This window comes from Eschrichtius robustus, chromosome 7 (assembly GCF_028021215.1).
Source record: "Eschrichtius robustus isolate mEscRob2 chromosome 7, mEscRob2.pri, whole genome shotgun sequence".
NCBI lineage: Eukaryota > Metazoa > Chordata > Mammalia > Artiodactyla > Eschrichtiidae > Eschrichtius > Eschrichtius robustus.
The window spans coordinates 9,779,614-9,923,792 of NC_090830.1; the positions used below are offsets into that span (position 1 = coordinate 9,779,614).

Below are 144,179 nucleotides of genomic sequence, written 5' to 3' on the forward strand. Positions count from 1 at the left end.
GAGTATAATTGCTTTACAATGTTGTGTTAGTTTCTGCTGTACAATGAAGTGAATCAGCTGTATGTATACATATATTCCCCTCCCTCTTGGACCTTGGGCCTCCCTCCCCACCCCATCCTACCCATCTAGGTCATCATAGAGTACCGAGCTGAGCTTCCAAAAAAAAAAAGAAAAAAGAAAAAGAAAAAGAATGGATACATGTATATGTATAACTGAATTACTTTTCTGTACACCTGAAATTAACACAACATTGTTGATCAACTATGCTCCAAGATAAAATAAAATTTAAAAAAAAAAGAGGTAATGAGGTCACAGCTCCCAAGGTCCATTTCTGTTTCTATTTCATCGTAGAGAGCACCCTCTTCAGCCTGAATTCAGTCAATCCAAGTCCCAGCTGGCCTGGATTCGCCAGGGGATGCCCTAAAACAGACAGCCACCTGCGTTCCCTTCCTCTTGGTACTTAGGCTGGGGGTGGGGTGTGGGAGGGGTCTTTCCTTTCCCAGGAAGTGGTTCATTTTCCCTCCTCCATTACAGATCCTGAAAAACAACCACCCAAAACATCCCACCCCCTCCCATTTGGTCCTTTCATCTCTAATAGGAAATCCTTTATTTTTTCCCTTCGTTTCCAATCTGAGAGGTTACCTGAATGTTCTAGTGAGTTTTCAATTCCCCCTGAAACTGGATGCCCTGCTAATCAGCGTATATCCCTACCTCTGGCTCTTCCCCACTGGCCAGGAGAAGTGGCAGGCCTGGGTCAAGCCATGGCACAGACTGCAGAGGGTCAGGCAAATGACCCTGGGAAGGGGCTCATAGCAGATGCTTTCTGGTTTCATTGGGAAGATAGACTGGAATCAGGCTCAGGAAATGAGACAGAGTTCAGAGACCAGGTAGTGGCCCTTTCGGCAGCTTCTCCTCTCCTCATTCCGCAAACATCACACAAGCACCCCCCAAGTGCATGCACACACACAGCACTTGAGTCTACACACTGACCTCACCTACCACTCCCCTCTCTCACCGTGGCTCCAGCCACGTCGACAGCCTCACATACCAGGCTGGTTCCTGCTGCAGGACCTTTGCACTGACTGTTCCCTCTGCCTGGAACACTCATAGCTGCTTCCTTGGCTTCCTTTTAGTCTTTACTCAATTGCCACCTTTTCAGTGAGGCTTTCCCTGACCACCTTACTTAAAGTTCACACTTCCCTTCCACCACCACTTTCCCCAAACCCCAACTCATCTCTATTTTCTCCATAGCACTTAGCCCTTTTTACATATGAGATAATTTACTTATCATATTTATTTTTTCTCCCTCAACTAGGATGTAAGTTCCATGACAGAAGGAACGTTCATCGCTTTCATTCAATGCTGTATCACCAATGCCTAAATCTAGGGGTCAACAAACAATAGCCACTAGGCCAAATCCCACCTACCCTCGTTTTAGTATAGCCAGCAAGTTCAGAAATGTTTTATATTTTAAAATGTTTTTTTAAAAAAACCCAAAAACAAAACAACAACAAAAACCCACTATTAGCTTTTCAGAGAGACAGTTGCTTCAAGATTTGAGGACATTATCTCTTGACCCATAAAGCCTAAAGTATCAATATTTACTATATGGCCCTTTACAGAAAATGTTCACCTACCCCAGCCTAAAACAATGCCCAGCACCTAGTAGATGCTGAAACAAAGAACGAATGAATGAATGAATAAATGACCACCGTTTTACTTTTAATTAAAGAACTGAATAGAGAACAGGCTTGTGGTTGCCACAAGTTGGGGAGGGGGAAGGATGGACTGGGAGTTTGGGGTTAGCAGGTGCAAACTATTCCATATAGAATGGATAAACAACAAGATCCTGCTGTATAGCAGAGGGAACTATATTCAATATCCTGTGATAAACTATAATGGAAAAGAATATAAAAAAGAATATGTATAACGGAATCAATTTGCTGTATAGCAGAGATTAACACAACAATGTAAATCAACTATACTTCAATTAAAAAATTAAAAAGTAAAAAAATAAAGGACTCAAATAGGAACTACGTGGCTGTATTTAGGAGGAATTTGATTTTCGGAATTACGTGGATCGAAGGGGAGAACGTGGGTATCTCTCTTGTTTGTTAGAGGATGTCAGAGGAGACAGAAGGTATATATAGGACAAAGTAAAAGGCAGAATAAAAAGGCAATAGTAGAAAGGGAAAGAAGTGGAAGGAGAGGGAGAAGAAGGGAAGAAAATGAGGAGAGTGTGAGACCAGGGACCCACAGAAGGGTGGTACATACCTCGCTGCTCCTCACGGAGTCTGGATGCACAACCAGAGCGAAGAAAAGTGTCTGTTCCATTTGGTCCAAAGACATTCATGGACCAACTAATGGATGCAAGGCCTTACGCCAAGCTCCCTAATGAGAATTCAGAAACGATCATATAAATGCCAGCTGACCAGGATCTGACGGTCTTGTGCAGTGGGTCTCAAACTATCAACATCAGAATCCCCTGGAGGGCTTGTTAAAACACAGATATGGGGCCCACCCCCTGGGTTTCTGACTCAGTAGGTCTTGGTGGGACCCTGAGAATGTGCACTTCAACAAGTTCCCAAATGCTACTGCTGGTCCCATGTTTTGAGAACCACTGGGCTGTGTCTCCTCATCAGGGAGGAATGATTCAAAACACCGGAGTGGTGTGGAGAAAACCTGCAACTTTCTTTAAAGGCAACAAATCTATTTGCACATCAGATGGACTCCAATCCTTTGATAGAGGACCTGCTCAAGTTGTCACCTGACATCTATTTTCCATACCCCTCCCATGACCATAAATCATTCCTTGGCCCTTGCACACACCCTTCAGGCTGACCTGTGCTTATGAATTACTTTTTCTTTCACGCCTGCCCTTGAGTCTCATATTCATCTGATTTAATCTGTAGTCAGATGTTGAAAAGTGGATCAGCTGTTATGTGTTGATCCCACACCCTCTGGTATCTTTCCATAAAGGATTTGAGGAGAGGTACAATTAAAATGACAACAGATTTTAAAAATTAAGAACAGATTAATACAAAAAAAAAAAAAAAAAGAACAGATTAATATAGATGGAAGCAGAAGATCAAGATGGGGGAAATGAGGGACTTCCGTGGTGGTCCAGTGGTTAAGAATCTGCACTTGCACTGCAGGGGACACGGGTTCAATCCCTGGTCAGGGAACTAAGATCCCACATGCCACACAGTGCGGCCAAAAAGAAAAAAAAAAAGTTGTGGAAATGATAAAGGAGTTACTACAGACCATAGGGTCTGCACAGCTATTAAAGGTGAACCTTACATTTTACTCTGAGAGTTCCATGAGCAGACAAACCAAAAGAGAAAATCAGTCAGTTAACTTCTCAGGGGAAGACTCATAGCAGTCTCTTGGGGAGGGTGAAGTTTCTCCTGGCACTTGGATTTGAAGACAATCTAAGACTCTGGATAACATTACAAGCAAGGTCCTCAACAATCTACAGGTGATAAATGAGAGTATTTCCTGCAGCTGTCTCTTCTAAGATCTCCCTTTGTGAGCCAGGAGCAACTTTACATGAGCCGAGGCACAAGACAGTGTGAGCAACTCTATATGGGGCCAAATAACCTGATCGAGGTGTGCATCTTTCTGATGTTCCAGAATGTTCCAGGGTCATCAGAAGGATGAGTAGACTACATGTTTCAAACAACCAGCCTTAAAACTTTGACTTTCAGCCAGGCTTTGCTGACTGTTAAACAGCAAATCAGTCTTCAGGAGAGACCATACGCAGGCATTGAGTGCTACAGATCAAGGGCAGAGCCACATTCTTTAAGGATCACCCTATGGATTGAGGGTCAGCATCTGGAATTTTTATTCTTTTTTTTTTTTGGCCATGCTGTGCAGCATGTGGGATCTTAGTTCCCTGACCAGGGGTCGAACCCCCTGCAGTGGAAGCTCAGAGTCTTAACCACTGGACCACCAAGGAAGTCCCTGCATCTGGAATTTTTAGGACTTTTTGCCTACAAGTAACCGAAACCCCTCAATATGGCTTGAGCCCAAAGGTAATTTACATTATCTCACAAGACCAGAAATCCAGGGGCAGGGCTGGTTGATTCAGTGGCCCAACAATGTGGTTAGCTATGGGGGTCTAAGACCTCCAGTGAAGTGCCTTCCACTCCCTTCATTGTCTCCAACAAATTAGTGACAACTAACCAGTGGTAACATTTCCAGATTACTTACCTATATTGTAGGACTGTTCAGCATAAAAATTACCTAATGTAGAATTATTCACTCTATCTAAACATTTCTATTAATATACATATTATGCACACAATATCCCTTTTGGGTATAGGTTAAAAGGTCCATCCTACCCAGCTCTGGTCTGTGGATTGTTACCAGTCCCCAATGAGACAAGTACAGAACCTGAGAGCAACTGTGATTAGAAATTTTATAGCAATTTGACAGAGTAATTTTATGTCCATCCAATCTAATCATTACAAATGTAAGATTCGTCTTTTTAGAATTTTCATTTTAATTGTGTTTTACAAAAGTATCAGTCCACGACAGAGTGGACATTTACAGACTGCTCCTTCACCTCAGGCAGACCCAGAAGCACTCCTCCGGGCAAGCTCCTACACTAGATCATCAGTCACAGTGTGGGTATGGATTCCTCTCTCCTCAGGGGCTCCCAGCCCTCACTCTGGACCAGACCCTGTAAAGAGCTCCTGTCACAGCCAAGTCCGGATTCAACGTGCAAGCACTGGAAAAGCGGAGAATCAGAATGGACCCTGCAGGGGAAGCTTGCACCATCCGCCGTGAGAGGTTGGGGTTCTTCTACCCTGTAGACAGGGCCTCTCTTTCTGTGACTGGTCCCCTAACGGTGTTGCACTTGGCCCTTCTCTGTGATTCCTTTCTCACATAATAGAAGTCCGGAGGCCAGCAGTTCAGGCAGCGGGGCAGCTCCATGCATCCTCGGGGGCCCTTGCAGCTCACTGCAGCCCCCTCCCTGGGTGTGCCTCGTGATTCAAGTTGACTGCTGAGCTCCAGTCCGCACATCTGTATCCCAGGCAGCAGATGAAGGAAGGAAGAAGAACTCCCCAGAAGCCTCTCACAAGGTAAATATGGAGGATACTTTTAACAAAACTATTCATATCACAGAATCTGTTGGTTTTCAAGTTCATTGGCATGCACAGTTTCTAGGCCAGGTCTTTTCCCACTGGGCCACTCAGCCATTAGTAGGACATGGGTCAAACTGCTGTATGTTTCTTCCTAGCATTAGAATGAACAGAGGGTTAAACAACCAGGTCCTACTGTATAGCACGGGGAACTACATTCAATATGCTGTGATAAACCATAATGGAAAAGAATATGAAAAAGAAATCAACTATATTTCAATAAAATAAATTAAAAAAAAAAAGAAGGAAGAGAGGGTTGAAATGTCCCTTCGTGATCTGTTTCCATTGTCTGGATTTAAATTTTCTTTTTTCTTATAACTTTGTGCATAAGGAATGGACTGTTTGTAATCAGAATTAAATGGAGCGATGGGAATGATCCCGATTGGAGCCTGGAGAGACACCCCAATCCCGACAGTCAGCAGATCATCAGCTTTGATCAATGATTGTCCATCTCTCCAGCCCCTTCCCCCCACACCTTGCTGTCCCATGGCAACCTGGTAACCACTTCGGACAAAGACAAAAAGTTCACTATTGATCTGAGTTGTTCTTTTACAGCTCTGTAAAGGGAAGAGCCCTGCCTTTGAAAACCTAGCATTGCCTTTTGCTAATTGAGTGTCCTTGAGCAAGGTATTTACTCTGACTCTCAGTTTCCTCATCTGTAAAATGAGGATTAAAATACTCCTGCAGATTACATGAGATTGTAGATATACTTTGTAAATTAAAGAGTTCTCAACCAAGATGAGATATTGCTACAATCATTGATCTAATAGGGTGCAGGAAAGGGAGAGATGGATTCTCTTGGGGAGGGGTCTGGGTAGGATTTTTGCAGGAGGTAGATTTGAGCTGATTCTGTAGAAAGGTTAAAAGGCACAGGCCTTGTTTCTCCAGTGTTGGTGGTGATTTTGTCCACATTCTACCTTTCAACTCGCCTTACCCCTCACTCCCAACAGCGGCAATACATTATCAAGGGCCGTAAAAAATGTTCTCATCCTTTGACCCAGTAATCCTATTTGGGGTAAAAGATTTGAAGAAATAATCCCCAGAGAGAAAGAGCAATATTCACTGCAGATGTTTTTTAATAGCAGCCAAAAAAAGAAAAAGGAAACAGCCTAAATGCTAACAGATGGGAAATGGTCAGATAAATTAAGCTCAAATAAATGCAATGTTTGCAAAGTAATAATTATGAAAGCTATGTCACAACATGGAACGTCATGACATTATCATGTTAACTGAAAAAAAGTGAATCTAAGTGTATGGGACTTCCCTGGCAGTCCAGTGGTTAAGACTCCATGCTTCCACTGCAGGGGGCGCGGCTTCATTCGTGGTTGGGGAACTAAGATCCCACATGCTGTGGAATAAAGTGATGTATGTATACTCTAGTGGCAGCCCTGTATAGAATATTTGCATATTTGAACAGATTCGAATCCACAAAAAATACTTGTATTTGAGTAAGTCTTATGTTGCCTTAAAAATGTTTACACAAACACTTGAATATCATTACATGGGTGGAAAGAGTATTGTGTTTGGAGTTAGAAGAAGGCACGTTAGCCTCAGCTATAACATTTATTAGCTGTTGAGATCTTGGGAAACCATTTAAATACTCTGAGTCCCAGTTTCCTCACGAGTAAAGTGGAACAGACAGAAGGCTGCTGTAATGATTAGATGACATCACATATATGATACATACTTTGTAAATGGCACAGACGTAACCATCCTTTTTGCCCACCAGGTGGTGAGTGAGCCAGTCCCCAAACCTCATCCATTTTCTTCGGCCTGGGGAGGATAAAGGGAGCAGGAGGGGGCAAGGAGGACCGGACTCAGTGCAGGTCTCATACCTGTGAAAGGAGAGGGAGGAAGCAGGAAGATGGGTGGGAAGACACTCAGGCTGCAGTGTGACTCTTGGCCCAGTCACCTAAAGGAGGTGACTGCATCCCGCAGGAGTGGGGCTGCGTAGTACTCCGTCGGACTCAGTAAAGCGGGGCCACAGCGTGATGTGTCGGTGGGTGCGGAGGGCCAGCTCTACCTACCTGTAGCCGCTCGCTATTCTTTGACTAGAGGGGGCCCATTCTTGCTCAGGAACTTTAAATCTGCGGTCCCCTGCACCGCAGCACAACCCTGTCCAGACATTCGCCTGGAATGCTCCTTCACCCTGCACACATGTGGCTCACTCCCTCACTTCCTCAGGCCTCGGCTTCAAAGGTATTTCCTTGAAGAGGACTTCCCTGATCACCCTAAATAAAACTACCTCTGACACCCACCCATGTAAATTCTTATCCTAATTTTTTTCCTAATTTATTTTTATTCACAGCACTGTTAGAACAGTGTCAGGTACATAGTAGGTGCTCAGTAAATATTAATTGATGAATAAGTGATCAGTATAGTTTATTAAAGGTGTAACTATAAATGCTAGATAAAATTATTTGGCATCAATGAACCCATCAAAAAGTATGCCGTGTCCTCAGTATTTGAATGGATACACCTGGCTGACCCCAGTGGGCCTGTGAAATAGGCCAATTGTGTCTTAAGCACTCTGGTTCTTCCAGACTCTTATTTTTCAGTCCTCAATGGTGCCCTTTCATACCTCTTTTAGCCCCTTGAAATTCTCTGTTATGCCAAAACATACTTTTCATAACTCACAAACGTAGGTGGCCTCTGATTTTTTTTTTTTAACGTTTTTATTGGAGTATAATTGCTTTACAATGGTGTGTTAGTTTCTGCTTTATAACAAAGTGAATCAGTTACACATATACATATATCTCCATATCTCTTCCCTCTTGCGTCTCCCTCCCTCCCACCCTCCCTATCCCACCCTTCTAGCTGGTCACAAAGCACCGAGCTGATCTCCCTGTGCTATGTGACTGCTTCCCACTAGCTATCAATTTTACATTTGGTAGTGTATATATGTCCATATGTACACTACCACTCTCTCACTTTGTCCCAGCTTACCCTTCCCCCTCCCCGTGTCCTCAAGTCCATTCTCTAGTAGGTCTGAGTCTTTATTCCTGTCTTGCCCCTAGGTTCTTCATGACCTTTTTTTTTTTTTTAGATTCCATATATATGTGTTAGCATACGGTATTTGTTTTTCTTTTCTGACGTACTTCACTCTGTATGACAGACTCTAGGTCCATCCACCTCACTACAAATAACTCAATTTCGTTTCTTTTTATGGCTGAGTAATATTCCATTGTATATATGTGCCACATCTTCTTTATCCATTCATCTATCGATGGACACTTAGGTTGCTTCCATGTCCTAGCTATTGTAAATAGCGCTGCAATGAACATTGTGGTACATGACTCTTTTTTTTTTTTTTCTTTTTGAATTATTGTTTTCTCAGGGTATATGCCCAGTAGTGAGATTGCTGGGTCATATGGTGATTCTATTTTTAGTTTTTTAAGGAACCTCCATACTGTTCTCCATAGTGGCTGTATCAATTTACATTCCCACCAACAGTGCAAGAGGGTTCCCTTTTCTCCACACCCTTTCCAGCATTTATTGTTTGTAGATTTGTTGATGATGGCCATTCTGACCAGTGTGAGATGATATCGCATTGTAGTTTTGATTTGCATTTCTCTAATGATTCATGATGTTGAGCATTCTTTCATGTGTTTGTTGGCAATCTGTATATCGTCTTTGGAGAAATGTCTATTTAGGTCTTCTGCCCATTTGTGGATTGGGTTGTTTGTTTTTTAGGTATTGAGCTGCATGAGCTGCTTGTATATTTTGGAGATTAATCCTTTGTCAGTTGCTTCATTTGCAAATATTTTCTCCCATTCTGGGGGTTGTCTTTTCATCTTGTTTTTGGTTTCCTTTGCTGTGCAAAAGCTTTTAAGTTTCATTAGGTCCCATTTGTTTATTTTTGTTTTTATTTCCATTCCTCTAGGAGGTGTCAGAAAGGATCAAAAAGGATCTTGCTGTGATTTATGTCATAGAGTGTTCTGCCTATGTTTTCCTCTAAGAGTTTGATAGTGTCTGGCCTTACATTTAGGTCTTTAATCCATTTTGAGTTTATTTTTGTGTATGGTGTTAGGGAGTGTTCTAATTTCATTCTTTTACATGTAGCTGCCCAGTTTTCCCAGCACCACTTATTGAAGAGGCTGTCTTTTCTCCATTGTATACTGTTGCCTCCTTTATCAAAGATAAGGTGACCATATGTGTGTAGGTTTATCTCTGGGCTTTCTATCCTGTTCCATTGAGCTATATTTCTGTTTTTGTGCCAGTACCATACTGTCTTGATTACTGTAGCTTTGTAGTATAGTCTGAAGTCCAGGAGCCTGATTCCTCCAGCTCCGTTTTTCTTTCTCAAGATTGCTTTGGCTATTTGGGGTCTTTTGTGTTTCCATACAAATTGTGAACTTTTTTGTTCTAGTTCTGTGAAAAATGCCATTGGTAGTTTGATAGGGAGTGCATTGAATCTGTAGATTGCTTTGGGTAGTATAGTCATTTTCACAGTGTTGATTCTTCCAATCCAAGAACATGGTATATCTCTCCATCTATTTGTATCATCTTTAATTTATTTCATCAGTGTCTTATAATTTTCTGCATACAGGTCTTTTGTCTCCTGAGGTAGGTTTATTCCTAGGTATTTTATTTTTTTGTTGCAATGGTAAATGGGAGTGTTTTCTTAATTTCACTTTCAGATTTTTCATCATTAGTGTATAGGAATGCAAGAGATTTCTGTGCATTAATTTTGTATCCTGCTACTTTACCAAATTCATTGATTAGCTCTAGTAGTTTTCTGGTAGCATCTGTGGGATTCTCTATGTATAGTATCATGTCATCTTCAAACAGTGACAGCTTTACTTCTTCTTTTCTGATTTGGATTCCGTTTATTTCTTTTTCTTCTCTGATTGCTGTGGCTAAAAATTCCAAAACTATGTTGAATAATAGTGGTGAGAGTGGGCAACCTTGTCTTGTTCCTGATCTTAGTGGAAATGGTTTCAGTTTTTCACCATTGAGGACGATGTTGGCTGTGGGTTTGTCATATATGGCCTTTATTATGTTGAGGTAAGTTCCCTCTATGGCTACTTTCTGGAGGGTTTTATCATAAATGGGTGTTGAATTTTGTCGAAAGCTTTCTCTGCATCTATTGAGATGATCATATGGTTTTTCTCCTTCAATTTGTTAATATGGTGTATCACATTGATTGATTTGCATATATTGAAGAATCCTTGCATTCCTGGGATAAACCCCACTTGATCATGGTGTATGATCCTTTTAATGTGCTGTTGGATTCTGTTTGCTAGTATTTTGTTGAGGATTTTTGCATCTATGTTCATCAGTGATATTGGTCTGTAGTTTTCTTTTTTTGTGACATTTTTGTCTGGTTTTGGTATCAGGGTGACGGTGGCCTTGTAGAATGAGTTTGGGAGTGTTCCTCCCTGTGTTATATTTTGGAAGAGTTTGAGAAGGATGTGTTAGCTCTTCTCTAAATGTTTGATAGAATTTGCCTGTGAAGCCATCTAGTCCTGGGCTTTTGTTTGTTGGAAGATTTTTAATCACAGTTTCAATTTCAGTGCTTGTGATTGGTCTGTTCATATTTTCTATTTTTTCCTGGTTCAGTCTTGGAAGGCTGTGCATTTCTAAGAATTTGTCCATTTCTTCCAGGTTGTCCATTTTATTGGCATAGAGTTGCTTTTAGGAATCTCTCATGATCCTTTGTACTTCTGCAGTGTCAGTTGTTACTTCTCCTTTTTCATTTCTAATTTGGTTTGAGTCTTCTCCCTTTTTTTCTTGATGAGTCTGGCTAATGGTTTATCAATTTTGTTTATCTTCTCAAAGAACCAGCTTTTAGTGTTATTGATCTTTGCTCTCGTTTCCTTCATTTCTTTTTCATTTATTTCTGATCTGATCTTTATGATTTCTTTCCTTCTGCTAACTTTGGGAGTTTTTTGTTCTTCTTTATCTAATTGCTTTAGGTGTAAGGTTAGGTTGTTTATTTGAGATGTTTCTTGTTTCTTAAAGTAGGATTGTATTGCTATAAACTTCCCTCTTAGTACTGCTTTTGCTGCATCCCATAGGTTTTGGGTCATCCTGTTTTCATTGTCATTTGTTTCTAGGTATTTTTTGATTTCCTCTTTGATTTCTTCAGTGATCTCTTGGTTATTAAATATTGTATTGTTTAGCCTCCATGTGTTTGTATTTTTTACAGATTTTTTCCTGTAATTGATATCTAGTCTCATAGCATTGTGGTCAGAAAAGATACTTGATACAATTTCAATTTCTTAAATTTACCAAGGCTTGACTTGTGACCCAAGATATGATCTATCCTGGAGAGTGTTCCATGAGCACTTGAGAAGAAAGTGTATTCTGTTGTTTTTGGATGGAATGTCCTATAAATATCAATTAAGTCCATCTTGTTTAATGTATCATTTAAAGCTTGTGTTTCCTTATTTATTTTCATTTTGGATGATCTGTCCATTGGTGAAAGTGGGGTGTTAAAGTCCCCTACTATGATTGTGTTACTGTCGATTTCCCCTTTTATGGCTGTTAGTATTTGCCTTATGTATTGAGGTGCTCCTATGTTGGGTGCATAAATATTTATAATTGTTATCTCTTCTTCTTGGATTGATCCTTTCATCATTATGTAGTGTCCTTCTTTGTCTCTTGTAATAGTCTTTATTTTAAAGTCTATTTTGTCTGATATGAGAATGGCTACTCCAGCTTTCTTTTGATTTCCATTTGCATGGAATATCTTTTTCCATCCTCTCACTTTCAGTCTGTATGTGTCCCTAGGTCTGAAGTGCGTCTCTTGTAGACAGCATATATACGGGTCTTGTTTTTGTATCCATTCAGCCAGTCTATGTCTTTTGGTTGGAGCATTTAATCCATTTACATTTAAGGTAATTATCGATATGTATGTTCCTATTACGATTTTCTTAATTGTTTTGGGTTTGTTATTGTAGGTCTTTTCCTTCTCTTGTGTTTCCTGCCTAGAGAAGTTCCTTTAGCATTTGTTGTAAAGCTGGTTTGGTGGTGCTGAATTCTCTTAGCTTTTGCCTGTCTGTAAAGGTTTTAATTTCTTCGTCAAATCTGAATGAGATCCTTGCTGGATAGAGTAATCTTGGTTGTAGGTTTTTCACTTTCATCACTTTAAATATGTCCTGCCACTCGCTTCTGGCTTGCAGAGTTTCTGCTGAAAGATCAGCTGTTAACCTTATGGGGATTCCCTGTGTGTTATTTGTTGTTTTTCCCTTGCTGCTTTTAATATTTGTTCTTTGTCTTTAATTTTTGATAGTTTGATTAATATGTGTCTTGGCATGTTTCTCCTTGGGCTTATCCTGAGTGAGACTCTCTGTGCTTCCTGGACTTGATTAATTATTTCCTTACCCATATTAGGGAAGTTTTCAACTATAATCTATTCAAATGTTTTCTCAGTCCCTTTCTTTTTCTCTTCTTCTTCTGGGACCCCTATAATTCTAATGTTGGTGTGTTTAATATTGTCCCAGAGGTCTCTGAGACTGTCCTCAATTCTTTTCATTCTTTTTTCTTTATTCTGCTCTGCAGTAGTTCTTTCCACTATTTTATCTTCCAGGTCACTGAGCCGTTCTTCTGCCTCAGTTATTCTGCTATTGATTCCTTCTAGAGAATTTTTAATTTCATTTATTGTGTTGTTCATGATTGTTTGTTTGCTCTTTAGTTCTTCTCGGTCCTTGTTAAATGTTTCTTGCATTTTGTCTATTCTATTTCCAAGATTTTGGATCATCTTTAGTATCATTATTCTGAATTCTTTTTCAGGTAGACTGCCTATTTCCTCTTCATTTGTTAGGTCTGGTGGGTTTTTACCTTGCTCCTTCATCTGCTGTGTGTTTCTTTGTCTTCTCATTTTGCTTAACTTACTGTGTTTGGGGTCTCCTTTTTGCAGGCTGCAGGTTCGTAGTTCCCGTTGTTTTCGGTGTCTGCCCCCAGTGGCTAGGGTTGGTTCAGTGGGTTGTGTAGGCTTCCTGGTGGAGGGGACTAGTGCTTGTGTTCTGGTGGATGAGGCTGGATCTTGTCTTTCTGGTGGGCAGGTCCACGTCTGGTGGTGTGTTTTTGGGTGTCTGTGGCCTTATTATGATTTTAGGCAGCCTCTGTGCTAATGGGTGAGGTTGTGTTCGTTTCTTGCTAGTTGTTTGGCATAGGGTGTCCAGCACTGTAGCTTGCTGGTCATTGAGTGGAGCTGGGTCTTGGCGTTGAGATGGAGATCTCTGGGAGGTTTTCATCGTTTGATATTACGTGGAGCTGGGAGGTCTCTGGTGGACCAATGTCCTGAACTTGGCTCTCCCACCTCAGAGGCACAGCCCTGAGGCCTGGCTGGAGCACCAAGAGCCTGTCATCCACATGGTTCAGAATAAAAGGGAGAAAGAAAGAAAGAAAGAAAGAAAGAAAGACAGAGAGAGAGAGAGAGAGGGAGGGAGGGAGGGAGGGAGAGGAGGGAGGAAGGAAGGAAGAAAGAAAGAAAGAAAGAGAGAAAAGAAAGAAAAAGATAAAATAAAATAAAAAAGTTATTAAAATAAAAAACAAGAAATAATTATTAAAATTTTTTTTAAAGTAATTAAAAAAAAAAGAAAGAAAGAAAGAAGAGAACAACCAAACCAAAAAACAAATCCACCAGTGATAACAAGCGCTGAAAACTATACTAAAAACAAACAAACAAACAAACCAAAAAAACGGACAGAACCCTAGGACAAATGGTAAAAGCAAAGCTATACAGACAAAATCACACACAGAAGCATACGCATACACACTCACAAAAAGAGAAAAAGGGAAAAAATATATATATATCGTTGCTCCCAAAGTCCAGCTCCTCAATTTGGGATGATTCGTTGTCTATTTACGTATTCCACAGATGCAGGGTACATGAAGTTGATTGTGGAGATTTAATCCGATGCTCCTGAGGCTGCTGGGAGAGATTTCCCTTTCTCTTCTTTGTTCCAACAGCTCCTGGGATTCAGCTTTGGATTTGGCCCCGCCTCTGCATGTAGGTCGCCTGAGGGCATGTGTTCTTCGCTCAGACAGAACGGGGTTAAAGGAGCAGCTGCTTCGGGGGCTCTGGCTCACTCAGGCCGGGGGGAGGGAGGGGTACGGATGCGGGGCGAGCCTGCGGCGGCAGAGGCCAGCGTGGCGTGACGTTGCACCAGCCTGAGTGGCCTCTGATTTTAATTGGAAGGAAAACCTCAAGTTCAACAAACAAAATTAAAACCAGTGGGTAAATAGGAACTGGAGCAGTTTTTTGTACCCTCTAAAATAATTCCATGAAGGCAGTTGCCTAGTCTATTTTGTAGAAAGATAAAATATCCAGAGAAGAAATTACAATGCAATATTGCCCAGGAGGTACAGATTCTAAGCACAGCATCTAAGCACTAAGGAAATGACATGTAGCCCATACCACAGAACTAGATTGTTCAAAGAAGTTCTAGTTCAATGTATTTTTTTTACTTTATTTCCCTAAGCATACTTGATGTCATATGGAAACGTTACAATTTTTTTTTTTTTTTTTTTAGAAAATCTGTTCCCCACTCACTTTGTTCAGTGGTTAGCTTGTCTCAGCATCAAACGTAGAACCAGAGGCTGAATGGCGATGATTGCTTAATCCCATTCCAACAAAGACATTTTTCACAAACATACTTTTGTAATTATTTTTCATCTAATTAGCTAACACAAAGTAATGAGTCATTGTGGTCTTAACGACCTTCTTGCTGTGACTGAGTACAGTCAGCTACAGTGAACTACATTATAATCCATCAGTCGTCACAATTTATGCTGAATTTAGTTAATTATGCAAATTTGATCTGTTTATTTTTGTTACAGTAAAGTTTACCACATGGAAATGGGACCTTATGAAGGTTTATTAAGAAAAGAAAATTAAGAAGAAATAATACCTTTACTTGCACTTGACTCTGAGTGATATTTAACAATCTTAGGCCATGAGTGTGATCTATCACAAGTCACTACTGTTTTCAATGAAACATACAATATTAAAAATCTTTGCTATTCTCTCATAGAAACAGAGAGTAGAATGGTGGTTGCCAGGGGCGGGAAAGTGGAGGAAATGGGGAGACGTTGGTCAAAGGGTACACATTTTCAGTTATGAGTAAGTTCTGGGGATGTAATGTACAGCATGGTGACTATCTATAGTCAATACTGTGTTGTAGACCTGAAATTTGCTAAAACAGTTGATTTTAAGTGTTCTCACCACACACACACAAAATGGTAACTATGTGAAATGGCAGGTGTGTTAATTATGATAATTGTGATAGATGTGTTTATTACATGATTATGGTAATTATTTCACAATGTGTATGTATATCAAATCATCATATTGTACAGCTTAAATGTATACAATTTTGTCAATTATATCTCAATAAAGCTAGAAAAAATCATAAAGGTGATTAAATTAACATATGAAAATCCATTATTGGAATAAGAAAATTGTGAACTGCAGCTGAGAAGCCATAAATATAAGCGTTTTGGATTAATCTCCTAAGTTTTCTGTAGTACTGTCTTGGGATGAACATTGTCTTGGAACATGATATAGTTATAAAAATACTCTCACAAATTATTTTGGAGAGAAAAAAATATAGAAGAAAAATGGTATGAAGTGAAAAATTTGAAAAACAGTGATTGGAAATGGAATTCAATATACGCAGATGCTTTACAAACCCTGAAAATGGGAAAGATAATAAGTCTTTATTAATAATAAGAGTAATAATTCTGGTGCTTAAGGAAACATTACTAATTAATTTTACTTTAGGAAAAAACCAAGTGGAGAAATGTGGCAGACACCACTTTAATCAACTGATCAAAGTTAACTCCAGTGTTAATGTCCTTATTTTGACAACTGTATTGTGGCTATGTAAGAGAATGTTCCAGTTTTTAGGAAATATACACTAAAGTATTCAGAGGTAAAGAGACATCATGTTTAAAACGTATCCTCAAATAGTCTAGATAAAATTTGTGTGTGTGTATATCTATCTAGCTATCTATTTATCTAAAGAAAGAGAGAGAGAGAGAGAGAAAGGAGACAGAATTAAAGCAATTATGGTAAAACTTTAAGAAGAAATCTGGGTGAAGGGTATATGAGAACTTTTTGTATTTCTCTTGCAACATTTATGTAAGTCTGCAAATTACATAAATCAAAATAAAATATTAAAACAACAACAAAAGGCAGGTTATGCTGGAGGTCTGATGTTAATGAACCAGCAAAATGTCCAGATGAAAACAGGATGTAGAAATAGAAGGATTACACTTTATCCTGAACACTGTGGTATCTTCCAAACCAAACACATGAAAGGACATAATGTGTTTCCCCCAAGTACTTTTTATCCAAATCTCCTTTGAAAATACAATAAATTGAGCACCAAATCCTGCTTGATTCTCATCCTTTGGTAGGGATGGTCTCTTAATTTAGGATAACCTTATAACAACTGAGCTTAAGTTGTTTAAAATACCAATCACCTTATTCATGAGTTAAGTGAATTCCCCTGGAATTGAAACACTGATACGCTGAACTCTGCATGACATCTGGTAAATAAAGGAATAAATATGGCCGTATGCAGTCAGTGGCCAAACCTCACAGGAGAGATAGATTATAACAGATGTCTCCTTCAGTGAAATAGACAACTGAGCTATTTTTCCACTCAGTTGCCTGGACATTTGTCTGAAATAAGTCAAATAGAAAAGTTACCTTGCCTTCTTATAGGTATAGTCTGCTTCCTAAATTTTGTCTTCTTGCCTTATCCCATCACAGCAGTCAATGAAAGAGTACATGTCTCAAAAGTAAGGTTTAATTTAAAGAAAAAAAAAAAAAACTGGTGTAGTCATTTAATTGTGGGTGCGTATTGCTACTGCAGATATCAAATGATTTTTTTTTTTTTTGCTGCGTCAGGTCTTAGTTGTGGCACTTGGGATCTTCGTTGCTGTGTGCTGGCTTCTCTCTAGTTGTGGTGTGTGGGTTTTCTCTTTTCCGGTTGCGGCGCGCGGGCTCCAGAGCGCGTGGGATCTGTAGTTTGCTGCACGCGGGCTCTGTAGTTTGCTGCACGCGGGCTCTCTAGTTGAGGTGCGCGGGCTCAGTAGTTGTGGCGCGCAGGCTTAGTTGCCCTGTGGCATCTTAGTTTCCCAACCAGGGATCTAACCCCGCACCCCCTGCATTGGAAGGCGAAGTCTTAACCACTGGACCACCAGGGAAGTCCCTCAAATGATTCTTAAAAGTACTATTGAATTCTCAAACTGTTGACTTTTATTAACGTGCATGCAGCATTGTGCTAGGCTCTGTGAACTTTGGAAAAGAAACAGAATACGTGATCCTCGCCCCAAAGAGCTTATATCTGGGGGAAAAGACCCCACATAAAACAACTAGAGAAAAACATCTAGGTATTAAACACACTTAGAAAATGACCAGAGCAAAATATGAAATTAAATACTCAATGATGAAGATTATGATTACACGCTAAATGTAGTTGAAACTATAAATTCTAAAGGAGTGGCTGGCACCTGGCCCACATTGTCCTAACGGGAGGTACAGTATAGATGTCATGTCCCCAGAGCACCAGGCAATGTGTGGTGAGGGCAGGGCTATAAATAGGAAATGACAGATAGTTTACAGTATATACCAAACTAACGTAAGCAAGACTATACTAATGAAATTAGGGAACAGAAGCATACATAAATAGAGCGTGAACACTGTGTATAAACAAGGGAGCAAATATGTTTTGTGGATGGAAATTGAGGGAGAAAGCTCTCCTTCTACAGAAAGGCAGGAGGGTGTGGTAGAAAGAATATCAACTTTGGTTTCAGCTACACTGGGATTCAAATCCTGGCTCTTCCACTAACTGTCTGAAACTGGGCGTATTAACTTTTGCAGACCTCATTTTCCCTACATCTACTATAAAGCTACTAGCTTGTGCAGTTGTTATTAGTATGAAATTCGACGGTCCATAAAGCATCTAGCAGAAGCAGGCATTCAACAAGGAGCATTCGCTGTTGTTCTCTGTGTATCTGTTAAACATCCCACTGTGTTAATGCTGTGCCTGTCTTTCCCAGTAGACTATGAGCTGCTTACAAAAGGGATTATGAGTTAATGGTCTTCGTATTTCGAATTCCTCCTACAGTATCTGACACAAAGTGGATTCTTATTAATTGCGGAAATAATAAGAATCATGAAAAACATACACTTAGATAATAATGATGGCTTAACATGAACTGAGTGCTTCCTTTATGCTCCGATTCTGTGCTAGGAGCATTCCATGAATCATCTTATTTCATTCCCATAACAATCCTTTGTTTGTGGGAATGAACATGCCATGCAAATGAGGAGGATATAGAAACCTGCCCAAGTTCATAGGGCTAGTAAATGGCAGAGCCCAGGCCTCAGCCAGACTGGACTCCAAGCTACCCGCTGAGTGGAGAACAGCTCTTGCTCTGTATCAGCCGAGGAAAATTCCACGGACCAATAGGAGTTTCAGAAGCTGTCTGCGTACTAAAAAGGCAGAGAATTCGGGAGAGGGGGTGAGAGCATTCCAGGGACAGGCAGCGGCTTCAGAGCCAGCTCTGATGTGAGACAGAAGGTGGGATGGGGGTTTGGAAGGGGGTGAGTCTGAGGGACGGGCCGGATGGGGCTGGCTGAGCGCACACTGGGAAAACTGGGGCCTGTGCAGGTGAGCACAGAGGAAGAAAGAAGAGCCTCTGTATGGGGTTCTCTCCGTTGGAACGGGCAGAGCTGGGGCCCAGCAGCCCAGAGATGGGCGGTGCAGCAGCTGAGGCTACGGATGGCATGGGGTAGAGTAGGAAGTCCTTCTGGGGGCAGGACGAAGGCTCCAGGCTCCAGGCGCTGCAATTCTGGGAGGGAACTGAAAGAAAAGCCACTGGATCTGGCAACAGATTGCAGGCAGGCAGCGTTAGTCGCTCTTTAACATCAAGAGAAACAAACGTAGCAATAATGCCTCCACTTAGTGTAGTGGTGAAAGGGGAACCAGGCCACCCTGGGTCCCGGGCAGGCTTGCAGCTGTGTGACCTTAGCAAAGTGATTTAAACCTCTCTGGGTTCCTGTCTCTCTTCTGTAAAGTGGGGATGGTTTCTGTCTCCTAGGGTTATTGTGATTGCAAAACGATGGTGTATTTCGTTGGCTTTTTCTTCACATTTTCTACTGGACTCATGCTCCCTAAACATTATACAGAACTTGCTGTTTATTGGGAGGATTCTCCCAAACTGGGTCCCAGGTCCTTAATTTTAGTGGGCAACAGGCAACGGGGGATACCCTGTTGACCCCTCCAGGTTAACAGATCTGACATCAAACACATACCCAACTCCCAACTTCCCAGCTCCCATTCCCTGATTTCAAAAGGCAACGCAGGTTTTGCAATCCTCCAGGCTCAAAACCTTCCACCCAATTTAAACTTTTCTCCTCTCCCATCCCCCATATCAAATTTATAATCAGGTCTTATTCCTTCTTTCACTGTAATGCCTTTTAGATTCATTTCTTCTCGGTTTCCACTTTTCCTTCCTCATCCCTATTTTTTTTTTTTTCTTTCAGCGATCCTCTGATGACCTCTGTGTCTCTTCTTTCAACCCAGTGCCAAATTAATGACCAACGGATTATTTCGGATACCACTTACGTCGCTTATCTCCCTTTGTCAAGAACTCTCAATAGTTCTCCTGTGAGGGTTAGAGCGAGTTCAAATTCCTAGGTTTGGTATTAAACTTACTTCGAACTGGAATTCGGGAATTCCTTTCCCGAATTCTCCACCGGGGGATGGCACCTTGACTCCACCCACAGCTCAGCCCTCCAGCTTCTAGAAAGTTCCTTCTGCAGCCCCCTGGTGAAATTCTATCCCTTCCGGAAGACCTGGTTTGATTTCCATATCCCCAAAGATGCTATCCTTGACCAGTTATTCCACTCCCGATGTCCTTTATCACTTGGGGGCTCCACCCCGCCTAACACTGTGATACACTCATGACTTTGGGGGTTGGACCCGACTTCTGGCCGAAGTTCCCATTACCAAGCATAGGCTCCCACACTCAATAATTAAGCTGAAAGAATGGAGGGATGAGTAAATGGCCATGCTCCTGGCCCGGTCCCTTCTTGCTGATCCTCAGCACCTACTACCCCCTCTTCCTACCAGTCTGACCATGTCCGACCTCCGGACGCCACCAAGCAGCGTTGGGGTGGACTGTGTCCCCGAATCCTGAGCGTTTCCGGGTGGCCCGATCTCCACGACTTAGCCCTGGGCCGAGGATAATGCTGCAGAGCCCGGCCCTCCGCTCCTACTCCCGGAGGGGCCGTTCGGTGGGAACTGGGCTGGTTTCGGGAATCGGGGCCACCAGCGCCCATCACCCCGCGGGGAAGGAGGGCGACGCGGGCAGAACGGTTGGGGGATTAGGTGTCGCCCCTCGCCCTCCCCCTCGCGGCCATTGGGCAGCCTCCGCGGCGCGCCCTGTGGACGGGGCGGGGCCCTCCCCATCTCCCCTCGGTTCCCCTCCCCTGCTTCCCGGGGTGGGAACCTCGGGAGGCGGGAGACGCGGAGGGGCTGCCGAGGGGCGTCCGGTTACATCTCCGCCTTCCTCAGCCTCCGGCCGCAGAGCCCCTCGGTTTGCGGGACGGCAGTCCGGGAACATGTTGGCCGCGGTCCGCCGGAGCGGAGCTGCGTGGACGCGGGCGCTGCTGCTGCAGCTGCTGCTGGCGGGGCCCGGGGGCTGCCTGAGCCGCCAGGAGCTCTTTCCCTTCGGCCCCGGGCAGGGCGACCTGGAGCTGGAGGCCGGGGACGACCGCGTCTCCCCAGCCCTGGAGCTGAGCACTGCGCTCCGCTTCTTCGACAAATCCGACCTCCACTCGGTCTACGTGAGTGCGACCCCGGGCGGGAGATGGGGGCAGTTGTCTGGGAGGGCGCGGGGGGCTGACGCGGCGTCGGAAGGAAGGCCCGGGCGGGCCGGGGGCGCCCGCGGAGCCGGACGGACGTGAGCGTCGTGGGCGGGGACCCGGACCCGCAGGCCGCCGGGGCGCGGGGTGCGGCGCTCGGTCTCCAAGCCCAAGGGGGCTCCCGCCTCCGCCCGGCCCGCCGACGCCTCCCCGCCGCCTGGTCACTGTCGCCCGAGGGGCACTCGGGTCTGGGGAGCTCGTCCCGTCTGCGCCGCCCCGTGCGCGCCCTGCCCGACTCCGGGACCCCGCGACCCCGGACCCCGGGACCCGGGCGGCGTTTCCACCCCGGCGGCTGTGTGACCGCGTCGCCTCCGAGAAGTCGGTCCGCGTCTCGCCATTGTCCCCTGCCTTTTGGGGACAGGTCCCGGTGCGGTTGGGACCAGGCGCGGGCGCAGGGCAAAGGCCAGAGCTGGGTTGCAGCCGGCGCGCGGGCCCTGCGACTGCCGTAGGTGCCGGGGCAGGAAAAGACCGCCAAACCGGGCTCTCCGCCCCGGGAATGTAGCCGACAGCCCCTGCATTTGTGTGTGTGGACTCCGGATGTGCCTTGGCAGTGATTCTGCTCTCAGTTCGAAGTTAAGGGCTGGGAAAGGGCGCCCCGGTGATCCAATTTCCTGTAGCCGAGCACTGTCACCATGGGGGGCGGGGGCAGGGCGGCCAGATGGGGAGGGGGACAGGGACCTTTCGCTCTCTGGATCCTTCTCTGAACTGGCCGGGCTCGGGGACGCTGTCAACTTGGTAAAGTCCTTTCGTGCCGCCGCCTGCCGCTGCCGCGCACCATGTGGATTTCATATAAAGCTGTGTGCATTCCAGAAGTGGAGGGAACAACGCCAGCAGCGGCTGGAGCTTGTCCTGCCGGTGAAATGGCTGTGCTCGTCTTCTGGCCGGGGCAGACTTCGCCCGGGACAACACCCACGTGGAGCTTGTCGGCTTTGCCCAAAAAGAATGAGTCCTTGAAGTCTCCACCGACAGAGGGTGTCCCCTTGTTGGCTGACTGCCCTGACCTCCTTGCGCAGTCTGCTGTAGCCTGTAAGACCCTGCCTTAGGTTTTTAAATGCATAAGATAAAATCCACAGGATTGCCAAGGAGATCAATTCTGTTGAAAAATGAGTTAAAATATTTTTTAAAAATTGTATTAAGTAATATATATGGTTTTTTTTTTTTAAAACCGTATTAAATAGCAAGGTGTAGCAGTGGATCCAGTGTACGATCAGCTAATGCCGGAACTTTCAAGGTCATGGGGACTGTAAACAATATTCAGAGACACCTACTGTGACTATAATGTGATAGGAGAATATCTGTGACTGCTGTTAGTGGCAAGGTCATTAAGTGCTAATACTACCGTGTTTTGTTGCCTACATTTATAATGGAAGGAAATGCTAAATACCAGTTACGGGTTACTGAAAATTAAAATGAAATTTCTTTTTCTCTCTAGGTTAACAGACCCACTGAATTCTATTCATGAACCCCTATGTTAAATCAGGGCCCTCCTGCCCTTCTTTACTTGTGGCATCAGACTAACCACATTACGTTCTAAAGACCTAGAAAATCGATTGCTAAAAAGTGATTCCCGTCAGTCCACACCTTCTGAGCCAATTTGGGTTTTTCATCTGCATTTCAGTGAGAAAGACTCCCAGAGGTCTCTTTGCATCTTATTTCTGTGCTTCAGGTTGGGTTCCCAGGAAGGACTCTGAGATGGAGATTAGCAGGTAGGTTATTTCATTAGGGCGAGTTTCTCAGATCCACACTTGTAGGAGGGAGGGCAGTGAAGAAAGATTGAGCGGAGTGGCGGAGCTGCAGTGCAGGCCAGCAAGGGCATCCAGCCAGTCCCCTGGGAGCTCTGGAGGTGGGATGGCCCTTCAGAGCTCTCTCAAGTCTCCTGAGAGGGATGGACCTCCGTGTCCTTACAGTGATCCGTGGTTCCATAAGGGCTGCCCTGGACCGAGGTGTGACCCTCGGGTGAGGCAGTTTTTTCCACGGAGGCACTTATCAAAGAGGAGGGCTGAGGACTGCGTTCCCAGGAGCTGAATGAGGATCTGGTGCCACATCACAGCACCCACCAGTATCTGCAGTTTTGTAGATGCTCTTTTGAGCTGATGGAAACCCTCACATGGCCCTGAGTGAAAAGGTGAATTGACAGGACGTGTGAGCATGAACTAGATGGTCTGTACTGTTCTGGACATTAGATTAAGAAAATGAAAGGAAACCCACTGAGAAGGAAAATGATTATTGGATGAGTACATCTACATGTGTCAGGGACTTGCTAGTTTTACATTATTTAATCCTCAAGACAACGTCCCCCCTTTTTTTCAGATGAAGAAATAATAACAATAATTAGTAATTACCCAAGGCCATAGCATCAGTTAAAAATACCCAAACTAGTATGTCAGCCCGTCTGTGTCTGACTCATAATGCTTTCAAGCATCGGACCTAAAACATGTGATGGACCCAAGGGACTGCTGTGAGTTAGAGTAGTGAGGAAAGATTTTACAGAGGAGGTTACATTTAAGACTTGAAAGACAGGTCCATTTTCAGTAGGCGGAGGGGGAAATGGAGAGGCCATTCATGGTGGGAGGTACTGCAGGGGCAAATACATGAGGATGGGAACAAGCTTGGTATATGCTGGGAAAGTGAGGAATATGACCCCACTGGAGCAGAGTGTTTTTGTTGGAATAGGAGGGTTCAGTCTGGGATAGGCAGGTGGGGTCAGGGGATAAATGTATCAGTTAGCTCTTGCTGTGTAACAAACAACCACAAAAACGTCAGTGGCATATAACTATAAGCACTTGTTGCTCATGTGTCTGGACTCCACAGGTGGTGGGCTGATTTAGGGCGGCTTCAGCAGGAGCAACTGGGATGATCTGGTTCTGCTCTGGGAGGTGCTGGGGGAGGGGGGGTGTCTCTCAACCTCCACAGCTGTTTTGCCTAATATGGTCATTAGCCATGTATAGCTATTTTAAATTAATTAAAATGAAATAATAATAGAATTTCAGCTTTTGAGTCACACTAGCCATATTTCAAATGTTCAATACCCTCACTAGTGGCTAGTGGCCACTAGATTGGACAATGCTGCTGTTGAATGTATCCATCACCACTAAAAATTCTATTGGATGGTGCTGCTTCAGAGGGCCAGCTTAAGCATGTTCCTTTACATGGAGATGTCAGAAGCATAAGAGAGTAAGTGGAAATGCATAGTGCTTTTCCAAGCCTTCCCTTGGGTCATGCCTCCTAACTTCTCAGGGACTAAAGCAAGTCTCATGGCTGAGCCCAGAGTCAATGGGTGAGGCAGGTCATCCCCGCGCCCCACCCCTCCCCCCCCGCCGTGGTGGTAACAGGCATGGATACAGGGAGAGGTGAAGATGTGGAGCCAAACGATGCAATACATTACATGGAGTGTCATGAAAGATGGCTCCTGAAAGGTTAGTGGTTGATGGGTTATACTGTCTGTAGCTGGTCACAAGGCATGCCCGTCTTTAGTAAGATAAGTCTGGCAGTGGTTTGCAAGACAGCATGAACAAACGGACAACAAGAGTTTGGGAGCAGGAAAACCAGTCCCATAAGTTACTGATTTATCAGATATGCAGGAAGTAGAGTGTACAGGAATGGGGCAAGGAGAGGAGTGGGCGAACCTGAGTTGATCTAAGATGCATCAGCAAGATTTCTGACCAGTCACATATGGAACGCGGAGGAGAAGGCAGGGAGGGAGAGGTTCTTGGTCTTGAGGCGTGAGAGAATGATGAGATGGTTGGCAGAGCTGACTTGAGTGAAAAGGCATTAGTCCAGGTTTGACTCGGTGGTGTTGGAGACCAACAAGGGGACCAGAACATGGTGATGCCCTGGAGCTTGTAGACCTTCAAACGACCAGTTAGGTTGGAAGGTGAATGGAAGCCTTGACACTGGTTTACAAGGGGAAGTAGGAAAGCAGGGAACAAGCTGAGAGCTGGGTTTGGAGCCCTTGGAAAGGGTACCATTAGTAATGACCCCACTCATCAGTTCTAACAGTGCGGTCTGGGGACTCCTGGGTGTCCTGGAGACTTTTTCAAGAAATTCACAAGGTCAAAACTCTTTTCCTGGTAATACGAAAATGTTGTTTGCTTTTTATTTTTTTTTTAAATTTTAAATTTATTTATTTATTTATTTGTGGCTGTGTTGGGTCTTCGTTTCTGTGCGAGGGCTTTCTCTAGTTGTGGTGAGCGGGGGCCACTCTTCATTGCGGCGTGCGGGCCTCTCACTGTCGCTGCCTCTCTTGTTGCGGAGCACAGGCTCCAGACTCGCAGGCTCAGTAGTTGTGGCTCACGGGCCCAGTTGCTCCGCGGCATGTGGGATCTTCCCAGACCAGGGCTCGAACCCGTGTTCCCTGCATTGGTAGGCAGATTCTCAACCACTGCACCACCAGGGAAGCCCCTGTTGTTTGCTTTTTATACTCCCATGCTCTCATGTGTATATAGTGGAGCTCACTAGAGGCTATAGGATATGTGTTATCTACATGTGTTGTGATATTTGTCACAGAAGATTGAATGTAGAAGATAGGAGAATCCAGCTATCTTCCATTAAGCCAGACATCAAATTGATTTGCACAAATGTACAACAACTTTTGGGTTTTATTTTCTTTAAAATTATGTTAACATGTAATGAGTTCATTATTATTTATTATAAATATTTAAATTTTTCTCAATTTTAATTTCTGATATGATAAGTATTGATCAATATGACCTATATAAACACGAGATTCTAGGGGTTCTTTAATAATTTTTAAGAATATAAAGGGGTCCTGAGACCAAAATGTTCAAGAGCTGCTGATTTGATGCTATCTAGATATCGTAGGCCTCTGCCTTAATTTGAGAGCTGTTCCAAGGCAGAGGGTATTGCTGGGGAATATTCCATGGTGGAGCGAGGGGCCATCTTGGTTTCCTGACTTGATCCTGTGGGCCATTGCATGATAAGATCTGATTCTCCACGTGGAGTAATCTCTTTATTTTTAAATCAGCACAGTCCCAGTGATGAAGCCAGTCATTCTTTGGACCCCATCCTGAGTAATGAGAGGGGAGTGGGCCAGTGTTTAAATCTAGTACATGATTTGATTACATATGATGTTATTCATGTCTTGATTCATAAACATGGAGAAGTGAATTAGTTATTGTTTAATAAGTTCAGTTTGGGAAATAAAATTCTTTATGGCTATGGAAAAATAATAAAAGGATATCCTTGGAAGCAAAAAGATTGTATACTGCTCTCCTGACTCATCTCCTCATCTCCCTTCCTCATGACTGTCTGTCTGTTTGTCTCTCTCTCACACACACACACACACACACCACATACATCTTCCACAAACTGATTTTCATTATACCACTTACATATAGGCATCTTTCCCTAAGTAAGGTAAATTTAACTCTTAAGATCTTCTAACGTTCTTCCTATTTTTACCCTACCTTCTCTGCCAATACAGGCCACTGACTTTCTTCAAAACTTGCTTCAAGGACTTCCCTTGTGGTCCAGTGGTTAAGGCTCCACATTTCCATCGCAGGGGGCGTGGGTTCAATCCCTGATCGGGAAGGCGCGGCAAAAAAAAAAAAAAGAAAGAAAATGTGGCTTCATTCCACCAACCTTACCAAGGAAGAATTCTTTTTTTAAAAATTATTTATTTATTTAGGCCGCGCTGCACGGCATGTGGGATCTTAGTTCCCTGACCAGGGATTGAACCTGCACCCCCTGCATTGGAAGGCGAAGTCTTAACCACTAGACCGCCAGAGAAGTCCCTTGTGCTAGATTTTCGATGTTAACTTTTGAGAAAGATGTTTCATACACAACAAGCTAATGCTACTCTGTCAAAGACATGGACAAAAAGACGTCCCTCGTACTTTTACGCATAATATACAGAACCGTAAAATATGTCAAAATGGGAACTCCCTGCAATTTCTTTTTTTTTCCCCCCTGCAATTTCTTAATGTACTGGGAAGTACAGCAAAGCAAAAGAAAGCACTACATACAAATAGTGTTTAAGCATTCTGGCATACATAGTGTTCTTAGTGTAATTGGACTGCAACTTATCTGTATATACACACAAAATATTTTAGAGGCAAGTAAAGTAAACAGAAGTACCAGTTCTGTAACTTAACTCTTGATCACGCCGACAAGCAAGTCTCTTAGAGTTCATCCTGTTCCATTGAAGCAACACTTGTGCCTATAGAACCTACTGACCCCGTGGTAGTTGCTTTTGACATCAAGGCCAGCTTCATCTGCCATTTCTTGGAGCAACATATCCACTTGGTTTTGTGGTATTGTTAGGGTTGTGGAGTGACTCATCGTGTCTTCCCTTTGTTGCGTTTGAACCTTCAGCATTTCCAGTTGGTATTTACACGTGTGCATTGGGGCAAACATCTTTTCATGGAGGTTTATATCCCTCCATGTAGCATCTGCAGAGCCAACCAACGGCCGTGAACTTTGTCACCTTGCCCGTAGTCTGAACTCCTGCTGCCACAGCAGGAGCCCCATTGCTCACACTCCAGAAATTAATTGCTTGGTTCCTCTGGTGGATTGCATTTTCAATGTGTGTTCTTGCCACTTCTGGATTGCTCTTCTTTTTTTTTTTTACCATAATTAATCTATTTTTAGTTAGTATCATTTATGTAGTTGGCTTTAGATGTAAAGATAATACATACTCATTGTGGAAAATGAAGAAATGCACAAAAAAATTAAAAGTGCTATAATTCCACCATCCAGAGATAACCATTGGCAAGATTTCATTATATTTCCAGACAGGACTTTCTGGCTGTGCATTAACTTTTTTTACATGGATAAAATTATAAAGATTGCATATAAATGTTTGCGTCCTGTACCTTTCATATTTCAGTGTGATTAGTAATTGTTTTCTTCCATCATGAGATATTTAGATTGCTTAACAACTTTTCTCTGTTTCAGATAAAACATTGATAAATATCTTTGTTCACAGATCCTTTTCCACATATTTGATTATTTCCTTAGGGTAAATTACCAGAAGTAGATTTTGGTCAAAGGGTATAAGTCTGTTTCCTTTTTTTGTTCTTCTCAAAATAGAAAAACCTTTACTGTTTTCTCAATTAAAAGATAGTATATCCTTGTCGTAAATTAATTCAAATAAGACAGAAATGATAAACTAGGAAGCTGTCTATAATTCTCCCCTCCTGCCTTCACCCTCCCAGACTTCACCCCCAACCTAACCACTGTTAAGAGTTAAGCCTTAATGAGCAGGCGGGAACTTTGGATGGTAACAAAAAAGTTCTAAAACTGGATTGTGGTAATGCTTGCAAAACTGTATGCATTTACCAAAAGTCATTGGATTGTAGACTTAACAATGGGTGAATTGTATGGTATGTAAATTATACCACAATAAAGCTGCTTTTAAAAAGTTATAGGTGACCAAATATTTTTCTATGCATATACCTTTTTTTTTTTTTTTTTTTTAGAAATTCACGTTCTTTTTTTATTTATTTATGACTGTGTTGGGTCTTCGTTTCTGTGCGAGGGCTTTCTCTAGTTGCGGCAAGTGGGGACCACTCTTCATCGCGGTGCGCGGGCCTCTCACTATCGCGGCCTCTCCTGTTGCGGAGCACAGGCTCCAGACGCGCAGGCTCAGTAGTTGTGGCTCACGGGCCTAGTCGCTCCGCGGCATGTGGGATCTTCCCAGACCAGGGCTCGAACCCGTGTCCCCTGCATTGGCAGGCAGACTCTCAACTGCTGCGCCACCAGGGAAGCCCCTGCATATACCTTTTTAATATAAAAATGGTATCTGATATGGATCATGGACATCTTTCATGTCAACACAAATAGATCTTATCTTTTTTTTTTTTTTAATAAATTTATTTATTTATTTATTTTTGGCTGCATTGGGTCCTCGTTGCTGCATGCAGGCTTTCTCTAGTTGCGGCGAGCGGGGGCTTCTCTTCGTTGCGGCGCGCGGGCTTCTCACTGCGGTGGCTTCTCTTGTTGCGGAGCACGGGCTCTAGGTGCGAGGGCTTCAGTAGTTGTGGCTGGCGGGCTCTAGAGCGCAGGCTCAGTAGTTGTGGCTCACGGGCTTAGTTGCTCCGTGGCATGTGGGATCTTCCCGGACCAGAGACCGAACCCGTATCCCCTTCACTGGCAGGTGGATTCTTAACCATTGTGGCACCAGGGAAGCCCAGATCTTATCTTTTTAATAGCTGCATAGAGTCCCAGTGTATAGCTGTACCGTCATTTATTTAAGCATTTCTCTACTGGCAAGCATTTAGGTGGTTTCCAATTTTTTGTCATCATAAACAACACTGCAGTGAGCATGCATATACAAGCATTTTTGTGTATTTGTCTGATTACATTCCTTTAAGATAAAATTCAAGAAGTGGAACTGCTGAATCAAAGACCATATTTTTAAATGTTTTTACTTGTATTGCCAAATTGACCTCTAGAAAGGTTGCACTAATCTCTGCTCCTACTAACAATGTATGTATGAGAACGCCAGTGTCACCAGCCCCTCAATAGCACCCTATCCATCTTTTTAAACTTTGCTGAGATAGTCCAAAATAATCTCTCATTTACAATTCTCTGATTGTTGGTGATATAACACCTTTTCAGATGTATACTGGCCACCTTTATTTCTTATTTTATAAATTGCCTCATCATATCAATGAATAATAACAAATGACATTGTCAGTAGTGTATAAATGAGGTGGTCAAGTCCAACATACTTTGGTGAAATGATTGTGGAGTTAATAATAGCTTATATAGTTTTTCCATGAAGTTACAGCCACAGAAATTATTTAATAATACCAGGTGAGATGATATTTAGTCAGATTCAGATTTTCCCAATAATGACCATGATATCTAGATGTTTGTGTTATCTGTAAATAATAGTTTGCCCTCCTTGAATTTTTAATCCTTTAAAAATTAAGTTTAAACAGTGGCCACGTAAAGTATTCATTTAATACACGATGTTTTGTCTCCACTCACTAACAGATTGGTGAGGGGATAACTGTCTTCCCAATTTACCAGATTACTAACCTTCACTGATAATAATAAGGATATCATTAAACATTAAAAACTGGATATGTATGGAGTGCTTACTACGTGAGGATTGCTCTTCTAAATGGCCTTTTTAATCTTGGCCTTTCCAGCCTTTTCTTCTCTCTCATATTTCTTGGCATTGCTATTAAGTTCTTTGACAGCAAACTACAAGTTAAATAGGCGTTGCTCCGTATTCGACATGGTCCCATGACTTTTTGGGGAGGCGCAGGTTTGATGGGAGGGTTCATGCAGCCCCCGTCCTACTCCTGAGCTGTGGGCCGGCCTGGCTCCCTGAGATTGTGTCATATTCCTCTTGACATCACTCGTGGACCTGCCACACTTACTGGCACATAGGAAGTTTATGGCTAAGCCCGGGGCCACCACCCATGGTTATGCAGGTGGTTTGCAGCACAAAGCTCTGACTGAGGGGACACACCGACTAAAGTCCAGCCCACAGGCCACTCACCAAGCCCTGAACCTCAGCATGGGCCTGGGGCCATTCAGAGGAAAGGGTACTTGCTTCTAATTTGCCCAAAGGCGCCCTGTGGTCTAACAGTGGCCCTGGCTGAGTCACAGAATACTTAATAGAGTATTAATTTCTAATGGGGGCTAAAGTGAAATTGATGAATCATGTTGATTAACCAACTTATAATTGAGGTCCAGTCACTTCATATCTCACCCTCTTATTATTCCAGATCTCTTTTATTATAAAACAAAGAGGTTTGATAAGATTATCTCTAAGGTTCATTTTATCGTGGATCTTTGGTATTCTCTGATCAAGTGACCAGCTGTTGAGTATATACCTTTACTATGTACAGGACACTGGCTATTATTTCTCATATAATACAGTGCAATGTTGAGATACATCATCTAGTCATTCAACAAATATTTTATTTGTTGCCTAACATGCCAGGACCAGCGCTAGGCTTTGGAGATAGAGACTGAAACCAGACCAGTGTTGTTTCTGATCTTTACAGTCTAGTGAGGAAGACAGACATTAAACTAGTAATGACACTGTGATAAGTGCTGTGGGGAAGAAGTTCATATATTGTGGTGAAACTGAGCTAGGTGGAGGGTCAGGAGGACCTTCTCGACCTGGAACTAACGCATGGGTAGGGGGTTAGCCATGTGAAAAGAGGGGAAGGGGCAGAAGGGTGCCTCGTTACTGAGTGTGAGACCAGGAGCTTGTAGAGAGGAGAAGCTTGGCATGTCTTCAGGACGGAATGAAAGCCAGTGTGAGTGAGGGCGCTGGTGCAAGAACTGGGGGAGCTAAGTCAGACCCGGACACTGCAGCTCAGAGCCCTCCTAGTGTTTCCCTTTGCACGTAATGACATCCAGCTTCTCACCACGTGTGGTGATGGTACAGCCACGCTGGCTCCCCATCCTCATCCCTTATTACCCTGCTGTCCTCACGCGCTGGGCTCCAGCCTCACTAGCCACTTTCTATTCCTCGGCCACAGCCAGCTTGTCCCACCCAGGTGTAGACACTCCTCTCCCCTCTGCACCGTCCCGTCACGCAGGTCTCTGCTCACATGCAGACACCCGTGCGTGTTGTTTTGTTGCATTCCGTCTTGATTTCATCCCAGCATGTATAGCCACCTAAGACTAGTTTATTTGTTTACTTGTGTGTTGCTCATCTTCCCCATTAGAGTCTGAACCCTTTGAAGGCAGAGTCTGACCTGCCTTATTCACCACTGTCTCCCACGTACACACCAGGAGTAGGGTCTGGGGCACATAGTGGGTGCTCTGTTATGATCTGTTGAATGAATGAAGGTATGAATGAACGCTAGGTATTTCTTACTTTATTCTACGAAGCAGTGGGATGCCATTAGAGATTCTAGCTAGATGAGTGACATGATTTTTTTTTAAATTTTTATTTTATATTGTAGTATAGTTGATTTACAATGTTGCATTAGTTTCAGGTGTACAGCAAAGTGATTCAGTTATATATATACATGTATCTATTCTTTTTCAAATTATTTTCCCATTTTAGGTTATTACAGAATATTGAGTAGAGTTCCCTGAGCTATACAATAGGTCCTTGTCGGTTATCTATTTTAAATACAGTAGTGTCTATATGTCAATCCCAAACTCCTAATTTATCCCTCCCCCCGCAACATGATTTATTTTTGAAAGATTTCCATCTCCTCAACAAATAAATGGCATGGGAGAAAAAGGAGGGAGAGCTGCATAGATTAAAGGAGGCTTAAGAGACAAGCTAACCAAATGTAAGGTAAGGACTTTGTTGGATTCTGATGGAAACAAAGTGGCTGTAAAACACATCTTTGAGACAAACTGCTTTTCTAGGAGAGATACATATGGACAGGTGAAATAATTTGATGCCTGGGATTTCATTTAAAATACTTCAAAAAAGAAAAAAATAAATATGCACATGTGTGGAAGGAATAGATAAAGCAAGGACTAGAGTGTCTGGATAATTTTAGTGATTCTTCTGTGCGTGTTTGAAAATTCTCCCTTAAAAGTAGTCTAATTATAAAAAGTTTTTAAAAAATTATACTGCCTGTGTGTAAAGGACTTTTAGGGGAGGTGTGGAGGAGGAAGAGTGAATTCCACAGCTAGAGACCTGTTGCCAGGGTCCAGGGGAGGGTGGCGATGGTGTGTGGACACGGGTTGTGGGTTCTAGAGCTATTTGGAGGTGAGTGCAATGAGGCTTGCTCATGTGTTATCTCATCTGAGACACGCAGCAGCCCTGTGAGGTCGCTCAGGCAGGTGATAGGATGAGTCCCCTATTATAGAGAAGAACGCTGACACTTGCAGCTAAGGGCCTTGTCAAAATACACTCAGCTCGGGTCGAGGTAGACCTTGAACTCAGATCTCCCCACTCCTAGTTCTGCGGTCTTTATACTATGCCACCTTGGATACTGACTTCTTCCCCTCCTTCATTCATTTGACAGTCTCTCATCAGCACTGTAATGTACAGACTTTGGGGCCAGGTGTGCGAGGCACACACGATGAGTGATATCACACACGATCCCTGCTCTCACGGAACTCACACTGCATCACATCGCTCACCATTGCACTGCTTGTGAAAAAAGTTGGTTCTTATCCCTTAAGGAGCAGGTTTCTTAACTGCTTTGTCCTCAGGTAAATTTTTTTCTTAAATTTCTTTTTTTTTTTTTTTTGGCCTCGCTGCATGTGGGATCTTAGTTCCTCAACCAGGGATTGCACCCGTGCCCCCTGCAGTGGAAGTGCGGAGTCTTAACCACTGGACAACCAGGGAAGTCCCTTTAATTTTTAATTAGAAATGTTTTCACACACACACACAAAAGGGGAGAAATTAGTATCATGAACACCCATAGACATGTTACATAAAGGTAACTGTTGTTAGCATTTTCCCTATTTGTTTAATTTCTCTTTACTCGTGTATCCAAAGTAACAATAAATTACAGTCCTCATGACATTTCATCACTAAATATTTTACTATGCATTCCTAAGACAGTAACAGCATTTCCCTACCTAACCAGCATACTATTATCAAACTAAACAAAATCAATAATAATTTCCTGTTATCAATTTATGCCCAGTCCATATCAAATCTCTCCAGTATCCCCAAAGCTGTCCTTTATAGCTAGACTCATTCAGACTGGGGCCCAAAGGATGACAAGCATTACATTTGGCTCTTTAGTCTCTTCTAATTTTTTATTTAATTTAATTTAATTTATTTATTTTGTTGCACTGGGCCTTAGTTGCAGGAGGCAGGCTCCTTAGTTGCAGCTCGTCGGCTCCTTAGTTGTAGCACGTGGGCTCCTTAGTTGCAGCATTCCAACTCTTAGTTGCGGCATGCATGTGGGATCTAGTTCCCCGACCAGGGATCAAACCCAGGCCCCCTGCATTTGGAGCGCGGAGTCTTATCCACTGCACCACCAGGGAAGTCGCTAGTCTCTTTTAATTTTGACCAATACGCTCCCCCTTTTTATTTCTCACTTTATTTAAGAGTCACTGCTTAATGTCCTGTAGAATGTCCCACCTTCTGCATTTGACTGTTTCTTTGTAATGTAGTCTAGCCTGTTATTCCATCTCTGTATTTTCTGAAAACTGGTAACTTTGAAAATATTCAGGTTAAACATTGTTTTCTTTAGAAAACACGTAGAATTTTATTTTTAAATTAATTTGGGGAATAGTAAGACAATGCAAATGGTTAACAAAACTTGTAAAAACAGTGTTAAGGGAAGTTTCCTTCCTACCCTGGCCTCCAGGCCCATCGTTCTCTCCCCAGAGACAATCACTATTCATGAATTTTTTATCTCCTTGCAGAGAGAGTCTCAAATGTACAAACATATATATGTACACATTCCCCCTTGCTTTCTACACCTCCTTGATTTTCTAAATAACAGTGTTATGAGATATAATTTACATACCCTAAAATTCACCCCTTTAAAGTGTACAGTTCAATGTTTTCTGTATACTCAGGGACTTGTGCAACCATCGCCACTGTCTAACTCCAGAATATTTTGCTCACCCCCCAAACAAACCCAGTATCCTTCAGCAGTCATTCCCCATCTCCCCCACCTCCCCACTGCCCCGGTCCCTGGAAACCACTAATCTACTGTCTGTCTCTATGGACTTGTCTGCCTTGGATGTTTCACGTAAATAGAATCATACAACATGTGACCTTTTGTGACTGGCTTCTTTCACTGAGCATAACATTTTCAAGCCTCCTCCACTTTGCAGTACTTAGCAGTTCCTAGTTCTTCTATGACTGAATAATATTCCATGGCTTTATTTTTCCTTCCATAAGTTCATGGATATTCAGGTTGTTTCTCCTTTCTGGCTATTACGAATAATGCTGCTATGAATGTCCGTGTCCCAGTTTTCGTGTGGACATCAGCTTTCAGGTATCTTGGGTATATACCTAGAAGTGGAATTGCTAGGTCATATGGTAACTCTATGTTTAACATTTTGAGGAACTATCAAATCGTTTTTCAAAGGGGCTGCACCATTTTACATTCCCACCAGCAATGTATAATGGTTCCAGTTTCTCCACGTCATCAACACTTGTTATTATCTGACTTTTTGATTTTAGCCATCCTAGTGGGTGTGAAGGGGTATCTCATTGTGGTTTTGATTTGCATTTCCCTGATGATAATGATGTTGAGCATTTTTCATGTGCTTATTGGCTATTTGCATATCATCTTTGGATAAATGTTTGTTCACATCCTTTGCTTATTTTTAAATTGGGTTATCAGTATTTTTATTGTTGAGTAGGTTAAACATTATTTAACAAGAATACTTCATGAATGAAGCCATATATGTCATAGTGTATAATATCAGGAGGCAAGTGATGTCTAGTTGTTGCTCTGCTAGCTGCTCGTGTTAAGGTGATGACAGCTAGATCATGTCTGTCGTGTTACATTTTTCCCCTTGTAAGCAGAGAGCAAGCTATGGGGTGATACTTTGTTTGGCCTTATGCAGCTGTCCCCTTGCCCACCAACCTTTCACTTAATGTCCATAGCAACCACTGATGATCTTTGCCTGAATCAATTATTAAATTAACAGTTGCCAAATTGTGTCTTATTTTGTCTTGTTGTTTACTTGTTGGTTTCTAGCATTCTTTCTACATTTATTAGCTTTCATACTCCTGTAAAGAAGAGCTTTCCTTCATCAACTGGGGCTTTTGGGTTACACTGACATGGTTTGTTCTGGAAAGGCAGATAAGTGCTTAATTCTTTCCCTATAATTTCTGATGTTCAAATTATGGGACTGGTGTTCCAATTAAGGGATTGGTATAATCCAAATTCAGGGAGTCCTGGTGCCCTAGTCAGCACAGGTGAACTTCTGATATCTCTATCCAAGGTGTTAAGGAGGGGCACACTTCTCCGTAGAGACTGAGGGTTTGGACAAGGCCCTTCTCTTGCCTTTCCTGATCACCTCCTGTTCTGGAATGCTGAAGGACACTTCTACCTCTTCTTTGATAGACACACCAGAGTTTAAAATTTAAAGACTCCCAACCATTTTTAAATGTTGGTGGATAATCTCAGGTAGAAATTTCCTGCAGAAGAGATGAGTAACTTATCCTGAGTCTCTCATTAGACATTAACTGGATTAAGTTTAAAACACTGACTCATCTTTTAACTATTACTACCAGGTTGCCCCTTGTTTTTATCTGCTAATCCTTTTGTTTCTATTTCTAATTCAAGCCAGAGTCGTTTCTCTGGCTCTGTGGAGTTAATAGAAAATATTTGCAATTTAGACTCAAGAGTTTCGTTCTGGCACTTCTGGTGTATGATCTTAGGCAAGTCCTATAAACGGAAACTCATTTTTTTCTCAAATGGAGAATGAAGATGATATTAATGCATGCTTTACTAGGTTCACTACAATAACTGGAGTAAAAAGGCTTTGTAAACTGTCAAGTACCACTCAAGTGGGGCAGGCCCCAGGTCCCCTCTGGGCTCTAGGCCGGAATCAGTTAACCTCCACCTTGATTGTATCATTAGTTCAGGCTGTTTCAGGGACTTCTTTCTCAAGTTTTTCTTTTCTTAGGCCCTTTTCATTTTCTAGGTTTTTCTAGCTGCCCAATCTCTATCCATGGAGCCATCCCATGAAGCTTTGCAACTTCCAGGACTTTTGCTCCCCATTTCTCTAAACTGAGTATAACAGAAAGAGCACCGGTAATGGACTCGACCAGATGTGGGTTCAAATCTTGGTCCCATCACTTGCTGGCTGTGTGACATGAAGCTAAATTAAGTCTCTTGTCATTTCCTTGTCTGTTTCATACACGTGAAAAGAGGGGTGGTTGTATTAAATTAAAAAAAAATGCAAACAGCTTTAGTAAAGGGCCTCAAACCTAGCAGTAAGCGTTTGCTTCCCTTTCCTTCTTTGGCCTAAATTATTTTACCTTAAGTTCTTGCTTCCTCCCACCCGTGGAGTTTGCTTTTGCAACCGCAAGCAATTTCATTGTCTTCCCAGTACCCCTCTTTGCATTTCTAAAAGGAGCCCATTTGTTTCTTATTTGTGCCTACCTCAAGTATTCTTAACCACATCTGTTTTAAAGAAGGCTTTCCCCTCAGGGTTGCAAGGGAAGAGCATTCTGCCCTGGGGCCTGCTACCAGGCTCATTGACGTCAAAAAAGATTTGCTTGTATATAAGGAATCTAACACATAATTTTAATGTATGGAGTATCTGCATTTAGACTTTCTCCAGGGCTTCATTTGCCTGTAAGTTCACTTTAAAGATGCACGGGAGATTGGAAGTGCTTTTTTTTTAAAAAATGGGGGCCACTTCCTCATTATGAGTTAGTGCTCTGTCCCGCCTCTTCTTACTGTCAGCTGAGTTGAAACAATTGTTAAGTAAGTGGCTCCAACTGTTAGCCCTGTGAGGCTTGCATTTTCACCCGGGGGCGTTTTGTGGTGTAACTGATGGTGCAGCTGGATGAAGAGCCTATTGTTTGGTGGGTTCCTTGGGGTGAGTGAATAGGTGTGTTCTGTACAGGGGTGTTAAGTTGCGCTAGTAACACGCTGAGCTGAACATTAACTTTGCTGAAGGAACTTCTTTTTCCCAGCGTGAACTGTCAGCAAGATTCAGGGCGGTATTTACCTTGGTCAGTGTGCTGGATGTAGCTGTTTTTCAATAAAGAAGCAATGTATTATTACGCTACCAAAAGCCTCAGTGAGGCAATATTTGGTTAGAGTTACCTTAAGACAACAATATAACATCATCATCATCATCATTATTATTACTTTAGCCCTCAATAATACAGACAGACTTTCTCAGGAATGCATTCAATTCACAGGAGTTTTGGGACTTCCCTGGCGGTGCCGTGGTTAGGACTCCGAGCTTCCATTGCAGGGGGCGTGGGTTCGCTCTCTGGTTGGGAAACTAAGACCCTGCAAGCCGTGCACTGTGGCCAAAAAAAAAAAAAAAATTTCGCAAGAGTTTTGCCATGTTATAGTTACCAAGTCCAAGCTCACACTGCTCGCTGAATGACAGGCCAATAAATCGAGAGAGGTGTTGGGACAAGGAATAGTGACTCTATTTGGAAAGCCAGCAGACCGAGAAGATGGGGGACTAGTGTCCCAAAGAACCATCTTCCCTGAGTTAGGGTTCAGGCTTCTTTTATACCGAAAGGCGAGGGGGTGTGGTTGGTTGGTGCACACTTCTTGGTGCCAGAATCCTTTGTTCTTGCAGCTGTCCCCGTAGGTCTGGTGACCATGTTCCTATAAACGTCCAACAGGACAAATGTTATTCTCTGTTCTGCAACTTTTTATCTCTGTATGAATGGAGAAGTGTTATACCTTTAAAGTTCAAAGCCTTGAGAATGGGCTGTCCTGTATATTTCGGGCTACAGGCAACATTCTTTTTTTTTTTTTTTTTAATAATACATCTTTATTGGAGTATAATTGCTTCAAGGTTAAAATAAAAGAAACAGATCCAATATAGAGTTAGATTTGTTCTTCTCTATTACATAATCCACAGCAAGGAATGTGCTGGTGCCACTGGGACTCAGGGCTCCTGAGTCAGGACTCCAAGGTGCTGATTGCAAACTGTTAAAAGATAAACTGGGGCATATTAAAATTTTTAATCGTTTATTTGAGCAAAAATCGATTCGAATCGGGCAGCATCCAATCTAGCAGATAGAAAGGAGCTCTGAGGAGCTATGCAAAATGAAAGACTTTTATAGGCAGGAGGGAGTGGGAGCAGGGAAGTTATCTGGCCAAAAAAAGCAGGTCCTAGTATTGCAAAGTTAACTTTTCTTTAGGGGAGGGCAGGGTCTACCCAGCAGATGACCTCACTAGTGCTGATCAGGTGGTTTCTGATTGACTGGTTTAAGATTCCATATAGAGTGGAAACTATAATTAAGTCTCAGTTTGGTGATGTGGGGCTTAGCATAAGCGACTCCATTTTGGGCCTGTTCTGTCTTTTAACAAAAGATAGAGAGAGGTGCAGATGTAAAGGAGCTGGTGGTAAACCCTGCTTGGGGAGGGCAGGAGGACTTCACAGGGAGAAATGGGACTTTGCCACGGACAGGAGCTGAGTGAGGGTCTTCAAGGCCGAGGGGACCATAAATGCAAAACCACACAGTGTTAAGTAGGTGAAACACCATGGTGAGTTTGGAGAAGTGTAAGCAATTAAAAAAAAAAAAATTCCAGGGCTTCCCTGGTGGCGCAGTGGTTGAGAATCTGTCTGCCAATGCAGGGGACACGGGTTCGAGCCCTGGTCTGGGAGGATCCCACATGCCGCGGAGCGGCTGGGCCCGTGAGCCACAACTGCTGAGCCTGCGCGTCTGGAGCCTGTGCTCCGCAACAAGAGAAGCCGCGACAGTGAGAGGCCCGCTCACCGTGATGAAGAGTGGCCCCCGCTTGCCGCAACTAGAGAAAGCCCTTGCGCAGAAGCGAAGACCCAACACAGCCAAAAAAAAAAAAAAAAAATTCCAGCACATGTATTTCTACTCTAGACTTTTCCTCGCCAACATTCATATCAAAACTAAAACCTGGTCCTATAATCCACGTAATTTTTCAGCTGGCACAAAGTGGTGAACAGAAAATAATACTGGTGACTGCTGTATAATACTTATGTTTAATAATTGTTTCTTTCTGGACTCCGGGCCCTGCACCTGGTGCCTCAAGCGTCTGCAACTTTTGGTTCATGTTAATTACTAAACCTGCTTTCACCAGCACCTTCTACTCATTAACACAATCTAGCGGGCCCAGTGCAACTAACATTCCTGAAAATCTCTGGTAGAGGAGAGGCAGGGGTTGTGAGGGAAGGGGTGGACCAGTCTGGGGAAGGAGGAATTCAGACAATGAACGTGGGCCCTCCTCCTCACAGAGAGCATTCATGTGGGCTTAGCTATAAAAGTTAACTGCCTTTCTTCAGAAACTTTAAACTTTAGATTAATCACTTCATTATCTATTTTTTAAAGTTCATTTTGAAAATTTTAAACATATGCACAAATGGAATATTATGATGCACTCTCATGAATCACTCAGCTTCAACATGTATCCATTTATGGTGTGTCTAGTTTCACCTATATCCCCACCTATTCTTAATATTCTCCCCTCTTACCTAAACTGAATTGTTTTTAAACAAATCCCAAACATTTTATTTCATTTCATTGTAAGTATTTCAGAATGTATCTCTAAAAAAATGACTTTTTAAAAACAAAACGGGGACTTCCCTGGTGGTGCAGTGGTTAAGAATCCGCCTACCAATGCAGGGGATATGGGTTCGAGCCCTGGTCCGGGAAGATCCCACATGCCGCGGAGCAACTAAGCCCCTGTGCCACAACTACTGAGCCCACGTGCCACAACTACTGAAGCCTGTGCACCTAGAGCCCGTGCTCCGCAACAAGAGAAACCACTGCAATGAGAAGCCCGCGCACCGCAGCAAAGGGGAGCTCCCGCTCGCGGCAGCTAGAGAAAGCCCGCGCACAACAACGAAGACCCAACGCAGCCAAAAATAAAAACAAAACCAAAAAAACCCCCTGCAAAATCATGATCACACCTAAAAAGTTAACAATATTTCCTTAATGTCATCCAACATCACATAGGTTCATAAAATATTTTATTTGCCTTTCAGTTGACTGGTTTAAATCAGGATCCAGCTGAAGACCACACATCACGTCTAGTAGATATATACCTCATGACTTCTGAAATCTACAGGTTCCCCTCACCTTTTTTCCATGCATTTATTAAAGAAACTGGGTATTTGTCCTTCAGGATGTCCCATATTCTGGATGTTGCTGGTCACATCCCTATGGTATCTTCCAAGTGTGCTTCTGTCCCCTGTATTTCCTCTAAAGTGGTAGTTAGATCTAGAGACTTGCTCAGACTTGAGTTATCGGTTCACATTTATGCAAAGTGTTGTAGTAAATCGTGTCGCACTGCAGCAGAAGAACCGCGGACACATAATGCTGTGGCCCTTCTTGAAGCTCACTGGGCAGTATTTCTCAAACAGCCTTGGTGGGAGGCTTTATCCCTATGAACCGCCCCTCTGCACTTCCTGGAGGGAGTCGGGAAGGGAGGGAGATTCCGTGTGCCAGGCAGGGGATAAGCTCTGTAGCTATGGCACAGACCAAGACGGACCTGGTCCTGGACCACGAGGGATGTACTGTGGCAGTGGGGAGAGCGGCCAGAGCTGGCAGGTGAGTCAGTGAGATCCCTACACACTGTGGTCTGTGCCCGGAAGGACACAAATAGGAGGCGGAGATATAAATGGGGGCCAGGCGTGAGGGAAGGGAGGAGGAGGCTCCCTTCGAAGGTGTTATTTCAGCTGAGCCCTGGAAGAGGCGAGAAAGAGCCCGTTATGTGGGTGCAGGAGGTGGGGAAGAGGGGTGCTGGTGGTCGCCGGGATGGAGAAAGTGCCCGTATACTTTGGAGGCCAGACACGCAGGACATGGGATGAGAAAGAGCAAGGAATCAAGGCCGACTGCCAGGTTTCCTGGCTTAAGCGACTGGGTGAACAGCTGTTATGGCGACAGCCCTGGGCAGCTGGACAGGCTGCGTGACTCTCTCTGTGGTCCCCAGTCTAGTCCCTTTGGAGATGGTGTTACCGACCTGGGTCCTTGGATTCTTTAATCAATAGAAATTGATAAGAAGCCAGACAAGAAACTCAGGCAAGGCTTTACTGGGACTTGGGCTGCAGCTTGAGGGGTAAAAACAAGAAACAGGTGCCTTTGCTTGTTCTCCTAGGGGGGACGCGGTGAGCTGGTCCCTTAAATGGGGTGAGGGTGGGAGCGGATTGGTGGGTCGGGCCTGAGGGGTGGCTTAGGTGGCCTGCCCACCCCCTTGGTGGTGCTGTGTGCAGGGGGCATGCGCAATACCCTGCTTTTGCTCCAGGGACCTCAGAAGTGCTGATTGGTTTGTGGCCTTTTTGTATCTTATTGTTCATAATTTGTCCCAACTGCGTATACACACAGTTATTTTCAGTCCCCTCTAGTTTCTTTGTATTCTGTTGCTGGAGGAGACGTCTGTCCAGGTCTAAGTGCAAGCGCTCAGGTAGAGGGTCCCAGGTCCCAGCCTGTCTCAGTGGTACCCAGGTCTGTCCTCCTGGCCTCCTAAGTGCCTTTTAGGCCCTTCCCTTTGTGCGCCTGCCCTTCTATTGAATTGCTCGACTTGAACAAGACGGAGAAAAGGAACCAGGCCAGTAGGAGCATCATGAGCTGGACAGATTTGTGGAATAAGCCTGGCACCCAAATGTAAAGGAGTATCGTTCATCAAGTCTGTCATTAATTGCTACATTTGGAAAAAAACAAAAACAAAACTGAAAACGTGAGCTTCCCTGGTGGTGCAGTGGTTGAGAATCTGCCTGCCAATGCAGGGGACATGGGTTCGAGCCCTGGTGTGGAAAGATCCCACATGCCGCGGAGCGACTAGGCCCGTGAGCCACAACTACTGAGCCTGCGCGTCTGGAGCCTGTGCTCCGCAACAAGAGAGGCCGCGATAGTGAGAGGCCCGCGCACCGTGATGAAGAGTGGCCCCCGCTTGCCCCAACTAGAGAAAGCCCTCGCACAGAAACGAAGACCCAACACAGACAAAAATAAATAAATAAATTAATTAATTTAAAAAAAAACCCAAAAAACAAAAAACTGAAAACATTTACTAAGAAGTTTAAGAATCAAATGAAACTTCCGGGTGTTCTGTATATGACATCTTTTCTTCATTATCATAGACAAGTGAGTTGAATGTGCCATAAAACTGCCTGAAAAATAATTTTCCTACTAATACTAATGAGGGTTATCTGGTCTTTGTCCAAAGCATTTGCAGGCAGGGCGTCATGCTTCTCGTCTAAAAACTCAATTCCTAAAGCGTTCCTTGTGAAAATAGAAATTCCTGTGCCCAGATTCTCAATAATGTAAGGCACCGGGAACATTTTCAAAATTGTTGGCCTGATTTAAATTTCACTGGAAAACAGCTTTTGAAAACCAAGTTGTCTGTATGTGGCTTCCATGTGATCACTTCCCACTGGCAGCTGGTAACTGCCAACTTCTGGTGGCTTGAGAAAGTGAGCCGTTTCCCACGCTCTCACACGGCAACCCAATCAGGATGTTTGTGCTGGGAGATGTTTGGATGGGGTGGAGGCGAAGAGGGCAGGAGACCAGCTGGACGAGGCTCCTTCCCTGACTCCCTTCTTTGCAGCCTGTCCGTGCATTCTAGAAAATCATTGCTGGTGCCAGGTGATGATGGAAAATATGTCACCCGAACAGTTAACAGACCGTGACACTTGGTAAAAAGGAAGGATCTTGCTAGGTCCACACTTAACTCTCAAACCTGTTGTTCTTTTCCCTTCCTGGGGCCCAAATTGGCTCCATCACATCGAAGCTTTTTACCTGGTTTTTGGCATGTTGTAGAGTTTGGTCTTAAGTTCCTTTCCTTCTTGTCGGCCGCTGCCCCCTTCTCTAGGAATGAGGTCTGAAGTGACTGAAGGATAAGGCCGTGGGAAGAGGAGGGAGGGAAGTAAGTGACCTGGAAAACCCACAGGCCTTCTAATGAACTCCTGAACAATTGTAACTCCCTTTGCTGCTGTGTTCTTCCAATCTGTAGCCTCTTGAAGTGCAAACTAGGGCCATATGCAAAGTCGCTCCCATTGGATTAGGGATTTTTTTGTTTTTAATTCATAGACTCCGGAAGTAAAAAATCACTGGCGTGGTGTTCTCTGAACTGTGCACTAACAAGGATGTGGGAAGGGCTCAAAGCCTCATTCTAAGCATGGCTTTGCAGGAGGCCCAAGCATGCCCACCGCCAGGGGGCTGTAGTCCCTTCCCCATTTTCCCAGGGGATGTGGGTTTTAGCTGGATAAGAACAGTGAAATCTTTTCATAGGCTATAAACTGGTTTCAAGAAGTGATAACTGATAACTGGTTTCAAGAAGGCTGTACATGTAGTGATTAAGAGGGGCGACTTTGAAGTCGGGCTCCCTGGGTTCAAATCCCGGTGAGGCCTCTTATTGGTAACTTTGGACAAATTGATCAACTTACCTCATTTTCCACCTCAGAAAAATGTGGATAATAGTAATAGCTAGTTTTACGGGGTTCTTCTGAGGATTAGACGTTAATAAGAGGTCTGGAACATGGTAAATATTCAATAAATGTTAGCTCTTGCTCTAATTCATTAATCTGTTCACAATAACGCCACCATCGTGGCCCATTCACGTTTACTCCTTGACACTTGTTTACTTATTGTCTTATCTGTTTGTGTTAGTCCATCTCCATGTCCTTCTGGACTGTGGGTGCCTTGAAGGCAGAGCCTGGGTTCTACTTATTTGTGGACCCACAGTGCTTAGCACAGCCCTGGTTTGTAATGATTACTCTGTTGAGTAAATTAACACAGTCTTTGATGATGACTTATGTTTGAATGGTCCTTCGTGTGCCGCAAACCACACACGTGGGAAGCCTAAGATGCGAAGTTTAAGACCCTTGCCCAAGGTCTGGTGACTATGCCAGAGTCAGGTCCTGTGATTCTTGCCCCTGTTCCTTCTACCAGGCCGTCCTCCCTAGGAAAAGAATGCTGAGTTTTACAGTTCTGGATCATGTCTTTCTCCAGTTTTTTTTGTATTTGACACACTGTCATGTTTGATACACTATGACAGCATTCCGTGAACGGGAGCTCAGTCTCCCTGAAGAAGATGTCGTTTCTGCACATCTTTTTTTTTTTCCTTTCCTTTCTTTCTTTTTTCAAGGAAAAAAAGAGCTGAGATAATTTTATCTTTACGTACTCTACAAGTGCAACTTTTGTGTACATTTGAGATTAATTGCAGTTAACTGAACTACACCATTTTCCTCTTGAATCTCACATAAATGAAATCATATACTGTGTACTATTGTTGTGTCTGGATTCTTTTGCTTGGCTTAATATCTGTGAGATTCACTCATGTTGTTTTGTGTATTTAAAAAAATTACTGTATAGTATTCCATTGTATGAAATGGCCAGAAGTTATTTACGTGTTCTCTTGTTGATGGGTATTTGGGTTGCTCCCAATTTTTGATTGTAAGTTTCTGCACTCCTTTTAATGATGTTTGGTTTTGTACAGATTACCACAAACGGCATTATTGCCATGAGTGAGCCCCCAGCCAAAGAATCCCATCCTGGGCTATTCCCACCGACCTTCGGAGCAGTCGCCCCTTTCCTGGCGGACTTGGACACGACAGACGGCCTTGGGAAGGTTTACTATCGGGAAGACTTATCTCCCTCTGTCACTCAGCTGGCAGCGGAGTGTGTCCAGAGAGGGTTCCCGGAAGTCTCTTTCAAGCCCAGTAGCGTGGTGGTTGTCACTTGGGAATCCGTGGCTCCCTACCAAGGGCCCAGCAAGGACCCTGCCCAGGAAGGCAAGGTAAGCACCCACCCAGGCACAAGGGCAAATAGTCTAACGTGTTGGCTTTGTACACTTTGGTCTTCTGGTTTGTGCTACTCTGATGTACACCACGCCCATGCGATTGATAAAGACTGGACAGACATCCAAAGCAAAATCTAGTAAGCTGTTTATTGCAGGTCTGAAACTTCCAAAACCTTATGTGCAGGGCTACATAAATCTGTGCTGTAATGATGATTAGATGTAAAGAAAGCCAATTCCTGAGAAGATTGCCACATGGCAAGAACAGGGCTGATAAATTACAGCCTTAGCTGCTCTTACTTTGGGTGGTGGATAGTGGGAGGTGGCTTCTAGATAAATAGAGAATTTATTAATATGAAGTGATAGGTTAAACTAATAAAGCAGTCCCAAGAGGTGTGAAGAATAAAGACCAGACCCACACTCTAGTTGTGGGGGACAAAACCCATTTGTACCATGTGGATGGTTCAGCAAACAAGTTTCATCGTAACCAGGGATGGGAGTCTCTGTGGATCAAGTGGTTGGGAAAGGTGTTAGGGTGTGTAGAGCTTGGACTTGCCCTTGAAGGAAGGGGAATATTTGAAGAAGCCATCTCTAGATCTGAGGTGACTCTTTAGGACATGCTTCGATCTCTCCTTGGAAAAATAAATTTGCTCCACCATTGTTTAATTTTTATAGCATTACAGGGTAGACAGCAACTTGAAAGGCCCAAAAGCACTCCCTTTAAATGGGGGATGTTCCCAGCTGGTGGTTCCCAAAGTGTGTACCACAGAACACTGGTCCCACAGACATTCCTTGAGGAAAAGGACTCCTCGGACCAAATAAGTTTGGGAAGCGCTAAAACTATATCTCCCTCATGGTGACTCACTCTGGAAAGTCCTATAGTACAGAAACCTGCTTAATTTTGTTTAACTTAGCCATCCCCAAACCTTTTGGCCATACCCTTTTCCCTTCCAAATAAGACACATTGCATCCCATAGAGCACACTTTGGAGAAGTCTGTCTGACACGTTTTGCTTTGCCACCTGTATCTGCCTGAGTGCTGTGCTCGAAAACTGTTTAAAACCTTCAATTTCTCGAGTGTGCATCCCTTTCACTTGAGTGATACCTGCCCAGCCCCTTGTACAGAGCTCTTGCCTGCTTCATGGGCCAAATCTCCCCTCACTCTTACTTCTCTGCACCCCCTTGCAGCAGCTGTGTCAGATTATTTGCAATTCCCTGCTGAGGCTTTTTGCTTGTTTGTTTTACCCACAATCTCTTGCACTAGCTGTGCTCTCTGCTTGCGATGGCCTCTCCGTGACCCTCACTGCACGTGTCCAGCTCCTGCTTGTTCTTTCCGCCTCCTCTGCCCCCGCTCCTCCCAGCATCGGGCACTTCGCCTGCACACGACTCCATTACAGAATCTATCCTCCAGTTTGGCAATGTTTTGTTCACATGTCAGTTTTCCCACCTAGACTGTAAATTCTCAAGTGCGGCGATCCCGTACTTTTTATTCGTCTTCACAGTGCTCAGGACAATGCCTGGTGCGTAGGAGAGGTACTAACATTAGGAATATGTTCTCTGTGGCCCTTCATATGCCAGCTCACGTAGTCCTCCTAACATTCCTATGCGGTAGGTGGCTTCATCTCCATCTTACAGATTCACAGATCAAGGTTCAGAGAGGTTAGGTAACATGCCCAAGGTCACACAGACAGTGAGGAGTAGAGCAGGATTTGGATCCAGATTCGTTTTCTCTCAAAGCTCATTTTCTTTCTTACTGCACGGTGCTTGGGCTCAATCAGCTAAATAATGAATGTGGTTGAATATGTTTAATGGCCGTGGAAACAAATTCTGCGGGTAAGACTTTGCTAAGTTGCATGAGATTTAGGCCACTACCTGGAGGTGCCATCTCTATAATTTTTCATTAACCTTAGGGTCACAGTTACGCAGAAAGTATTCATTGATTAATTAGAAAATTTCATGTTGACATAGCTTTAGAGATATTTAAGTGGAATTATCCTGGAATACTTGGTCCTTGTTACAAAAGTATTTCTTTAGAATAAGGTGTAAATACTGCCGTCTCTGTACTTTTTAGATACAATCTGGTGAAGAGCACATTTCAGGATCTGTAGATATTTTCCTGAGTAACTGAATTTTAACTCATCTTCACAGAGAAACACATTCCAGGCTGTTCTGGCCTCCTCTGATTCCAGCACCTATGCCATTTTCCTTTATCCTGAAGATGGTCTGCAGTTCTATACGACATTCTCAAAGAAGGACGAGAACCAAGTTCCCGCAGTGGTTGCTTTCAGCCAAGGTTTAGTAGGATTAATATGGAAGAGTGACGGAGCTTATAATGTATTTGCTAATGACAGAGAATCAATTGGAAACTTGGCCAAGTATGCTTTTTTTTGTTCTTCAGTAGATTCTCCCCTTAATAAGATTATCATTTTACTGTCTTATTAAATTAAGAATAATGTAATGGGCAATATAGAGCATTACCTAAAAATGTTCCCATGGATTTAAATTTTGTATATAATTTTTATATTATGGAGTACTTTGTTTTTCTGATGAACTCAAGGGAATATACTCTTAGAATGAACAGGTATCCAAGTTTTTAGATATCATTCTCATTTGAGACAGTTTTACCATCTCTACTATACGTATAAAGTTAGAAATACAAGTTATTCAAAACTATCTCCTGCTATGACCCCAAGGCTGAGAAAACCCCTCCCAATTTCATATTGCCAATTGAGTCTAAAACTCCTCTACACTTTAACGGTGTGCTGGTAAATGCTTAGCAACTGGCTTTAGGCGGGTTGGGGAAGCCCTCATTTATAGCATTTGCCTATTTCCGTGGTGTAAATACTCCTACCATGGCCAGTTTCCAGCTGCTCACATCATGTCGCTCAACCTGGGGTTGAGAAAAGGTGAACCATTATATAGTATTCTCACCATAGAGGTGCAGTAGATTCAAATAACTTGAAGAATATAGCTAATAGTAACATAATATGGATGGGATGAGTTTCAAGTCTTTATTGCCTCTGCTTTTATTTCTTTAAATTTTTATTGGAGTAGAGTTGATTTACAATGTTGTGTTAGTTTCTGCTGTACAGCAAAGTGAATCAATTATACATATATATATCCACTCTTTTTTAGATTCTATTCCTATATAGGTCATTACAGAGTATTGAGTAGAGTTCCCTGCGCTATACAGTAGGTCCTTATTAGTTATCTGTTTTATATGCACTAGTGTGTATATGTCAATCCCAATCTCCCAATTTATCCCCGCCCTTCCCCCTTGATAACCATAAGTTTGTTTTCTACCTCTGTGACTCTATTTCTGTTTTGCAAATAGGTTTATTTATTACTTTTTTTTTTTTTTTAGATTCCACATATAAGCGATATCATATGATATTTGTCTTTCCCTGGCTTACTTCACTCAGTATGACAATCTCTAGGTCCATCCATGTCACTGCAAATGGCATTATTTTGTTCTTTTTTTATGGCTGAGTAATATTCCATTTTATATATGTACCACATCTTCTTTATCCATTCATCTGTCGATGGACATTTAGGTTGCTTCCATGTCCTGGCTATTGTAAATAGTGCTGCAGTGAACACTGGGGTATTTGTATCTTTTTGATTGCCTTTGCTTTTAATATAGATTATTTAATTGTAAGTTTATATCATTTAATTTTTTACAAGCTGATTCAAGCAAGCTCCGACATATCACTGCCTTTATTTGAGTCCCAAGCAGACAGGTTGATTAGACGTCCAGTTTCTGCAGGACTTTCTTGATTCCTCATTCCCTGTCCAACCCCAATCTTTTGCTCAGTATTCTCTACCAAGTAGTGTATGTCCCTTCTTTCCATTGTATGAGCTGGTCATTTTACATAATTTCTTATAGGAACACTTCCAATCACACACAGAAGAACAGTAAAAATGGTGGTGCAAGAAGTAGAGATTAGGGTTATTCTATTGTATTTTATAACTATAAAATGCCTTTAGATTCTCAATATCATTTGTATTTCACTACACCCTTTGAACATAAAAAGGTAAACTGAGACCTGTCCAAGGTTCCACAGCTAACAGTGTTGGGCTTTCTAATAAACCAACTCTGTACTATTTTCACTCATAACTCTTCTGACACCAAATTTGTGGGGGTTTTTCCCCAACCAATTCTCCAACTCTTCAGACACCAGCTAGGTGTCCTATAACTCGATTCAGTTCTGACACTAACTGCTTGGAGTCAGCACATACCTCACAGGTGAAGGGCTCAGTCCCACAAAACTGCCCCCACTTCAGACATCCCTTGCAAGTCCCAGGTTGACACCTGCACTTCTGGTCAACCAGCTATAAATCGGGGGTCTCCATGAACCCCTGCTCAAGTTCGATAATTTGCTAGAATGGCTCACAGAACTGAGGAAAGCACTTTCCTTACTATTACCAGTGTATTATAAAGGATACACCCAGGAACAGCCAAATAGAAGAGATGCATAGGGCAAGGTATGGGAGGAAGAGTGGGTGAGGGGCTTCCATGTCCTCTCTGGGCTCACCACCCTCCTAGCCCCTTGGTGTGTTCACCAGCCCAAAAGCTCTGTCAATCTCATCACTTAGGAATTTTTATTACATAGGCATGATTGATTAAACCATTGACCATTGGTGATTAACTTATTCTCCAACCCCACTCCTCACCCCGCTCCCTGGAAGTCAGGGCGTGGGGAAGAAAATTCCAACTCTGTAATCAAGCTTTATTCTTCCTAGTGACCAGCCCCCATCCTGAAGCTACCCAGGGTCCCCAGCCACCAGCCATCTCATTAGCATACAAAAAGACACTCTTATCACTCTAGAAATTACAGGGATTTTAGGGGTTATATGCCAGAACCAGAGACAAGGACCAAATACATATTTCTTATCATATCACACCATGCTCTGGAAAGAGAATAACTGAGAAAATGGATGACTCCGGTCAACAGGTTGCTTATATGGTAAAGCACATGACCAGTGATTCCTATAAATTGCATTTTAAGGCCTGAAGCGTGCCTCTCGAATGGCCGAGACTAAGCCTTTGCTAGGGTTGTGCCCATTGGATACAGCCTCACCGTATCCCCCTGGATGGTCTCAGCTCTGTGATGACCAGACAGGACTGCGTCTGCTCTCTCATCCTCCACCGAGGCTGCGGGCAGAAGCAGGCGATGGGGTTCAGATTCACACGGATCCCCAGGGCTCCTTCTGCTTGGTTGCTGGGGGCTGTTTGTGGGTTGCTGGCCTGTTTCCAAGAAGCCTGTCCTTCCCCCTAGGAGCAGCAACTCTGGGCAGCAGGGCATCTGGGTGTTTGAGATTGGGAGTCCGGCCACGGCCAGTGGCGTGGTGCCCTCGGACGTGAACCTGGGATTGGACGACGGAGCAGAGTATGATGACGATTATGACTCGGTGACATCTCTGAGCCTGGAGGACACGGGCACCACATCCTTCCCCTATGAGGCCCGGGGAAGGGGAGACACTGGCACATACAACATGCCCAGTGACCTCTCCCCCCGCCGCCTGGCTACTGAGAGACCCCCTGGACCTCCCACGGAGAGGACCAGATCTTTCCAGCTGCCAGTGGAGGGGTTTCCCCAGCAGCAACCACAGGTCATAGACGTGGATGAAGTTGAGGAAACAGGAGTTGGTAAGGCCATTTCCGTTGCAGGTGGTACCTTCTTGGATACTTGGGTTTCCAGACAGGGGAGCATTGCTGGCGGGGTGTCAGCTGCGTGCATTATTTGGTGGTTTGTAAGGATGAGCGCCTGGGGAAGGAGGGGTGGAGCTCATAGCTGCAGAGCATAGGTCGATGGGCCCGAAGGCTTCAGAGACTCCAAGGGATCTGGCCATTAGGGCTGGGGTTATGGGGACTGTAGAACATGTCCTCTTTCAAGTCTCCTATTATTCTTTCTTTTTTTTTCCATTTTAAAGAGAAAAGTGCTTTAGAATTATTTTGATAGTCAGATTTCCTTCCTTATTTGTGACTTCTGAGATCAGCAATATATTCACCCACCTGAACAAACATTTTAGAAGTTCCTTTGGCTATTGACACGGTTTATCTTTGAAATGTATTTCCTCTTTGTTTTGGAAGGAGGATGGTTGATTATTTTTCCTCCCGGGCCCTATCAGTTTCAGAGTTAGTTTGTGAACATTTAAAACTACAAGATAAGTAGATCCCCTTTTTGAGGATGGTTTTAAAGTACAATATCTTCTAATCAACCATATTATATCAGATTTTTGCTACATTTTCAGGGAAAACCACTGGAACCCCAGCATGCTTTGATTTGTCTTATAAAAGACATTTGAACTAGACTGTGTTCATTATTTTTTTGCCCTTCAGGTTGACCTATAATCCATTAAGATTCCTATCAAGGGGATGGTCCAAGCCTTTAAATGATGTTTACTATGACGCACAACTGCTTCAACTATGAAGTTATCATAAGGCCCTCAAAACATAAACTCAATTCCACATTATTCACCCATTTTTATTTCTCCTTACTTGTGATTTGTCTCGTAGCAATAGTCAGATGTTTGTTCTTATCAAGTATCCCAAAGCATGGACAGGATCTGGTGGCCAGGGTAGTGTGCTTACTTACCTCTGAGGCACAGAAATGGAGAAGCTGCCTTTAAGTGACATGATAAGGACGTGGTTCATGTCTCAGGGCTCCCCTTACACACACAGCACCCTGGATTTCCTGGGGTAATGCTGACACCTAGCACGTTGCACTCTGCTCTTACAGCTGGGTCTCAGAGTGGTCGCCCCAAGATGGATTGCATATGTTTACCTGCACATATGTTTACCTGCAGGGTGAGTTTTGAGTCTCATCCTGCTTTCACCCCACATAGGTGTCTCTGAAATTCTCATTTGTGAAGCCATCACTTAAATGAGAGCATAGCTAGCCCCAGCAACTTATGGTAGTATATCCCTTGGTACTAGTAAAAAGAAGAGCCCAGATTTGAACCCCAACGGTGTTTAAAAGAGATGTTTTTCTGCCCTCGATCCCAGTTATTTCACTGTTTTTATTAGAAAGGTCAGTCTTCTGTAGCCAGCAGTGCATTCCTGGTGTGATTTGAATAGTCACCCACAGATACGTCGACCAAAGCAGACCCACTGGGAGCTGGGCTTAAGCAATCAGTAGCCTCACATGCGTTCAGCTCAGGGCCCAAGTATTTTCAGCTCCAAACGCCAACTTTATACATACAGGAAATTCCCTTCTGGGTATGTAGGACTCATGGAATCTACCTGGAGTTAAACTTTACTTTTCTCTTCACTCATAACAGTCATTTATAAAGGGGGTCGTTATCCCTTCTAAAAGTTCATCGCCTCTTGTGTTTTTGAACTTCATCCCAAATTAATTTGCTCTGGATTTTTGAGTTTAATGAGCTAGTTCATCATCCAATAAAATGAACCTGGGAGGGAGACATTTAAAATAGAGAGAAATTCTTCTGATTCTTGGGTCAAGGGCTTTTAGACCAGGTATGACTGAGGAATTATTTCTAACCAGCTTTTGACTCAAGAGCTTCTGATTTATCCCCTGGTGAGAAGAAAGGGTCAAAATTTTTAAAAAATACTTTAAGCTTGTTAAAATGGCACTTTATGTTATAGATATTTTACCACAATAAAAGATAATTTAAAAAAAGTTTAAGGTCCCTCCTGCCCAAAATGTGAAGCAGATCTGACAACATTAAATGGATGCCATATTAAGATTGACATTGGGTGGCAGTCACCTAATATTGATTCCGTGATACTGAGGACATTGGATTATAGCATTTTTAAAGACTTCACCCTTGTGATTTCTCAAACTCCCTTTAGACCCATTTGCTTTGGTGGTTTGAATAATGGAACCACTATACTATTTAAGTGGCTACAGGTAGGGAGCCCTGGGTCTGAATTGCCTGAGCAGATGTCAAGTCTTGCACAGCTGAGGGCATAGGGTCAGAAAGCCTCCTGGTCCAGAGCACTGTGAAGCGCTTACAGGTGTGCTGTGTTCTCTCCAAGCAGTTTTCAGCTACAACACAGATTCCCGCCAGACGTGTGCCAACAACAGACACCAATGCTCTGTGCACGCAGAGTGCAGGGACTTTGCCACCGGCTTCTGTTGCAGCTGTGTTTCCGGCTACACGGGGAACGGCCGGCAATGTGTTGCAGAAGGTACTTTGCTTCTGTCTGTTCCGTTTGAAGGGGGAGAAAGGGGGAGGAGTGGAGTTTTTGTTTGGTGCTTGTTTTGAAATCTTTCCTTTACCCAGATCTCTAAACGGGGGTGGTATTTTCAGTCGGGCAATGATAGTTAATCTCTCATTCCCCGTTCTTGCCCGTATTTTTCTACTGGGGGTGGTGGTCCTGGGGAGTGTCCTTTTTTTTCTAATAAGGGGAGGTCTCTTTCTTTCCTGTGCTGTTTCTCCATCTCTGAAATGACGGCCATTAGGAGCCCATCTTCACAACTGTCCCTAGCGTGAGACAAAGGCTGAAGTGTTGAAATTATGCAGCCTGGACCACGAATTGTCAGTGCCCCCCATTTTCCTCCGTTTCTTTCAAACCTTTTCTTTTGGCATCACTCACACCATCCTAATGGTGGTTCAACTCCAGCAAGGCCACAGTGGGCTGGTGGAAACCAAAGTGTGTAGCGGGTAAAGACTTTCCTGTCCTCATGCCCCTGGAATCCCAACATGGTGATGGAGGAGCATAAGGGGTGCATCACAGCTCTGGAGCCCAGACCCATTGTGGGCCCACTCCAAAATGGACTCAGCTGGCGTCAGTGGGCTGGCATCAGTTCTGAGCTCTGTCCCCGGAAAAGGACCAACCAGTCTTGACATTCTCAGATGGTCGGAAGAATCTTCTCTTCAAAAGTCTAGAGGGTCCGGATAAGAGTTTACTTAGAGAGGGAGACCTATGGGAACCTGAGGCCATAAACCAGAATTAAAACAAAACCGAAACCAACCATACTGAACATTTGTTCCTTCAGATGCCAAGTGACCTCACTTGTCACCTGTCATTTTCCTCGTGTGTTTAATGAGGAACCTCAACTGCTTCACACAATACAACTAAATAAAACTCAGTTGGAGGAATGCTTTTCTGTTTTTCAGATCCCCTGCCATAGCTAAAGTTAAATCAGTTATTTTAATTTGCTAAAATAAAAAAGTTCCCTCCTAGATCACAATTAGATAGTTAAATACTATCTGCAGCAACGAAAGAAAATTTTGTATACGTTGCATATTAATTTGGGGGGATGTTTTTAACGTTTATAAATATGTTGTCTGTTTTCTTCTAAAGCCCACCGCCCCGGGGATGGTGTACCTTTGCTGCTTTGTTTTAGGCTTGGCTTTTATATTTCTCTCACCCTGGGAGCAGCTTTCAAAATCTACAGTGAACGTTTCTTCTCAAAGAGCAATCTCATTAGCTCTTTCTGTGCCACATATCAGACTGGAAATGCTGATAGGTTGCATTTGGCAGGAAGCTCAGATGTGACAGATTGCTCGGCTACATTTTTTGACCTTCTATACACGTCCCGTCATAGTTTTGTGGTTTAAATATTTTTTGGAGTCTTGCTACTTTTGAAATAGTTTTCTAGCTCCAAATTTGGTGGAAAAAATTTGGTTTCCTTCCCCTGGCTTTCCTGCTTGTTTCTGTAATTGTTTGGGGGAGGCTTTTTTTTTTTTTTTTGGCGGGGGGAGACATTTTTTGATATTAGTCTTCTAACTTCACAGCATCCCCCAGTGTAATGACATAGTTTATTTGCAGAAATACGCTGTGTCGAGTCTGCCTTGGCTTGTCAGTGAACCTGTTTATTTTATTTTATTTTTGGGGGCCGCACCGCGCGGCGTGCAGGGTCTTAGTTCCCCGGCCAGGGATGGAACCCATGCCCGCTGCTGTGGGAGCGTGGAGTCTTAACTTCTGGACCGCCAGGGAAGTCCCTCAGTGACCCTGTTTAGCAGCTCAGGCATATTGAACACAGCAGAAAGTCTTCAGAACACTGGTGACCATGCTCAGATGAGGGCTCGTTTGTCTCAGTTTATTCTACGAACTTTCCTGAGAACTTACTGTGCACAGAAACCTCTGCTAAGACGGAGCCAGGGAGTTGGGTGTGAAAGTCTTGTCTCTAGACATTTATAATCTAGGAAGAGAAACACGATATGCACAATCAGTAAGTGACAGAATTTAATTCTACATCAAACCTGAACAGTCCAAGGTGACTTAATTACATCTTCCTTCAGTTTTTTTTTTTTTTAAAGATGTAAGTAACACACTCACTTAAAGTATACCATTTGGTTCTTTTTAGTATATTAACTAAGTTGTGCAACTATTACCTCTAATTTTAGAGCATTTTCATGGCTCCAGAAGGAAACTCTGTATCTCTTAGCAGTCACCCTCAATTTATCCTCATCCCCAGTCTCTGTCAACAGCTAATCTACTGTCTGTCAACACGGGTTTTCCTGTTCTGGATATTTCATATAAATGGAATCTTACAACATGGGACCTTTGTGTTTGGCTTCTTTCACTTAGCATGATGTTTTCAAGGTGCATCCATGTTTTAGCATGTATCAGGTACCTCATTCCTTTTTTCTAGTGAAATAATATCCATTTCATGGATATACCACATTCTGTTTATCCATTCATCAACTGATGGACATTTGGGTGCTTTCCCATTTTGGCTATCATGAATAATGCTGCTAAGAACATTCGTGTACAAGTTTTTGTGTGGACATATGCTTTCTGTTCTCTTGGTATATACCTAGGAGTTGGAATTGCTGGGTCATGTGGTAACCTTCAGTTTTCTTATTCAAATGCAAGAACAACTTAATTTCTTGATAGCTTATCCTTTCCTGATTAAACAATAATGAATATATGCAAGTTATAAATATATGAACATTATAGAGATATCTAATATAGAAAATGAAAGTTCACCATATCGCCCTGAGTTAACCACTGGTAGCAGTTTTGTGTACATCTCTTCAGATATTTGCCCCTAAGTGTATGCTAACATTTATCATTAATGTGATTTTTAAAAATGGTGTCCTATACATATACTATTTAGCAATTTATGAAGAAAGCTTTTAAGTATGCCATAGTAAGTTTCACATCTTTCCCAGTTGGCTAAATGGAACGATCAACAACAAACACACCCCAGCCCACAAGCTGGTTCTGGGTCAGAGGGCGTATTTGTGTGGCCTGCGATATCCGCTGTGGCCACTTCTGTCTGGCTTGGCTTGAGTGAAGGTCCAGGACTCAGAGTGGCAGTCCTATGTTTGAGCCGGATATGCTCTTTAAGATGTGTTACAGATCAGGCAACCAAATGTCCCGTCCAGTTTAGCCCTGCTGTCCCAGTGAAATGACTGATTCTGTCCCTGATACTCTCAAAAGTGAGACATTTATGTCACCTAGTTCTAGACCATCCATGATACTGTTCTATGAGATGGTTTTATTTGCCTCAGACGTTCCTCCATCAAACAATGGGTCTCACTTTTCTGCTGTCCATTATCCATCAGCGTGGAAGAGAGGAAGAAATTGGAATTTGTAAGGCTCATAGACACAGCCGTAGGAACTGCCTTTTTGGGAAGAACAGCTGCTTTCACTTACCCCAAAGCCCATTACCCCAGCACTGTTTGGCTCTTTGCTTTTATACGTACAGGTCCTACCAGACATACTATTCTATTCTGAAGGGCTGGCTGCTTTCTTTGTTTCTCACTCAGGTACCCCCCAGAGAGTTAACGGCAAGGTGAAAGGGAAGGTCTTTGTGGGGAACAGCCAAGTTCCCACTGTCTTTGAGAACACCGACCTCCACTCTTACGTGGTAATGAACCATGGGCGCTCCTACACAGCCATCAGCACCATTCCTGAGACCATCGGGTACTCTCTGCTTCCTCTGGCCCCTATTGGAGGCATCATTGGATGGATGTTTGCCGTGGAGCAAGATGGATTCAAGAATGGGTTCAGCATCACAGGTAACTGACATCAGACCTTAAAATTAATGGGCTGGGGTGAATGGAAAGGGAAATCCATGTCTGCAAATAACTTACCGATAAGCATTTTGTGGCTCTGGAAGTAAGGTGTTGAGGTAAACTTATCAAGAAGTTTTTCAATTAATATACATTAACTAAGACTGTCTAGAATTGCATTTTGATCAGGGAGCGATTTCAGGGTGGAGATTTAGATTTAGGCAGAGCAAATGATGCTTGCTCCTATATCCTCACAACCCAAAGTATGGGGCTCCTTCTATTTATCCAGCCTGCCTCCAAATTCCCAACTAATCTGAAACTGATATTTGACATTTCCTCAGTATCTGCTTGGAGAAAAGGAACCTGTCATTTCTAGCTGGTAAATTCAGCCTGATAAACATAATCCTCATGAGTCTTAGGAAACCTGAGTTTCCTTGGAGCTGCTCAGAGACCGTGTCCCGTCGGGGAAAGTTCAGTCTTTAGGGGACATGTGGGCAGGTTGTCGGTGGGCGGGAACGGAGGAGATGCTTCCTTGGAGCAGTGGTGGCCTCTCCCGTGCTGTGCTGAGGCTGGCCCCGCTGTGCTGGAGGCCCTTTCCTGGAACTGCTTGGGTGGAGGAGCCTGCATCCTTCATCTCTGGCCGCTCCCAGGACCTGGAGCCTGCTGTTCTGGGGCACAGGTACATAGCCGCTGCCTCTGACTACCTAGACCTGCCTTCTCCAACACCCCTAGCCTCACTGGAGCTTCAGCCACGGCTTTATCGTGAAAACACTGCGAGAGCAGGGTCTGTGGGCTTTGCATAGACACCCCTCCCAAAGTTACAGAGCATAAATACCTAACTTCCTGAAATGTGGACATTTTAAGAAAGGAGAGGATATATATTTGAAAAGGGTATAAGATACCTTATTTATGGCCCAGTGTTTTTTCTCCCTTTCCCACAGGCATGTGTACCCTGAGTAGCATAACGATGTTCAGGCTCTCTTGCAAACACATGCTCTTCCCTTTGCATACGTAGTTGAGCTTTGTGGCCAGATCCACAGGTCCTACTCCTTGGCTGGCTGCACAGCATTTCATATGGGTGTTGCCTTGAATATGGGTTGACTTAAATGGATGGTCCTTTGTAACTTACATCAACTTCAGGGAGGCTGAGGGAGTCTTTACAAATTCCCTACAACAGCAAATCTTTGTTACTACAATGGTCCTTCTTATCTGCCCCTGTGTTATCAGCTGGATATCTGCCTGGGACCTGGGGGTTATAAAGCAGGAGTTGTCCAACTTTTTCTGCAAAGGACCAGTTAGTAAATATTTTAAGCTTTGCCTAAATGTTTTAGGCTATTCGGGCTCTGTTGCAGCTACAGAAAGTCCCCTATATACGAACCTTCAAGTCGCGAACTTTCAAAGATGCGAACCTACGTTTGCATGTCCAATCACGTCAGTTAGTTCACATGTCTGGCGTACATTGTCACGTGAGTGCATCCTCTACAAGTGGTTGTGCTTTTATGTACTTCCCTGTACAGTACTGTATAGAGTACAGTAGTACAGTATCTTCAGTTCAAGCCCAGGATGTCTGGAAGCAAGTGTAAAAGCAGCGGTGATGTAGCTGGTACTACTGTACTTTTAAAGGTACTGTACTGTAATATTAAAAACGTTTTCTTTATTTTTGTGTTTGTTTTTTATGTATTATTTGTGTGAAAAGTATTGTAAACCTATTACAGTACAGTCCTAGATAGCCGACTGTGTTAGTTGGGTACCTAGGCTAACTTTGTTGGACTTATGAACAAATTGGACTTACGCATGCGCTCTTGGGACAGAACTCATCCGTATGTAGGGGACTAACTGTCTTCAACTTTGTCGTCATCGAGCAAAAGCACCAAAGATAATATGCAAATGAATGATCATGTCTGTGTTGGAATGAAATTATTCATGGGCACTGAAATGTAAATTTCATATACTTCTCACATATCATGAAATAGCTGCCAGCCGTGCTATCGGGAGTCTGCAAAGGTGGCAAAGGGAGGAAGCTGGAAGAAGGGGGGGTATTTTTTCCTGCTTGTCGGGGGCTGCTTCCCTGCCCAGACCAAGGGGAGGTCCTGAGCCAGCACCTTAGTATGTGCTCCTAGGATGGTTTCTGGGCCTGGTGATAGTTTGCCCTGAACAACTGGCCCATCCTGACCAGGGCTTAGCTGTTACAGTAGTCATTCCCACAGCCGACGTCCTGGAGCGCTTGATGTTTGGCAGAGGACGTTTTAACGTACTTGTCTAATTTCCACAAGACAGATTGTATCCCTTTTTCATCATCAGGAAATGGAGGCTCCGTGGGGTTAAGTAACTTGTTCAAGCTCACCCAACCAGTACCCAGCACAGCTGGGAGTCCAACTCCTATCCCCTGCTTTTTCCAGCCCAAGCCATGAGCCCACCCGTCTCAGATGCTGGTTTGCAGCTGGCAAGCGGCTTCTGTTTCTTGCGTGTGACTCAGTTGGGCCATATGGATGTCCCAGCTCCGTCCTTGGTGTCAACAGCCCCATTTCTACTAACCAAACTAAAGCATCTGCAGAGGAGGTGTGAGCCTGTCCCCACAGTGAGCCCAGGGTGGGCATGAGGGTGGCTTCCTTGACAGCAACGTGACAGACTGACCTTGCTTTGCAGGGGGTGAATTCACCCGCCAGGCTGAGGTGACCTTTGTGGGGCACCCGGGCAAGTTGTTCATTAAGCAGCAGTTCAGCGGTATCGATGAGCACGGACACCTGACCATCGACACGGAGCTGGAGGGCCGAGTGCCGCAGATTGCCTTCGGCTCCTCGGTGCACATCGAGCCCTACACGGAGCTCTACCACTACTCCCACCAGGGTGAGCCTCAGCGCCACGTCCCGGGGCAGCGCCGCGTCCCGGGGCAACGCCACCCACAGGCTCCAGCCCTGAGCCCATGCTATCTCCTGGCCTTCGGAGAGGGAAGTACAGGGGGTACCTTATACAAATCACCTTTTCTCTAATAGAGATCGTGCACACTCATTGGAGAGAATTTAGGGCAGAAAAGAAAATAAGCATAACTTACAGATGTAAAACCAGCACACAATTATTATTAGATTAAGTGTATTTCCTTTCAGCCTTTTCCTTCCATATAAAAAATATCCCAACATATGTATATATACCAACACAAATAATATCCCAACGTAAAATCTCATCATATTATATAATTTCAAAATAATATAATTTTATTATAATATACATCTGTATGTACTTTTTAAATTTCAAATTTACAGAAAAGTTGAAAATAGCAGTTTACACATATCCTTTACCCAGCCTCACCAGTTGTTAACATTTTGCTACATTTACTTTATCATTCTCTCTCACATACATACATATATATATGGGGTTTTTTGGAGAGTAAGCGGTAGGCACCATGATCCTTCATTCCCTAAATATTTCACGTGTTCTTCCTAAGGACAAGCACGTCCTCTCACACGGTCCCAGTACACTCATCAAAATCAGGAAATTTAACATTGATGCAATACTACTGTATACTCTCCAGTCAAGTATATAGTTTCTATCTACATAATTTCAGTCATACCACATTATTGTATCTTCACTTTTCCAGTTAGCGTCAAATTATGAATACTTGATAGTTTCATTAAACAGGCTTTGCAAACACTTTTTAATGAATCTGTACCATTCTATTGTATGGCTGTCAATGTAAACCATTCTCTTTTCTAAAGCTTAGGTTATTTCCACTTTTTCCTTCTCATAATGAGTTGAAATAATCATCTTCATCATAAATCTTGACCACATTCCTGATTCTTTTCTGACCGAATTCCTAGAAATAGAAGTGCCAAGTCAAACAGTGGAGACTCTTTAAAGGCTCTTATTAAATGGCCATCCAGAAAGGTTGTACCCATTACCATGGCTCTGTGGCTTGCTCCGGCTCTCCTGGGGAAAACGAGTGGGTGAATAGGAGGTGCAAGGAGCCGCGGCACCCCGGTCTGCAAGTCAGGCTACGACCAGATGGTGTTTCTGACAGCCCGGCACGTGGGAGCTGGACAGAAGGCAACTTACACTAATCTTTTATGTATCCTCTGGCTTTGATTATGAACTACAGCAGAGCACACAGATGTGAAGAGTCTTTTATACTTTTTTTAAAATAGGAAGTTGAGATTTTCATTGTATGGGTGAAAAGCGAGCTGTCTTCTAAGTGGGGAAGACTGTTTCCCTTCTCTATTGAGATTTGCTCACAGCTCTATAGAAATTGGCTACTGAAACCTATTACTGTCTCATTTTTATATATCAGAGAACCGTTTAATCTAGGGTTATTTATAGCAGCTTCTATTTATCACTGCTAGTCGCGTGATAAATGCTCCATAAATGGTAGTGTGTCTTAATAAGAGTCTTAGCCTGCTTGATTCCAGAAATTTTACATACATTATCTCATCCTCACCCCAACCCATGTCAGAAAGGAAACAGAGGATAAAGAAATTAGTAACTGGTCTATGAGCACACACCTTGTGAGCGAAGGGGCAAGGTGTGAATTCAGGTGTCTCTCCCTCCAAGCCCGTGCTCTTTCCATCAGACCTTAAACTCTGGGTTGGTTCTGGGTGACTTAGGAACTTATAGAGAAGCACCTGATGAGAAAAAGCAGTAACTATTCCTAATGCAAATAACATCAATAATAGTATGGGAAATCTAGGTGGCAGAATGAGTCCCAGTGCTGAAATAAATAGTTTTATTTATGCTGTTCCGTCCGATCTGTCATCTGGTAGCAGTGTGGGCAGAGAATACTGCTGATGGTTTTAGAGCCCTTGACTAAGCCTCTTGTACCCTCAAGATCTCGCCTTTGTGTCCCTGCTTCCCTCCTGCATCCAGTGATCACATCATCCTCCAGCCGGGAGTACACAGTGACGGAACCCGAGCGGGACGGCGCTGCCCCTTCTCACGTCCACACTTACCAGTGGCGCCAGACCATCACCTTCCAGGAGTGCGTCCACGACGACTCCCGGCCAGCCCTGCCCAGAACCCAGCAGCTCTCGGTGGACAGCGTGTTTGTCCTGTACAACCAGGAGGAGAGGATCTTGCGCTATGCTCTGAGCAACTCTATCGGTCCTGTGAGGGGTAAGAGGTGGCAGCTCAGGCTGGGCGTTGTGTGTGTCTGCCTGCACGGCTCTCTCGGTGCTTCTGACGTGTTGTTTTTCGTCTCTCACTCTCAGTAAGAAGAAGAAAGTTACGCTGAAATAGCTCCCAACAGAAATAAACGTCTTGTCATTTATGATTCTTAGAAAACCTACCTGTCTCTGTTCTGCTAACCTAAGGCCTCCTCATTATTCCATCTGTGGTAGAGAAGAATGATAATCCTTGAGTTACCTTAAAGAGTAGACCATCCAAGGGCTGCAGCTGCCTATGGCCGGGCATTTATTTTTATTTTATTTTTTAGTCTTTTCCATTATGATTTATTGCAGGATATTGACTATAGTTCCCTGTGCTATACAGCAGGACCTTGTTGCTTATCCATTCTATATATAACAGTTTGCATCTTCTAACCCCAAACTCCCAATCCATCCCTGTCCTTCCCCCACACCCTTGGCAACCACAGGTCTGTTCTCTATGTCTGTGAGTCCATTTCTGTTTCCTAGATAAGTTCATTTGTTGTTGTTTCCGTGTCATAGGTTGTTTCCATGTCTTGGCCATTGTGAATAGTGCTGCTAGGGGTGCATGTATCTTTTTGAATTGTCTGGATATATGCCCAGGAGTAGGATTGCTGGACCATATGGTAGTTCTACTTCTAGTTTTTTGAGGAACCTCCATGCTATTCTCCATAGTGGCTGTATCAATTTACATTCCCACCAACAGTGTAAGAGGGTTCCCTTTTCTCCACACCCTCTCCAGCTTTTGTTATTTGTAGACTTAATGATGGCCCTTCTGACCGGGGTGAGGTGGTACCTCATTGTAGTTTTGATTTGCATTTCTCTAATAATTAGCGATGTTGAGCATCTTTTCATGTGCCTATTGATGGCCAGGCATTTAAAACACTCTGATACTCACTGTGTGCTCAGGGCCTGGGGAAATCCAAATCAAATGTGCTAAAAGTCAGGCACGGAGCCTACAACGAGCTTTCTGCCCGGGGACGGCACATTGCGAGAGGTGGGATCTAGTCTGGGGGTGCTTCTGGCTGCGTGGAAGGAGCTGGAGCTAGTGGGACAGCCCAGTGTCAGGTCTCACGTCATCCAAATCTTTAAGCCCTAGGGGTTCTGTATATTTGGGGTGTAGGTGTGAAGGTCTTTCTCTTTTTCAGTTATTTTTGATTCTCCCTCTGTACCCAGGTCACTTCTCCAGCTAGTCGGGTTTGTCCTCAGCTCCATAAAGCAGAAGGAGGGCAGGTGTCTGTCTCCCTCCTTTGACAGTTGTAGCTCCAGGCATCAGGGGTTGGCGTATTTTTTCTTAAAAGGCCAGACAGTATCAATAAATATTTCAGGCTTTGCCAGCCGTGCAGTCTCTCTCAGTTCTGTGACTGTAGCACAAAAGCAGCCATAGACCGTATATGTAAGTGAATGGGTGTGGCTGGTTTCCAGTAAAACTTTATTTACAAAAACAGACAAAAGTCCAAAGGGATGTAGTTTGCTGATCCCGCCTCAGGTGACCCCCAGGTGACTCAGGAGTCGATGGGTTTCCTGGTCATCAGTCCTGCCTTACTTTCTGGAGTTTCTGGAGGAATAAGCGTTTCTGAATGCTCACTGGGTTTCAATGTCTCTGCCTTCACAGATGGCTCCCCTGATGCCCTTCAGAATCCTTGCTACATCGGCACTCATGGGTGTGACACCAATGCAGCCTGTCGCCCCGGCCCCGGGACCCAGTTCACCTGCGAGTGCTCCATCGGCTTCCGGGGAGACGGACAGACCTGCTACGGTACAGCCGTCCACTCTGACTTGGTGGTGGTGGGCAGCGGGGTGGGGGGCTGCGGAAACAGATCCTGTACAGCAGAGGGGCGAGGGAGAGGCAGCACCGGTGAGATAAACACTGATGGTCACGCTGAGTTGTTGAAGCCCGACGCTCAGTGTTCCCTCTGTGATGTTAGGGGTCCTGGCCCTTCCTTCACCTGGTCAGATGCCCTGACTCTAAGCAGCAGAGTAGAATTTATAAGGCCACACTCCACTTCACGTCGAGAATACATGGGCTTAAAGGAAGGGCAAGTCAGCGCTGTTTATAACACACATAATATGACTACACCTGTGACGTACCCAGGCATTGTTGTGTTAGGTGCTTCACAAACACTAACTGATTTAATTCAGCAACTCTAACGCGATAGATTCTTTCATTTCTGTCTTTTAAAAATTATTTTTAATTGTGGTAAAATGCACATAATATAAAATTGATCATTCTAACTGTTTTTAAGTGTACGGCTCAGCAGCATTAAGTACATTTACATTGTTGTGTGACCATCACCACCATCCATCTCCAGAACTCTTTTCATTTGCAAAACTGAAACTCTATTCCCATTAAATAACAACTTCCCGTCCCTCCCCTCCACCACCAGCCCCTGGCAACCACCATTCTATAATACTTCCTACAAATCTGATGATTCTAGGTAACTCATGTAAGTGGAATCATACAGTATTTGTCCTTTTGTGTATCTGGCTTATTTCACTTAACATAGTGGCCCCAAGGTTCATCCATGTTGTAGCCTGGGTCAGAATTTCCTTTCTTTTGAAGGCTGCGAAATGTTCCATTGTATACACATACTCCTTCTTCTTTTTAATCCATTCATTTGTCTATAGGCACTTGGGTTGCTTCAATTCTTTGGCTGTTGTGAATTATGCTGCTATGAACATGGGGTACAAATATCTGTCTGAGACCCTGCTTTCAGCTCTTTTGGGGATATACCCAGAAGTGGAGTTGCTGGGTCACATCAATTCTGTGTGTGATTTTTTTGAAGAACTGTCATATTGTCTTCCCCAGCAGCTGCACCATTTTATATCCCATCACCAGTGCACAAGGGCTGCAATTTCTCCGCATTCTTGCCAACACTTGTTTTGTTTTTTGGATAGCGGCCATCCTAATGGGTGGGAGGTCTATTCCTGTTTTTACAGATGAGCCGGGGACATTGGAACGCTGGACCTTGAGTCTCTGACTCAAGTGCATATATTATATTGTCTTCATTGTACTTATCTTATTACTTACAGTTTCACTTTAAATACTTTCACGTAGACAGCTTGATATTTATGTTTGTTACTAAATTTTAATCCACCACCAAAAGGCAGTTAGTTGACTTCTGACTCAGTGGAGAGTCCATACAGCAGAGGCAACTAGGGTAAGAATGTCAAAGCTTCCTAAACCCGCACAGGGGCTCACCAACAAATGTAAGGAGTGCTAGAAGTAAGCTTCCCTAGTGAAATGGGTGGTGTGCACATGTCTTTTTGGCCAAAATGATGAGCAGCCCCCTTGAATGACTGGGGCATAAGAATCTGGGGAGCCCAGCAGCCTTGGAATTTGGGAACAATGCCTTGGGTCCAGAATCCATTGAATGGAGTCCATTGGATGCCTCCAATGAATGGCAGCTTTAGTGTGCTGATTTCACGTGAAGCTTAGCAGATCCTGCTGCTGGGGTATTGCTGCGTTTACTTCAGAGTGAAATTTATGTGAGGTGCTCGTTGGAAAGGATGGAGAGCAGGAACTGGGCTTACAGGAACAGCTTGTACAACTGTTTAGCCAGCTCGCTGATGACTTTGTCCGTGTGGTAGAATTCAATCTGAGACTCGCTTCCCTTGTAACATACCACTGGGCAGGGGGACGTAGTTCCTACTCACCTCTGATCATCAGAGTTCCCCAGTGTTTCCCCAAAGAGCCCAACAGTCTTGAATGGCTAAATTGGCTCAGGCCACTTTGAAACTGTGATACTGTGATACTGTGTGTGTGTGAGCAGAGACCTCCCAGGCCATGGTGATGGTGATGGATACCACGAAGGGATGAGGTGCCCCCATTTCTCCAGCAGAAACCTATACCTCCTTAGTCTTTATGTAGCTCTGCTTCAGCTTCATAAGCCAACTGAATACAGTAAGTCCCCTACATACAAGCCTTCAAGTTGCAAACCTTCAAAGCTGCAAATGTGCATTCGCATGTCCAGTCACCTAAGTTAGTTCACGTGTCTGGTGTACATTGTCACGTGCGTGCATCCTCTATAAGTGGTTGTGCTTTTGTGTACTTTACTGTACAGTACTGTATAGAGTACAGTAGTACAGTATCTTTATTTCAAGCCCAGATGTCCGGAAGCATGTGTAAAATCAGCGGTATATAGATGATTGTGTTTATTTGGGTACCTAGGCTAAGTTTGTTGGACTTACGAACAAGTTGGACTTACAGACGCACTCTCGGAATGGAACTCATTCGTATGTAGGGGAATTACTGTATTAGTAAAACATGGAGCTACCCCCACCTGCTGACCCATAACCTCTGGCTAATTCTGCTTTTGGTGCCTGAGCTTGTGGTGGGACTGCTTGCTTCACTTTCCCAAGGCACAACCAGCCATGCTTTATGGATGGAATCCGTTGCTATCGTGGAAAACCCCCTGATGTGTTGGCCCAGGAAGACAGGTGTTTGTGCGCACTTGCTTTCGCCCTGTGATTAGTCCTCATCCTGGCAGATTTGCACCATGGAATGTGGGTATATTCCTAGTCAGGCTACTTTCTGTTCTGGGTCACGAGAATAAGCCTCGTAGTGTTAATGCATTGAGACACCGGGCTGTTGATAGGAAATTGCATTAAGCAGATCACTTCACATATTATTTTGACCTGGAAAGTGCCTCTGAAGAGAATGAGGGTGAGCCGTTGTCATTCAGTGTGTGTAGCATTGATATAATGATAGATGACATTCAAAATAAGGCTGGGCTTGATTAGACACTGCAGAGTTACCCTGCGAGCTAATTTGGAGATTTCCAGTTGAATCACAAGAGCTCTGGTGCCTGACAGAATGACTTCCCTATATTTCTCAGTTGGGAGGCTGTAAGAGAGGGTTTTGCACAATCTCTCATTGAGTAATCTTGAGTGCGCACAAGGCATTTAACAAATAAATCCTGAGACTCTTCTCCAATAAGAGCCTGGTGTTTATGAAAAGGACACATTTTAGAGAAACTTAGAGTTGTTGAAAAGTAGCCACTCTGAAAAAAAGTCAAAAAGGAAGCAGTGATTACAAGAATAATCCAGGATTTTCCTGTTGGGTTAGGGAATGATTTATGTGAAAGGAAACCTCTTCCTAGTGAAGACGTTGACCAGATCATGACTAATAAGAACAATAATCTTCAAGCAGATGTTGTGATCTTTTATAAGGAACCGTTATCACTACTAGTTCACTGTTTCTACTAAAGAATGGATTAGAGTCCTAGCCTCCAATTACAGAAGGGAGGGTTTAAATTAGGCATTAGGAAGAATTTCCAAACTGTAAGGACCGTGAAATAATAGCAGGGAAATAGCTAGGGTTTTGCTCTCAAAGAAAAGGAGTCGCCCAGCTTGGATTTTATGTGTAGACCTGCATGGAGGTGGGGTAGTGCTAGGGGACCATCCCCTCCCTCATCCCACGGGCCCCCAGATCCTATTTGCCGTGGTTCTCCAGGTAAGGTGTGCAGGATGAGTATCTTTCCAATCACCTAAGAAGCTTTCTTGAAACACGCGGTTTCCCTTTCCATAAACCTTCTAGGGGCGGAATGAAGCTTGGCAAATTTCCCCTGGTGATTGTGTTCTGTCCCTTTGATTGAAAACTGCTGCTCTGTGCTCTTGTGCTTTGGCAGTTGAGTCTCAGCCGTGGATCCCTTCAGTTTGCACAGTGTGTCCAGACATCTCGGCCTGGAGTGTCCTCTGAGAGCTGTAGTGCAGACACAGTGAAGCAGAATGATCTTTTTCTCCCATGTTGTTGAAGCAGCAGCTGGTGGATGGAGCTGGAAAGTCCACACTTGCTGAATATCCCTCCACCCCACATCCCAGCTCCAGCTCATTAAGAGGCTGCCTTGGGAGGGGCTTTGTTCTGTAACCTTCTAGCTGTGCCTGGAGCCATCCTCTGGTCTGAGATCTTGTAGCTTTTTTTTTTTTTAATTGCAGTATAGTTGATTTGCAGTGTTGTGTTAAGTTCTGCTGTACAGCAAAGTGACTCAGTTATACACATATATACGTTCTTTTTTTTATATTCTTTTTCATTATGGTTTATCACAGGATATTGAATATAGTTCCCTGTGCTATACAGTAGGACCTTGTCCATCCATTCTAAATGTAATAGTTTGCATCTACTAACTCCAAACTCCCAATCCATCCCTCCCCCTCCCCCCCTCCCCCTTGGCAACCACAAGTCTGTTCTCTATGTCTGTGAGTCTGTTTCTGTTTTGTAGATAGGTTCATCCGTGCCAAATTTTAGATTCCACGTATAAGTGATATGAGATCTTGTATCTTAAACACGTCACAGAAACTTACATTGCAGTGTAGTTTCAAAAGCTGAATGCCATTTGGTTTGGGTTTTTTTCTGAGTATAGGTCCAACTACAGGGCTGAAGTGGCAAAAATGCCTATCTTGTGCAATGTAGTCCAAAAAGCCAGCAGAGCTTTTGCCTCACCAGTGAAGAGACCGGCTGGACTGGCCATCGGAGGCAGAGCACGAGGAAGGTTCACATGATGGAATTGAGGAGGGGCAGCTGAGAGGGGGAGGGGAGTTGTGTGGTCTCAGCCACTATGAAATCTTCCTCACATGCGTCTCCAGGAGTTCTAAAAACGCCAGAAGTACCTGTGCACTCTGAGAGTGAGGTTGGCACAGAAGGATCTTGTGTGACTGTATTTATTTCAATCCATCAGCGGACAGGTAACCCAGGTGATGACAGAAGAGCTTGATTTCTTATCTGGGCCAACCAGCCTTCCTGTAGTGGTAACCACAGACTGGCCCCCAATGCCAGTGGCCATCTGACGGCTATGTTCCTAGAATCGGAACATCCCTGTGGCTGGTAGTGTAGGATAATAATAATCGGTACATTTCTTTTTTTTTTTTAAATTTATTTCTATTTTTTGTCCGCACCCCACGGCATGCAGGAGCTTAGTTCCCCAACCAGGGATCAAACCCGTGCCCCCTGAATTGGGAGCGCAGAGTCTTAACCACCGGACGGCCCGGGAGGTCCCAATAGGTACGTCTCTTGAGCAGGCTAGGCTTACATCCATTTTCTGTAATCTTCAGTAGAACCCCTCAAGATGAATAGTAGCATGAGTACTCACCAATGGGGAAACTGAGGCAGAGTAGTGAGGCAACTTGCCCAGGACCACACAAGCTGGTAAGGAAAGGAGGCAGGATTTGAACCTAGCTGTGTCCAGCTCCAGAGCATACGTTCCTTTGTTCCAGTCACCCCACGCGATGGCCATAGTATTGTCCTGTGGGAGAGCATCACTCACAATCTTATGAGTTAATGGTTTTCCTGTCAGTGCGTTAAGCTCAGGATAACATTCCAAGATTCACAATTAGGCTTAAACAGTCCAACTTTGCTTTGTCACTATCGTTGGAGAAAGGAAATATTTTTGAACAAGAGCATATTAATTACGTTTTGTAGTTTAGGAACCTTATTCAGAGTCTGGAGACTTGTCTGCACGTCTTTCTAACACGTATTTGCCCATCTGATGTTAGTGGGCGCCAGGCTCAGCAACTAACTTCAAAAGGCAGGGCAGGTTGGGCGGGGAGCGGGGAGTACACATTTATTTAGGAGGAGGGCCTTGGGATCACTCTCAAATTATGTACAGAAAAAAAGACTTCTTTAACATCATTTTTAGAATATAAAAATGTGTGTTTTAAAGTGGATCCATTTGCATGCCAAAATGCTTTCTATTTTGTTATGTTTAGTGGTGTTTGAAGAGGTTTTTTTTTTTTTTTAAGTCTGCATTCAAACAAAAATTTGGGAGGAATTCCCTGACAGTCCAGTGGGTAAGACTTGGCGCTTACACTGCAGGGGGCCTGGGTTCGATCCCTGGTCGGGGAACTAAGATCCCCCAAGCCGAGCGGCGAGGCCAAAAATCAATAAATCAATAAATAAATCTTAAAAACATTTTTTTTGCTGTAGATATCGACGAATGTTCAGAGCAGCCCTCGGTGTGTGGGAGCCATGCAATCTGCAATAACCACCCAGGAACCTTCCGATGCGAGTGTGTAGAGGGTTACCGGTTTTCAGAGGAGGGAACATGTGTGGGTAAGTTCTGTGGGTGACTTTTCAAAACGAGTAATTCACATGACGTATGTCAGCACCTGTGTGAATGGTATTGCCCCAGGTAGTTATCCTGGCTGAGATGGAAGGTTCCCTGTTCTGTTGGGGAGGACAGCTTACAAAGGTGAATCAGACTTCATTCCTTCCCTCCGACTGCCTGGAGAGTCACAGGTACAAGAAATAAGCAGTGTTGTCTGTCTACACTGGTAATATCCTTCCCTTCTTATAAAATTCCTTTTAACTCTTTTCATTATTCTTTTAATAGCTATTCAAACAATTAGACATGTTTCTCCTTATAATTAGTGGCCTTGGGATTCACTTGGAGGGAACACCTTATAGGCATTTGTGTCATTACCTGCCTTAGATTGAATTCTTCCTGATTTACATCTAAAACTCCATTCGGAGCCTTTCTATTTATGGATTTCCATTTTACAAGCCACAAGTACTAGTATAACTTCCTAGCCTATCCAAGTTAGAAGTTAAGGCTATTAATTAGGCTAATTATGCTTTAGGTTGCTGATGATTTTGGTGATGATGGTGACGGGCCAACTCCAAAGAGCCAGATTGTTTAAATTTCCCCACTTTTTCCGACCGCTGCACTTTGACCTGTTGTTTCCAAGAATTTCAAGTTCAAAGGTTCTTGGAGATTTCCAGGTCTGGAGGGCAGCATGCTAAAGGGGCCGTCTGAACTCAACATCTCTTCCCAATTTAAAACAGATTCCTTTTACTGCCTCAGTGAACCATCTCCTTGTGCTTTCCTTGCTGTTTACTAAACCCTAGCATGCTTTCTGTTTGCTCTGTCTTGAAACTCAGATGAGGCCGCCAAGGTCCCGGGGTGAGATGGTGTCTTGAGGGCGGAGGGAACAGGCCGTTCTCATATTTTGAGTGTGACCCAAACATCTGTGAACTGAGAAGCAGCCAGTCCCCTTTGCACAGAGCTGAGATTTCAGCTCTGCTAAAGTTACTTCCATCTTTTTTTTTTTTTTTTTCCATAGAGAACAACAACTTCTGTGAATTTGGCCTGACTTCCTTCTCTGCTTTTTAAGACGAAGGAGGTTCAAAGGTCTATTTTTTGTGGCAACACCATCTACATTACATTTCGGCTCAAGCTTTGGTGGTGGATCCTTTACCCCTTGGGTGGTGACGTGGACAGTCCTGGGGCAGACGTGTGTGAGGCACGTTGTGTCCTCAGTTTCTGTCTCCAGCCATTCCTGGGATCCACCCTCACGGAAGGGCTAGGGTGGGGTGCAAGACAGGTGGTGGGCAAACGTCTACTCCTAGGCATTTGATTTTGAGGAAGACAACCTCTCTGGGCCTCAGTTCCTCACCTGTAAAATGAGGTGATTAGACTGCATCATGGGCTTCCTGTGTCCCGTGGAGCCCTTGGAGATGCCCCAGGATCTGCCAGTGGGGATACAAGGACTATTTCATTTTTCTGTATATCAATTTCTGAGTAAGATTTTGTTTGAATAATGGATTCCCCCCTCTCAGAAGCAAGTGTGAAAACCACCTGAAGATCATTGAGTTCCACCAAGACCTGGCATCGAGGTTTCCTGATTCTCCCCCTGCCTGTGGCCCCCTGTGCAATTCCATCCCACTTGGCCTTTTGCCTCTTTTAATTGGCTCCTTTGAGGCTCACCTCATAGAGAGATGGCTCACTGGGTGAAACCAAGTCTGCCTGAATGCATTCACACAAAGACTCTGGCTCGTCACTGGATAATTTAGTGGTCAGTTTCACTGTCCCGGAATTCCTTGTTAAAACTACGTCCTGGGTTGAAGCCCAGGCTGGGATGATGACGTCTGTCAGGTCAGAGCAGGGAAGGGTGAGGAAAGAATCTGGATGGTTTAGGAGGCCGGCTCTGTGTCCTGACAACTGTGAGGGGCTGTGCGCTCATGCAGGGTGTGTGGATGGCCAGAGGTGACTGTCTTTCCATGAGGATGGGTATCCATTAGGGGAGGGGCTGCTTTGTGGATTTCCATCTTTGTCATTTTCTGCAAGCCTGTGACTTTCTCTTTTCCACTAGGTGCAAACTTTTAGTTAATTGGAATGTGCAAAGTATGCTGACACAAAGGGAAAGAGCCTCAGCTGGCCTGCAAATCACCTTTATGTGTAGATACAGTTGCCCCCTGTGATACGCGGCCTGGACGGAGCATGGGCAGGTTGGGACCCCGAGTTGTACAGTGCACGGCACCATGCACCTGCCCATCGGTCAGGGCAGGTGGGCTTAGGCTAAAGGCTCAGCCTCGCTCACCCAGCGTTCCTGTTCTCCCTCCCTCTCCTGTCATGTTGTTAGGAAAAATTATTGTGAATCATTCATCTTTGTGATCTTATTCTTAGAACTTAAAGTAACTAGAGGCTGTGAAACCACTCCCCTAAAGGCTCTTTATTCCCCGCCCTTTTCTCTCCTTGTAACACGTGGCTTCTGTCCCTCGTTTTGTCCTTCCTTCTTGGCATCACCTCCCTTCTCCGCGTTGTCTCATTTCCTGGCCCCAGCCAGCCTTGCAGGTGTCTCTCGGGGACCAATGTCACATTGGGTGGCAGCATCTCAGGGCAGTTCCTTGGCTCTGCCCATGCCAGGTCACAGTTCAGCGTTCTCTTCAGAAATGCAGGAGCTAGAAAAGTAAAACCACAACTGACCATGTAATTGTAATTAATTTTTTAAAATTAATTTTTATTGGAGTATAGCTGCTTTACAATGTGTTAGTTTTTGCTGTACAGCAAAGTGAATCAGCTATATGTATACATATATCCCCTCTTTTTTGGATTTCCTTCCCATTTAGGTCACTGCAGAGCACTGAGTAGAATTCCCTGTGCTATACAGTAGGTTTTCACTAGTTCTCTATTTTATACATAGTAGTGTATATATGTCAATCTCAATCTCCCAATTCATCCCACCACCTCACCTTGTAATTTTTTTAAAAATTCTTATTAGTCATTCATTTTATACACATCAGTGTATACATGTCAATCCCAATCTCCCAATTCATCATACCACCACCCACACCCCCACACCACTTCCCCCCTTGGTGTCCATATGTTTGTTTTCTACACCTATGTCTCAATTTCTGCCCTGCATACCAGTTCATCTGTACCATTTTTCTAGGTTCCACATATATGCGTTAATATACGATATTTGTTTTTCTCTTTCTGACTTACTTCACTCTGTATGACAGTCTCTAGATCCATCCACGTCTCCACAAATGACCCAATTTCGTTCCTTTTTATGGCTGGGTAATATTCCATTGTATATATGTGCCACATCTTCTTTATCCATTCGTCTGTCGATGGGCATTTAGGTTGCTTCCATGACCTGGCTATTGTAAATAGTGTTGCAATGAACATTGGGGTGCATGTGTCTTTTTGAATTATGGTTTTCTCTGGGTATATGCCCAGTAGTGGGATTGCTGGGTCATGTGGGAATTCTATTTTTAGTTTTTTAAGGAACCTCCATACTGTTTTTAAATCCCATTTTGAGCCTGATTTTCTGTCCTTTCCAAAACTTTCCCCTCCCTCCCACCCTGCACCCCCTGCTAGTTGACAGGCAGGGTGAGAATTGTAGGAAATTGCCAGCCGGCGGGGTTAGGAGCCTTTGAGGGAAGCACAGCTGGATGTGCTGGTGGCCCCTCTTGTGTAAATTAGTGAAAAGGTCTTCTTTGGGTTGTTGTATATTTTGCTTAAAAATATACACTGCCAAATGTAAAATAGATAGCTAGTGGGAAGCAGCTGCATAGCACAGGGAGATCAGCTCGGTGCTTTGTGTCCACCTAGAGGGGTGGGATAGGGAGGGTGGGAGGGAGACGCAAGAGGGAGGGGATATGGAGATATTTGTATACGTATAGCTGATTCACTTTGTTATACAGCAGAAACTAACACACCTTTGTAAAGCAATTATACTCCAGTAAAGATGTTAAAAAAAAATAAAGAAAAAAGAAAAAGAAAAAAGGAAAAAAAATGCTTTGTATACTTTGAAAATGAAAAAGGTAGAACTAAATTATTTGGAGTTGTAAAGTTCTAAAGCTTCCTTCAGAAGAAAATTGCTCTGGTGTGAAAAATGGTCTTACATGAAGGAAAACATGATTTAAAAAATTAAATTATAAACTGCCTTTTTCTAGAAAGGATTTGAGAATTATAGAAGCATAGGTGTGGGAATTCCCTGGCAGTCCAGTGGTTAGAACTCTGCACTTTCACTGCCGTGGGCCCAGGGTTCAATTCCTGGTCGGGGAACTGAGATCCTGTAAGTCAAGCAGCTTGGCCAAAAAAATAAAATAAAAATGGAAGCAAAGGTGAAGGTGATGACAGGGCAGGGGACATTAGGACCTACCCATGTTGCAGCAAGGTCCTCGCCTGTTACCAAGGGTGGGGCACAATGAGGCTGGAGCAAACACAATGTGTAAAATGATCACTTACGCACTCTAATGACATGAATATTTGATGGAAGAGAAGTGAGACTCCTTTCCTGGTTGTTCTGTCTGGGTATATTTCCCCTACCTTTTTTCGGTCCCAATTCTCCGAGAGTGTCCCTTTCACACTTTGCGAGCTGAAGGAGTTGGGGGAAAGAGGACCCTGGAGAGAAGAAGAGTGTTAGAAACGATGAAAAGTGAGAGAAAACAGGAGTGGTCCAAGGAAACAGAGTGTGTCCTTGGGCTGGTTCAGTGTAATCTGGGCTACTGTTTTCTAGAAAGAAATTTGGACCACTTGTAGCAATTTAAAATCCAGTAACCCTTTGTCCCACAGACTTGGTTCCATGGTCCCTGTCCCATGGGAGTTAGTTAACAGTCCAACTTCAGGAGTCTGAAGTGCTGAGTCCACAGGCTGGGCCTCCATCCACCAATACGGTACTTTGCTAACCTCTCATGGGCGCAGACCTTTGAAGAGGAGCCTCTTCTTTACCTGTCCCCTGACGGTGCTTGGAACTCTCTCTGCTGAGGCACTTGAGGCAGGATGAACTGGAATTAATCTTGGGAAGATTCATTGAGGATAAAGATAAGGAGTCCTCCTGTATCCAGGATAATCGAAACCCTGAGGGCCTCCTTGCAGGAAGAAAGTGTTCTGTTCTGACATTGCGAGGGCCAGGACTCTGACCTGGGCCTTAGAGCTTTAAGACCAGAAGTTAAAGTGCCTTACAAACCCCAGAGTATCTGAACCAGCTGTTGGAAATCACCCTCTAGACCTTAGTCCTTGACTTTCATCTTGAGGCAACAGCACAAGATGGGGTATGATATTCTAGTCTCTATGTCACATGCCTACTTCCTACGACCTCATTCTCTGAGTCTTGTCATCAGGACCCTTTAGAAAATAATAGTCCCATCTACTGGGCCTCCCCATGCTTGGCAAGCTGGAAGTCATTCCTATTCTACAGAGGAAGAAATTGTGGCTCCAAGAAGTTATATGATTTACCCAAAGCCATATGGTGAACTCATATGCACCTAGTAGAAACCCAGGGCTGCCCACCCCAGAGGCCCACAGTCATTCTACCATCCCCGTCTCACTTCCCTGGGAAAATTTATTTCACCTTCCTTGGTGGGAAGTGGGTGACTTTGGCATTCATAGTGAATATTCCACCCGCCCAGTGAGCCGAGGCCAAAGATACCGTGGAAGTCTCAGATCCTCAGCTCCAAACGCTCCACCAACAGAGGTGCCACAGGAAGCGTGTCTACCTGCAGATTCCACCTCCACAACCAGATGAAGGGAAAGTTGGGTTTCGGGGACCAGGTGTGGAGAGTGGCCTGAGACAGAGCCCTGGGGCGAAGCTGAGGTCGAGAGTCAGGCCGATGGACCCCCTGCAGTGGCAGGCTGCGAAGACTTATCAGAGGTGGGATCCAGGTGGGAGGAAACAGGAGGAGAGCCGGGGTACCACCCAGCGGGGAGCAGGGATGCACCTGAAGAGATGTCTGGAGGTCTGGGGTCCAGACATAGTCCACCTCAGTGGACTGCACTGCTTGGAAGGGCCCTGGGACTGCTCAGGGGACTCTTCCAAACATTGCGTGTCAACCTTTTGCCTGAAGCTGTCGTGGACCAGCGCCCCATCAACTACTGTGAGACTGGCCTTCATGACTGTGACATCTCTCAGCGGGCCCAGTGCATCTACTTGGGAGGCTCGTCCTACACCTGCTCCTGTCTGCCAGGCTTCTCTGGGGATGGCAGAGCCTGCCAAGGTACGTGGTCACTCTGACTTTCCTCCCTGTGTAACCTGAAAAAATCCCCTGGGTGATACTTTTCATATGCTAATTACTGACTCAACTCCGAATTCAAGAGCATTCTTCTCTGGCTTCCCTGGTGGCACAGTGGTTAAGAATCCGCCTGCCAATGCAGGGGACACGGGTTCAAACCCTGGTCCAGGAAGATCCCACATGCCACAGAGCAACTAAGCCCATTCGCCACAACTACTGAGCCTGCGCTCTAGAGCCCGTGAGCCACAACTACTGAGCCCGTGCGCCTAGAGCCCGTACTCCGCAACAAAAGAAGCCACTGCAACGAGAAGCCCGCGCACCGCAACGAAGAGTAGCCCCCGCTCGCCCCAACTAGAGAAAGCCCGCGCGCAGCAATGAAGACCCAACGCAGCCAGAAATAAATAATAAAATAAAATAAGAAAAAAAAAAAGAGAATTCTTCTCTCAACTCTATTGAGTAGATGGGTTGGATTTTGTATCTCTAGTAATTTGAATTATGTGCTTTCTTTGGGGGGCTGTTCTCATTGGGGAAGACACTTGTCCTCCCCGTACCATTTTGTTCCATGTCACTTGCTCATTCAGGCAATAATTAAACACCTGCTGTCTGCTAGGGACTGAGGAGATTGTTTGTCTTTCATGAAAAGACAAACAATCCTTACACACATGGAGCTTAAAGTCCAGCCTTTTATTTAATAAGATACATACAGTCATTCACCTGGCCTGCTCTAATCTTGTGTTCCAAAAAAAGTGAAGTCCCCTTTTTGAATAAATGACTTCAGATGCAGAGAATAAATGGTTCCACAAAATTCTCTCAGACCTCAGATCAGTCCATTGTTGGCAGCCAGGGTGCTCTTAAAGATAATTTCAAGTGAAATAACTCTGAACACCGTTCCCCGGTCCCCTGGTTTGCAAAATTACTTAACGTTATACCATGGAGTATTTCTGGAAAGTCCAAGCTTCTCTAAGAGATTATAATTTCTGAAATACTTTCTCTTTGTTACTGAACATGTGAATTTTCTCTGGTCTTTGAGATTTTTCTGTCAAGCAGTTAATCATCTGTCTCCAAACTCAGACATTTTTGAAGCTCTCGTTTATGATGAGAAGGAAATAATGAAAAAAAATCCTCTCGTTTTTCCTTTTGCATGCTTGATTTTTCATAAAAACATCAAAGTGAAACACATTTGTAAATACACTAGATAGAAATTGAGGAGTCAGTGTTTTGATAATTAATGTTTGGTGAGTTCTTAAATCACTGTTCCCAGATCAGAAACCGAGTCCCCAGAAGTTGAGCAAGTGGCTTATATTATTGTGTAAACTAGGAATTCTAGAAGCAATCTCACTATCCCCGGGCTTGGTGGCTGTCTTGCAGATGTGGATGAATGCCAGCTAAGCCGATGTCACCCTGATGCCGTCTGCTACAACACCCCCGGGTCCTTCACGTGCCAGTGCAAACCCGGTTATCAGGGAGACGGCTTCCGTTGCATGCCTGGAGGTAAGGTGTCGGGGACGTTTGGAGTTGGTGGGTCATTGCCCTGTCCATGAGTACTGAGTACATGGCCCTGGGAGAGGAGGCGAGGCGGGGACGTGGGAGGCTCCGTGGAGAGTCGAGGTGGGCGATCAGAGCACAGCTGCGGTGGTGAGCATGTGGGTTGCACACTGCACAACTCCGGGGGTCCCACACCTGGACTGGAACTGTGCTGGCAGCCTGGAGGCTGGTCATCCCTGTGCCTTGAGCGATACAGGGTAAGAACTGATCTGTATGAGGGTTCTGCAGAGAAACAGAACTCATGGATGTGTGTATGTGTGTGTGTATGTGTGTGTGTGTGTGTGTGTGTGTGTGTGTGTATGTGTATATATATATATAGAGAGAGAGAGAGAAATCTATTTATTTATATATAAAGAGATTTATCAGAAGGAACTGACCCACACAATTATAGACGTTGGCAAGTCCCAAGGGTTGTAGTCGGCAAGCTGGAGACCCAGGAATAGCCAGTGTCTGAATCCAAAGGCAGGAAAAAGCTCATGTTCCATTCATAGGTCATCAGGAAGGGAGAATTCCTTCTGACTCGGGGAAGGGTCCACCTTTGTGTTCAATTCTGGCCCTCCACTGATTGGATGAGGCCCACCCACCTAAGGGAAGGCCATCTGCTTTACTCAGTCTGCAGAGTGAAAGGTTAATCTCAGCCAGAAACACCCTCAGAGAAACACCCAGAATAATGTTTGACCAAGTATCTGGGCACCCTGTGGCCCAGTCAAGTTGACACCTAAAATTAACCATCACAGATTCCTAAGAGTCACAGGGAATAGCGCTGGGGTGAGGGTGGGGAAGGTGAAGGGCCACCAGTTGTGGGAAGAGTCAGGCTGAGGACTCCGCAGAATTGCGCATACCACCTATTACACCTGGACCGTGCAGCTTCTCATTTGTGGTATCTCATTAGATCATGAGGATAATGATAGCCCTAGTTCAGTACCTGGAATGATCCTGAAACTTAGGAGGCACTCAACAAATGCTGTTGAATGAATACATATAATTAGCTGCCATTTGCATGAAGCCTACTGTGTGCTGGGTGCTTTACCTACACTATTTCATGTAATGTTCATAATCATCTCTTTAAAGTAAGTACTATTAGTATTGCCATTTACGTAGAGGATGCTAAAACGCAGAGATAAAAGCACAATCAAGGTCCCGGGGGTAGTAAGTACTAGAACTAAGACTCAAACCCAGGTCTGCCCGATGGACTCCCAACCTGGATTCAGTTCCCGAAACCACATGGTATCCTGTCATGAGATTAAGGATGTATCTGATGCCTCCGACTGCAGTTAGCCAGTTGAGTTGTTACTTATTTTAATTCCTGCTGCTGTTGTTGGCCAAACATATTTATGCCACTGTCAATGATTCAATAAGAGATACATGGAAATTTCCATTTCATCACTTTTTTGAGCAATTACAAGCTATTTCAATGTCTGCCTCCCTTCACTAGCCTTGGGTGCCTTGAGCATAGGGTGCCTGTGCACTTTATTTTCATGTCCCCAGTATCCTGTGGAGTACGTGGCCTATGTTGGGGCTCATAGCTCTTTATGGTTGTTGAGGAAATAAATGAATGCACCTCTCCTACCGGCAGTGTATAATAGTATTGGTAATTATTTATTCGCACTCTCAACAGGACTGGGTGTGACCAGTTTTTAGGATAATTGACCATCTAAAAGGAGAAAAATATCAGATTAAAGTTTAAATTTCGATATACAATACTACATATTGCTAGTCTAAATGGTTTTCTTCTGCTTAGGACAGGACTCAACAAACTATGACTTGCAGGTCAAATCTGGTCCACTGCCTGTTTTAAAGTTTTATTGGAACACTCATACTCTTTAGTTTATGAATAGCCTGTGGCTGCTTTCATTCTGCAAAAACAGAGGTCAGTAGTTGTGGTAGAGACTGTAAAGCCTGAAATATTTACTACCTGGCCCTTGACAGAAAAAGTTTGCTGATCCCCAGCCTAGATGAACCCAGGCAGGATCAACCTTTTGTTCCTGAAATTATGGGTAAAAGACACGGCTCTCCCCACAGATTCTGATAGGCAGGTTACATAGAGAAAAGTTCATGATCATTTGAGTTAAGACATTCCAGCATCTATTAAAAATGACTAAGGCATTATCTCCTTAGGCTTCCTTCACATCTCCAGTTCAAAAGGAAGCAGATGTTTCATTTTTTATTTTTGTTCTTTTAACCTGACTGCTTGCCCCGTTTTCGAGGCTCTATTGACTAAACAGAAACAAATCCAGACATATAGTCTGGGATACAAAACTGGGACAAGGATAAAACCAATCAGAGTTCTTTGCTAGGATTATTTAGGTATTTAATCCTGTTTTCTTAAGAAATTCAACATCTATTTATATGCTCGAGAGAGAATATACACTAGAAATATATGTGTCCATCGAGTATTGTTCATAACAGAAAAAAAAATCTAAGTGACTACCAACAGGAGGAATGGACAAATGAGTTTGGGTACAATTCATACCATGAAATAATATACAGGAGTTAAAATGAGTGAACTAGAGGGAATCGCCTAGCAGTCCATGGTTAGGACTCCGCGCTTTCACTGCCAAGGGCCCTGGTTGAATCCCTGGTCGGGGAGCTAACATTCCGCGAGCCGCGAGGTGCAGCAAATAAATAAATGAATGAATGGACACATTAAATAATAAATAAGTAAATAAGTAAATAAATCTGAGTGAACTAGAGTTAATGGATAAATCTCCACAGCATGTTGGGCAAAAAAAAGTCATAAAAGACTCTCACTTTCTGAGATGGCTCACACTCTGTCTATGGAGTGTGTCTCTCTCTCAATAAATTTACTTCTTACATATTAAAAAAAATAGTCATAAAAGGATATATGCAGTGTGATTCCATTTATATGAAATATAAGCCTGTATGAAAAGAAACCTGCATATGTATAAACATATACAATAAAACTATAAAATGCATGCATGGGAATGAGAAACAAAAACTTCAGGATGAAGGTTACTTCTATGGTAGGAGAGGGAATTGGGGTTGGGAAGGGCTGCACAAGGGCTGCATTTGTATTTCTAATATTTTTTTTTTCCCAGCTGGAATATGAACACTGAGGTTTTCATCATATTTTTCTAAATTTTGTGTGACTAAATAGTTAATGAAATATTAATGAAAAATTAAGTATAGTGTCATCTGGACTCCTATTACCAAACATAATAAAGTGTAGGGATTAGACATTGAGCATTTTTTGGTACCTACTCTATACACAGGGGCTAGTTTAAAAAAATAAAAAACTAAACTAGCTTTAGGGGTGAGTCAGTTAAGGTCATGGCTACTGCAGTATCAGCCAATGATAAGCAAAACAAAAAAAATGATGATTTGTTCCCCACTGTCCTTCTGCACTCTTTGCCCAAAATGCATGTGTGGATTGTGAAATCAGCTCAGTGGGGCACTATTACCATTTTCTTTTAAATGGAATGGAACGAAAAAGAAAACAATAATCAAGAAAATAGAGTATGCCGAGTACATGCAGTAGGAATAAGTATTGTTTCATGAAATAATAGTTGTGGATGCTTGTCCAGTGCATGGCTGAGCATGTGTATGTGTAAGCATGCGTGTGTGTCCTGAATTGCAGAGTGGGAAGCATTTCTATGGGTTGTGGTCAGGAAGTTTGAAAGCTGCCATGTTAGTCATCTATTTCTGTGTAACAAATTATCCCCCAATTTAGCAGCTTAAAGCAGTAAATGTATATTATCTCGCAGTTTCTGTGGGGCAGGGATTCAGGAGCTTAGCTGGGTGGTCTGGGTTCAAGGTCTCTCAAGAGTTTGTTGTCAAGACCTTAGCCGGGCTACCATCTTTTCTGAGATTCATCTGGAGCTGAAGGATCCCTATGGTGGTTGGCAGGTGTTATGGGCTGTTGGACGGAGGACCTCAGTTCCTCATAGCACGGGTCTCCCCACGGGGCTGCCTAAGTGTCTTCAAGACCTGGCAGCTGGCTCCCTCCAGAGCAAGCAAGGAAGGGGAGCGTGCCCAAGATAGAAGCCACAGTCTTTTTCAAAAAAATTTTTCTTAAGATTTTTTTTTTTTTTTTGCATTTTTAAATTGAAGTATAGTTAATTTACAATGTTGTGTTAGTTTCAAGTGTAGAGCAAAGTGATTCAGTTACATATTATGTATATGTATATATACATTCTTTTTCAGATTCTTTCCTATTATAGGTTATTACAAGATACTGAACATAGTTCCCTGTGCTATACAGTAGGTCCTTATTGTTTCCCTATTTTATATGTAGTGGTGTGTATCTGTTAATACCAAACTCCTAATTTATCCCTCTCCCACCCCCTTCCCCTTTGGTAACCATAAATTTGTTTTCTATGTCTGTGAGTCTATTTTGTAAATAAGTTCATTTGTATCATTTTTTTTTAGATTCCACATATAAGTGATAGCATATGTTTGTCTTTCTCTGACTTATTTCACTTAGTATGATAATCTCTAGGTCCATCCATGTTGCCGCAAATGGCATGATTTCATTCTTTTTTTATGGAAGCCACAGTCTTTTGTAACCTAAGCTTGGAAATTACAATGCTGTCACTTCTGCTGATACTATCAGTCACAGGCCAACCCTCCTACAGTGTGAAAAGGAACTACCTAAGTGTGGGAATATGAGGAGGTGACAGGTCTGGGAGAATGGAAATGGGTAGAGGTTTGGAATATAGGAGAGCTTATTAGAGGATGAGAGGAGTATGAAGAATCCTGGGCTAGAGATGTAAAGCCCGAATTTTTAAGGACAAGTACCAAACCTGGGGATGCTTGATCACTTTTCTTTACGCTTGGCACCAGGCACGCTTACCAGCTTACTGTTTCCAGATCCACAGATCCACAAGGCAGATAATTAAAGAGTTCAGAAAGTAGGGCTGCCTGGAAAGAGGAAAACAAAACATTTAGGATAATACAATGTAAAGGGAGGAAAACTGAGGAACAATTTAACATGTACTTTTTGTTTGCTGTGTGTCTGTTGTTTGTGTTACAGTTTGCACTTTGTTTCAAACAAACCCGCTGTTAGAAAACTTGAATTTCCCACTGAGAGCTGGAAAGGGCTCCAGAAATTCTGTAATTCATCTCCTTTATTTTGTAAATAAGGAACATGAGGCCCGAATAATTTCTTACTTTACAAAAAGGTTTCTTGAACTCATTATAGAAAAGAATTTTCTAAAGCAACTTTTCTCAAAATTGAGTAAGACCCTTTTTGAAAGAAAAACATTTTTAAGATCTCCAGGGTTGGCTTAGATTATTATGGAGAAATCTAGGTATCAACTTCTTTTATAACTATAAAAGCAAAGCACATTTACAAATTAAATACCAACCAAATGTCAAATCATAAATTTCAACATTCATTTAATGTGCCAGATTATTGTTTGTCTGAGATGAAATTGTCTTTCCTGTGGTAGCCTCTCCCATCCTGGATGGTTATTCTTTCCATCTCTACTGGATAATTCCAATCAGCCTGCAGAGAAGCCATTTCTCATCTAAAAGACACAAATGAGGACTTCCCTTGAGCCTCCACCCCTCCCCAACTGCCGTCCCGTTCCTCCTCCCTTTCATAGTGTTTAATTCCTCATGAGGGTCGTCTGGAGTTCTACTTCCGCTTCCTCTTCTCCCATTTTCTCTCCTTTTTTCTATCGTTTTATTGTAAGATAAAACATAGATACAGAAAGTCGTATAGAACAGATGGATAGCTCAAGGATGGATAGCTAAGGTGAACCCCCCTGTAACTACCACTCAGGTCAAGAAGTAGAACTTTACCAGCAGCCCCAGAAGCTGCTGCAGGTGCTCTGTTCCAGTAATTGCCTTCTCCTTCTCTCCAAAAGTAACCACCAACATCACCTTCACAGAAATCACTTCCTTGCATTTCTTGTTTTATCATGCATGTACATTCCTAGACACTATAGATTGAGAGTTGCTCATTTTTCTACCTCTAGTTCCCTCTGCCATCCCTTTCTTGTCCTTGAAGTTCATCTATTGAAGAACCCAAGACTTTTGAGCTGTAGTTTTGCACAGTCGGGGGCAGTTCAACACGCTCCTCTGTTCTCCATATCGTCTGTAAACTGGCAGCTGAGTCCAGAGGCTTGATCAGACTTGGGTTCAGTCCTTTCGGCAAGACAAGTGGTGGTCTTACCTTCCATCAGAAGCGCATAAAGTCTGCTTGTCTCACTCTAGGTGATGTTAGGAGCCATTAATGATTATGTCCTAGATCCATTAATTTCCAGGGAGTGGCAAATGGTGAGACGTTAATTCTATCATTTCTTTCTTCTTTATTCATTGGAGTTGATGCTCATTGCTTAGGTCCATTAATGTTTAGTGGGTAACAAAATGGCAATAGTCTAATTCTATCATCATGGTGGGTTTTTGTTTTTGTTTTTTTTCATTTATTAGTTGGAATACTTATAAAGAAATGCTTCCCCTCATCTACTCTTTGGATGCCCAGTGGTACACATGGATATCAATTGGTTGTAATCATTATTCTCATTGTGGTTCAGAGTCCCATCTTTGGCCCATGGGAACCTCTTCAAGTTGGCTCCTGGTCCTTTTGACATGATCCTAGTATAGTCATCCCTCCGTATCCATGGGGGTATTTTTTATTTCCTCTTTGATTTCTTCAGTGATCTCTTGGTTATTTAGTAATGTGTATCATATCTGGTTCCAGAACCCCCAAGGATAGTAAAATCCATGGACGCTCAAATCTCTTGTATAAAATGGTGTAGGATTTTCATATAACCTATCCACATCCTCCCAGATACTTTAAATCATCTCTAGATTACTTATAATACCTAATGCTATGTAAATAATTATAAATACAATGTAAATGGTATGTAAAAAATTGTAAAAATAATGTAAATGCTATGTAAATGGTTGTAAATACAATGAAAATTGCTATGTAAATTGTGTGGCAAATTCAAATTTTGCTTTTAGGAACTTTCTGGGATTTTTTTTTTTCTAATATATTCGATCTGTAGTTGGTTGAATCCAAGGATGTGGAACCTTGCAGATACAGAGGGTCCACTGTGGTCTTTAATATCCCCCTTGCTCTCTGAACTAGAACCAGCCTTTTTTCCATGAAGCTCTGGTTTCTTTTAGTGGGAAATAGCATTGCAGGACCACAATCTAAGTAGTAGAAATGTTCAGACAGAGCTAGGAATTCATGTGTCTGTGTTGATAGTTCCAATTCAAATACATGACCACGGGGTTTTTCCTTTACACTGTCTAGATTGTATCCATATCTCCTTTCTTCCATACTGAGAATCCTGGTTCTCAAGGGCACAGTGGATGTAAGAATTAGAATAGAACATAAGTCTGGATTTACTTTATTCCACATTACACACATAACAGGCTGAGCATTCAAATACTACATACCACCAATACAGTTTCTTAGAACAATTAAAATTTTTTGCACGTGCCCTCCTATTTTTACAGTTATATCTACATTGCCTGGGCATGTACATGTAACCAACACCTACTATATTCTCTCACTTTGTTTGTTTGTTTGTTTTTGTTTTTTGGCTGTGCCCTGCAGCACGTGGGATCTTAGTTAACTGACCAGGGATCAAACCCACGCCCCCTGCAGTGGAAGCATGGAGTCTTAACCACTGGACCGACAGGGAAGTCCCTATGTTCTCTCACTTTGAACCCTCATTTGGTCTTAGTTCAACAAGTCACTATTTATTGCTTGTTATCAGTCCTTATGTCAATGCCTCTCTAGTTATCTGGTTGTCAGAAGCTTGTTCTCTAGAAAATTTCTCAGGAAGGGCTCATGAAAACAGTATTCCTTGGTTCATTTTGTTTCCTTGACTATCTCAAATATTCCTCTGACATAAAGCATGGCCGTCCAAAGGGCAAATGATAATCGGAAGATAATTTTCCCCTTTTTACCTGGATGCCCAAAGGATGTTTTTCTTTCTCTTCCATAGTTCCCTTCAAAAGTTCAACAGTTTTACTAGAATATGACTTGGTGTTGGTTGTTCTGGGTCTTAGTTACATGGTGTGCTTTTTCAATTTGTCATTTCACATCTTTTAATTTCAGGAAAGTTTTCTGGAATTTTAGTTTTAGTATTTGTTCTCTTTCCTTGCTTTGGGTTATTTTTTAGGGACTTCCATTTTGCATATTGAATCTTCTTTGCCTATCTCCAGTATTTGCCCGAATCTCCTAAATTTGTCTGATATCCTTTCTTTTTTTGTCTTTAAACATTTTCCTCACTTCCACCTTCTGTTTCTCTTAAGGCATACTCTGTTATGTTTATTCACTTTGTGTTCCATCTAGTTGAGTCTTCATTTCTGAAATGATTCTTTCTTAAAAGTTTCTACTTCTTTCCTGAATTCTGTTGCCTCATTTTTGAGTTTTTCAAATGCTGATTCATTTTGTTCTTTCCTGTTTTTTATCATTTTCTACTGTCTTTTCGCTTAAGCTGAAACATTGGGTTGGCCAAAGGTTCGTTTGGGTTTTTTCATAATATCTTACAGAAAAACCCTAACGAACTTTTTGGCCAACCCAATAGACGATTACAGTTTTGATCTGTTAGCACGTCTTTTTGGCAAGCTTTCACTATCTGTAGGGTTGTTGTACTCCTGACTATCCTTTTATATCCTTTTTCCTTATAGTAACTTTGTGTTGGATTTGCCCTCCATACTTTTCTGTTGCTCATTTTTATGAGAGTTTTAGTTTTCCTGAACTTTCTGAAAGAAACTTGGTGCAGATAGCTTTTTCTAGCGACACAGAGCTTCCTCTTCTGCTCTTTTGGTGAAGTGTTTAAAAATATTTCAGCTTACATTACGATTTCCTGGCTCTGCTCCCCTCCCCCGCTGGACCTTCTCTTTCCTTGTACGTGTCATCTTCATCCTCCCTAGTTTTGATTCCATTTCCAGCCCTTTCTCCCCAGTAGGGGCTAGATCTTCCAGCTGCCGTTGGCTTTACATTCCATCTTGGAGTAGAAAAATCCCTCCAAAGTTTCAGCTGCCATTTTCAAATTGGCCCGCTTTCCAGCTGAGTACCTGTTAGCTCTTGGGGTTCTCCTGTTCCCAGAACTGTTAGATGCCCTGCTGCCAATTCCCTCTCCTTTCTCTACACAGACACTGACACCAGGGGGGCTTTGTGACCCCTGCTTGTGTTTGGGGGTTCATAGGACAACCTGGTCACCTCGTTTCATTGTAAATGTTGCCCATGGCTTTTGTAGCTATTCTGTCTGTAATTAGATTCTAAAACTAGGCTGTTACCCTCTTCCCAGAGCCTCCCATTCCCTCTTGAACTACTGAAGCCAAATCCAGCCTCTGTACCCCGATACCCAATTTTATCTCGGAGACAGAGTTTTGGGTGAAGTAGAAAAGAAGAGCTTTATTGCTTTGCCAGGCAAAGGGGGACACAGTGGGCTAATGCCCTCAAAACTGTGTGTCCTGACCTGGAGGGAGTAGTGAGGAGTTTTATAGCAATGGTTCAAAGAGGGTGTGATCAGCTCGTGGACATTCTTCTGCTTGGTTGGTGGTGAGGTAAGCGGGAGTCTGCATCACCAGCCTTCTGGTTCCAGCTAGTCTGGGGTCTACGTGCTTGTGGGCAGCAAACAGTCAACTTCTTCCACCTGGTGAGGGTTTCAGTGTCTGCAAAACAGCTCAAAGATACTGCTCTGTGTATCCCTTGAGGGGGAACCAGGACCCTGCCCCAAGGCTGAGCTATTGTTTCTTGACTACTCCTCCCTTGTCTCTGCATCCCGTCTCTTCCCTGATTAGCATCTGTTTGAACCTACCCCTTGGAACTCAGGGAAGGTCTTGGAGGCTGAATGAAGCCTGTTTCCTGTAATCAAGAAATGGGGGACACAGAAAGGCTTTTGTGCCCAGGAGCCACACAGGGTCCTGCTCGGTTTCACTACTGCAGTCAGCTTTGCCCTACCATCCCCCAAACCCCCTCCCCACCCTGGAACTGCTCCTGTAAAAGTCAGCAATGACCTTCACTTTTTGTTAGATCTCAGCCCTGCCCCCGTTTCTTAGTAACGCTTGGTACAGTTGACTTCACCTTCCTGCCTAAAACACTTTCTTCTTTTGGTGTCCAGGATACCACACCTCTTAGTTTTCTCCATCATTGGCTGGTATGTGTCATTGGGGGTACGATTAACCTCATTGAATGGATGAGGGTTAGGGAAGCCACCTAACTTGCCCAAGGCACCTGGCTAACTAGCCAGGATCAATTGCTAAATATTTCTTAAGCATCTGTGATATGCCTGTCACTGTACTCGGCACATAAACAGTAATGTCTGCGCTCGCTCGAGAGGAGCTCACACTGCCCCTGGGCAGGAGAAGAGAGCGCTTGAAACTATAACGAGTCTGTAAGTGGTAACCAGTGGCTGGGAGAGGAGATCCAGGTGGGCTAGGGAAGTGAGGGAAAGCGTGAGAAGTAGGATTTGGCCTTGGAAGATGGGTAGGATTTGAACAGGAGATGGGGAGGAATAGTGGGGACGAGATACGGTTAAGCAGCTCAGGTGAGGTCAGGGCGTAGAGGATCCTGAAAACCAGGCCCCCAGAGGCTGGAGAACTCCTATGGTCTTGAGGCCCGTGGCCCCCTCTGGCCACCACCTCCCTGCCTTGTAGCCTCACACAGCCTCATTTCCAAGTCAGCTTCTCCATCCCTTCTTTTTCTCGAAGTCCTCTCACCGTAACCCCAAGGAGCATCATGTCAACCACCCTCACCAATATCCTGAATTTCTTGGCTTCTTTATCCTCCTCCATGCACGGCCTGAAAACCTCCAGCCTGAGGTGAGTGCTACACCCAGGCCACTGGGTTCAACCACGCGGAGTATTAGGGGTGTATTAGGAACACTGCAGATTGATTGCCCTCGGTGTCAGGTGACCCCTTGACCGAGGTGGTCCTCCTCTCGGCTCCCAAGCAGCCTGTTCGACCAGTACCAGCCACTTCTCACAATGCGTTACCCTGGTGGGGTCCTGTGAACTCCCAGGGCCCTCGTATCTAGCGACAATGCCCACAACCTGCAGGGCACCTGGCTCGCAGAGGTTTCAGTAAATGCTTATCACAAATACATAAATGATACAAGGGTCCATGGGATTCCTGATCTGAGAGGTACACCAATTTAAAAAGCCCACACTAGGGAATTCCCTGGCAGTCCAGTTTTTAGGACTCTGTGCTTCCACTGCAGGGGATCCGGGTTTGATCCCTGGTCGGGGAACTAAGATCCGGTAAGCCGCACAGTAGGGCCCCCCAAAAAAAAAAAAAAGGCCCACACTAATAGGGTGTCAGGAGAGGAAGGATGCAGGGGGTGGACCGAGGAGACAGGAGTAAAACCCAAAGACGCAGTTTCACACGATGTGACGGCACACAGGCTAGAGGTGCATTTTCTCTTCCTGATGCTTTATGACCTTTCTGCTTTCCCCTCCCCTTTTGCCCTTTGCTAATTGCTGGTTTATTTCCCCCTTTCTGGGCATTCTCCTTCCTCACCAGTCCTGTAAGAATTGGGGGCAAATGTTGGGAAGGGACCTGAAGAGAGTTCATAAGTAGAGAGATTTTTACCACCATCATCATCATCGGTGGTGGAGATTGTGGTGGTGTCCTTAGTAAACCTCACATCAGATGGGTATTGTTCTCTTACTTGTAAATTCCCATTCTTGGAAATTTGTCAGTCTTGGACTAACAAGGGTCCATTTGGCAGCTCAGGAGATGAGGCCAGGAGCCAAAATCTCAAACCCAGCAGAGACCAGGCATGGTTTCACCACGCCCATGTTAGCTCATCCCAAGATGCGTGTGTGTGGCAGTGCCACTGGGAGCAGGTGGCCCCTTACAGAGGGGGGTGGACTGTGCAGGAAGAGGTTGAATAAACGGAACCCCCCAACAAGTTCCTCCATCCCACTGAGTGTATCAGAGGCTACAAGAGTTATTTATTTGAATTAACACCTAGGAAGAAGTTTAATCAGGCAAGGGAATGGGATGCAAATCAAGAGACAAAAACATGTGCTTTTTTTCTTCTCCATCTATTTCCTTTTCCTCTCATTCTCTTTGTCCCCAATTTGAGAAAAGTCACCCCAGAATCCCTGCTGTTCCCTGGATAAGTATCAGGTCTCGAATGCTTCCTCCCCCGAGCAGATTAAACTAGGTGAGTAAAGAGAATCTTGCCTCAGTTATTTTATCAACCAGAAGCAAGGCCGACGTGTCCTTATTATCCCTTCCCCACCCCACCCACAGTGGGACATTCCCTGTGGGAGCCTGGAGCCCTCAGGGGAGGCGCCCACAGGGGCTGCTGTGGGCCAGGCTGAGAAGCCATCCCAGGGAACACAGTGATATCACAGCTTTCCATAAACACACTTGGGGACTTCCCTGGTGGGCCAGTGGTTAAGACTCGGCGCTTTCACTGCCGAGGGCGCAGGTTCGATCCCTGGTCGGGGAACTGAGATCCCACAAGCCACGCGGCGCGGCCAAAAAACAAAAAACAAAAAACAAAAAAAACACACACTTGAAATTCTGTTTCCTGAGTCACAGCTGAGGTCTCCCCCACCTTAATATAAGTTCAAGATAACAGCACTTGAGATACAGTTGAGGTACAGCTCCACTGGAAATTCTAGATCACTTGAGATGTTGTGTATTGGCTAACCCAAAACTGTCAGCCACGTACAAGGGAGGTACCCCTTCCTCCCTTACAAGTTTGATTTGGTTGACAGTACACAGAATACCAGCCTGTTTTCTAGTTGGAAAGGCAGCACTATATACATATGTTGATGGAAGGGAAACAAATCTGTGGGCCACAGACAATTTCGGGGAGTGAGTTAAGCTAACTTGTGTGTGTCACCATTGACATAACACATTCAGTGCGCGGGGGGCGTCCTAGGCACTGGGCATGTGGGTGCAGAGGGCCCGGGGCTGGGCTAGGAATCCAGACACCCGGGTTCTAGCTTGAGCTGAGCCACTTGCTAGTGCCGTGGCCTGGGGAAGCCAATCTGAGCTTCTGTTCTCTCATTTGACGTAAAAACCGTAGTTGCCTGTTGCATAGGATTATAGTGAGAATTCAGTGAACGATGTGTGAGCGGAGACAGCTTGTATAGAAACTAAAGCCCTGTACGAATGTAAGATACCGAGGAAGTAAACAAGCCCTACATCCAAGAGTGAAGAAAACCAACATTTTTATCATCAACCAGATGGTATTATTTGTGTCTTTGTTTGGCTCTTCCTACATCAAATACGTTTTGTGGTTGTTGTTGTTGTTTTTGTTTTGTTTTTAATTTTATTTTTTTAACTGAAGTGTAGTTGATTTACAATGTGTTAATTTCTTCTGTGCAGCAAAGTGGCTCAGTTACACACATATATACATTCTTTTTTATATTCTTTTCCATTATGGTTTATCACGGGATATTGTATATAGTTCCCTGTGCTATACAGTTGGGGCTTTTGTTTTTTATATTAGCCTCTGGGACAAAAGAGAAAGCAGACCCAGTTTCCCCTCCCAGGTTCAACACACACTTTCCTGGCAGGCTCGCTGTTTCTAATCGAGGGGCCAGCCATGTCCAGCAGGCTGATATGAAAACTGGCAGCACAGAGGCACTTTAAACATTCATCGGCAGCGCATCACCGAACACACTGTGAAGGCCTGGTGTAGATACAGTCACGGATGAACGCACTCTCATTCATTTACTATATGTATTGAACTTGGATGCTTTCATGCCACATCCACAGAGTTGAGTTGTGACAGAGACCATATGGCCCACATAACCAAAAATATTTATTCTCTGCCCCTTAGCAGGAAAAGTCAGTGGAGCCCTGCCCTCAATTGTATAACCACAAGCTTCCAGTAAATATCAAAAAAAGCACTCCAGCACGCTTTTGCTCTCCAAGCCCTACAGAGAGGATCTCTTGTGTGATACAGTCACAGATGAACGCTAGAACCCAGGTCTCTGGATTCCTAGCCCAGCCCCGGGCCCTCTGCACCCACATGCCCAGTGCCTAGGACACCCCCTGCTCACTGAACGTGTTATGGCAACGGTGACACACACACGTTAGCTTAACTCACTCCCCGAAATTATCTGTGGCCCACAGACTTGTTTTCCTTCTGTCATCTGGTGTAGATACAGTCACAGATGAACGCTGGAGTGCAAGACTTAAAATTCCAGCCGTTTACATTGTCTCATCACATTCTACTCACGCCTCAAATAATACCGTGGGATTAGTTACTCCTGCCATCGCTGGTCAACCAGCATTGCTGACAGGGCCATATGTGGTGGAACTGAGCATCAAAAACATTTTTCAGACACAAAATTCTGTGAAATATGTAATATATTATTATATACTCTATTATTACAATATATATATTATGAACACAGCAATATATTAATATACATTAATATATTAATTAGAGTATTTATATAAGATTTCTCCCTAACATAACTAGCAATGCCCTAGAGCAGGGGTTGACAGCTACAGACCCACAGGCCAAATCTGGCCCACTGTTTGTAATTAAAGTTTTATTGGCACACTCATTCATTTACAATATGTATTAAACTTGGATGCTTTCATGCCACATCCACAGAGTTGAGTTGTGACAGAGACCATATGGCCTACATAACCAAAAATAATTATTCTCTGCTCCTTAGCAGGAAAAGTCAGTGGAGCCCTGCCCTCAATTATATAACCACAATCTTCCAGTAAAGGTCAAAAAAACGCACTCCAGCACGCCTTTGCTCTCCAAGCCCTACAGAGAGGACCTCTTGTGTGTATGTGCTGTGTCCTGGGCTCCTCTGTCAAGACACTGACTCATTGGATGGTTACTGTGTGTTTGCTTGTTCCCTTCCCTCCAGACTGGGAGCTCCTTGAGGGCAGGGCCTGGGGTTTATTCCCATGTCCATCCCCACTCCAGCCCAGGAGGGGCTTCCTAAGTCAAGGTTAAGGGGATGCAGTCTCTCATTACCTTCTCAGAGCCTAGAATGTGCTCAGGGAGACAGACCAGGAACAGCCTTAGAGTCTCAGCATTAGTGTGATGAGAGTCACAGGGCGGGCGAGGCCAGAGCATCCTGGGAGCTCTTGGAGGGCCCAAGAAGCACATGTCTGAGCTGATTCTTGAAGGATTCACCGGGCAGGAGGAGCGGGGGCGGGGAGTCACACAATGAACGGCACATGGAAAGGCCTGCAGGAGAGGGGCAGCAGACGTGGTTCAGTTTGGCTGAAGTGTGGCTCTCGGCAGTGTCTGGGCATCGCTTTGGGTGGTGGATGCCGCAGAGGTGATGGCAGCGCTGGCCTGGCTGGATGCTGTGGTGGCTGGAGTCTAGCCAGTGTGGAAGCAGCTGCAACTCTGCCACTTACAACTCTATAAACATGGGAGTTTATGCCAGTTCATAGCTTCTCATCAGCAATTTCCCAAAGATAGAGCAGTATTTCCCAGCCTTGGGATCTGAGTTACACAGTCAAAAGGCCATGTTTCATGCCAAACACTAGCATGTAATTAAAAGGAAACATACAAATGTTGGTAAATGTGCCCTGTGGCCTTTGGTCCCCCAAATCTTTGACCCCAACTCAGTGTGGGTAATCAAGAAGCTGGTGATGATAAAGAGGACAAATTTAAGAAACACAAAATTTCTTAATACAAATGTCAGTGCTGTCCATCGAGTGATGAATGGATAAACAAAATGTGGTGTAGCCATGCAATAGTATATTATTCAGCCACAAAAAAGAACAAAGTACTGGGACCTCCCTGGCGGTCCCAGTGGTTAAGACTCTGAGCTTCCACTGCAGGGGCCGCGGCTTCGATCTCTGGTCAGGGAACTAAGATCCCACATGCCGCGTGGTGCAGCCAAAAATAAATAAATAAAACATCTTAAAAAAATAAAATAATGAAGTACTATTACATGGCTACAACACGGATGAACCTTGCAAACGTTCTGCTGAGTGAACGCAGCCGGACACAAAAGGTCGCATATTGTACGATTCCATTTATGTGAAATAACCAGAATAGGTAAATCCATAGAGACAGATGCAGACTGATGGTTGCCAGGGGCTGGGAAGAAGGAGGAAGTGGAGACAACCATTTAATAGGTCTGGGGTTTCCTTTTGAGGTGAGGAAATGCGTTGGTACTAGAGGGAGGAGGTGGTCGGTCACTCAGCATTGTGACTGTACTAATGTCACTGGATTGTTCACTGTAAAATGGTTGATTTGGGGACTTCCCTGGCGGTCCAGTGGTTAGGACCCGGTGCTTTCTCTGCCGAGGGCCTGGGGTCGATCCCTGGTCTGGGAACTAAGATCCCAGAAGCCACATGGTGCTGCCAGAAAGAAAAAAAAAAAAGGTTGATTTTATGTTATGTCAGTTTGCCTCAGTTTTTCAAAACAAAAAAAGCATGGCCTAGGAAGGAAAAGAAAATGCAGGTATACTCTTCTTGACCGTTAAATTCACTAAATAATAATGATGTTTAAATTTTTTTTAATTAATAAAACATTTGGGATTAACATATACGCATTACTATATATAAAATAGACAATCAACAAGGACCTGTATAGCACAGGGAACTCTACTCAATATTCTGTAATAACCTATATAGGAAAAGAATCTGAAAAAGAACAGATATATGTATATGTATAATTGAATCACTTATCTGTACACCTGAAACTAACAACACTGTAAATCAACTATTCACCAATATAAAATAAAAATTAAATTTAAAAAAATTTTTAAATAAGCTATAAGGGTATATCATACAGCATAGGGAATATAGCCAATATTTTAAATAACTTTAAATGGAGTATAATCTATAAAATTTTTGAATCACTATGTTGTACACCTGAAACTAATATAATATTGTCAATCAACTATACTTCAATAAAAATGAATTAAAAATATTTTTAAATTAATGAAACAAAACTCAGTAGTGAACCGGCAGCTCCTGAGGTCCTGAGTGGGATGTGGGGACTTGAGCTGATGACCCTCCTTTTGCTCGCCTCTCTAATAGAAGTGGAGAAGACCCGATGCCAGCATGAACGAGAACACATCCTCGGGGCGGTGGACCCCCAGCGCCCCCGGCCTCCGGGACTGTTTGTTCCCGAGTGTGATGAGCACGGACACTACGCGCCCACCCAGTGCCACGGCAGCACTGGCTACTGCTGGTGTGTGGACCGCGACGGCCGTGAGGTGGAGGGCACCAGGACCACGCCCGGGATGAGGCCACCATGTAAGTCAGAGGACAGTGCTGGAGACAGGAAGTCTCAGCACCTGCAAGCATCGCTGGGGACCCTTGCCGGGGACCCTTGCCAAAGGTGCAGTTGGCACTTTCTGCCTGCCCTAAATCCTGACCTGCTCCACTGGCTCGGAGCCCGTCCTTCCCTCCCTTTCTCCCCTCTGCAGCCCCCTTTTCCATCTCCCTATCACTTGCCCACCCCCACCATCTCTCTCCCCACTTTCCCTCTCCTCCCTCTTACCCTTTCCTCTTCTTTTTTTGTGCAAACCTGTTCTGTGCAAATGATGGGCAGGACCCGCTGCATTGAGGCTGCAATTGGTAGCAGAGAGGGTGTGTGCTCAGGGGTCCCCGAGGTAAACCTTGCAGTGGGTGGCCCAGCGTTCCAGCGGCTCTGCGCTGGCACACAGCGCAGGGATGGGAGAGACCAACCGGAGCCCCTCCCCAGGCGTGGAGGGGCTTACTCAGGCATGGAACTGTTCTCCTCCTGGTACACTTGCCTCTTTCACAGTTGCGCCTGGACCTTTAGGTACTCGGTCCATTTAGAACGGCAAGAGCAAACAGCCGCAAAGGTTTCTGCAAGATAGTTCTGCGACGGTCCATGACGGTGGGAAGGTGCCGAGCTGGGGGCCAGGCTGTGTGACACTGGACAGATACTTGCCTGAGTCTCAGCATCCTCGGCCTCAACATCGGATTCGAACAAAATAATCTCTAGGATGCTTCTCAGCTCTAAAATTCTGTCACAGGCGTAGAAAGTGGTAATTGTCACAAATTACCAAAATCTAATACAATCAGTCCTTGCCTCTCCATTCTCCATTTAGCTAATAATCATAAACTGATCCCCTACCAGATAGTTTCCCAAAGCTGCTAAGAGGCTGCTGAGTAAACAGTGATCACTCACAGGGACTTCCCTGGCGGTCCAGTGGTTAAGACTCCGCGCTTCCAGTGCAGGGGGGCGTGGGTTCAATCCCTGGTCGGGGAACTAAGATCCCACATGCTGCGAAGGGCGGCCAAATAAAAAGAAGTGAGAAGTGATCACTCACAAACTTCATTACGCCAGCCAGCCAGCATTAACTGAGTGTCAGATTGGTGTGGTCAGTGCTGGCAGCCCACAGAGGGAAGCCCCAGTGCCAGCCCCAGAACCTCAGAGGACAGGTAAACAGGTGCAGGGTAGGGAAAGAAACCTTAAGAGAGAGTAGGTGGGCCAGGAAGCACAGTGGCTTGGGGGGTTGCGGGCTAGCCCAGGAAGGCTTTACAGAGCAGTACCATGAGAACCAAGGTTTTGAGCAGGGCCAGAGTCAGCTGCGCTGGGGAGTAGGGGTTGAGGAGGCCCATGGTCCAGGCAGCAAGAACGGGCGGAGAGGCAGGAAAAAAACCCCCAGGGGTTTGTGTCCTGTGGGAGGGAAGCAGAATGGAGGTAAGGACATCAGATGCCCCGCTGAGGGGTCTGGATTGGTCCTGAGGGCAGAGGGGAGCCCAGGAAGGGTTTCGAGCAGGCGCTGATGTGACCAGGTTTCAGTTTTAGAAGAGCTGAGAGGGAGGAGTGAGGCCCTGGTGGTGGGGAGGCGAGTGCAATTAATTAATTGCAGTATTTCTAATTAATCCAGGTGAGAAACGGCGAGAGTCTGACCTGAGGTGCTGGCAGTGAGTTTGGAGGGATAGATTCCAGAGATACTAAAAAGGTCCACGAGATTGGTTTATATCATTGATTGGGTATAACAGGCAAGATGGACAAGAGAAAAGAACTGAAAATGAGCTCAGTGCTGACCTGGTCCCGTTCTCTCACTTCAGAGAGCAGGAAACGAGCCCAGGAAGGTCCACGACATGTCCACACGGCGAGTGGCAGGGCCAGGTCTGGGACCCAGGTTTCCCGACAGCCACTGCATGTTCCTTACCCGCAGCACAGGCTGCCTGTCCCCTCCTGGGACATTCTCTTGTCAGGTGAGCCAGGAGCTGTGCTGGGCCACCAGGTCAGCAGGTAGGAGGCAAGGCCGAGTCTGAGGGAGGATTAGCCCTGCCCATCATTTCGTTCTGGAAAGCCCAGAAGGCCTATGTTCCCGTTTGTGGCGTCTGAGACCCTCCCACCCCCGTGGGATGGGGTGAGCGGGGCTAGTCCACTCAGACGGTCTCCTCCAGCATGAAAATACTCAGCAGCTTCCTGCTGGGGTGCGAGCTCCCTGTGGCCAGGGTTTCAGGGTTGCTGCTGTTGCATTGTTTCCGTTCACTGCTGCAGCCCGTGTGCAGAGCAGGGCACCGAGAGCCAGGTTAGTTCCATTAAGGGGGAGACTGAGCCATTGTTTCTTTCCAATCGACCTTTAATGTTAAACTCTGGCCCTGCATCATCTTCATCACAAATGCCCTTTGATTGACTGAGGTCTTTCTGCTCCTTGTGCTTTCGGATATTAAATGTGCGCGTGCAACGGTGCAGTCTGTGGTGCCATGAAGGTGACGTGACCGGGTGTGGGTGCATGTGTGTGAGTCCGTGCACGCGCCCACACGCGTACGTTTGTGCGTTCCTACTGCACGCGGGCCTTACTCACTGCCGTCTCCCACCACCCAGGTCTGAGTACAGTGGCTCCCCCAGTTCACCACGGACCCTCAGTTCCTACCGCCGTGATCCCCCTGCCACCTGGGACCCACCTACTCTTCGCCCAGACCGGGAAGATAGAGCACCTCCCCCTGGAGGGAAGCACCATGACCAAGACGGAAGCCAAGGCACTGCTTCACGCCCCGGTGAGTGCTGGCCGATGGCACTTGGTGACAATTTCTGCTTCAATGGCCTGGAGCAATGAGCGGGGTGCAGTCAGCCCAGGGACCAGGGCTGGACCCCTGGACCCAGGACCTCTTCATTCTGTGTGACCCTGGGTGTCCACCTCTAAATGGGGCCACGGTATTCCTAAGCACCCCCGTGAGGCTCGAGGGTGGGAGCAGAAACAGGAGGGCTTCCAGAGAGACCCCTTTGGTATCTGACCCCTCAGGTGGGCGCGTCATGTGAGTTTGCTCTCTTGTCTGCGAGCATCTGCCAGGTTTGATGTTGCCATCCCTGCTAAATTAGCAACGTGACTCATCTTTCGGCAGCCACTCAGCTCAAGATGCTCCTGTCTGCCCAGAGGCAGTAAGTAACCAGAGCTTTTCAAAGCTTCAAAGATGCATTTTGTGAGTCGGGGAATTTTTGTCCGTTAGTTAGAGGTCAGACACTTTTGAGAAGCTTTTCTATCTGGGATCCTGACCTCCTGCCAGGAAACCAAACCTGAGACCTGGTGGAGGCTTCTGGCTGTGGACTCAGGGTTGCCAGGGCAGTGGGGCCCGTCAGGGTTCTCTAAGGAGTGAAGAAGTAGCAGCGAGCGGGCTACCAGCTCTTAGAGATGAAAGTCCAGCAGGAATCCTCTTTACCCCTCAGTGCTGGTTGCAGAGCCTGCTTGAAGATTCCGGGTAGAAATGTTACTTTTTTCTCATTTTCCTTTCCCTACTCCCCTGTCTTTCCCACCTGCCCTATTTTCTCTTCCTGCATGGATCTCTACACACCGCCATACCCCCTCTTCTTTTTGACCAGGGAGGAAACATGATCAAAAAAAGTCTGCAAAATAAAAATGCTTCTTTTTTAAAAAATTTATGTTATTGAAGTATAGTTGATTTACAACGTTGTGTTAATTTCTGCTCTACAGCAAAGTGATTCAGTTATACATATATATATATATATATATATACATTCTTTTTCATGTTCTTTTCCATTATGTTTTACCATAGGATATTGAATATAGTTCCCTGTGCTCTACAGTAGGACCTTGTTTATCCATTGTTGTTTATCCCTTTTGTTTATCCATGTAATTGTTTGCATCTGCTCATCCCAAACTCTCATTCCTTCACCCCCACCACCTCCCCCTTGGCAACCACAAGTCTGTTCTCTGTCTGAGTCTGTTTCATAGTTAAGCTCATTTGTGTCATATTTTAGATTCCACATATAAATGATGTCATATGGTATTTGTCTTTCTCTTTCTGACTTACTAACTTACTAGAGATGATAATCTGTAGGTCCATCCATGGTAAAAATGCTTTTCAGAAGCCTCTTGCAAAGCAGCCTTGATTGGATTCATGTTCTTCCCCAACACAAAACCCTCTGATGGGTTCCCTTAACCCAGAAAAATATCCAGTTCTTTCCATGGCCTCTGGCTACCTCTCCCACCCCATTCCCTACCACTGCCCCCTCACTCACCGGCTGTAGCCTTCTGGCCTTCTAGCTGGTCCTCAACTCACCACGCATGCTCCCACCTCAGGGCCTTTGCACTTGCTGTCCCCCCTGCCTGGAGTTCTCTCATTCCAGACACTTGCACGGTTCACTGCCGCATGTCACTTGAATTTCTGCTGGCACATCAGCTCTTAGAGAAACCTGTCCTGGCTGCCCTATCCAGACTGCAGCCTCCACCTACCCTGCTTTGTCTTTCATCAGGCACCCAGCACTACTCGAAACATTGTATATCAGGGTACTTGTTCTATGTCTGATGTATCTCTTCCCACCAAGAATATAAGCACAGCAAGATCAGAAATTGTCCATCTATTTCATGGAGTTGTTTGTTTCACAGTGGTATTCGAAGATCCCAAACAGTGCTTGGCACTTGAAAAGTATTTGTTGAACAAATGTGTAAGTGATCTTTGTGATTTCCTGTTGCCTCACTGAAGCACACAGCCCTCGAGGGGTAATCATCATTCTTCCTCCATATCCACTAGCACACACTCCCGGGTAGTGGGAGTGGGTTAAATTCCGTGTGAAAGTCGTTTTCCCCCAAGACCAAGGGGAGAGGCTTAAATGCCAAATGAGTCTATGAAAAGCAGGAAATTGAGATGGGATCAGTGGAGGGAGAGTGCTGAAACAACATTATAAATATTCACTGCGTCCTTCCTATCTGTGTATCATCTATCTGTCTGTCCTTCTGTGTATGTATGTATGTATGTATGTATGTATGTATGTATGTATGTATCTATCTATCTATCTATCTATCTATCTATCTATCTATCTATCTATCTACCATTTAGCTATTTTAACTGTAGCTAATGCCACTGTGGCATTAAGTACAACAATCATCACCATCTATCTCCGGAACCTTTTCCATCATCCCAAACTGAAACTCTAGATCCATTCAATAATAACTCCCTCCTCCCCTGCCAGCCCTTTGCATCCCCTTCTACTTTCTATCTCTATGAATTTGCCTGTTCTAGGGACCTCCTATAAGTGGAATCATACAGTATTTGCCCTTTCGTAACTGGTTTACTTTATTTAGTATAATGTCTTCAAATTTCATCCATGTTGTAGCATGTGTCAGAATTTCCTTCCTTTTTAAGGCTGAATTATATTCCATTATATGGATGTATCACATTTTGTTTATCCATTCATCCATCAGTGGAGAACTTGGGCTCCTTCCACCTTTTGGCTATTGTGAATAGTGTTGCTATGTGCATGGATTTACAAACATCTGTTCAAGTCCTTGCTTTCACTTCTTTTGGATATAAACAAGACCTGGAATTACATGGTAATTCTATTTTTAGTTTTTTGAGGAACCACTATACGGTTTTCCTTAGCACTGCACCATTTTGCATTCCTACCACCAGAGCACAAAGGTTCCAATTTCCCTACTACCTTGTCAACACTTATTATTTTCTGTTTTTTAATTGTAGCCATCCTAATATGTGTGAAGTGGTATCTCATTGTGGTTTTGATTTGCATTTCTCTAATGATTAGTGATGTTAGCATCTTGTCATATACTTATGGACAATTTATATATCTTTGGAAAAATGTCTATTCATATCCTTTGCCCATTTTGTAATTGGGTTGTTTTGTTCTTACTGTTACTGAGTTGTAGGAGTTCTTTATATATTCTATCAACCCCTTATCAGTTACATGATTTGCAAATATTTCATCACCTTCCATGGGTTGGTTGCCTTTTCACTTTGTTGATTGTGTTGTTTACTGAACAAAAGTTTTTAATTTTGATAAGATCCAATTTATCTAGTTTTGCTTTTGATGTCATATGCAAGAAATCATTGCCAAATCCAATGTTATGAGGCTTTCAACTATGTTTTCTTCTAAGAGTTTTGTATTTTTAGCTCTTACATTTAGACTTTTGCTTCATTTTGAGCTAATTTTCGGATATGGTGTATGGTAAGGATCTGTGTTCCTTTATGACATGACTTTTGGAGGGCAAGTGTCTGCTGATAACCCTGATTCTCCCAGTAAAAGAGCATCCTGGTCTTACACTTCTATGGTCCCCAGGGCCTCACTTTGCATTTCCGTATACATTTTAGAGTAAGCTTATAAGTTTCTACCAAAAAGAAAAGAAAAGGAAACGAAAGGAAAGGAAAGAAAAGAAAAGAAAAGCCTGCTGGGATTTTGATATGGATACCACTGGATCTTTAACTCTATTTAGGGATATCCTAAACTCTATTTAGGATATCTTAGCAATATTAAATCTTATGATCCATTAAACTAACATCTCTTCATTTATTTGGGTCTTCTTTAATTTCACTCTACAATGTTTTATAGTATTCAGTATAGAATCTTGCACATTTTAAAATACTTATTCTTAAATATTTGGCTGCTATTAGAAAAATTATTATTTTAAAATTCTACTTTTTGCTGGTATGTAGAAATACAATTTTACATTGACCTTGGATCCTGTAACCTTGCTAGATTCAATTTTTAGTTAAAATATTATTATAGATTCCCCAGGAATTTCTACATAAATAATCATAGTCTTAAAATAGAGTGATTTTACCTCTTCCTTTCCAATATTTATGTCTTTTATTTAATTTTTATGATTTTCAGTTGGGCAAAGATTTCTTAGATAATATACAAAAAGCATTAGCCATAAAGAAAAATAAAATTGCACTTAATACAAATTTAAAACTATTGCTCTCCAAAAGCATCATTAAGAAAATGAAAAAGTGCTCTTTACTGAGAAAAAATATACATATACATACATACATATATATATGTGTATGACAACAGATTTTTTAAAAAAATATTTTTATTTATTTATTTATTTATTTATTTATTTATGGCTGTGTTGGGTCTTCGTTTCTGTGCGAGGGCTCTCTCCAGTTGTGGCAAGCGGGGGCCACTCTTCATCGCGGTGCGCGGGCCTCTCACTATCGCGGCCTCTCCTGTTGTGGAGCACAGGCTCCAGACGCACAGGTTCAGTAATTGTGGCTCACGGGCCTAGTCGCTCCGCGGCATGTGGGATCTTCCCAGACCAGGGCTCGAACCCGTGTCCCCTGCATTGGCAGGCAGACTCTCAACCACTGCGCCACCAGGGAAGCCCCGACAACAGATTTTTATCTGAAATATATAAAGAAATCCTTCAACTCAATAATTTAATTTTTAAAATGGACAAAAGAGGGACTTCCCTGGCGGTCCAGTGGTTAGGACTCCACACTTCCACTGCAGGGGGCATGGGTTCGATCCCTGGTCGGGGAACTAAGATCTTGTATGCTGCGTGGCACAGCCAAAAAAAAAAAAAAAGACAGAGACTTGAAGACAGTTCATTTCAAAAGGTATCTAAGTGCCTCTAAGCATGGGAGAGAGTCCCGCCATCATCATTCACTAGTAGGTGGACCACTCTCACCACTGGTCTGCACTTCCAGGATAAAGTCATCATTGGACTGGCCTTCGACTGTGTGGACAAGATTGTTTACTGGACCGACATCAGTCAGCCTTCCATTGGGAGAGCCAGTCTGCACGGTGGAGAGCCAAGCACCATCATCCGACAAGGTGGGCAAGCAAATGTCATTCTTCCTTTTCGGTTTTGCTTCTAGCAGCCCACGTGGCTCTTGGGAGAGAGGGGAGGGGTGCAGTGTATGGTTGCTTACAGGATATGGTAATCTGAGAGGGGCTGGGTTCTCAACCTCAAACATCGCCCTTTCCAGCCTTCTCTGAAGAGTCCTCTGAGGACTCATCACTAAATCATGAGCATCTTAGCTGGGATTTGTTGCTAGCCTGAGGAGAATAAAATTAAAACAGGGTAAGTGTCCATGCCTGTCTCTGCAAGCTCCTGTAGCCAGTTTTAAGGAATAATAAAGGCCAAACTCAACCATCCAGTTTGGATATACATTTCACCCTCTGGCTGCTGAGCCTAGAACCGATTCTCAGACTGTCTGCCCCAGGGTGGGTGGTCCATCAGGCGATACGCAGATGAATCGTAAAGATGGGAGGATCACGAGCATATTGGCAGGTATTGTCCCTGAGAAGTGAGTCTATTCCCAAGACAGTTTTCCAGTTGAAGGGTTGTCACTTCAACCTGTAACCTCATGGTGGGGTGGGTCTCCTCTCTTCTACCTCACCCCCACTGGACCTTGCTCAGATTGCCAGAAGAGTACAGAAAATCAGGCTGAACTCTTACAGACATTTCTGGTTTTGTTGCATCACTGATGACAAAGCACATGGCACTTTGGCACAGCTTACCCCTCAACATTTAACCTCAATTCCTTAACTTATGGATGCTGATTTAAGCCAAGGACTCTATTATGTTAATGCCTACCTTCAACAAGTCAAGGCTATTTTAGGTGGATATGTTTTATCAAGATTCAAGTCCATTATGACCAAAATCCAAGGGCCTGTAAAAATTCTCCTGTACTGGAAAGGTCAAATATTACACATTACAAAGTCTGTGACTCATCAGCTGACTTGCAGATATTTTCAATCAAAAGACATTGTCATGCCAATGATATTTGCTGTGTAAAATCATCTTGTTTCCTCTGCAAAACACTCAAATCAAAGATACATCCTTAAAATATATGAGCCTCTTTGGTTTTTCTTTTTACTTGGGGCCAAGTGTAGATTTTCTAATTTCCAATTTAACACTTCCCTAGAAATTGGTACTCTGGAAGGATCCCTGTGCCTGCGAAGTAGCCCCTGGGGCATGTTTTTCCTTCCTTGACTCCTTCACAAGAGATGATGTAGCAGGAATTAAACTGAGGTTGAGTTAAATATGTCTGACTTTGGACATAGACCTCAAATCCTTTTCTGGAATCCAGTATGCTATTTAAATAATGTCTGCTAGTTTTCATGGCTTGCTTTAATGAACAGAAGTTTGAAAATGCCTTTTTGTATCTTATCACTGTTAAAAATGTTGTTGCTATTGTCTGTGATTTGACTTCAAAACCCAGTGGAAGAGGGGAGTAGGTCATCGTTTGCTATTTCCTGTTGCTTTTGGAACTGATAATCATCCAAGAAAGCTATAAGCACAGTAAGAAACATTCCAGACAAAAGCCCACTGTGAAAACACAGAATTAAATCAGAATGTGATCTTTGTAGAAGAAAGATCCCTAGGGATCCTTTTTTTTTTTAATTTCAAAAAGAGAGAAAGAAACTTCCACTTACATCTTCATCATGGTATGTGTTGGTACATTCCTAGTGAGTGAAAATGGCAATGTGTATCTTTTTCTTTTTCTTTTCTTCCTAATTTCGTAACGTCTGAATCCTGGGCTTCTCTGTCTTTCCTTGAGTTAAAGTCCTAGCCAAATATCTTTGATAAGTATCGTCATCTGTTTCCTTTCAACATAATCAGTGTGGAATATATTGCCCTGACGTCTTCCCATCTTGCCCTGACTCACAGCAAAGGATGAGGTTTTCCAGGCCTTTCCTTTGGCTCCTTATCCCATAAAGAAGTATTTTCCTGGTTGGGGAAGGAGGTATGGTTGCTCTTGGGTTTGACGTCAAGAGCAGGGCTGTTTATAAAGAGACAACATGACATGGAGTTCCTTCCTGGAACTTGTAAAGAGACACTCATTGAACAGCTTTCCCTGGTCCCACTGTTCTGTGTGTGTCTGAATAGCTCATGCCTCTCAGACAGGATGTACTCATTCCAAATATACCCCAGAATGATTTCTTCTGATATTGTCTGAAAGTTGAAAGGGGCCTTTGGAGTTCAGTCTCACCATCCCTTTGCCTCTAGGGACATGGAAAATATTTTAATACTTTATAAATCTTTACTTTTGGTTAGAACAATAAAGAACTTGTTTAAAATTAGAAACTGCTGTTTTTAATTCTTTTTTTTTTAAGTTATTTATTTATTTATTTATTTATTTATTTATTTATTTATTTAATTTATAGCTGTGTTGGGTCTTCGTTTCTGTGCGAGGGCTTTCTCCAGTTGTGGCAAGCGGGGGCTACTCTTCATCGCGGTGCGCAGGCCTCTCACTATCGCGGCCTCTCTTGTTGTGGAGCACAGGCTCCAGACGCACAGGCTCAGTAATTGTGGCTCACGGGCCCAGTTGCTCCACGGCATGTGGGATCTTCCCAGACCAGGGCTCGAACCCGTGTCCCCTGCATTGGCAGGCAGATTCTCAACCACTGCGCCACCAGGGAAGCCCTGTTTTTAATTCTTAATAAACTTCCTCTGGTGGGGGTCCTTTGAGGGGGCTTAGACATTGCCGGCATTCACAGTCATGATTGTATTAGGGGTCTAGTGAAAGCCGATATGGAGGGGGCTGAAGGTCGGGATTGCTTCTCTATTGATGAAAGAACACAGTGCTGCACCTGCCACAACTAAGGAGCCAGCGAGCCGCAACTAAGGAGCCCGCCTGCCACAAATAGGACCCGATGCAACCAAATAAAGAAAGAAAGAAAGAAAGAAGAAAAAAAAAAACAGTGCTGGGATGGTTTCCTTGTACCAGGCCCCTGGGGCAGGGTAGCTCCATCCTCGGCTCTCCCCCTTCCTGTTTCCACTTCCAGCTGTACTAATGACCTTCGATTCTATAATCAGCAGAGGGGAAAGCATCCCAGATGACACCAGTAAAACCCTGGTGGGGTTTTAGCTTTTAGCTTGATTGTATTTCTAGTCAGGAAACCATTGCAATCTTGAACTCCTGATTAGGTTAGGTGGGTGCTGAAGGTTCCCATTGCAGTCAGCTTATGCTGTGGCAACCCCTGGCTTGGAAATCAGTTGCTTATAGCCTAGTAAGGACTTCTGGGTGCTATTCACAATTCCTGACACCCCTTCTTTGTAATCCTAATACTTGTATAAAAGTAATAACAGCTGTGATTTCTTGCATATATTAGTTCTCTGAAATGACCTTTTTTCCCCATTGATGAATAAGGTAAATCTGTCCTGTTCCCATCTTCAGATCTTCCTGTGCCTCCCCTTTGCATAAGGGTTAAGCGCTAAGCTCATTAACACGGGCGTCCTAACTTCATCTCTGGCCACCCTCCACCCTCGGGGTCTCCAGCCACGCAAAATGACATACGGTTTACTTCAGGCCATGTCTTTTCTTCCTTTAGACCTATGTGCTGGTCCCACTACCTGGAAAACCTTTATCCAGGATCTTTGCCTGACAAAGTCCTGTTGTTTCTGCAGGAGCCAGCTTTAGGAGGTGTTATCTCCCCCAGGAATCCGTCCCTGGTCTCCCCAGGTTGAGTCCAGTGTCCCTCCTTCATGTTCCCACAGAACCTGGAACTCAGTCTGAACTGTGATTGGCTGTGGGCTTCTTGAAGGCAGGGCCACAGCTTCAGCATCTTTATGGGCCTGGTTCCCAATGTGGATGTCCATCGAGGGAATGAGTAGCATTTTTCAATTTGTCTCTAAGTGTTACTTATCTTAAACAACAAGCATTTAACACTCTCATTTGTTTTTTCAAAGTGCAAGGATTGGATGCCAGGTGAAATAGCACTGAGTAATCAGAAAAACCTCATCTTACTTGCTTTAAAAAAAATCAGGAGTGTTTGATGTTTGCTTCTAGATCTTGGAAGCCCAGAAGGCATTGCTCTTGACCATCTGGGCCGCAACATCTTCTGGACGGATTCTCACCTGGATCGGATAGAAGTTGCAAAGCTGGATGGGACCCAGCGCCGGGTGCTGTTTGAGACTGATTTGGTGAATCCCAGAGGCATCGTAACGGATTCCGTGAGAGGGTATCTTTGCGTAAATCTGTGTGTGCGTCTCTTCTATTTGCATCTGCCCTTTTGGATTTTCTCAAATGTTAGGCTGTAACTCCAGCATTGCTCTCCTGAAATGAATGAGTTTAGGATGAGTGAGTCTACAGTTGGTGGCTTACAGATATCCATGGTGAAATGGCAGTATGTTTATGTGTGATCATGGACTTGATACCATGTTCCATTTTCCAATCTTTTACCAAGAGCCTTTGTAAGTTGACAGCTCAGAAATTGGGTATTTCCACTTGGGTTGAATGTGAATCAACACCTGACTTGTATCGACCCCAGAAGAGTATCAAGGTAGCATAAATGTCCCCCTGGGGCTCCTTCCTGGGGGCCAACCCAGCATGAACACCTTGGAGTCCCTCCCTATGGGTTTTGTCAGCGTATCAGTGCTTTTTCTCCCTTTCCCTTACTGCAAGCTCTACATCTTACACCCCAGGCCCGTGTCTCCTTGACGCTTTGACTCCTTCCCTTTGAGACCACATCTCTTGTTCTGTGGCCACTCAGCCACCTCCCTGACAGCAGGTGCCTTGACCACTGCCTCTGCCAGCCTTACTTCTGGGCCTCATCCCCTGGGTCTGCTGTGCCTTCCTGTGTGGTGACAGCATATGGGAATTATTCCCGTGTGTTTGTGTCAGTTATGGTGTTCTGGGTTTTTTTAAACAGTTTTACTGAGATATAATATGTAACTTATGTTTAAGGAGAGTGAAATCGTGAGTAACAAAGATTCAAGCGAAGAGCCAAATCCAAGGGTCTTTGCAAAGGAAAGCATGTCTTGACGCCTGCAGATCCTTTTTAGCCATTCTGTGTCTCAGTGTCTGCTAATGTGTTCACCATGGGTTCTTCTTAAGTGTTTTTTTTTTCCTTAATGAACTTATTTTTTAAACTTTTTTTTTGGCCACACCTTGCAGCTTGCAGGATCTTAGTTCCCCGACCAGGGATGGAACCCAGGCCCTCAGCAGTGAAGGCATGGAGTCCTAACCCCTGGACCGCCAAGGATTTTCCCCTCTTTTAAAGTGTTTTTTTTGTTGTTGTTGTTACTTTTTTAACTTTTTATTTTATATTAGAGTCGAGTTGATTTATAGTGTTGTGTCAGTTTCAGGTGTACAGCAAAGTGATTCAGTTATACATATACATGTATCTATTCTTTTTCAAATTCTTTTCCCATTTAGGTTGTTAGATAATATTGAACAGAGTTCCCTGTGCCATATAGTAGGTCTTGTTGGTTATCCATTGTTTTCAAATTAATTAATTAATTAATTAATTAATTTTTTTTGGCCGCGTTGCGTTTTCATTGCTGCACACAGGCTTCCTCTAGTTGTGTCAAGCGGCGTCTATTCTTTGTTGTGGTGCGCAGGCTTCTCATTGCAGTGGCTTCTCTTGTTGCAGAGCATGGGCTCTAGGCACCCGGGCTTCAGTAGTTGTGGCATGCAGGCTCAGGAGTTGTGGCACATGGGCTCTAGAGCACAGGCTCAATAGTTGTGGCTCACGGGCACTAGAGCACAGGCTCAGTAGTTGTGGCTCGTGGGCTCTAGAGTGCAGGCTCAGTAGTTGTGGCGCACGGGCTTAGTTGCTCTGCGGCATGTGGGATCCTCCAGGACCAGGGCTCGAACCCATGTCCCCTGCATTGGCAGGCAGATTCTTAACCACTGCGCCACCAGTAGTGTGTACATGTCAATCCCAAACTCCCTAACTATCCCTCCCCCAACCCTTCCCCTCTGGTAACCATAAGTTCATTCTCTAAGTCTGTGAGTCTTAAGTGTTTTCTAAGTGAACTTTTTCTCATGCATCTTCATATTTTTCTTCCTCTTTCTCCTCCTTTTCCTCCTCCAGGAATCTTTATTGGACAGACTGGAACAGAGATAGCCCCAAAATCGAAACTTCCTACATGGATGGCACAAACCGGAGGATCCTTGTGCAGGATGACCTGGGTTTGCCCAACGGGCTGACCTTTGATGCCTACTCATCTCAACTCTGCTGGGTGGATGCAGGTGATGGAAAACCCCAGGCCTGGCTCCTGGGGTTGGAACAGTGCTTTGTTTTTTACCAAACAATTATTGTTACCCCTGTACTATCAAGATTATCTGTTATGGGGAAGAGAGCATAAGATAACTGCTTTTTTCCTGCACAAACAATAGCTGCATATCTTTGCTCTGAAATTTATTGTTCCTCTAGGCTTGACACAGTCTAGGGAGAGGTCTTAATCTTCCAGGTCAGGGGTCAGCAAACTACAGCCTTGGGCCAAATCCAACCTCCTTGGTATAACCCAGGAGCTATAAACGGTTTTCACATTTTTAAAAAAATTAATTTATTTATTTGTTTTTATTTTTGGCTGTGTTGGGTCTTCGTTGCTGCGCACAGGTTTTCTCTAGTTGCGGCGAGCAGGGGCTACTCTTGGCTGCGGTGCGTGGGCTTCTCATTGCGGTGGCTTCTCTTGTTGCAGAGCATGGGCTCTAGGCGCGCGGGCTTTGGTAGTTGTGGCTTCAGTAGTTGTGGCTCATGGGCTCTAGAGCGCAGGATCAGTAGTTTTGGTACACAGGCTTAGTTGCTCCGCGGCATGTGGGATCTTCCCGGACCCTGCAGGGCTCGAACCCGTGCCCCCTGCATTGGCAGCCAGATTCTTAACCACGGCACCACCAGGGAAGCCCCGGTTTTCACATTTTTAAATGTTACATTTTAAAAGGTTATATACAGCACGTGGAAAGGAGGGCCTCTGGAGTGGGGAGTTCTGGAGTTTGGAGAGAGAAAAATGTAGCTGCCTACAGCTTCCTATTTGCCACCAACAAAATTATCAGCATCTTCCATCAACCATGCGCTATCGATCCCTCCCTCTCTCCTACTCATTTCCCTCAAGCGTTTTAAGAAGCCCCAGTGAAGAGCCTTCAAGAAGCAGCCCAGGATCATGCATTCTCTTTGCCTCTTGGAAAACAGGGAAGCCTCCATGGCAAGTTCCCACCTCACATAGGAAGAGAAGGGCCAAATAAAGGGAAAAGAACTTTCAAAGGTATAAAGAAGGTGTCTCATTCCTCCACGTCCCAATAGTACTTGTGTACAATGCTTTAAAAGATGGAAGCAAAGTTTGATGGGCCTGTCTGCAGTTACCAATGCCATCGTGTGCTCTGGACTCTACCCATTTTTACTGAGTGTATAATCTACATAGTCATTTCTAACTGAGTACTACACCATAATACGATTTCACTGAGGCCTCCAAAACACTGTGTATTTTAATTTGCATTTTCATAAGACTATTTGGGCAAGCTCAAGTGGTAATGCAAAATTTCTTATTATAGGATACTTCAGAGTTTCAGATTTAAGACAATGACAACTTAATTCAGTTGGCATTAGAGCTATCTAAAATTTTTTTTAATCCATAGACTGTTTTGCAAACAAACTAGTTGGCTCAAATGTATTAGTCTCACACTCCTGCTGAGGCTCATTTTATATTTCACATGCAAGAATCTGAACATCTCAGAAATGTCAGTACAAATCACACATTCGTCCTAGTCGTATTCATTTTCAGTACAGTCAAGTCTTCTCCCAAAGACCAAATAATTTGATACAAATACTCCACCTTTCAGATTGGGGACAAACTAAACCTTGGCATTTTCAGTAAAATATTTGTTTACATTAATAAAATAGATTGATACTGTAAAATAAATAAATAAATAAAAGGTTATATAAATGCTTATATAATGTCCTGGATTTTGCCTCTTGGCTCACAAAACCTAAACTAGTTACTAACTGGCCCTTTAAGAAAAAGTTTGCTGACCCCCAGAGCCTGTCCTCATCCTGATACCTATTAAGCAAGTCACAACTTAACATTCTTGTAGCTCCCGCTTGTCCCCAAGGGCTTAGGCAGGACTTGAGGCCAAGGAAGATAAAGTAATGCAGCCCTGATGTGTGCTCCTGCCCGGGCAGATTTGGGGTGTCCCTCGGGCAAGGGATGTGGGCAGGATGCTCGGTCGGGGAGGAATGTCAGTCATCCATCAAGTTTCCCTTGTGTTCCTGCTTTGTTCTAGACACTGTCAGGTGCCACAGGGGATGCAGGGAGTAAAGCGTGCACAGTTAAGTGAAAGCCCAAGCCTTAAGTTGGTCATGATGCGGGTATTGACGCGAGGCTGTGCAGCTTGGCGATTCTAAGGGCTCTGAATGCAGGGAGGGGAGGTTTGGAGAGCCTTCAAGGAGGAGGGACTTGAGCAGGAGCTGGAAGACGGCATCGTTCCTAAGTCCCCGGGAATTGGTGAGATAGGGTGCTCTTCTTCTGCTCCAGCTTCTGTCTCCCCATCCGAACCGGGTATGGGTACTGGATGGAGGGGGTGTTGACCAATGAGGGGCCAGGGAGGATGAACAGACAACTTTGCTGTTTAGAAGTGCAAGTCTTGTGTTCTCTAGGATATGAGCCTGTAACGCTCACCCTCACCCTTGCCCTCATTACTCTCGTTTTTGGACACAAAGGGGCCATTTCTTATATGAACAATGGACGACTTGTGTTTGCCCCACACAGGCACCCATCAGGCCGAATGCCTGAAGCCCGATCAGCCCAGCAGACGCAAGGTACTTGAAGGGCTCCAGTATCCTTTCGCCGTTACAAGCTTCGGGAAGAATCTGTATTACACAGACTGGAAGACGTACGTCAGCAGCTGGAGCGCGGGGGGCGGGGGGCCTGCCCTGCCGCCCTCTCTGGAGGCCATGCCCTTCCCAAGTGGCCTCTTGGCTTGACCTTCCCGCCTCCAGAAGTGCCCCCTCTGCCTTGCCCTCTGGTTGTCAGAGAAGAGGGCGAGGAATGGGAGGCAGGGCCTCTAGGGGAGCAGGGGATGCCATGTATCATCTGGATGCTCCTTGATGGGCAGCTTCAAGTGCAGACTTGGACTTCCTGAGCATGTCTGTTCTCTCCCCAGGAGCCGACCTCGGTCACTTGGCTAGTGGGCTCCATGCCCCTATTTTATTTTAATTCTTAAACTGCAGTATTCCCAAAGCCCCTTCTTGACCAGCTCTTCCTGCAGGAAGGTGGGGTTAAACCAAGCAGGCAGATGTGGCAAGGGCATCTGTATAGAAAGCTGATTTCCCAGCTTGGAATTTAGAGCTGGAGGGAAGAGCTAGCTGACCTTTGTCTATTTTTTTTTCTTAAGAAGCCAGAGAACTGCATGCTTGTCTCATCCCAGGAAGAGGGAGGGATGGCTAGGAAGCAAGGCCAGTGAATCTGTTTATGGCCTCCAAATTATCCCCCAAACAACAAAAGAGGCTGCCCCCTAGAGAAAAGTTCAAGACATTAGATGTATTTTAACCTCCCGTCCTTTGGTGCTCTGTAGGAATTCCGTGGTCGCTGTGGATCTTGCTATTTCCAAAGAGACGGATTCCTTCCATCCCCACAAACAGACCCGGCTGTATGGCATCACCACTGCCCTGTCTCAGTGTCCCGAAGGTAACTCACCTGTGCTCTAACTGGTCAGGGGGCTGGGGGCACTCTGGGGCTCAGAGCCCACACTCTGGCTGCTACCTATGTGGCCTCTCGTAGCCCTTATCACATGGCAGGTGAGACGCATTCCCTTCCGTCAAGGGTCTTCATTATTGAGTAGGTGAGCCAAGATGAATCAATAGAAAATGTTAAGGAATGAAGTGGATAGAGGATAAGGGTGAGGAAAAGTATCAACTCTTGGGCTGCGTCTAAAAGTATGCGGTCTTCAGGTTCCAAAGAGGAACATCAGTGTTAGGATCTCTGCTGCTTTAAAATCCATCCATTTGGCCTGACAGCAACAACAATAATTCATAATAATAATAATTACCAGGCAAACATGGACGTGATACTTACTGTGAGCTAGGTACGTCACATATGTTAAGTCATTTAGCATACTAAGTGCTTTGTATCCACTAATTCACTTAATCCTTGTAGCAACCCTACGAGGTAGGTACTATTATTATGCTCACCTTATAAATAAGGAAACTGAAGCCACTTGCCCAGAGTCACACGGTCACTTATGGTGCTCACGATGGCAGAACCGGGGATGAGCTATGCAGCCTGGCTTGAGTCTGTGCTAGGCTGCCTCTCCAAATTCTCTCCCCTAACCCAGCCTCCTTCCTGGCTTCCCTCCTGTCCCCCAGTCAAGTGGCCAAGCTAGATAAAAGAGTACATTGTGCTTTAAAATTCCAACTCCATGTTCTGATCAGAGCTGGAAAACCCTCCCTGAGATCTGTTTAATAGCTTCAATGGTAAATCTGCATAGCCCCCAGATCAGGAATCAAGGTTTTTGCACATCTGGCAAATCCTTAATGATGAGGAAACAGCCGATAGATAAGCGGAGCTGAGTGCCCTGTGCAGCCTTCCCTGTTCCCCAGGAGCCCCCACAAGCTTGGCCTCCCAGAGACCAAAAAGGGGTCTAGTATGGAGGCCACTCTCCTAGCTGTTGAGCTGACTTCTGCCTTTTCCAGGTCACAACTACTGCTCAGTGAACAATGGTGGCTGCACCCACCTCTGCTTGGCCACCCCAGGAAGCAGGACCTGCCGTTGCCCTGACAATACCCTGGGCGTTGACTGTATCGAGCGGAAATGAAGACAAGAGTGCCTCGTTCCCTCTCTAAAGTATTTCACAGCAACACCCTACTTGAAAGGGTCCAGACTGAAAACTGTCTGACCTGGTGGCTAAGTGGCCACCAGGTCCAGGGCCAACCCAGCCTGAGCCCCAACAGCATTGCCCTCACTGTTCCCCAAAACATATGCCCTGCAATTCTGGAATGGGAAAGCCTCTACTCCTACACAAAGACAGAAAACCTCTCTGACCCCAACCCTCAGACAAGCTTATACAGCCCTGAGTGAGGATTATATGCCCCATCCTGGTGCTGGAAACTTTCCCCAACCTTAACACCCCAGTGGTGAGCAGAACCTCCCCAGGCCTGAGCTGCCCCTTCCCTGTGGCCTTATGAGCTCAGCCTCACTCTGAGATACCCATCATCCAGTCAGCTGCTGAACACACCAGCCAGGATTGTCTAGGCAAGGCTGTGAGCAAAGGAGGGAGTTAGCCCTCCCACACTTTCATCTTGGTGCTCTGATTTCCCTCTTTGTACTCCAGGCTTTTAACCCCTGAGTTCTGTACCACCTGCATCCTGCCCAAGGCCCACATTATAGAGAGCAAGCCCTGCTTTTTGGTCAAAACCCACCCTGTCTGAAGGATACATGGGTATTTGGTGGATGATACTGAGCAGCCTCTCCCAGATAAGTTATTGGCATTTCAGCAGTAGTCTTTGGTACTCAAAGGCTCAAATCAAAGGAGTGTCCAGTAGTAGGAATTTCAGTGTGTAGAGTCAGATGTTTGAGGATGGGGATTCTATTGATGTGCCTTAAATTATACCAAAGATTACCAGAGCACTTGGATCCTAGCATCTGGTCTCTGGGGCGGCACAGCCCCACTGCTGGCACCTGTGTCCAGCCTCCTAATGGAGACCCATCTGAGACACAGGATGGGGCTGGTACCAGTGATGACACCCCCTATAGTCCCTCACCTCTGGCCTCCACCCATGAGATCCAATCTACAATCAACCCTAAGCTTTCTTCTCCTTTGTTTCTCCCTCTATCCATGGCCCTTGCTGGCTGTATTCTCATGCAAAATCACAATCCAGGAGGGCCAAACTGAATATTTATACTAGTGATCCAGACCGTTTATTGCTCATTGGTGTAATTAAAAGGACCATTGCCACATTTCATGTGTATGTTTCTACAGTTTGTCTAGAAAACCTCTCCTGACTATATATAGCTAGTGGGTTTTTTTGTTTGTTTGCTTGTTTTTTTTGTCAACTGCTTCCCAGAGTCCTAAAATGATAGAAATTTTGGATTGAAAGCTGAGAATAAAAAATTGGAGTCAGTAAAGATCGGGGTAAGGGAGTAGAGAAGACTCAGAAGTATCTCAAAGAGATGGACCAAGAGCAGGAATGGAAAGCCCAAGAGAAAGGGTGGAGGAGGGGATTTAACAATAGCAATGAGAAAAACTCTTAAATAACGCCAAAGAAAAAAATGGTATGTTCCTTGCCAGAGAACGCTTATACACTTGACATGGAAGAATATGCCTGTTTTTCTCCTTAAGGAAGAGACCCCTCTTCTTATCTGCAAACCTCAGGACACTCAGCCCCTCCCACCCCCTTTTCTGCAGTACATGAGACCTGAATCAAGAGAGCCTTTCCTTGAATAATTGGAGTTTGTTTTGAGAGGCACACATATCCCCAAGAATCACAAGGTTTGGGGAACACATGGGTCTTTTATATAGCCCAACCCCATAAATTAGTTTAATTTTATATTTATCATTCCATATTGAGTCCTCTATATCAAATGTTTTGTCATGACTTTGTATAATGCTTATAACTATCTTATTCATTTTACTAGACTCATTCTAAAATTTTGTAAATGATAAATTCTTTAACTGTGGAAACCATTGAAGGTGCTTATTAACTGTTCCCCAGATTTGTACAAGTATTGGATGATTCTTTGAGTTTACAGCTGTATAAATATTAGTGCAGAAAATAAATTTTTTTTTTTTTGTTAAAAAATCTCCCTCTATCTTGTATGAATGAAGATATTTAATCTCGGGAGGCGGATTCACAATGGAAAGATAGCCATTTAATAATCTGCAAAACCTATTTAGTCCCCAGTGTTATAAGGGATGGTTTGTTTCCCAAGTGAGTCCCTGAACTTAGGGGCTGATATTTGACTTAAAAATTAATTCTGTTGTGGACTTCAAATCACCCTTTTAAACATTGTTTTCATTTTTTAGAAAAATTATAGCTACAGGCAATAGGGTTTCCCCTGATTCAGTTCTGAAGATGAGCTGTGCTTTTCTCCCCTCCGGAACAAAGATACCTTCCTGACCTTGGCCACGGAGTGAGACCCCCGTTCTGTTCTAAGCTGCCACCAATGGGAAGTGCCACCCGTGCTGACCCCTGGGGGGATGAGAATGGACCGTTGACTTGGACAGAGTGAAGGGGGCTCAGAAATAGCAGGAACAAGGTGCTCAGAGCTGAAGTTGTAAGGAAGGGACCTGGTACGTCAGGGCCTGCTTGTAAAATGGCACCATAGTGGAATCAGTTACAGCCTGCCAATGTGGATTTATTGACAGGGACAACTTACGTTAGGGCTAAAACTTCCAGTGTTTTATTCTGGTCATAAAATCGTAAAGGTGATGTCAGGGAAGATGGTGGAGTTAGGAAGGTTTAGGAATCTATCCATCCGTCAAAACAGCAGTTGAACTGGCAGGAGACGTCTGATTAAAGTACTTTGGAACTCTGTGTCTAGTAGAATGCTTGCAGCACCCAGGAGAGAGCTTGATGAAAGGCTGATAAATTTTGATCAATTTCCTCTTAATAGTGGCAATCATCACCCACCCCTCAGCCCCAAGACACTCAGCTGTGGGGACAGCAGCCCACGTTCCTGGTGCAGCTTGTTAGGGCCAGGGTGAGTGAGAAGAACAACACTGCTCTCCAAAAATCAGATTTGTGGGTTCTGATTGCTGCTTTTAATTGTTGGGAGGCCAGCACAGAGGGAAACCTCTTCCTGATGTTGGATTTGGCAATGATTTCTTGTATATGACACCAAATGCACAAGCAACAAAAGAAAAAGATGAATTGGTCTTCATCAAAATTCAAAACTTTTGTGCATCAAAGGAATGAAATGAGGGACTTCCCTGGTGGTCCAGTGGCTAGGACTCTGCGCTCCCAATGCAGGGGGCCCGGGTTCCATCACTGGTCAGGGAACTAGATCCCACGTGCCACAACTAAGAGTTCTCATGCTGCAACTAAAAAGATAACTGCACGCGGCAACAAAGATCCCGCGTGCCGCAACTAAGAATTGACACAGCCAAATAAATAAATAAACAAATAAATACTTTTTTAAAAAAGAAGTGAAATGACAACCAACCCATGAAAGGGTAGAAAGTATTTATGAATCCTATATCTGATAAGGGTTAATATCCAGAATATGTAAAGAACTATAACTCAACAATAGCAACAGCAAAAACAACCCAATCAAAAATGGACAAAGGATTTGAATAAACATTTTTTCAAAGAAGATACACAAATGGCCAATAAGCACATGAAAAGATGGTCAACATCATTAATCTTTAGGGGCAAGCCAATCAAAACCACAATTCGATATCACTTCACACCCATTAGGGTGGCAGACGGCTATCAAAAACAAAAACAGAAAATAACAGTGTTGAGGAGGATGTGGAGAATTGGAACCCTTGTGCATTTCCAGTGGGAATGTAAAATGGTGTAGCCACCGTGGAAGTCCATTTTGTGGTTCCTCAAACAGTTGAACACAGAATTACCATATGATCCAGCAATTCCACTCCTAGGTATACACCCAAAGAAATTGAAAGCAGGAGCTCGAACAGATATTTGTACACCAATGTTCATAGCAGCATTATTCACAATAGCCAAAACATGAAAATAACCCAAGATTCCATCAATAGATGAAAGGATAAACAAAAGCTAGTGTACACATACAAGGGAATAATATCCAGCCATAAAAAGTAATGGAGTTCTGACACATGCTACAACATGGATGAACCTTGGAGTTGCTGTATTAAATGAAATAAGCCAGTCACAAAGGAACAAATATTCTACTTATGTGAGGTACCTAGAATAGACACATTCATAGAGACTCAAAGTAGATTAGAGTTTACCAGGTGCTAGGGGCAAGAGGAATGGGGGTTATTGCTTTATGGTTTCAGAGTTTTTACTTAGGGTAATGAAAAAGTTTTGGATATAAATAGTGGTGATGGTTACACAATATTGTGAATGTGCTTAATGCCACATGTACACTTAAAAATGACAAATTTTATGTAATATATATTCCACCACAATTTTTAAAATTACTAACGTAATATAATATCAAAAAAACATTGAATGTACACTTTACATGGGTGAATTGTATGGCATATGAATTATAATCTCTATAAACCTGCTTTCTAAAAATACACTGAAAAAAAAAATAAATAAAAAATAAAAATACACTGTAATTTAAAGAAAGGCGAGTTACCTAAGATTGGCAAAATGCTGATCATTGTTGTAGTTGGTTGAATTCTAAATATTCCAAGATTCTAATCTAGGTGCTTTGCAGATGGAATTAAGATTATTGGTTAGCTGGACCCCGAGAGGCCAATCCATCTAAGGATATCTGTCTCCCTTGCCCCCTGGTTTCCTAGCAGGGAGGGAGGGAGAGAGGAGAGTGAATCTAAGTGTTTATTCCCCTCTCCCTGCCGAGTTGCTGAAGGCTATCTCTACCCCTTGACCACCGAAGGTCACTGCCCCTCTCCAGGTGTCCCCCTTCCCACGCTGTCTGCTAGGGTCCCAGGAACCACTCCCTTCCCTGGTCTCTGGACCTCAGGGAGGTAACAGCCCCCTGGCACTTTCCCCTAGGACTGCTCCGTTCCCTCTGAGGTTCCTCACATCCCAGCCGTAACTTTAAACCTCCCTCATATTATCCTAACATGGGTACATCTGGCTTTTGTTGAGACCGCGACTGAAAAAAAATTGCACAGCCTAAAAGCTGAGAATTATGTCCTATTCAGCAGACTTACTGAGGACTTCACAGCCTCTCAGATCACTCTGAAGCTCGGCTCCAAAGAGGCAAGGGAGGAGCTGGATAAATAGGAGTTTTTGCAAAAACAAAAAACAAACAAAAAAACCCCAGGGAGCCGGAACATCAAAAGATTACTGTTAATTAAGGAAAACCAGACATCCCAAGTTAATGAATTGAGCGCTTTTCTATGTATGGGAAGATGCAAGAATCTGGGCTTCTTGAAACTGTTCATTTGATATGCACCTTAGTATTTAGGGCCAGTGTTCTGGTTTTCTCCATCCTGAATCCCCTCAGGGTGCATGGTCCAGGGTGACTGCAGTGGCTGATGGCAGCAACATCCTTTGTTTACTGATATGGCAGGTGACATTCTTCGAGCACAAACCCTGACACGTAAGTTTATAACTCTATGATCTCCTTTTGAGTATGTTTTTAAATGTTTGTAGTTTAGTTTAAAAAAAAAATTTAAAAAGCTTTTTTATAACCACACCTCACATGTACTTGTGTCCAATTAGGATACATGTTAGTTACAGTGTAACTAGCAGGTATGAATTATACAGATGTACAGAAAAACGTACCAAAAAGTCCTATTTATTTTGTAGCTCATTTTGATTTTCAGGCGCAGAGCCTGCAACAGGCAGAAAACTTAATTTCCTCACTCTGGGGAATTCTAGTTCAATACAGTAATTGCTCAGCCACTCTGGGGTCAAACTCAGTTATATTAAGGAACATCGTTGCCCCGTCCTTCCTCAGGTTCTCCCCCAGAGCCAAATCTAAGCTCCCTGTGAAACTGAGCAGGGCCCCATGGGGTCCTCTTGGGCACAAAAACCTTTGTGTCCCCAGTTTCTTATTTACAGGATAAAGACTTCAGCCGCCTAGACCTTCCTGAGTACCACAGAGCAGATTCAAACAATTACTAATCAGGGAAGGAAAGGAATGCAGAAACAGAAGAGGACCAGTCAAGAAACTATAGTGTAGCCATTAAAGCAGGATCCTGGTTCCTCCTCAAGGGATATACATAATATCTTTGAGTTCTTCTGCGGGAATTAAGGCCCCCATCCAGGTGGAGGATGGTAACTTCAGGCTGAGCACAAGATTCCTGGAACACCACCCTGTTACCTCACCACCAACCAATCAGAAGAAAGAACACACCCTGCAGCCCTCACCCCAAATTTTGCCTGCAAAAACTTCACCCACCCCCAAAACCATCGGGGAGTTCGGGGTTTTTGAGCACCAAGCCATTTGTTCTCCTTGCTTGGCCCTACAATAAACCTTTCTCTGCTCCAAACTCCTGAAACCTCACAACTCAGATGGGATTCTAACCCACTGTCTTTTAATTGAGATCGCACACCTGGTGTCAGGACTTAATGAAGCTCAGGTTCTTCATGTCTCAGCTCAGAAGGAATTCAGCAAGAGGCAAAGTGAGAGGTAAGAAGTGGATTTATTTAGAGAGATACACATTCCATAGACAGAACGCGGTCCATCTCAAAAGACGAGAGCGGCTCCGAAATATGGAGTGGTTTGTTTTTATGGGCTGCGTAATTTCATAGGCTAACAAGTGGGAGGGTTATTCCAATTATTTTGGGAAAGGGGCAGGGATTTCTGCGAATTGGGCCACTGCCCACTTTTTGGCTTTTTATGGTCAGCCTCGTAACTGTCATGGCGCCTGTGTGTGTGTGTGTGTGTGTGTGTGTGTGTGTGTGTGTGTGTCATTATCATATGCTAATATATTACAATGAGTGCATAATGAGGCTCGAGGTCTACCGGAAGTCGAATCTTCCACCATCTTGGGCCTAATCGGTTCTAACCAGTTTTCGTCGTATCCTCAGTGGCTATGTCATCCTTTTAAAGGTTGTGCCCTGCCCCCTTCCCTCCTGTTTCACTTAGAGGGTTCGGTTTATTTAGCCTCACTATGCATGGGGCACGCGAACTTGTGTTTGGTAACACCTGGAGCTTGTGGATGTGCTACTTTAGGATGCCTCCAGCCTTTCCCTCCGAGTGGTCCTCCGGGGGTGCTGCGGTGCTCTGAGGCTCTCTTGCCCCAGGGTCTCCCTCCGTGGGTGTCTTTGGTCCCCTGATCCTCGGGGGTCACTCTGTAGCCTCCTCATCCCGACTGCCTGGACCACTGCGGCTCCCCGGCCCTTCTGCAGACGGGGTAAGTTGTGCTGTTCTCCCCTCCCCGAGGGAGACAAGGCAGTCGGTGGGCTGCCCTCCTCCCTCACTGCCCTTTCTCGGGGGCCACTCCCCTACTCCCGCAGGCTCGGCTCCCGGGTCAGGAGTGCCCTGACCTCCTCCCTTCCCCCACCCTCTGCTCTGAGTTCTTCTGGGGGCGGTGAGAGTGGGGACTCCTCTGCCCTCAGGCATGGCCTTGCCAGTCTTTTAGGTCTCACACCTTGTTCACCATCATTCCAACAACAGCCCTCCTGGGACCAATGAAGTCCCAGTGGTGTAGTCCCAGAGGGTTGGGGTGTAGAGAGAAAGGACACCCCATAGGTTGATGCTTCCAATGATTGATTTACCTGCGTGCGTGTGCGCACACACACACACACACACACACACACACACACACACACACACAGTTTAAGAGGCCAATAAGAATCGGACTTCCCTGGTGGTCCAGTGGTTAAGACTGTGCTTCCACTGCAGGGGGGCACGGGTTCAATCACTGGTCGGGGAACTGAGAACCCACATGCAGCACAGTGCGGCCAGAAAAAAAAAAAAAAGAAATAATAAGGGTAAAACTGATCCAGAAAGGCTTTTCAGAGGGAATAAGATGTTGGGTCTTAAAAGACAGACACACTGTGCAAATATAGTTGCTTTGGTCAGCAATCCTCAAAGCCAATTGAATCTCCTTCTCTATTAAGCCATTTCATTTTAATACTTATAGCAGCTAACTTTTCTTACCTGAGGAATAAATGTTGGGGGTCTGATTACTAAGCCCAAGAGGGCTTCCACTATTTCATTTATCCACTCATGGATTTAGTTTAAAAACTACCACCACGCATTGAGTATCTGTTAGGTGCACATATGGTGTTGGGCCTCAGATAATAGAAATGTTAACATTTAGAATTTCTTTCTTTCTTTTTTCTTTTTTTTCTTTTTCTGGCCGCGCCTGGTGGCATACGGAACCTTAGTTCCCCGACCAGGGATCGAACTCGTGCCCCCTGCACTGGAAGTGCAGAGTCCTAACCAATGGACCAGCAAGGGAAGTCCCAACATTTAGAATTTCTGACACTACAGAAGGCATGAAATGAATGGTCTCGTAACAGAAGTAGGTGAGGGGCTTTCAGGCACATTCCCTCAGGAACTGAGCTCTCTGGGGCCAGGGGTGGTACTGGGAAGGGGCTGCAATCAGGACCTATACCTCCTGCCTCTGGCATTTCCAGCTGTCTTATGTCTTTTGCCCTCTGGCTGCTGAGCCTGTGGGTCTTTGTTCCTCTCTGCTCCATGGGGGCCTCTGGTGTCCTTGGCGCTGATGCCCATGTGCCCCCTGCAGCCTCCCAGGCCCACTACTGCCGTCTTCCTCCTCAAAGGCCTCCGAGGAGAGGGCAGAGCACGGAGCAGACCCCGCCTCCCCATGCCCCTCAGCTCCTTCCACAGTACCGCCCCAGCTACTGCACTGAGGGTGGCAGACCCTCCGGAAGCAAGCAAGGGAATTGAGGACAATAGGAAATAGTCCGAGGAGGATGCAGCCCTGCACATCTCTCAGCCTTGCTCCTGGGCCCTGAGTCCTGTCTGCCCCCTGCTGTGCGGGTCCGCACCACCTGACAGGCTGCCCTGCCCGTCCCCGTGGGGTGCCTCACTCCGGCATCCTTTCCTTTCCCTCGAGTCTGGGTTATTCAGTTCAAGGTAGTCAATGAAAGACTTTGCAGGACAAAAACACATCACGTTACAATAACATTTTATGGGGAATGGGAATACAAGTGCAAAGCGAGAAAGGACGTCCTAAAGGGCTTATTCACAGCTCTTTTCAACAGCTGGTGGTAGATCGGAAATGCTCTTGTATTGGGGTTCACTGGATACATGTGTGGAGTGATTGTAACAGTTTTATTTTTTTTAATACCAACATGGACAATACACCTGAAGTTACATCTCTTCACAACTGAGCGAACCTATGATGAAAAATGTTCCGAATAAAAATGTAAGAGGAAACATGGTTTTGCAGAATTCTTTTCACAGATCCTGGAGCAAGCAGGTTGAGGAGGGCTGGAAGGAGGTGGAGGCAGGGCCCCAGCCCCCCTGGCGGAACGGTCACTGCCCAGCTATGGCTCTGAGGTCCAGCACTGCCTGCTCCCTCACCTCTTGAGCCAGGATGCCTAAAGCAGAGTCCCTTACTTAGGAGAAGAACCCTTACAAGGGGCCCTTGTTAAAACAAGACACAATTAAGAGATGGAAGGGCCGAAAAGCCTTGAAAAACAGGCTCTGAGACTGACGCCCTGGTTGCTTGAAGCGCAGGCGAAGGTAGACGGGCCCAGACGACAGTGTGAGAGCTCTCCAACCCCATTGCGTCAAGGTTTCTCCTTGGAGGCAATTCCAGAGGAGACCACTAGAGGGCAGGATACACCTCTCAATGCCTGCTGGGCATGGGAGGCGGGGTGTTGAGGCTCCCAGGCCTGGCCGCCCACGTAACTTTCCCGAAAGAAGAGGGGTTCAAGCTTTCCCAGCGTCCTGCTAAGGAACTTTCTTAAAAGTCAGTTGCCTAACCTGCTACCAAAGGAAGTCTAAATGTTAGTGTCCCAAATGTGTTCAAGCCTCTACATTTTATTGCAGATTTCCCCCAAACAGCCCAGCATTTCCTCCCAGAGTCTTTTTTTTTTTTTTAATTGAAGTAGAGTTGATTTACAATGTTGTGCTAATTTCTGCTGTACAGCGAAGTGACTCAGTTATATACATATAGACATCCTTTTTTTATATTCTTTTCCATTATGGTTTATCCCAGGAGATTGGATATTGTTCCTTGTGCTGTACAGTAGGACCTTGTTATCTATCCATCCTATAGATAATAGTTTGCATCTACTAATCCCAACCTCCAGTCCGTCCCTCTCCCTCCCCACCCCCCCTTGGCAACCACAAGTCTGTTCTCTATGTCTGTGAGTCTGTCATCTCTATTCAGTAAGCATTTATAGACATCTATACATGACATGAGGAACACACAGTGACATGAGGAACACACAGAAGTATTCCTAAGTGTGCCTCTGTGTACACGTGAGTGTACCCTTCTCTTCAGGGACCAGGTTCCCGGTGTACCTCAGTGGAGAATGACACAGAATACAAGGCTAATTCCAGACAATGCAGGCCCTTTGCAAACAAGACGTTGTCCTCACCCACAAGTGTGTCTCGTTGCTTAGTCAACATGGGTACCAAGTGGTGCTGAGTTCCAACATTCAGGCCTTTAAGAGATGAAATAAGGGAGAGGGCTCAGCAGGGATCCCGGAGTGAGATTTCCTTTGCTGAATGTAATGGGAAATGGGGTCCCTCCTCATTAGAACCTTGTGAAGTAGAATTTACTGTGCCCATTGGTCAGCTCAGGAAACTGAGGCCCAAAGTGAAGTAAACGCGGCAAAGATCATGCACTTTGTATCAGAGCAGAGTCCAACTCCAGATCTGGTTTGCTCTAAAGGCCGTGCTTTCACATCCTTCCCACCTTTCCCTTACAAAATATTTTAAGTGGAAATTTATTTTTACTTTATCTTACTTTATTATTTTTTTGTATTTAACACATTCTCATTTAGAAAACTGGAAAATAAACGTAAGGTACAAGAAAAAGAAATCACCAGAAATCTCATTATTCAGCAATCATCTCATTCATACATTGGTATCTTATCCCAGAAATGTTCTAAAAATTGTTATATATATTTTGTAAAAATTACATAAGGAAAGTGGGATCCTGCTAAATATACTTTTAGGTATTTTTGTTTTCCACTTAAATGTGCACGTGAACAGCACTTTTTTTTTTTTAAATTATTTATTTTTGGCTGTGTTGGGTCTTCGTTTCTGTGCGAGGGCTTTCTCTATTTGCGGCAAGCGGGGGCCACTCTTCATCACGGTGCGCAGGCCTCTCACTGTCGCGGCCTCTCTTGTTGCGGAGCACAGGCTCCAGACGCGCAGGCTCAGTAGTTGTGGTGCACGGGCCTCGTTGCTCCACGGCATGTGGGATCCTCCCAGACCAGGGCTCGAACCCGTGTCCCCTGCATTGGCAGGCAGATTCTCAACCACTGCGCCACCAGGGAAGCCCCAGAACTCTTTTTTTAACCTTTTTTTTTATTGAAGTATAGTTGATTTACAATGTTGTATTAGTTTCAGGTGTACCAAAGTGTCCTTATTCATTTCTCTAGGATAAATTCCAACTCACTATTATTTGAAATTTTATGGCTTTTAATAAATACTGCCCAGCTGCCCCTCAGAAAGTTTGTACCAACTTACACCCACCAGCAGGAGTGTTTGGAAGGGCCCATTCCCTATATTTTTGCCTTTGGGTGATTCTTTATTTTTCTTCTTCTTTTTTTTTTTTTTAATCTTTGACAATTAGAAGATACCCACGGGGGTGTTGTTTATTAGAACCTAATTCTTTTAGTTGAGTTGAACTTTTTAAATGTATACTCCTATTTTAATTTCTTTTGTAAATTGAGTCTTCAAGTCCTTAGTTTTTTAAAAAATTGGGACAATATTACTGATTTATAAGGGCCCTATGCATTTTAAAGTTAATTAGCCTTTTGTCATAGATATTGCAAATAATATATCCCAGGGATTTTTGGTTTTTGTTTTTGTGGTTTCTTTACCATATAGAAGGGTTTAATCTATAGGTAGTCAATTTTACTACCCCACATACCTCCCAAAGCAGCGTGAACTAGAGTTAAAGCACTGACCTAGAAGTCATGAGGCCAAGCGTGTCCAGGTTCTACTCTGTAGATAATATTTTCTGAGACAGCCTCAGCACCGTCTCCCGTCCCACATGTTCTTAAAGAGTTGTGTTGATGTGACGTTGTGTTGATGTGATGTTGACATTCCTCCCTTTGAGAAGCAGGACCACGTTCCCTCTCTGAACTGGGTTGGGGGGGGGGGCGTCTGTGACTACAGAGGGGCTACGGTGTGATTTCTGAGGCCAGGTCTGCAAGGTGGGACAGCTTCCATCTGGTCCTCTTGGATTCTCTCTCTAGGAACCCAGCCTCCATGATGCGAGGAAGCCCAGGCCGCACGGGGCGGCCACGTGTCTGGGCCGGCAACCCATCCTGAGGTCCCAGTCGACAGCAGGCATCAGCTACCAGACATGCAGGTAAGAAGACCCCCCAGACGAGTGCAGCCCAAGCCACTGGCTGACAGCAATCCCACGAGCACAGCCCAGGTGACCCCAGTCCACACCCATGACCATGAGAGATAATAATAAAATGATTATTGTTTTCAGCCCAGTGTTGGGGAGAACTCGTTACAGAGCAATGGATAACTGGCATTTGCTGGGGATGACTGACAGTAAAAGCCCTGAAACCATGCACTGCCCTGGCCCTTACCCAGTTTTGTTATTTGGAAAATGTGAATTGTCACAAAGCAAGCAGGATCCCGCTCTCCGGGCAGCACATCACAGCCGCAGAACTTGAACCCTTGATTGACCCTGCCGTGCATGGCTGACACACAGAGTGGCTCTTCAGCACAACCTGTAAGCAGCAGGCAGGCTCTCCTCTCTCTCGAGACAACTGGTTCCTTCCACTCAAAGGGAAAAACAAGAAGAGGAAGAGCGGCTGCCTCGTCTCTGCCGGTCATGGAATACATCTTAGCAGATGATCAGATTTGAAACTGCTTTGTGTCCTGGTTCACTTGGTCCAACCGGGAAATAACCGGATTTGAGTAGGAAACACCTCTGTGCCGTTGAGATGCAAGTGGGATCCTTCGGGAGGGGAAAAAAATAAACTGATCATGAAGTTTGAGATAAACAGCAGCGTTTGGTGTGTTTAGAGGTTCACTGGGGTTTCGGGTTTGGGCTTGAATAATTCATAAGTGAGGGATGGTTTGCTGGCCCTTCGGCTACAGCCAGTTGGAGATGAGCTCTTTGGGGTCCTTGTTTGTGGATGTGCCCCTTCCTGCAGTACATCAAGCAGACATGCGTTCCAGGAGTGGGAGGGGTCTGGGTGAAGCCTGGGTCCGCCACGTGTTGGGACAAGTCCCTGCACCTGTCTGAAATTAGGGTATGAATATCCATCTCCTCGTCACTGTGGGGCTCCCTGGGATGGGAGGTGAGAGTGCCTGGTGTGCAGCAAGAACACGGGAAGTGTTGGCTATTTCTGACCTTGGCAAAGCACTTTAAAAATTCACGTAATGCTTTCACCTTTGCTAAGCTGTGGGAAATGCAGTGTAAATACTTCTGTCCTGCTTCCTGTGTGATTGCACTGCGGCACAGGAAGAAGGTTAAGTCTCTTGTTTAAGGTCTCACCATTAGTGCATTTCAGGTATGACGTGCAAACGGACCTCTCTCCAGTGCCAGAACCCATGCTGTCTCCGTAATCCAACCGTCTTGCGTGAAAGTTCATTCATCCTGTGCATTCCTTGAGCACCTACTTTGTGCCAGATGTTGGGGATAGAAGCAGGATTCAGAGATAAACAGGAGGATTGGGAGGGCCAGGCCTGAGCTGAGTCTTGAAGGGAAAGAGGAGTTTGCGAAGCAGATAAAGGAAGAGAGGGCATTCCAGACAACAAGAAGAGGATGTGCAAGGGTCAGGGGACTCAGGAATCTCAGACAGGGTTGTCAACAATGGGCCACCCTTTAAGGGGGACAGGAAAGCGTGGGACTCCTAGAACTCCATCCCTGAGGCCTTGAATGAGCATTAATGATGAATTGTACCCCTGCCTACCCTGCAGGAAGGCTAAAGGGCAGGACTGGCCCATGATTCCCTTCCAGAATGACTGGTACCCACTCACGACTCTCATCCTGCCCTCTCCTGCCCTTGGAGGGCACAGCTCTGAGACGTTCTCAGCATGGACCTAGTAGCCTCTCTTGGCTTTCTTGAGTTCCTATCCTCCTTTCCTTGTCACCATGCCCAGGTGTGTAGTCTGGCTCCTGCCTCAAAGGTCCAGGAGAAAAAAAAAACAAAAGTAAAACCGAAGTAACAGTGTATCATCACCCCCATTGCCGTCAATGATGCCACAGCCTTTTTGAAAACTGAAACTAGAGGCAAAGAATTCTAAGTCCTGTTTCCATAGATATCAGCTGAAATCTACATGCTAGCAAGGATTCGTGGAAAGTAAAATAAAACACATTCGTTTTCTTAAGTAATTGTAAACCTTGGACTATGAAATCATATCAGCCAGTTGGAGTAGAAAGATTTATACAGGCATACCTCAGAGATATTGTGGGTCCGGTTCCAGACCACCCCAATAAAGCGAATATCGCACTAAAGCAGTCACATGAATTATTTGGTTTCCCAGTGCATATAAAGTCGTGTTTACACTATGCTGTAGTCTTATCAAGTGTGCAGTCATATTATGTCTAAAAAACAATGTACATACCTTAATTAAAAAATACTTTACTGGGCTTCCCTGCACCCAACTGGTACACTTGTTAAGAGTCCGCCTGCCGATGCAGGGGACACGGGTTTGATCCCTGGTCTGGGAAGATCCCACGTGCCATGGAGCAACTAAGCCCGTGAGCCACAACTACTGAAGCCTGCGGTCCTAGAGCCCATGCGCTGCCGGAGGAGAAGCCACCGCAATGAGACGCCCATGCTCCTCAACGGAGAGTAGCCCCCGCTCACCACAGCTGGAGAAAGCCCGCGCACAGCAACGAAGACCCAATGCAGCCAAAAATAAATAAATTTAAAAAAACAAAAACTTTACTGCTACAAAATGCTACCCATCATCTGAGCCTTCAGTGAGTTATAGCAACATCAAAGATCACTAATCACAGATCATAACAAATATAATAATAATGAAAAATTTTGAAATACTGTGAGAACTACCAAAATGTGACACAGAGACTCAGAGAACAAATGCTGTTGGAAAAATGGCACCGATAGACGTGCTTGATGCAGGGTTGCCCCACACCTTCAATTTGTAAAAAAACAAAGCAAGACAGTGTCTTTGAAGTGCAGTAAAATGAAGGGCAATAAAAGAGGTGTGTCTGTGTATCATTAGATAATATCATAAAGTAAGACCTTTACCCTGATTTTCAAATACATGCCACATCTGTGACAAGCTGTGGACAGAGGTAGAAATGGGTATTTCCATCTAAGATAAATTATTCCAATTTTTAATACAAGTTATTTCATGATATTACAGAACACTTGAAGAACAGACACAAGAAAAAAGTTACCAGTAACCCCGGTATTCTAAAATAATGACCATCCTTTGCTCTTCAGTGGTAATCATGGTTTATCTGTCGTTATAAAGTTGTTTTTTAAGTAAACGTTCTCTCGAGAAATAACATATGTACCAAAAACGTGCAGATCAGAAGGGTCCAGCTCAGTGAGTTTTTCCCAGTTGAACACGATTGCAGTGTTCACTTTTGACAGTGAACAAGAATTGTGCGGGGGAAACAGTTTGTTAGCAGTGAAATTACATCTAAATCATCGGGCTTTTCCCCGTGTGATTAACCAGGGCAGCAGTGTCCACTGGACCCTCCACGAAGCCGTCACTGAGGGACTCAAAGGACCCAACTGCACAGGAGTCTTTGGGGACGCAGCACCAGACACACTTGGTAGCATTAGATAACTACAACTTTGCTTTTCCAAACAGGGCAAAGAGCCAAGGGTCAAAAAGATAGAAGGGTTACAGGCCTTTGATGTCACCTGATTAATATACTATATATTATATACTATATAATATAATATATACTATAAACTATATACTATAATATATATTATATACTATATAATATATACTATATAATATAATATATAATATATACTGTATAATATATATTATATACTATATAATATATAAAATATTATATAGTATATATTATATATTAAATATATAATATAATATATAATCATAATATATATTATAATATATAATAACATAATATATAATTATATATATTTTATATAATATATTATATAATATATTATATATAATATATTATATAATATAGTATTATATAATAACATAATATATAATTATATATATTTTATATAATATATTATATAATATATATTATATATAATATATATTATATAATATATTATATATATAATATAAATAAATTTTCTTAATACTTGATGGAGTGTGGAGGGAATGGGGAGGGGTTTTAATGAGGTTTTAAGCAAGATCGGCTCTTAGAAACCTAAAGTTACATTCTGTTCATGGCTTTGGTCAAGCAAAATAAAGGAGAATAAATGTCTTTTGAGGGCCCACCATGGGGTAGGCACCATCTGGCCCCTTCTCCAGCCTCAGCATCCTCACCTGTGAAACAGACATAAAGGAGCACCCAGCTTTCCCATCAAAATGCTCTTTAGGACAAAAGGGCTGAGCTGCACCCCCAGGGGAGGGGATACTGGTGAGGAGGTGTAGGAAGGTGCCTGGGGAATGGGGTGTTTACCAAAAGCTAGATATCCTTGAGACACTTCAAGACTGATCTTTAAAAATCCATACGAGTTTTGCATTAAACTCAGTAGGAAATCCATTTTTAAATGTAAAGCACCATTTTAATTCCTTTATCACTTGTTATGGGTTGAATTCTGTCCCCTCAAAAAGAAATGTTGAAGTCTTAGCCCCAAGGACCTCAGAATGTGATCTTATTTGGAGATAGGGTCTTTACAGAGGTAATTAGGTTCAGATAAGGTCATTAGGGTGGGCCTTAATCCAGTATGAGCAGGTGTCTTTATTAAAAAGAGAAATTTGGACACAGAGATAGACACACATACAGGGAGAATGCCACGTGAAAGGGAGGCCAACACTGGAGTGAGGTATCTACTGAGGTGATACATCTTCAAGAAAACACTGAAGATGACCACCAAGGCACCAGAAGCTAGAAGCAGATTCCTCCTCTGCCCTCAGAAGGAACCAACCCTGTCGACACCCTGACCGTGGACTTCTGGCCTCCAGAACTGTGAGACCATAAATCCCGTTTACTTTGTTGCAGCAGCCCTAGGAAACTAATACATGTGTGAGATGGTCCACCTTGATTCCTACCAGTGTGAGAGTTCCTGGGAACCAAAGGGCACGTGGGGTCCAGAAAGGCCACCAACACCAGCTGCAAATATGCAGGGCCCCCAGGTAGGAGCCTCCACATCCCTCAGCTCTTTCAGAACTCAGTGATTCCAATTTGCAGGGTGAGAACCATTGCAAATTTTCTGGGGGAAAAAGAAAAGCCCTAATGGGATTTTGATGGGGATGGAGTTGCATCTGTAGATCAATTTGGGGAGAATTGCTTAATTCTTTTTTTTTTTTTTTTGGTTCCTCCATGCAGCTTGCAGGAGACTAGTTCCCGGACCAGGGACTGAACCCTGGCCCTCGGCACTGAAAGCATAGAGTCCCAACCACTGGACTGCCAGGGAATTCCCGAGAATTGCTTAATTCTTAATAGCGTTGAGGCTTCCAATCTATCAACATAGGATGTCTCTCCATGTAGTTAAGAACAGCTACAATTCTTTTTTTTTTAAATTAATTAATTAATTAATTTTTGGCTGCGTTGGGTCTTCAATGCTGCGCGTGGACTTTCTCTAGTGGCGGCGAGCGGGGGTTCTCTTCGTTTTAGTGCGCGGGTTTCTCGTCGCGGTGGCTTGTTGCGGAGCACGGGCTCTAGGGCGCGCGCGGGCCCTAGGGCACATGGGCTTCAGTAGTTGTGGCTCGCGGGCTTAGTTGCTCCACGGCATATAGGATCTTCCTGGACCAGGGCTTGAGCCCATGTCCCCTGCATTGGCAGGTGGATTCTCAACCACTGTGCCACCAGGGAAGCCCTGAGAAGAGCTACAGTTCTTGAGCAACTATTACACTCTGACCCTTAGCCTAAATCAAGCATAATCTGCATTTTATTGCTGTGGCATGGGAGCCCAGAGAGGTAAAGAAATCTACAAAGGCGACACAGCAAGCCTGCTGGAATTCCCGGCTGGATCTGTCTGATGCTCTTTCCACTTCACTCTGTGGCCTCTTCTTGCTACTCAAGTGGCTGACAGCCCCCAGCCAGTTCTACTTTACGGCCTTTCATTGGCATAGCAGTTGCCTTAAAAAACAGACAAAGGATTGATAAAAACAAAAGGTGAATCGGGTTATCTGTAGTAACATGGAAAAATGTCCAAAATATATAGATAAGTGAATAAGGAGGTCACAGAACACTCTGTATCCGACTGCCTATTTCCCTACGACTAGAGATGTGTGTTTTGCATTTAGGGAAGGTCTGAAAGGAGACAAGAAATTGATAACCATGGTCCTCTCTGGGGCGAGTGATGTGGTGGGTTAGTGAGAATGGTTTTAACTTTTCAGCACAGACTATGCTCTACTGTCACTGAATGTTTTACCAGAAGCATGCATTGCCTTTACAACTAAAAGAACTTCTAGTTGAGAGAAAGATGGGGAAAGATTTCCCCCATATTGCTGATTGCAAAACCTTGAAAATGGGAAGTTCCTTGGTTCCCCTTCACAACTGTACTAACTGTGCAGTAATTTCACCCTCCTGAGGATCACCTTGTGGGGAGGGGGTGGGGGAAGAAGAGGCACCCACCCGAGGGAACACACCTGTCCCTCCCTGCCCCAGGGTCCTCTGCTCGACTGACCATGAGCGTAGCCGTAGCTGCTGCCCTAAAGCTTGAGCTGTCGGTTGTCCCCCCCTGGGGTGTGAAAGCCCCTTACCCATCTCTAGGGCAGCTTCACCCGCAGCTACTCAGGGCTTTGCAGCAGTTCCTGTTTGGGGACCACGTGAAAGGGACAAAGAGGAAGCTGTGGCGGTGACAGTGAGAGTGCAGGGTGGAGAGGCCTGCTCTTTGCCCTTTGGGGATGGAAAGCTCCTGGACACGCCTGCAAAAGGCTCAGCTGGCAGGGGATGCTACCGCAGAGTAGGCGAGACCTTCACCCTGATTCTCCTTCTCCCTCTGTCATTGCCGTCCCCCAGCAGCCTTCTCCACCTCCACTGCACCCACCCTTCCCTCTACGGGGCGCTTCTCATCCTGCACTGAAGTGACCCATTTCTTTGTCCACTTTCCAGACCAGCCTGTGTGGTTTTTGAAGGCGAGGACCCTGTTTTACTCATCTTTGCTTTCCTAATGCCTAGAGTCATGCAGGGTATAAAACAGGTACAGCGTACATATCAGGCGGATGGCGGATGGATGGACGGAGCTAGTGCAGTGGAATCTGACATACTCCCACCCAAAACACATGTTCCTCCAGCCCAAACTCTCTCCCACTGCCTAGATGTGGCCCCATACATCAGCCTGCTGTCCAGTGAGTGTGGGCACACACAACGCACCCTGGAGATACTGGGTGTCTGTCCTCACTGGCCCTCCTGAGCGTCTGAAAAGAGAACAGACTCACAAGAATGAGAAGACAAGTCACAGACTGGGAGAAGATATTTGCAAAACACACATCTGATAAAGGACCAGTATCCGAAATACACAGAGAACTCTTAAAACTCAACAGTAGGAAAGTGAATGATCTAAACAGATACCTCACCAAAGAAGATATACAGGTGGCAAACGTCATGTGAAAAGATGCTCAGCAATATATATAATTAGGGAATTATTAATTTAAAAAAAGATGAGACACCACTATATATCTGTTAGAATGGCCAAAACCCAGAACACGGACAGCACCAAATGGTGGCAAAGAGGTGGAGCAAGAGGAACTCTTATTAGTTGCTGTGGGAATGCGAAAATGGAACAGAGACCTTGGAAGACAGCTTGGTCATTTCTTACACAACTAAATGTGCTCTTACCATACGCCCCAGCAATCATGCTCCTTGGTATTTATCCAAAGAAGTTGAAAACTTATGTCCACCCAAAAACCTGCACATGAATGTTTATAGCAGCTTTATTTATAACTGACAAAACTTGGGAGCAATGAAGATGTCCTTCAGTGGGTGAATGGATCAATAACTTTGGTATATCCAGACAATGGAATATTAGTGCTAAAAAGATATGAGCAATTGAGCCAGGAAAAGACATGAAGGAAACTTAAATGCATGTTACTAAGTAAAAGAAGCCCATGTGACAGGCTACATACTATATGATTCCAACTGTATGACATTCTGGAAAGGGAAAAAATACAGAGCAGTAGAAAGGTCAGTGGTTTCAGGGGGGGGAGGGACGGAAGGATGACTAAATAGGTAGAGTGCAGAGGGGTTTTAGAGCTATGAAACTATTGTGTGTGATATTGTGTTGGTGAATACATGTCTTTATACACTGGACAAAACCCATAGAATGTACAGCACCAAGAGTGAACATTAACGTAAATTATGGACTTTATTTAAGAACAATGTGTCAATATTGGCTCATCCATTGTAACAAGTGTACCACACTTACGAATGCAAGATGTTAATAACAGGGGAAACAGTGTGTGTGTGTGTGTGTGTGTGTGAAGGGTATATGGGAATTATGCACTTTGTGCTCAGTTTTTCCTGTAAATGCAAAATAGCTAAAAAAATAAAGTCTGTTTAAAAAAAAGAGCAAGAGAGCTTCCCTGGTGGCACAGTGGTTAAGAATCCGCCTGCCAAGGCAGGGGACATGGGTTCGAGCCCTGGTCTGGGAAGATCCCACATGCCGCGGAGTTAACTAAGCCCATGCGCCACAACTACTGAGCCTGCACTCTAGAGCTGGCGAGCCACAACTACTGAAGCCCGCGTGCCACAATTACTGAAGCCCACGCACCTAGAGCCCGTGCTCCGCAACAAGAGAAGCCACTGCAATGAGAAGCCCATGCACCGCAACGAAGAGTAGCCCCCGCTCACCACAACTAGAGAAAGCCCGTGCGCAGCAACGAAGACCCAACACTGCCAAAAATAAAATAAATTTATTTAAAAAAAAAGAGCAAGAGCAACCCCTGCCAACTAATTATTAGACACATAGGAGCGTCAGATAACCTCTCCCTGCAACAACCATTAGCATCAGATATTTACAAGTCAAGGGTCTTCTCTGAGCCAGGGACTGTGCTGGGGGAGGGACGCAGAGGTGCTGGTAGGACAGATGGTCACGATCTCCAGTCTGGCCAGCTCAGGGTCTGCTCTGGGTCCTGTCCTTGCTCTGTGACAGGAGCCACAGGAACTCTGGGGACTGAGCGTCCCACTCTGAAGTACCTGACTCCCATTAGCAAGCCAGCAGGCTATTTACAGCAGTCCTGCTTCCGCACGAAGACATCTCCTTTCACCTTCTCTGGCGTCTTCCAAGGGATGGTCTCAGTGAGGGAACTCCTGGAACAGAGAACAAGTCAGCTCTCTGCTCAGACATGCCGGCCCCCGACAGCTAAATACTGGAACAATTAGAGCCCTTTGACTCTGGGCAGTGGAACAGATCTGGGAAGGCAAGAGGCCAGGAGCCGCTGCCTTTTAATAGAAAACTGTTTTTACGAGCTGACTTTTAAAACTGCACATACAGTCCTCCCAAAATGTTTAAAACAAAATAAAATAAAACACGAAATCGAAGGTTTCATTTTGGGACCAGAGATTAAAGGGCTGGAATTGAAGTGGTTGCAGATGGGGGAATTGTGCTGGTTTTAGGGCCCCTGGGCCAGGCAGAGGACCCCACCGGCTGCGTCAGTGTCCCGGGGCTGCCAGAGCGGAGCACACAGAATGGCTGGTTTAAACCACAGATATTTATTGTCTCGCGATTCTGGAGTCTAGAAGTCTGAGATGGAGGGGTGTGGGCAGGGCTGATCCCTTCCGAGGGCTGTGGGGAAGAGTCCATTCCAGGCCTCCCTCTCTGGCTTGTAGACGGCCGTCTTCACGTTCACATGGCATTCTTTCTGTGTGTGTGTCCACATTCCCCCTTTTTATAAGGACACCAGTCAAACTGGATTAGGATCCACCCTAATGACCTCATTTTGACTTGATGGCCTCTATAAAGACCATACCTTCAAATAAGGTCCCATTCTGAGGTACTGAGGGTTAGGACTTCAACAGACGATTTTAGGGGGACACAATTCAGCCCTTAACACCAGAGCATCCAATAGCTACAGAGGAGATTCTTACAGTAATGAATTACCAGGTCCCCAGTGTCCTGGGAGACGCAAAGGACGCAGAGATGCGTCAGTCTCCTCGGGAAAATGGCTACCAGTGCAGGCGCTCCAGGGAAGCTAGGTCAGCAGGGCCCAGAGCGGATGGGCTCCGAAAGCCCTTGGCTCTCCGCCGAGCTTGCTCTGTCTCCTGCCACTTGGCTCTCCCTTCTCCTCTCTTACAGCTGCTGCTGTGGCTCCCACTTGGTTGCTTTCCCCATCATTTCTGTCTTATTCCCTTGGGCCAGCTGTCCCCCACCCCTGCTCTGATGAGAACGGCTGGGGTCGGGAACGAAGCAGGAGGGTCAAGTGTAACAAAATACGGCAGCTCTGGGCACCGAGGCCATGACGGGTGGCTGGACGATCGGCTGGTGTGGCCGTGTCCCTGACAGCTCTCTGAAGCTTCTCCCGGTGGCAGCTCTGGGGAGTCCGGTAATCGGTGTGACCACTGTAAGTGAGTTGTTTGAAGTAGTTAACTGAGCTGTACATGGCTGGGACTTGTTGGAGCATACGAATGCACGGATTTAATTGTTTAGATGAGCGGAATAGGTGCAAGGGTCACTCTCTGGACCCACACCTGCCACCCAAGGGCATCGTAAGAGAGGCCACTTTGCCCTTGTAGGGCCGGGAGCAGGTCTCTGAGAAGACCCCTGTCCCTGCCTCTGCAGTGGGTGACTATGCAAACCCGGAGGGAACGGCCTGCCCAGTCCCGCCAAGGGCTGGTTTGCGGATGCAGGGTGGAGGCTGGACCACTGCCGTGAGCACTATTGGCCGCTGTGCCGGTAGCGTGGGTGTCACTAAATGGAAAACACATGGGCCACAGGTCTAGGCTGGATGCGACTTGCGCGGTTGATCCCCCGTGGTGTCGGCAGCCTCCTGGACCACATCCAATCTTCACCCAACAGAGCTAGAGAGTCAGTGCAACAGGAAACCTAAAAGCAAGCCTGGGGAGACCCTTGGGAGTTAAGAACTTTCTTCTGGTGACTGGACCTAGTGGGGGAACAGCGTGACTCCTGCTTGTTCACCGAGGGGGTTATTTTTCTTGGCAGACACGGTGGGCCTAAGTGTAAACAGGTGGGCGTGCCTGTATGCACATGAGGCTTTCTGCCCAGAGCTAAGTCGACTTACGTTATTTTAGGACAAATAATTCTATTTAGGGAATATAAATATTTTATACCTCACCTTATTCCACAAAGAATTTGAGACAGCTGCCCTTATCTTAAGGGAAATTGATATTTTGTATGGTGTGAGTTCTGCGTTCTGGAATTCACTGAAAGGCTTTGTAACAGTTTTCATATTGGGTTCCCTTGACCCTGACCTGAAAGGGAAAGTGGAAAATGAAACAAAATAGGCTTGAACAAAGCAAACTGTCTCAGGGAGGACTCTGGGGTGTCTGAGGAAGGGGCCACCTTGGGCCTCTCTCACCAGCAGCCCTACGGCTCTGCAGGGAAGGTCAGATCATCGGCTTGCCCCCTTCGAAGGCCAGAAGCTGGCCCTCCTGTTTAAGTCTGTATTTTAGCAGTTTTCACCTGGGTTTTATGATCATCCCAGCTCTGAGCTTATTACTTTAATATTTTGATTTCCTAAGCTCTGCCTGCTGCTGATAAACTCCAGTGTTAAACTGAGGAATAATTCCTCTTTTGAAAAGCTAGAGGTTGTTGGTCACTCATTTAAAGAATTTACTTTCTCATCCGGAGTTTCAGCAGAGATGAAACTGACCTCTTGCCCTGGGGCAATGTATCACCAGCTCATTATAACAAGTCCTTGGAAAATGTAAGGGATTTAGGAATTTTAGTAGGGGTTTTATTAGTGATTAGACGCCCTTTGCCGTATTATTTTCTTCATTTACTGCTCAAAGACCCACCCAGTGCTTGTATATTATTACTGACAAAACTTCACAGCTATTTTTTAAAAATTTTATTGAGATATAATTGACATATAACATTGTATTGGCTTCAGATGTACAACATGATGACTCAGTATTTGCATATATTGCGAAATGATCACCACAATAAGTCTAGTTAACATCTGTTGCCACACGTTGTTACAAATTTTGTTTTCTCTTGTGATGAGGACTTTTAAGGTCTACTTGGCAACTTTCAAATACACAATACAGTATTATTAACTATAGTCACTATGCTGTATGTTACAGTGCCAGGACTTATTTATCTTATAACTGGCAGTTTGTACCTTTTGACCCCCTTCACCCCTTCACAGTAAAGGTACTGTCACAATAAAATGTGTTGTTTGCTTTACAAAGATGTAAGAAGGAATCTGCCTGGCTGTGCTGAGCGGGAGGAACCCAACACCTGTGATTTTACTGCTATGCACGAGCCTCAGTGGGAACCTCAGCTGGCATCCATCACCCCTAATCCAGGAACACAACACGAGCGGGAGAGTTGCCCACAGGCTGGATCACACAGGACATGCAGCTTCCAGGACCGAGTAAACCCATCGCAGGGGCCATTTGTCTTCTCCAGGATTGAATTCCAGTGAAGCAGTTTGTCCGGGAGCTATGCTCGTCATTTATAACCGGGGCTTTATGGCAGGGTAAAAGGAACACAGATCTGGAGCCACAGGACACAGGCTGGAGCCCTGGCTTTCCCTCTTGGTGGCTGTGTCGCTCCACCTTTCCGAGCCTCAGTCTCCTCCTGACAGGCCCTGAGGGACCTGCCCATGGTGGCATGATGGCCTGTGGTGTGTCCACTCGTCGACCTCACACACGAGGTTAATGCTGCAAAGGAGCTGCTCGGCTTTGTGTGCAGTGCCCGTCTGTCTGGGAGGTGCTCTCTGTAGCCGTTTCCAGGTCCTAGAAGGCAGCAGTGGCCCACCTATTCCAAGTTCTAGACCGTCCAAGAAGACTACAGTGGCTGCAGGGAAACAGACGAGCCAGGCCCGTTCAGCTGAGGGCTGGGCCTCGGGTCCTGGAATTACCCGGGTTCACCAGATGATTCATCCAGACGGAGGCGCCAAGCCCAGGGGAAGAGAAGGAGTTGGGGGTAGCAGGACTTGGTCTTAACCTGGACTTAGAAGGCGTGGGGTCCCCAGCCTGGTCACGTTGCAAGGACATCTTGTGCAAGACACCCCGGGTGTAAGATTATGCAGAATGTTTCCCTGAATGAAAAGCTTCGTCCACAAACGGTAAGTGAGACCAAACCTAGAGTCACTTAGGGTGAAAGTCCAGCCCACAAAACCCCTCTCGGTGCACCTCTGGATCCCGCCAGATTAGCCCTGCCCACAAGGCAGCCCGACGGCTGGGTCTGAGACCAGACTGTCAGCAAAGTTCACAGGCGTGGGACCATCTCTGGTCTCATCAGTGACCTTTCTGTACTCAACACAAATGATCATTTTTGTAAGCAGACCTCAAGCATGATCAGGTCTCAGGCCCAATTTCCAATATGTGATTCTTTTCCTTTAGCCTCAGCTCAGTTTTTCTGCTCTTTTGTTTTTTGTTTTTTTTCTAACATCTTTAGGAATATAATTGCTTTACGATGGTGTGTTAGTTTCTGCTGTATAACAAAGTGAATCAGCTATACGTATACATATATCCCCATATCCCCTCCCTCTTGTGTCTCCCTCCCACCCTCCCTATCCCACCCCTCTAGATGGTCACAAAGCACCGAGCTGATCTCCCTGTGCTATGCGGCTGCTTCCCACTAGCTATCGCTTTTACGTTTGGTAGTGTATATATGTCCATGCCACTCTCTCACTTTGTCCCAGCTTACCCTTCCCCCTCCCCGTGTCCTCAAGTCCATTCTCTAGTAGGTCTGAGTCTTTATTCCCATCCTGCCCCTAGGTTTTTCATGACCTTTTTTTTTTGTTTTTAGATTCCATATATATGTGTTAGCATACGATATTTGTTTTTCTCTTTCTGACTTACTTCACTCTGTATGACAGATGCTAGGTCCATCCACCTCACTACAAATAACCCAATTTCGTTTCTTTTTATGGCTGAGTAATATTCCATTGTATATATGTGCCACATCTTCTTTATCCATTCATCTGTTGATGGGCACTTAGGTTGCTTCCATGTCCTGGCTATTGTAAATAGTGCTGCAATGAACATTGTGGTACATGTCTCTTTTTAAATTATGGTTTTCTCAGGGTGTATGCCCAGTAGTGGGATTGCTGGGTTGTATGGTAGTTCTATTTTTAGTTTTTTAAGGCACCTCCATACTGTTCTCCATAGTGGCTGTATCAACTTACATTCCCACCAACAGTGCAAGAGGGTTCCCTTTTCTCCACACCCTCACCAGCATTTATTGTTTGTAGATTTTTTGATGATAGCCATTCTGACTGGTGTGAGGTGATACTTCATTGTAGTTTTGATTTGCATTTCTCTAATGATTAGTGACGTTGAGCATCCTTTCACGTGTTTGTTGGCAATCTGTATATCTTCTTTGGAGATATGTCTGTTTAGGTCTTCTGCCCATTTTTGGATTGGGTTGTTTGTTTTTTTGATATTGAGCTGCATGAGCTGCTTGTAAATCTTGGAGATTAATCCTTTGTCAGTTGCTTCATTTGCAAATATTTTCTCCCATTCTGAGGGTTGTCTTTTCATCTTGTTTATGGTTTCCTTTGCTGTGCAAAAGCTTTTAAGTTTCATTAGGTCCCATTTGTTTATTTTTGTTTTTATTTCTATTTCTCTAGGAGGTGGGTCGAAAAGGATCTTGCTGTGATTTATGTCATAGAGTGTTCTGCCTATGTTTTCCTCTAAGAGTTTTATAGTGTCTGGCCTTACATTTAGGTTTTTAATCCATTTTGAGTTGATTTTTGTGTATAGTGTTAGGGAGTGTTCTAATTTCATTCTTTTACATGTAGCTGTCCAGTTTTCCCAGCACCACTTATTGAAGAGGCTGTCTTTTCTCCATTGTATACTGTTGCCTCCTTTATCAAAAATAAGGTGACCATATGTGTGTGGGTTTATCTCTGGGCTTTCTATCCTGTTCCATTGAACTATATTTCTGTTTTTGTGCCAGTACCATACTGTCTTGATTACTGTAGCTTTGTAGTATAGTCTGAAGTCCAGGCGTCTGATTCCTCCAGCTCCATTTTTCTTTCTCAAGACTGCTTCGGCTATTCGGGGTCTTTTGTGTTTCCATACAAATTGTGAAATTTTTTGTTCTAGTTCTGTGAAAAATGCCATTGGTAGTTTGATAGGGATTGCATTGAATCTGTAGATTGCTTTGGGTAGTATAGGCATTTTCACAGTGTTGATTCTTCCAGTCCAAGAACATGGTATATCTCTCCATCTATTTGTATCATGTTTAATTTCTTTCATCAGTGTCTTATAGTTTTCTGCATACAGGTCTTTTGTCTCCTTAGGTAGGTTTATTCCTAGGTGTTTTGTTCTTTTTGTCGCAATGGTAAATGGGAGTGTTTCCTTAATTTCTCTTTCAGATTTTTCATCATTAGTATATAGGAATGCAAGAGATTACTGTGCATTAATTTTGTATCCTGCTACTTTACCAAATTCATTGATTAGCTCTGTAGTTTTCTGGTAGCATCTTTAGGATTCTGTATGTGTAGTATCATGTCATCTGGAAACAGTGACAACTTTACTACTTCTTTTCCGATTTGGATTCCATTTATTTCTTTTTCTTCTCTGATTGCTGTGGCTAAAAATTCCAAAACTATGTTGAATAATAGTGGTGAGAGTGGACAACCTTGTCTTGTTCCTGATCTTGGAGGAAATGCTTTCAATTTTTCACCACTGAGAACGATGTTGGCTGTGAGTTTGTCATATATGGCCTTCATTATGTTGAGGTAAGTTCCTTCTATGCCTACTTTCTGGAGGGTTTTTATCATAAATTGGTGTTGAATTTTGTCAAAAGCTTTTTCTGCATCTATTGAGATGATCATATGGTTTTTCTCCTTCAATTTGTTAATATGGTGTATCACATTGAATGATTTGCATATACTGAAGAATCCTTGCATTCCTGGGATAAACCCCACTTGATCATGGTGTATGATCCTTTGAATGTGCTGTTGGATTCTGTTTGCTAGTTTTTTTTTTTTAATTTATTTTATTTATTTATTTTTGGCTACATTCGGTTTTCGTTGCTGTGCGCGGCCTTTCTCTAGTTGCGGAGAGTGGGGGCTACTCTTCATTGCAGTGCGCGGGCTTCTCACTGTGGTGGCTTCTCTTGTTGTGGAGCGTGGGCTCTAGGCACGTGGGCTTCAGTAGTTGTGGCACACGGGCTCAGCAGCTGCGGCTCACAGGCTCTCGAGTGCAGGCTCAGTAGTTGTGGCACACGGGCTTAGTTACTCTGCGGCATGTGGGATCTTCCCGGACCAGGGGCTCAAACCCGTGTCCTTTGCATTGGCAGGCAGATTCTTAACCACTGCGCCACCAGGCAAGCCCTTTGCTAGTATTTTGTTGAGGATTTTTGCATCTATGTTCATCAGTGATATTGGCCTGCAGTTTTCTTTCTTAGTGACATCTTTGTCTGGTTTTGTTATCAGGGTGATGGTGGCCTAGTAGAATTAGTTGGGGAGTGTTCTTCCCTCTGCTGTATTTTAGAAGATTTTTAGAAGGATAAGTGTTAGCTCTTCTCTAAGTGTTTGATAGAATTCTTCTGTGAAGCCATCTGGTCCTAGGCTTTTGTTTGTTGGAAGATTTTTAATCACAGTCTCAATTTCAGTACTTGTGATTGGTCTGTTTATATTTTCTATTTCTTCCTGGTTCAGTCTTGGAAGGTTGTGCATTTCTAAGAATTTGTCCATTTCTTCTAGGTTGTCCATTTTATTGGCATAGAGTTGCATGTAGTAATCTCTCATGATCCTTTGTACTTCTGCAGTGTCAGTTGTTACTTCTCCTTTTTCATTTCTAATTCTATTGGTTTGAGTCTTCTCCCTTTTTTTCTTGATGAGTCTGGCTAATGGTTTATCAATTTTGTTTATCTTCTCAAAGAACCAGCTTTTAGTTTTATTGATCTTTGCTATCGTTTCCTTCATTTCTTTTTCATTTATTTCTGATCTGGTCTGTATGATTTCTCTCCTTCGGCTAACTTTGGGGTTTTTTTGTTCTTCTTTCCCTAATTGCTTTAGGTGTAAGGTTAGGTTGTTTACTTGAGATGTTTCTTGTTTCTTGAAGTAGGATTGTCTTGCTATAAACTTCCCTCTTAGAACTGCTTTTTCTGAATCCCATAGGTTTTGGGTCATCATGTTTTCATTGTCATTTGTTTCTATGTATTTTTTGATTTCCTCAGTGATCTCTTGGTTATTTAGTAGTATATTGTCTAGCCTCCATGTGTTTGTATTTTTTACAGATTTTTCCCTCTAGTTGATATCTAGTATCATAGCATTGTGGTCGGAAAAGATACTTGATATGATTTCAATTTTCTTAAATTTACCAAGGCTTGATTTGTGACCCAAGATATGATCTGTCCTGGAGAATGTTCCATGAGCACTTGAGAAGAAAGTGTATTTTGTTGTTTTTGGATGAAATGTCCTATAAATATCAATTAAGTCCATCTTGTTTAAAGTATCATTTAAAGCTTGTATTTCCTTATTTATTTTCATTTTGGATGATCTGTCCATTGGGAAAGTGGGGTGTTAAAGTCCCCATCTATCATTGTGTTACTGTCGATTTCCCCTTTTATGGCTGTTAGTATTTGCCTTATGTATTGTGGTGCTCCTATGTTGGGTGCATAAATATTTACAATTGTTATATCTTCTTGGATTGATCCCTTGATCATTATGTAGTGTCCTTCTTTGTCTCTTGTAATAGTCTTTATTTTAAAGTCTATTTTGTCTGATATGAGAATGGCTACTCCAGCTTTCTTTCGATTTCCATTTGCACGGAATATCTTTTTCCATCCCCTCTCTTTCAGTCTGTATGTGTCCCTAGGTCTGAAGTGGGTCTCTTGTGGACAGCATATATACAGATCTTGTTTTTTTATCCATTCAGCCAGTGTGTGTCTTTTGGTGGGAGCATTTAATCCATTTACATTTAAGGTAATTATCAATATATATGTTCCTATTACCATTTTCTTAATTGTTTTGGGTTTGTTATTGTAGGTCTTTTCCTTCTGTTGTGTTTCCTGCCTAGAGAAGTTCCTTTAGCATTTATTGTAAAGCTGGTTTGGTGGTGCTGAATTCTCTTAGCTTTTGCTTGTCTGTAAAGGTTTTAAGTTATCTGTCGAATCTGAATGAGATCCTTGCTGGGTAGAGTAATCTTGGTTGTAGGTTTTTCCCTTTCATCACTTTAAATATGTCTTGCCACTCCCTTCTGGCTTGCAGA

The 144,179-nt window shown here is 44.2% G+C and overlaps 1 protein-coding gene and 1 pseudogene across 3 annotated transcripts; one reads left to right on the top strand and one right to left on the bottom strand.

Annotated features, from left to right (window-relative positions):
• The first annotated feature begins 20,596 nt into the window (after window positions 1-20,596).
• Window positions 20,597-114,943, top strand: NID1 (nidogen 1). 3 transcript variants are annotated; one of them, XM_068547566.1, is made up of 20 exons: window positions 20,598-20,961; window positions 45,033-45,332; window positions 47,480-47,706; window positions 50,611-50,981; window positions 53,334-53,486; window positions 57,023-57,274; window positions 59,915-60,115; window positions 62,123-62,368; window positions 64,013-64,156; window positions 70,319-70,444; window positions 76,466-76,615; window positions 77,999-78,121; window positions 95,109-95,327; window positions 97,891-98,063; window positions 102,966-103,092; window positions 107,058-107,229; window positions 109,087-109,244; window positions 111,758-111,881; window positions 112,563-112,675; window positions 113,680-114,943. In XM_068547566.1, the coding sequence occupies exons 1-20, from the start codon at window positions 20,737-20,739 to the stop codon at window positions 113,799-113,801; spliced, it is 3,726 nt and encodes a 1,241-aa protein (XP_068403667.1). In that variant the 5' UTR covers window positions 20,598-20,736; the 3' UTR covers window positions 113,802-114,943. The 3 variants fall into 3 exon arrangements, with proteins under 3 accessions (XP_068403670.1, XP_068403667.1, XP_068403669.1); XM_068547568.1 differs by having other exon boundaries at window positions 53,337-53,486; XM_068547569.1 differs by lacking the exon at window positions 76,466-76,615 and having other exon boundaries at window positions 20,597-20,961.
• LOC137767020 (charged multivesicular body protein 1B2-like) lies at window positions 27,180-30,249 on the bottom strand (annotated as a pseudogene).
• Window positions 114,944-144,179: the final 29,236 nt, after the last annotated feature.

What these genes read in the sequence shown, in the direction of transcription:
- NID1 (XM_068547566.1), top strand. Translation starts at nt 20,737, where the DNA reads ATGTTGGCCGCGGTCCGCCGGAGCGGAGCTGCGTGGACGCGGGCGCTG. An exon ending in CTCTATCGGTCCTGTGAGGG is followed by an intron (nt 62,369 to 64,012) that starts GTAAGAGGTGGC and finishes CTGCCTTCACAG; the next exon opens with ATGGCTCCCCTGATGCCCTT. An exon ending in ACTCTGCTGGGTGGATGCAG is followed by an intron (nt 109,245 to 111,757) that starts GTGATGGAAAAC and finishes TGCCCCACACAG; the next exon opens with GCACCCATCAGGCCGAATGC.